The sequence below is a fragment of the Hippopotamus amphibius genome, chromosome X (assembly GCF_030028045.1).
Source record: "Hippopotamus amphibius kiboko isolate mHipAmp2 chromosome X, mHipAmp2.hap2, whole genome shotgun sequence".
NCBI lineage: Eukaryota > Metazoa > Chordata > Mammalia > Artiodactyla > Hippopotamidae > Hippopotamus > Hippopotamus amphibius.
This window is the reverse complement of record NC_080203.1, coordinates 135,186,953-135,331,131: the sequence shown is the minus strand read 5'-3', so window position 1 is coordinate 135,331,131 and position 144,179 is coordinate 135,186,953. Positions and strand designations below refer to the sequence as shown.

The window sequence follows — 144,179 nt, the reverse complement described above, 5'->3', positions numbered from 1 at the left end:
GATGACCAGTGAGACAATGTCTCACTGGTGAAAAGAGAATCAAGTTACAATCCGGACCAAGAGAGTATAAAGCTAGAAAGGGGGGAATCAGAGGGAAAGAATCCCAAGGTCACTGCGTTGCTTAGTGAAAGGTCAATATTCTGATGACTTTCAAGGGTGAGATAAGAACGACCACAGGATCCAGCCATCCCCACTTCTGGGTATTCACCCCGAAGACGTGAAATCTGGTTCTCAAAGAGATGTCTGCACTCCCACGTTCACTGCTGCATCATTCACAGGGGGCAGGATGTGGAAACCATTTGAATGTTTATCAGCAGATGCACGGACCCAAAAACGTGTGGTCTATACATACCATGGGATATTTTCAGCCTTAAAAAGAAGGAAATCCTGCCATGTGCAAAAGCGTAGATAAACCCAAAAGATGTGCTGCTGAGTGAAAGAAGGGTCACAGCGAGCCAATTACTGCGTGATTCCACGCATAGGAGGTGTGCAACATATAAAACAGTTACACTCGTACAAACAAGGAGAAGAATAGTGAACTCTGAGGCTTTGGGGCACAGAGTTGTTCCACAGTAAAAACATTCTGTTATGCAAATCAAGTTAACAATAGCATACTGTACTCTTAAACACTGGGTAACAGGGTAGGTCTCAGGTTGTGTTCTAGCCACAATATAAATAAATAATGACACGTAAAACTCACTTCCACACCATAAAGAAAAGAAAGAGGGAAAAAAATAAACTCAAATGTAGATCAAAAATGTTAAGAGAGGGACGTCCCTGGTGGCACAGTGGTTAAGAATCCGCCTGCCAATGCAGGGGACACGGGTTCCATCCCTGGTCCGGGAAGATCCCACATGTCACGGGGCAACTAAGCCCGTGCGCCACAACCACTGAAGCCCACGCACCTAGAGCCCGTGCTCTGCAACAAGAGGAGCCACCGCAATGAGAAGCCCGTGCACCGCAACAGAGTAGCCCCTGCTCACTGCAACTAGAAAAAGCCCACGTGCAACAATGAAGACCCAATGCAGCCAAAAGTAAATAAGTAAATTAATTAATTAAAAATGTTAAGAGAGAGGGAAGAAACACAGAAATATAAAGCAAATAGAAAGCACAACATATTGAAGTAAAATAAATCTACACGTTTCAGTCATAGCAAGAAAAAGGAGAGGGTGGAACACACATGAAAGTGTACAGACAGGGCATAAAAACGAGACCCACCTGCGTGCTGGTTCTAAGACATACACCTGAAACTTAAGATCACAGGCAGGATGGGCATAAAATCATGACAGAGACCCCCTGACCTCCACGACCCAGGACACTGAAGCTCGCATTGGTGGGTGTCATGGGGAAGAGACTTTTGTCGCCCTGGCCCTGACCCTGTGTCTGTGTCTGTCCCTGGGGAAAAAGCCATGGAATAAATTTTGGCGACTAAAGTGTCTTCACATTTAAAAAGAAAAAAAAAAAAAAAAAAAAAAAGGAGCCTCAGTGCTATTTTCACTGAAATGATCTGTGTGTTATTTACAAAAAGTTCTTTCGTGATATCAATTTTTTTTCTTTTGTGTCCCCTGCATGGGCAGGTGGATTCTTTTTTTGTTTTGTTTTGTTTTTAAGATTTTTGGCAGACTTTAATTTTTTTTAAGACCTTTTCTTGAGATATAATTGGCATACAATAAGCTGCATATATGTAAAGTGTACAATTTGATTTTTTTTTCTTCTTAGTAATGTATATATGGCAATCCCAATCTCCCAAGTGATCCCACTGTGATATCTATTTTGATTGAGACATTTAAATTTAGATCAGTTCATCAGAGCACAAAGTCTTCCATTTGGGAAAAACAGAGCAGGAAAACACTGAGTTCAATAAATAGTTCTGTATTCCTTTGAAAATCTATTTTTTAAATCATTTGGGCTTTAATTCAATGTGACATGGAATATGGAAGCTCTTGGTCTTTCCGGGGCCTACCAAGGTCAGTTCTTCAGAAATCCTTCAGAAATCTAAAGTTGGGATGAGCTCAGAAGATGCTTGTTAAGCCTTTTTTCCCCCCTCATAGTACGACTTTTCATGAAAAGATTTATTGCATTAGCTGTTATTGACTCATTCTTCTGTAGAAAAGTTGCATAATCACTTTATCTGCAAGGATTTGAGATACATGGTCAGGTTTATAGTTAGTGGATGAATGAACAGACATTTAAACTTAGATTGGAAGGTGATAGATAGATAGATAGATAGATAGATAGATAGATAGATAGATAGATGATAGATAGATAGATAGATGATAATAGATAAGAAGATAGATGATAGACACAGAGATACAGCCAACTATATCATCTATCAACCACCTATCTATCCATCCACCCACCTATACATCCATCTGTCTAAATATAGTCTATCTATATCTATATCTATCTATCCATCTACCTACCTACCCACCCATCCACCTACGAGGATGAGTCACAAATTACCCGCACTCCGGTTATAAGAAAACTTCTGTCGCCTGCACGGTCTTATCAGCACTTTCTGTTCAAGGCTGTCGTCTCCCCCGTCACCACTGTGCGGGTGTGAACATGCTACATCCGTTCATCTGTAACTGCAGTGCGAGCAAACATGGATGCCCCACTTGTGATGTGCACGGAAGAAGAGCAGCATGCAGGGATCCGTTGTTTGTGGTCCGAGGGGGTGCACGTCCACACACGTCTGCCCACCCTGTCAACACTCTGCAAAAACTTTGTTTTGAGGTGCTAAAGCATCCTCCCTACAGTCCTGATCTTACTCCATTGGACTTTCCCCTGTTTGGTCCCCTGAAAGCAGCCCTATGAGGACGAAGATTCCCTTCTGATGAAGACGTGAAGACAGCGGTGCATGCGTGGCTCACAGCTCAGCCTAAAACATTTTGTAATGAGGGAACACAAACGCTTGTGGACAGATGGACAAAGTATATTGAAAAGCAAGGAGATTATGTCGAAAAATGAGGTATCTGTCTTTTCTAAAAGTTAAGATAAATTCTATAGCCAGAGTGTGGATAATTCTTGACTCACCCACATATCTATCTATCTATCTATCCATCCATCCCTCTATCCATCCATCTATCTAAATACAATCTCTATCTATCATCTATGTATCTATCTATCATCTATCCATCCATCTATCCATCTATTTATTTATAAATTCATCTATCTAAAATAGTCTATCTATCTATCTATCTATCTACCATCTATCCATCCACCCACATCTTCTTGGTTCTATTTCCCTGGAGAACCCTGACTAATATACAGTTGATCCTTGAACAACACGGGTTTAAATTGCAAGGATCCAGTTATACATGGATTTTTAAAAATATACTACCTGCATTTTCATTTTGCAGATCTTTACATTAACTACACGTGGGGGAAAGTTTGTCTTCTGTTAAAGACCTTAATTTGTGGAATCAAAAGAACTAGAATCTAAGCCCTGATTCTACGTGAACTGTCTCAGCCTCCAGCCTTTGGGTGAGTCATTGATCAATAACTTTGTTTTTGAGGCAGAAATAGCAGTGTGTGGATTTTTGACTGCGTGGGGAGGTCGGCGCCCCTACTTCCCATGCTGTTCAAGGGTCAATTGTGTAGTGATCCTAGGAGTCCCCAGAGAACCTCTCTTTTCCGTTCCCTCATCCAGGAATCCAGGCTTTTTCATCCCACACTCATCTTGTTCCTCCGAGTCCCATTTCCTGCTGAGTCCCACTGGCCTTTGAGTCCAGAGACCATCTGGGGCCTGAATTCTCATCCATGTTAAGACATTCGGTCTGGATGTTTCCTGAGACTCTCACTTCAAAACCACTCTATCTTCTTGGAATATTTCATTCTGTCTCAACTACTATCTGGTCCCCAAGAAGTTCACCGGGTTCAAAAAAAGCCTTCTCTTTCATTTCCTTGCAAAATCTGGATTGAGGAAGAAATTGAGCTGGCAGTGTTTTGTTTGGTTTTTTAAATTGAGAAGAAAAACACGTAACATAAAAACAACCATTTTAAAGTGAACTACTCAGGCTATCATCAAAAAGAACACAAAGAGCAAATGCTGGAGAGGGTGTGGAGAAAAGGGAGCCCTCCTGCACTGTCGGTGGGAATGTAAACTGGTGCAGCCGCTATGGAAAACACCATGGAGGTTCCTAAAAAAAAAACTAAAAATAGAGCTACCATATGACCCGGCAATCCCACTCTCGGGAATATACCTGAAAAAAACAAAAAAACAGTAATACGAAAAGATACATGCACCCCGATGTTCATAGCAACATTATTTACAATAGCTAAGAAATGAAAAGAAGCTAAACGTCCATTGACAGAGGAAAGGATAAAGATGCAGTGCATATATACAATGGGATATTACTCAGCCATAAAAAAGAACGAAATAATGCCATTCACAGCAACGTGGATGGACTTGGAGGGCATCATGCTTAGTGAAACAAGTCAGACAAAGACAGACAAATACCGCATGATCTCACTTCTATGTGGAATCTAAAAAAACACAACAAACTAGTGGATACAACAAAAAAGAAGCAGACTCACGGATACGGAGAACAGACGAGTGGTGGCCAGTGGGGAGAGGGGAGGTAAGACAGGGGGAGGAGATTAAGAGACACAAACTACTGGGTATAAAATAGATAAGCTACAAGGATGTATTTACAGCACAGGCACTAGAACCAGTATTTTGTAAGAGCTGTAAATGGAAAGTAACCTTTAAAAAGTATATGAAATTTTTTAATTACTAAAAACAAAGCGAGTGAACTCGCCAGGGTCTTTTGACACATTCACAATCGCATCCAGCCGCCACCTCTATCCGGTTTCAGGAGATGCTCGTGCCCAAACAAGACCCCGTCCCCGTGAGCCGTCACTCCCCATCCCTCCCGGCCCCGGCCCCGGCCCCGGGCACCACGAACCCACTTCCTGTCTCTGTGGATATGTCTGTTCCGGACGTTTCCTGTCAGTGGAATCACACCCTGTGGGTCCTCCTGTGTCTGCTTCTCTCACCGAGCATCGTGTTTCTGTGGTTCACCCATGTGGGAACACTGATCAGAACTCCATTCTTTGTTTTTTTTAAACCCGCTATGTAGGGGAAATGGGGCTGGTTGTGTGTTATCAGGATGCTGTCTGAGCCTCCCAGGGGAAGGCCTTCGGATGCCTCTGTGGCCCATGTGGCTGGATTTCAGGCTGAAAAGACTCTCATTTCCGCTTTGGAATCGTGGATTTACTCCTCCACCCACTCGTGACAATTAAGAGAAAGGAGGACGTCCCTGGTGGTCTAGTGGTCGGGACTCCGAGTGTCCACTGCAGAAGGCGCGGGTTCCATCCCTGGTCGGGAAACTAAGATCCCGTGTGCTGTGTGGCCAAAAATAAATACATAAATAAAAAAATTTTTTTTTTTTTTAAAGGAGAGGTATTCCCTGGTGGCGCAGTGGTTAAGAATCCGCTTGCCAATGCAGGGGCCACGGGTTCCATCCCTGGTCCGGGAAGATCCCACATGCCGCAGAGGAATGAAGCCCATGCACCACAACTGCTGAGCCCATGTGCTGCAACTACTGAAGCCCACGTGCCTAGAGCCCGAGCTCCACAACAAGAGAAGCCACTGCAACGAGAAGCCTGTGCAGCGTAATGAAGAGCAGCCCCCACTCGCCGCAACTAGAGAAAGCCTGCGCACAGCAATGAAGACCCAACACAGCCAATAAATAAAAATAAGTTAAAAAAAAAGAGAGAGAGACAAATGAGGAGGCTCTCACCAGACAACAGAACATCCTGCTCCCTTCCCCTAAACATTTCTGTCAGTCTGAATTGGTTTCAGCACATCCTTACATGTTTTTCCTTGCACACAATCATCCACTCTGCACATTTTCCCTTAAGCTGCCACATGGTAAATTCTATGCCTCTTGAAAACTTATGAAACCGATCGAAGCACATGTCAGAAACCTCTGTGTGAAACCTGATTTTGCATTACACGATGCTGGGATGAGAGATGTTGGAAAACAACCAAACCATCGTCGGACTCACACTTTTACGAGGTTAAAGGAAAAGGCGGAAAACACATCCAATATCTTCCCCCAGTGATGACCTGATTGCCAAAGGGTTTATGAGAACATAGAGAGAGAGGCTCAAAAACGTGAGGAATTTCTATAAGGATGTCAAGGCAGGCGCCTGGAGTTCTGATAATATTAGGATTCTGCATCTGCACAGAAAAGCATTGAGAGCTGTGCAGTGTTTTCACTTGGATTCTGTTATCCTACTCTGGAGGAAATTAACCACATTTTAGGGAAACAAATATTTCCCAAAATAGGGACCTCGAATGCCTATCTACTTTTTCAGTGCTGCGCTGAAGATGGGCTGCAATGCTTTTACGGATGAGGGTGGTTGAGGCTGTTACGGAAACAAGTGCTACAAGACAAAGTCATTGAGGCAGACTTCTGGACTGTCAAAGTTATGATAAAAACTCATTTACGGGCTTTTCCTGGTGGCGCAGTGGTTAAGAACCTGCCTACCAATGCAGGGGACATGGCTTCGAGCCCTGGTGTGGGAAGATCCCTCATGCTGCAGAGCAACTAAGCCCGTGCGCCACAACTACTGAAGCCCGAGCACTTAGAGCCTGTGCTCTGCAACAAGAGAAGCCACCACAATGAGAAGTCCGTGCACCACAATGAAGAGTAGCCCCGCTTGCCACAACTAGAGAGATGATAGATAGATAGATAGATAGATAGATAGATAGATAGATTTACATGTATAGATAACTGTATCTGCTGTAGCAATGGCAGAAGTATCAGCCTGTTTATTTTTTTCTCTTTGTATAGACGCTGATGATAATATGAGCACGTTGCTATGGCGATAAGATGACTTCCGTCTGTTGACAATACACCCCAAGGCACCTGCCCGAGACAAGCATAGATTACGTCTTCCTGCCTCAGTTTAAGAGAATTTTTCTTTTCTTTTTTTTTTTACTTTTACTTTATTGTGGTAAGAACACTTAACTTGAGGTTTTCCATCTTTAACCCATTTTTAAGTACACGCTTCATCCGTCGTGACTGCAGGCGTGATGCTATATAGCAGATCTCTACAACCCAGTCATCTTCCTAGTTTCCCCAAAGTCGGCGGTTGGCAAACCTAATTAAAAGGTCACCAAAAATATATATATATATAAATACATATATACACACACAATGGAATACTACTCAGCCATTGAAAAGAATGAAACAATGCCATTTGCAGCCACAGGGATTGACCTAGAGATGATCATACTAAGTGAAGTAAGTCAGACAGAGAAAGACAAATACCATCTGATATCACTTATATGTGGAATCTAAAACAATGATGCAAACAAACTTATTTACAAAATAGAAACAGACTCATAGACAGAAAACAAACTTACCAAAGGGGAAGGAGGGGGAGAAATAAAGTAGGAGTTTGGGATTAACACGCACACGTGACTATATATAAAAGAGACACAAGGACCTACTGGATAGCACAGGGAACTATATTCACTCAATATCTTATAATAAACCATAATGGAAAAGAAAGTGAAAAAGGATATGTATATATATAACTGAATCACTCTGCAGTGCACCAGAAATTACATTATAAATCAACTATACTTCAATTAAAAAAAAAATTTTAAAAAAGGTCACCAAAGACCACGTTCTTTAGGTGGCATCCACCATGCTTTTCGTCTCGGGGTATAACCCAACAAAAACTCAAATGATAGCCATCCAACTGTATTAATTCTGTGTTAGCCATCACTACATTCTTCAGATACATACGTCAGGGGAGAAAACAGTACTTCACGTCATGATGGGGCTGTGCCCTCCTGGCACCTGGTGGGCGGAGACCAGGGAAGCTGCCCCACACCCCACCGTGCACAGGACGCCCCGCAACACACAGTTACCTTGCCCAAGACATCAACAGCACCGAGACTGAGAAACCGTGACCTAAAAATATATAAAGAAACAACCGGAGCGAGATGTTTATGCAAAGGATGGTATTAAGAGAACGGCCAGCTTAATTTTCTTGTTATGAACGTTTATTGAGATATGATTGACATACAATAAACTGCATATATTTAAAGTGTATAATTTGATATTTTTTTCTTATTAGTAATGTGTATATGGCAATCCCAATCTCCCAATTCACCCCACCCTGGGTCCCCCTGCTTTCCCCCCTCGGTATCCATACGTTCGAGAACGGCCAGCTTGAAGACTTCCTTTATTTTTCGAAGTGGATGTTATTCTCAGAAAAGCGTCTCAGATTTCTCTGCAAACGCATCTCAATTCTTGAGAGTTAAAAGTAGAAGTTCAATACTCAAAGGAAACGAAAACCGGATCTTGAAGAGCTAGCTGCATCCCCACGTTCACGGCGGCCTTATTCACAGTAGCCACGATACGGAAACCACCCAAGTGTCCCTCTGGAATGAATGCATAAAGAAGATGTGGCCTAGGGACGCCCCTGGGGGCGCAGTGGTTAAGAATCCACCTGCCGATGCAGGGCACACGGGTTCGATCCCTGGTCCGGGAAGATCCCACGTGCCGCGGAGCAACTAAGTCCATGTACCACAACGACTGAGCCCCTGTGCCACAACTACTGAAGCCCACGTGCCCAGAGCCCGTGCTCCGCAACAAGAGAAGCCACCACCAGAAGAAGCCCGTGCACCTCAATGACGAGTAGCCCCTGCTTGCCGCAACTAGAGAAAGGCCGTGTGCAGCAACGAACACAGCCAATAAATAAATAAATTTATATAATAAAAACAAATAAATAAAAAGTGCGAGTTGAAATGTGGGACTGAAAGCTTCCTGGTCACCCGCCTGGAATATTAGAGAATTTGAGGCATGGTACACATTAGGGACCATGCGATCCCCCTCACCTTTTGGAAGGAAGCTGGACTTCTCACCCAGACCCCATCTGTCCGTCGCCGGCCACAGCCCCACCGCTGACTCCAGCCCACGGAACGGCTGTCTGCCAGCTTTGCTGATTTCGACCTGCCCCATCTCCTCATCCCTTCCTTCCCAGCCTCAGGTCAATTCTCTAAAAGCCAGTCTATCACAGGATCGAGTCCTAGAAATGACCTATTTTGCTGACTTACCAAAGACACGTGCCTAGAGCTGCCTTCTCCCCCAGGAAGCCAGAGCCGCAGGCTGGGCTGGGTGCTAAGTCACCTTTCTGTCTGCGTCTGTCTTTCCCGGGGCAGAGGGTCCCCTCTGTCTGCCCCAGCTCCCTCCTCTGCAGCAGGTGACAGCTGGGGCGCAGACGAATCAGGCATCCCTTAGACAGCTTTTAGGAAAATAAAATACAATAAAAACTGGCCAAGGAATAGCTACTGGGTTTCTTCAAAAGATTCTTAAATCATCCGATGTGATAGGAATTGCCATCAACTTTATGAACAGTAAAAATGGTCAACTATACATTTGCCAAAATCTTTGATAGGTGTTAAAATCATCTATCTATCTATCTATCTATCTATCTATCTATCTATCTATCTATCTATCATCTATCTATCTCTATCATCTATCTATCCATCCATCCACCCATCCTTTCATCTATCTATCTATCTATCTATCTATCTATCATCTATCTCTATCATCTATCCATCCATCCACCCATCCTTTCATCTATCTATCTATCTATCTATCTATCTATCTATCTATCTATCATCTATCTTTCTATCTATCTATCTACTTGTTTCTATCATCTACGTAACTAGATAGCTTGCTACCTAGGTAATATCTATCACCAATCTGCTACGTATATATGTCTATCTACCTATCCACCCTTTATCTATTCTAGCTAATCTGTTTCATACTATATGTTAAGATCTATTTATTCTATTTATTGTTATCTACTTATTTTTATATTATATATACTTATAGATAGGTAGGGAGGTAGATAGGTAGGTAGATAGATAAGTAGGTAGGTAGATAGGTAGGCAGGTAGGTAGATTGATAGATCGATAGACAGATAAACAGATATACATGATTGATGGGTGGATGGATGGATGGATGGATGGACAGACAATCTGTAAAATGTACAAGTACTTAGAATGCAACATTCTGGGGGGTGAAAAGGATAACTTGGTAATTGCAGAAATGGCTCTTGGAGGACTTAGTGATGGGGCTGATCTCCTTGGACTGACTCTTGCCCCCGAGCACTGCTGGGGGCGTCTCCGGGAAGCCTCCCCTGCTCCCTGCACCCACCTCGCCCTCCCAGCCCGCACCCTGGCCGGCCTGGCTTTGCAGAGCCCGCTGCTCCCTGCCTGGCCCCCCAACACCCCTGCTTCCACCCCTTACCACGTGCACTCTGCTTGGTGGGCACTTGTCCATCCCGCCCAACCTCCCCCGCCCCACCCCCCAACCCACGGAAAGCACCCAGAGGCTCACGGGTTTTCCTCAACTTGTTTTCCGCACACCTGGCCCAAAGCCGGCAATGAGGACCCCTGTGAAAACATCCAAGCAGATGCTCTCACTACTTAGTTCTTTTTACAGCTGCCACAGAGGGAGTCACGAACGACGGTGCTGAGACGCCTGAGATGCCATCCACAGCACACAGGGAGGGAACAGACGTCCGGCTCCGCGGAACGGCTGGAAGGCACAGTGGAAGCAGCCCACTCCTGAAGGTCCTTTGAGCGTGCAGTGCAATAGCACAGAAGTCCTGCAGTGTCTTCTCGGCCAGACCTTCCCCCACCACAAACCCGGAGCATCTGGTTCTATTTCAGGGCAAAGGAAGCTAACGTGTGTTTTGATACAAGGCTTCATGTCACACGTGCACGTGTTAGGGCGCTTTGGGGGAATTTTCTGATACTTCCTCATTGCGCCGGGGGGCAATGTGTCCTTCATTCTGCAGGTCTCCCCACTGACACATGTGTCAAGAACTGGATGTGAATTTCACTTTCCTACATCTGCTTTTCCTTGTTTTGTTCAATTTCTGCTTTCTCACTGGAAGAAACATGATTCAATTTTCCTGAAAAAATCATCGTGAGGTTTTTAAGTTCTATATATCTTTCAAGGATCTCCTTACGTCAGGGGAAAACAAGTTTGAAATTATCATTGAGATTATTTACATATTTAAATGTTTTAACAAGGTGATGTACGATTGGTAGGAAAAATCAATGCCTCACGTAACAGGGAATCTTATGTAGATTTTTTTTTTAAAAGCGTGTACGTTTTGTGCAATGCCAGGGAGTCTGAATCTGACTTTCTCCTGAAATAAAGGAGACGTGAGAAATTGTTTTCTCCAAGTTTAGAAAACCATTCAATCTTCATGAGTTTGCTGTTTTGATTATAATTTAAATTTCTTCCAGATTTCTATCCTTAGGGAAAAAAAAATATGGTTTCACGCTTTTAGTGAAGAAAGATCAAAATAGTATATTAAATCCTCTCAGAAGACCTTTTCTGCATAGAAAAAATATTCAGTGAGTTAATACAAAACAAATCAGAAACAGATAGACTGATTCTCCTCAAGATGACACAAGCATTTCAGCGTTAAGAAGATGAAGGATAAGAATGAGAAGGTCAATGAAAAAGATATCGATTACCCAAAGAGAAACATGTGAAAAGCTTTAATTACAGCTCAGACGCCCAAGTCCCAACAAAAGCCAAAACGTTGGGTCTTCGTTCTTTATACAAGGTGGAGTTTTGTTTGTTTGTTTGTTTATACAAGGTGGAATTTTAACCATGTGCACTCTTGGTACTTGGCTGGAAAACCTCACAAAGGGGAAACTGGCTGGGTAACCGCCTTGGATGAGGTCGCAAAGTCATTTTACAACATCCAAGTGAAGTGATAAAGAAATGATTTGTTTAAAACAAATACATGGGACTTCCCTGGGGGCACAGCGGTTAAGAATCCACCTGCCAATGCAGAGGACACGGGTTTGAGCCCTGGTCCGGGAAGATATGCCGCGGAGCAACTAAGCCCGTGAGCCACAACTACGGAAGCCCACGCGCCTAGAGTCCGTGCTCCACAACAAGAGAAGCCACCGCAATAAGAAGTCTGTGCACAGCAATGAAGAGTAGCCCCTGCTCTCCACAACTAGAGAAAGCCCACACGCAGCAACAAAGACCTAACACAGCGAATACAGAAAAAAATAAATAAAATTTTAAAAATATAAATAAAAAATAAAACAAATACCCTCCTTTCCCTCTGTCCAACTTCCCCTATTCTAAGGGAATTCCCTTCAGAAACCCAAGCTGACCTTGGTCCAGCTCTACACCTGAGCCACGTTGAAGGGATATGCCACCCTGTGAATATAACGGGATGCAGGTAACGCTAGCTTCTCCCTGCCCCAAGGCACTCCTTGACCCTCACACTCCTTCAAGCCCCATGGGATCAAAGGTGCCTTCTCCTCCATCTTAGAATTAATTGTAAACAGAAGGCATGAGAGCTGCCAAGCTTCCACAAAATAAGCTGTTCGTTCATTAGCAATCTATATCGGCTCTATCACTGGGTACCAACCAACCCCAATCCTTAGTCACCAAAGATGACCACAATTTTACATGCTTACGTTTCTATGGGTTGGCCGTCTTGACTGGGCTCAATTGGGTGGCCCTCCTCTTGGTCTTGTCTAGGGTGTGACACGTGGCCGCAGTCACTGGGCAATTTTAACCAAGGATGGAGGATGACTCAAGCTGGGGCCCCTTGTCTAGGCTGATGGATGGAGTCACCCAATAGGCATGTGAGTGCATCTATTTTATTTTTATTCTTTTATAAATTTATTTATTTATTTATTGGCTGCATTGAGTCTTCACTGCTACACACAAGCTTTCTCTGGTTGTGGTGAATGGGGGCTATTCTTCGTTGCAGTGTGCTGGCTTCTCTTGTTGCAGAGCACCAGCTTTAGGCAGGCGGGATTCAGTAGTTGTGGCACGTGGGCTCAGTACTTGTGGCTCGTGGGCTCTAGACCCCAGGCTCAGTAGTTGCGGTATGCGGGCTTAGTTGCTCCACGACATGTGGGATCTTCCTGGACCAGGGATGGAACCTGTGTCCCCTGCACTGGCAGGCAGATTCTTAACCACTGCACCACTAGGGAGGTCCCCAAGTGCATCTGCTTGAGACCATCAAGTCTTATCCAGAGGACAGCAGCTCCATGACTGACCCCAGCAAAGAGGAACAGAAGAATGTCCCAGGAGAGCCCAGACCCACTTGTTGATTTATAGCATTACAAGCAAATCTAGGATTTATGGGGGGGGGGGTTTTGTTTGCATTTTTTCAATTTTTTTGCTGTGGACCATTTTGAAAGTCTTTATTGAATTTGTTACAATACTGCTTCTGTTTTATGTTTTGATTTTTTTGGCCCCAAGGAATGTGGGATGCCAGCTCACTGACGAGGGATCACACCCCGCCCCCTCCATGGGAAGGCGAACCCTTAAGCACTGGACCGCCAGGGACGTCCCTAGGAGTTCTTATGTTGAGCAAACCGGTGCTTGGGGAATTTCAGGAACTCGCCCACACTCACCAAGACAGGAAGCAGTATTAGTTTCTTAGAGCTGCTGTAAGAAAAGACCCCAAACTTTGTGAGTTTAAGCAACACACAGTTCATTACTTTGCGACTGTAGAGGTCGGAGGTCCGGGACAGATCTCACGGAGCTGAAATCAAGGTGTTGGCAGGGTTGGTTGTGTGCCCTGGGGGACCCGGGGACAACCTGTTCCCTTGTCTTCTCCAGCTTCTGGAAGCTGCTGGTTCCTTGCTTTATGGGACCTTCCTCTGACTTCAGAGCCAGCAGTGGTGGGTTGGGCTCTCTTCTCACGTGGAGTCACTCTGATCTCCTCTTCTGCCTCCCTCTTCCCCTTTTAAGAACCCTTGTGATTGTGTTGAGCCCGCTTGGATGAATCACGGTCCGCTGCCTGTTTTAAGGGTCAGCTAATGAACAACCCCATTCCATCTGCACCCTGTATTCTCCTTTTCCATATAAGGAGATACATTCAGAGGTTCCAGGGACAAGGATGTAGGCATGTTCAGTGAGGAGAACTGCAACTTACCCACCACAAAAGCAAAGGAACAAATCAGCAGCCTCGTCCAGCCCCAAAGGCAGGCCATGAGCTGTGTTACTTATTGCCAGGCACGGGCAGGGCCAGGGATTTGGGTCCAAGCTGGGAGAAACAAGGGTGCCCCATCTCTCCCCAGCTCCCTCTTCTGTGACGTCACGCAGGTATCTTGGAATTGGCCACGGCGCAGGGAAACTGGCGTGAGCTCTCAGCTCCAGCTCCCCAGTGCTGGCTGAGAGCAGTTGCTAGGATATATCCGCACATAACTGGGTGTGATACAGAACAGGGGAGAGGGACTTCCCTGGAGGTGCAGTAGTTAAGAATCCGACTGCCAATGCATACGGATTCAATCCCTCGTCTGGGAAGATCGCACATGCCATGGAGCAACTAAGCCCGAGTGCCACAAGTACTGACCCTGCGTGCCACAACTACTGAAGCCCACGTGCCTAGAGCCCATGCTCCGCAACAAGAGAAGCTACTGCACTGAGAAGCCCTCGCACCGCAACGAAGAGTAGCCCCCGATCACCACAACTAGAGAAAGCCCGCATGAAGCAACGAAGACCCAACACAGCCAGTAAATAAATAAAAAATTTTTTAATTAAAAAAAAAAGAACAAGAGAGCAAGCAGTGTGGTGTTCTGGGGAAGGGTTTTATCAGAAAGCTGAGAGTTGCTAAAGAAACCCAAAAGAGGCTCGCAGCCACGCCCAGGAAGGCTTTTGAGGAAGAAGTCAAGGGTGGAAGGAGGGGTGGAGGTGAGACAGACGGTGGGGTGTGCCCAGAGAGGAGATGAGAACGCTGCACGTTTGGGAACACGGTTCATAGGTTAACAGGTTTAACAGTTCCGTAAAACAAGAGACTCACAAACAAGAGGTACGAACAAAAGAGTGAGCAGAAGCAAAGAAAGAGAGGGGAGAGATGCTCCTGCTATCAGCCTGTGGTGCCCCGTGAAGAATTTGATTTTGCTCAAGATATAGAAGATGCACTGTCTCGTCTAGACTTTCGTCCGCTTCTTCTTGACCCTGAGATTCATGATGCCACAAGAAGGGAGAAAATTCCCACAACTGAAGGTAGCACAAAACCCAGAGGGCTCTTGAAAGAGAAAGGAGAAAGAATATGGTGTGTTTTGTCAGTACAGAGGGGGGTTTCTTTACAAGACGGGGGCTGTCAAGGAAAGAATCCCCAAGTGGCAGAGGGGACCTCACCAGGGAGGAATCCAGCAGCCGTCCCACTGTGCTCATGAGACGTGTGTGTGTTTCATGGATTACGTCATCTCCCTACACGGTTGAATCCATGTAATTGGCGGCACAGAGACTCCCCATACGTTTCAACCCAACCGAACGTTTCATTTCTGCCGTGGAAGCAAGTTTTACAAATGGAAGTGCAAGCTGTTCCATCTGGACACCACGTGTCCAGAAGAATGACTGTTCTCAGAGAGGAGTGATGTCCTCAAGGGCTTCAGCGGGCGGAACGTTTGCGGTGTCCTGTTACCCGTGTACACGCAGGGTTCACAGTCCGCGGGGGAAAGAAGGTACTAGAAGCTGGCAGGTGATACCTTGGTATGTGGTGTACACACCACGCACGATGGGAAAAGGAGAGAGCTTCCTGGGAACCCAAGATGGGTCTACAGGGGAAGACCCCTCAGCACCCGGTGTTGAAAGGTGGGTTTTATCTGCACACAAGACATGGAGAATCAGGGACTTCCCCAGGGGCACAGTGGTTAGGAATCCGCCTGCCAATGCAGGGGACAGGGGTTCGAGCCCTGGTTCGCGACGCTCCCACGTGCCGCGGAGCAACCGTGCGCCACAACGACGGAGCCTGTGCTCTAGAGCCTGCGCGCCACAACGACTGAGCCCGTGTGCGGCAACAACTGAAACCCATGTGCCTGGAGCCCGTGCTCTGCAACAAGAGACACCACCGCAATGAGAAGCCCACGCACGGCAACAAGGAGTAGCCCCCACGCTCAGCAACTAGAGAAAGCCCGTGTGCAGCAATGAAGACCCAACACAGCCAATAAAAATAATAAATAAATAAACAAATATTTTTTAAAAACTAATGTTACTTCCACTCCGGAGGTTAACATATTGTGGGCGGCTATTTTTTTCTTTGTTTGTTGTGTGTTTTGACCTCTACTAGGATTGTCCTTGATGCTTGAGATGTCATCTGAAGGAGGAAGGTTACAGCACAACCACGTCCCCAGAGGAAGTTTTAGGTCCACGTGACCATCACGACGCCTTGAGGCTCCAAGCACTGTAGCTTTCATGCCTGTACTCCTGGACAGAATTAAGGAAGAGATTCCTCAGCCCGAGATTTCTTTCCAATCCCATTGTTCTATAAAGTGATGGAAATATACACGATGCTACACATTTTAGGGCAAACCCAGTATCCAGTAAGTGACGCACAGCTCACGCCCACGCTGATTTTAGTGAAAGCTGCTACAGAACCTGAAAAGGTTCTCGGCCACAGGCTGGCCGAATGGTCCTCCGGCCCTGTGGGTCTAGGAGTCGATGAACTGGTAGCAGAAGATGTGCCCTCTTTGGGTCGGGTGTTTGGCGTGCTCTGCGTGCTGAGGAAAGGCCAGTGTGTGTTCCCTGTGGCCGAGCTGGGCTTCTGCTTTTCACCGGCCTCGGCGGGGGTGGGGGGGTGAGGCCCCGATGTCCACATCTGAAGCATTCGCATGTGATACATCCTAGATCAACGCGGGGCTGTCAAACGAGAGGTGATGTGGAAGGAGAAGAGTGACATTCCACAGACCTCTCCTTCTGGTACCCACAGACCACCCTGTTCTAGTCCGTTATTGCTTTTGAAACCCACACCCTGCACGTTTGCTGGTACAGACGGATCACCTGACCATCAGCCCCAAAGGCACACACTCTATCAGCTTTCTAAATATTTCTTTTTTGCATATTTATTAATTTATTTGGCTGTGCTGGGTCTTAGTTGCCACGTGTGGGATCTTTAGTTGCTTCGTGAGGGATCTCGTTCCCGGACCAGGGATGGAACCCGGGGCCCCTGGGTTGGAAGCATGGAGCCTTAGCTACTGGACCACCACGGAAGTCCCTTTTTTTTTTTTCTTTCAATTTTATTTATATTTATTTATTTATCGGCTGTGTTGGGTCTTCATTGCTGCACATAGGCTTTCTCTAGTTGTAGAGAGCGGGGGCTACTCTTCATTGCGGTGCGCAGGCTCCTCATTGTGGTGGCTTCTCTTGTTGTGGAGCACGGGCTCTAGCTGCGTGCGCTTCAGTAGCTGTGGCACATGGGCTCAGTAGTTGTGGCACGTGGGCTCAGGAGTTGTGGCTCGCGGGCTCTAGAGCACAGGTTCAGTAGTTGTGGTGCATGGCTTTAGCTGCTCCGTGGCATGTGGGATCTTCCCAGACCAGGGGTGGAACCCGTGTCCCCTGCACTGGCAGATTCCTAACCACTGCACCACCGGGGAAGTCCCTTTAAATCCATTTTTAACATGTCAGAGTCTTCCCCAGATGCTACCTTCTCCAAAGAAGTGAGAGATGCACTGTGTTTGCCAATTCATTCACATCTTCTAACGCGGGCACGACCGATAAGGGGTTTATTGGATCCTAGGACAATATCTGCCTCTTGGAATCTTTTAGGGGCCGCTGTCTGGCCACGCACATTTCTCTCTGCACACGGGGATCCGCATTCCGGAGCAGAGAATCAATTCGGGCCTTCTGTGGAATCTGAAGCCTCCCGGAGTGTGGGATGAAGCCGCCCGCGGGCTTCACGCCTGGACGTTGCAGCTAATGGGGAAACAGATGGTGGGACTCACGCCATCCCTAGGAAAATAAAGTTGCTGCAAACAACACAAAGCGACGTGGGAGAGCTGTTTGCAACTGGTGTCGGATACCGGGTCGTGCTCGTTCCATATGGCCTTTGTCCTTCCCCAAGAGGGGTTTTTATGATAAAGTCAGTGCCATGCCTCTTTGCGGAGCAAGCACACCTAACATTTGCAAACTGATGACCATCGCCCAGTGGTCTGCAAAGGACAGCTGTTTGCCGTTAAAGGCATAGCGTCATTTCCACGGGTGTCATCATCTTCCTCCGGGTGCATCCCTGCAGCTCATTTTCTCACGTTGAGGGGCCCAGCCTTTACGTTTCAGGTCCCAGACCACAAAGGTTGGCCCGTCGGACACAAAAATGTACATTTACACGGCATCGATTTGGAGAAAAGAATACTCTTCCCAAAAAAAAGAAGATGATTTCTGGTGTCACTCTTTCTTTAGCAAATTGTCTTCGGTGAAGTAATGCACCCTCCCCGCCCGATCTCGTTCACATCAGTGACTTTTCACCCAGAAGGATCTCGTCAAGAACACGCTGCATTTTCTCGAGTGCAAGGATGGAGTGGAGTACTTTCCTGTCTGTTCTGCCTGCCGTTCACAAGAAAATTCGCCTTCTCTAATAGAGCCAAACTGAGACAAATCATTTTTTCTCTCTTTTTAAAAAAATGTTATTGGAGTATAGTTGATTTACAATGTAGTGTTCGTTTCTGCTGTACAGCAAAGTGAATCCGTTATAAACAGATGTGTATCCACTCTTTTTCAGAGTCTTTTCCCATATACGTCACTGCAGAGTACTGAGTAGAGGTCCCTGTGCTGTACAGGAGGTCCTTATGAGTTATCTATTTTACACATAGTCGTGTGTATATGTCCATCCCAGTCTCCCTCTCCACTTTTCCCCTGGAAACCATAAGTTTGTTTTCTACACCTGTGAGTCTATTTCACTTCTGTAGATACGTTGAAGAGATAAGTAATTATTAAGCCTTGCCTTATCTTGGGCACAGAGTGAATACAGGTTAAGGACAGAAATTCACATAATTCGTACTGCGGACTGCGAGACATTCCTATAGGAATATCAACCAACGTCTATAAGAGTTTAGGGAGCGTGAGACTGAGTACAGAAGCCCAAAGATCCGCCAAGGATGGCAGTGGGCAGGATGCAGTAACCTTACCAAACTGCTCAAGAATTTGTAACGTTTGGAATCTGGCGGATAAAAGTATACTGAAGGTGGTGTGGGGAGGGTGCAAGAAAAGACCAACCAGAGGGTGACCACTCAGACACCCCGAGGCTAGAAGAGTGGGGTTTACTTTCTGGGTGAGGGTGACACCAACTCAGCTCCCTTTTCAATCAACTCTGTAAACACAGGAAAAAAAATACTCCCTGTGCAAAGGAGGAGGGGGTGTGGGAAGGACCCCCGAAGGAGAGAGGAGATGGCTGTTTCTGAAATGCATCTACTTTGGAAGCATGAGACATATCCTGAAATCGGGATGGACCGCACAGTCGTCATGAAGTCCCTTCCTGGGGTCTAGTGGAAGGCTCAAACGGGAGCCCGAGTATTTTGTGAGGCACTCACGACCCTACTCACCTCTTCGGCCCCCACCTTCTCCCAAGCTATCTTCTTTCCCACCCATCAACTGTCCTCGGTGGGAGCGACCGCAGCCCCCTCCCTTCCAGAGGACAGAGGGCAATGTCTGGAGATATTTTTGATTGTCACAGCTGGAGATGCTCTCGGCATGTGGTGGGCGGAGACCAGGGACGCTGCCCCACACCCCACCGCGCACAGGACGCCCCACATCAGTCATCCAGCCCCAGGTGTCAGTAGTGTTGAGGCAGAGAAGCCCTGACCTAGCACAAGAGACTGTCCATCTATCCATCCATCCATCCATCCATCCATCCATCCATCATCTATATCTGTCTATCTACCTATCTACCTATCTATCTATCTATCTATCTATCTATTTTTCATCTATCCATCCTTCTATCCATCCATCCATCCATCCATCTATCTGTTTATGGCTGTCTATCTATCTTCTATCTATCTATCTATCTATCTATCTATCTATCTATCTATCTATCTATCTATATCTATCATCTATCCATCCATCCATCCATCATATCTATCTATCTATCTTCTATCTATCTATCTATCTATCTATCTATCTATCTATCCATCCATGTATCCATCCATCTATCCATCCATCCATCCATTTATCTGTTTATGGCTGTCTATCTATCTTCTATCTATCTATCTATCTATCTATCTATCTATCTATCTATCCTGTATCCATCCATCCATCCATCCATCCTCCTATGTATCCATCCATCCATCCATCCATCCTTCTGTGTATCCATCCATCCATCTATCCATCCTTCTATGTATCCATCCACCCATCATATCTATCTATCTATCTATCTATCTATCTATCTATCTATCTATCATCTATCCATCCATCCATCCATGTATCCATCCATCCATCATATCTCTCTATCATCTATCCATCCATCCATCCATCCATCCTTCTATGTATCCATCCATCCATCATATCTATCTATCCATCCATCCATCCATCCATCCATCCATTCATTTATCTGTTTATGGCTGTGGTTCTCAACTGAGGATGACTTTGTCCCCAAGGGACATATGACAACATCTGGAGACGTTTTTGGTTGTCAGAACTGGGGGAGAGGGGTGCTCCTGGCATGTGGTGGGTGGAGACCTGGGACACTGCTCAACTGCGCACCGTGTACAGGACAGACCCCCACCCACAACAAAGAATTACCCAGCCCCTAAATGTTAGGGGTTCCAAGATGGGGACACCCTGAACTAAATCCCGCATGCTTCCTACTGCCCAACCTCTTTTCTCCCTCACTCCTATGTGTTTCCCTGGCTAAATCCTAGTTATTCGCATCTTTCTGTGATAGTTGTTAGCTGGACCTCCGTACCAAGCGTCACGCTGATCGTCCTTACGCACCATCACCATCACCATCACCCACGGCAAGACCGTTCCCCTGTCCGTGTGCGTCCTCCCCTTTCACCCGATTCCCGCTCTCAACCCCCACAACCCACATCGCCCGCTGCAATCTGCCTGGCACATGTCCTCAGGGATGCCTGTGGCTTGTCAACTGCCGCAGGACGCCTTGCGCGTATGTGGTTTTCATTTACATAAATAGGACAGGGCTGTAAATCTCACTCCCTTTTCTGATTGTCTCTCACTCAGCAAAATGCTTTTAAGACCTCATCATGTAGCGGAACCTCCAACCACGGTGCGGTGTTCTCTGTCTGTAGCATGTTTCTACCGCGTTTTACGAGCGTCACGGGGCGAAGATCACCTAGGCCAGCCTGCCATTCCCTACACCACGTGAAATACCCCAGGTGCGTCACCTTACACACGTCTGGAGGCATTCCTCTGGGATTTATACCCACGAGGGATAGGGCTGGGTCACGAGATGCCCACTTACTTAGTGAAAATCTAAAGTCTGGCCAGATGCCCCTCACAAGGGTAGCTGCAAGAAATTCAGTATCCTGCTGGCCCTCAATGGTTGTATTCTCACACAGACGAGCGTTTCAGCCTATGTTGTACTGTGGAATCACACACACACACACACACACACACACACACACACACAATGAAATACACAATATATGCCTGGTTGCTAAAACTGTAATCAAACCTTTCATGCGTTTCTTAAATCACTTTGAAACTATACCGTCTCTTCCACCCACATATGAACCTAGGTTGTGCCGCCTCTCTTACACTATGTACGTCCAACACGCGTAGAGATGTCATATAAGTATGACCTTCTTCCCGCAATTGAGGTTTTCAGCAGCATATATGTTAGGTACCATTGGCCCCAATGCCATCGTCTCAGCCCAGAAAAGGAACGAAAAGGAAAAGAAAGAAGGGCACGAAATTAGGGCGGGGGCAACCTCTCCACCTCCTCAGCTCACCACCTCCTCCTGTGTGGGACTCAGGGCTTCCGTCCACCTCTCTCCGTCCTTCCTCCTTGGTTTCCTCATCATGTAGCTGAACCTCCAACTATGGCGCAGTGTCTCTGTCTAATAACTTGCTTCTTTTCTGGGGCTCAGCAGTCCCCCTGCAAATAAACTATGATACCTTAAATCCTCGAAAACCCAGTGTCCTCTGGTCCAGAGAGAGCGAGAATCGAAAGTAACCGAAAGGAGGACTGGGACCCCATCACCACCGGTTCCAGCTAACTTTCGGTTCATTCAAACCACGTTTGTGTGTGAGCCATGAGACCCAGATATGTCTATAAGAGAAGAGAAGGTCGCCACGCAATCCACTCTAGTCTCCGACGTGGCATTTCTGTGCGTGAATGTCTACAGAAAACTGACACAGGAGACGGTCAGCTGGAAGGACTTTGCATGAACATGGAGCTGTGCCCTGGATGTGAGGGTCTGACGTCCCAGACCCATAAAGGGGAGTTCTAAGTGGGGACACAAACACCACCTCAGCACATTCACCTGATGTTTCCTTCCATCCATCTGATGAATCCTGGAAGTTCGTGAACCAGCATCCTCAAGTCAATTGGACCATGAATACACCTCACCCATCTTCACCTCCTTTCTGTTTATTTTTTTTTTTTTAAGAGCAAGAAAGCAGGCAACAGACAGTGGGGAGACACGTACTTTGGACTGCCTTTTCTCTTTTCCAGAATATCAAGGAAAATTTGATTGTCTCCGAAGTCCCATGGATGCCAACATTTTTTACCTGTTGCAACGATTCCATCTGCAAAGCACCCTTCACACAGGCAACCTACATGAATTAGGAACTAGTGCCTAGTGCGTGTCTGCTGTGTTTGCAGTGACTGTGTTAGGTGCTGGTCTCAAGGAAAAGCAACGTTAAGGTTGCTACGTCTTTCCCGGTTGGCCACACTTGGATTAAACGTAGACATTTGGGACTCCCCTGGTGGCGCAGTGGTTAAGAACCCTCCTGCCAATGCAGGGGACACAGGTTCCACCCCTGCTCCAGGAAGATCCCACATGTTGTGCAGCAACTAAGCCTGTGTACCACAACTACTAAGCCTGCGCTCTAGAGCCTGTGAGCCACAACTACTGAGCCTGTGCGCCACAACTACTAAGCCTGTGCTCTGCAACAAGAGAAGCCAATGCAATGAGAAGCCTGCGCACCACAACAAAGAGTAGCCCCCGCTCGCCACAACTAGAGAAAGCCCGTGTGCAGCAAACAAAGACCCAATGCTTCCAAAAATAAATAAATAAATAAGTTTATTATTTTTTCTAAAAGTAGACTTTTGCTTTCCAGGTCACTGTTTCATGAAAATAAAATGTCACAGAAGATGGAAAGTCATTATATGCATGCATTCAAAATGTTTTCCTTTGCCCAGAGAAACAAGCCCCACCTGTATAAATATTAGATGGCCAGGGAAGAGCTGTTTACTTATTATTATAAAGCCGTAAAGACAGTAGGAAGAAGAACGTTGTGTTTATTTTCCAATGCGAAGTAATATTGAAAGCCACTGCAATGGCAGGACGAGATGGGACGATCTAAGTTGACAGGAATAGTTATGAAAGTGTTACAACTGCACAGACATGCCATCCAGTAGTTATCCTGAATAATGCTGAAATGATTCAGGGTTTCTCATGGGAAGGACCGCATGGGCTCGGTGAACGGCTGGCCCTGACACAAACTCAAGCCCAATATGTTTTTTCTCTGCAATATCAAGAGCATCGCCAACCAGGAGAAACACCAACCAGGAGAAGAGTATCACACTGATAGCCAAGAACCATCTCTTTTTCTGACAATCCCCTCCTTTCTCCTCTCTCTCTTTTTTAAATAAACTTATTTATTTATCGGCTGCATTGGGTCTTCGTTGCTGTGCGTGGGCTTTCTCTAGTTGCGGCGAGCGGGGGGGCTACTCTTCATTGCGGTGCATGGACTTCTTATTGCAGTGGCTTCTCTTGTTGTGGAGCCCAGGCTCTAAGCGCGTGGGCTTCAGCAGTTGTGGCTCATGGGCTCAGCAGTTGTGGCGCACGGGTTTCGTTGCTCCGCAGCATGTGGGATCTTCCCGGACCAGGGATGGAACCCGTGTCCCCTGCATTGGCAGGTTGGATTCTTAACCACTTTGTCACCAGGGACGTCCCAAGAGGCCTATTCTCTTATTTGCAAAGGTCTGTTTTCCTTAAGTCAATCCTCTTTAGACTTCTTTCTGAGTGAAAGCATCTGGGCATCGCCCGATGACTCTCTCTCCGTCACAAACAACTTGCAACAGTGTCCTTTACGGACGGCTGCTGCTTTAGCAAACAAAATTACAGGACGCCCGCGAGTACAAGGTGTCCCAAATACTGCGTTGGACACACCCTTACCCACGAGTCTATTTACCAGTCAGGTCTGAAGTTAGGGTGAGTAACAAATCCTTCTTTAAATGCACACGTGAATTTGGGACACACGTGCTTTAAAAAATTTTTCATCATTTAGCCCAACTTCAAACATGACTGGGCTTCCGGTATTTTATGTGGCTTCCCTACCTTTAGGAGCCTTTTGTAGGGGGTCGGGGCGGGGGAGGTACGTAGCAGATGGTACGATGATACGTCCAGGTCCAGGGAAGCCTGGAAGAGGTACTTCTAATAACAGCATTTTCGTCTTGGGGAAACAGTTAATCCTTGTCCTTCCGAAGCTACGTGTGGAAGTCAGCCAGGATGCTGTGTTAACTGTTAACTATCTATTGTGTCCTCTCCAGCAGTGATAATTTGCTGGGTGAGATTGGGGGGACAGGGTGGGGGGACCTGCAGCTTTGAACGTCCATGCCAATCACGTGTAACTAAACAAACGACCACCTGACTGTGGAGTACCACCTGCAGCCCTCTGAATCCCCTGAGACAGTAAACAATGGGCAAAAACAAATCTCCTGAGGCGTCCACGGGCTGTCCCAATCCACCAGCAAGTTCTTTTTTTTAATTGATTAATTTATTTGTTGGCTGCGTTGGGTTTTCGTTGCTGCACACGGGCTTTCTCTAGTTGCGGTGAGCGGGGGCTGCTCTTTGTTGCAATGTGCGGGCTCCTCATTGCGGTGGCTTCTCTTCTTGCAGATCACGGGCTCTAGGCATGCGGGCTTCAGTAGTTGTGGCACATGGGCTCAACAGCTGTGGCTCTCGGGCTCTAGAGTGCAGGCTCAGTAGTTGTGGCGCACAAGTTTAGTTGCTCCTCGGCATGTGGGATCTTCCTGGACCAGGGCTCGAACCCATGTCCCCTGCATTGGCAGGTGGATTCTTAACCACTGCGCCACCAGGGAAGCCTGGAAGAGATACTTCTAATAAGGTTCTCACCCAATATGGTGAAAATTGGTTCTGGCCTTAGAAGGGCAAGCTTTCTAGAACTGGATCCGATGAGAAACAGCAGATTTTCGAATAAAACAGGAGAAATGAGACTTCGGGTCCTGCTTTATATTCTTATATAACTGACATGCGCGAGGCGGTGGGAACGTGTGCACCCTACGTGACTTGCTGGCCATAAATCACTTACGGAAGGAATGAGCCTCTTGCCTTTCATGAATACCCAAAGCACTGGAAAAACCAACCACTGGCATTATAAATAATTATAGGATGCACTGGTGATGTTGAAATTATTTATTTACACGTTGTCCTAGCAGCCTGGGAGTTCCTTCAAGAAGTCCATTCCAGGTCATTGCTGATACTTTAAAAATTAACTACAGGGACATCCCTGGTGCCGCAGTGGTTAAGAATCCGCCTGCCAATGCAGGGGACAGGGGTTCCATCCCTGGGCCGGGAAGATCTCACATGCCGCGGAGCAACGAAGCCCGTGCACCACAACGACGGAGCCTGTGCTCTGGAGCCTGAGAGCCACAACCACTGAGCCAATGTGCCACAACTACTCAAGCTCGAGCGCCTAGAGTCCGTGCTCTGCAAGAAGAGAAGCCACCGCAGTGAGAAGCCCTTGCACCGCAATGAAGACTAGCCCCTACTCACCACAACTAGAGAAAGCCCATGTGCAGCAACAAAGACCCAATACAGCCAATAAATAAGTAAATAAATTTTTTTAAAAAATTTGTGTTAAAAATATAATAAAACTTACTACAAAGAGCTCTTCGGACCAGCCCTGTCTATGAACTACACATACAGTACAGTGTTTTGTTTGCAGAATCATAGTTATGATTCTGGTCTCTGTGACTGATGTTTGGTCTTTATTCTTCTGTCTCCATTGTTTTCCAATGAATAGGGCAGAAGAGAATTTTGGTTAGGAAGGTCTTTTCCCAATGAAAAATGGTAAACGCAATTGTGGAAGGTTTTGTGTATTCCTTATGCTGGTTAATACTCTTTTGAACTTGCGTTCAGTCTGTTAACTGTTAAATTACTCAGCTGGGCTTGGCTTAAAAAATAAAGGGTTCCCTATCTACTTCTGTAATAAGAGACACAGTGGCCCCATTGAACACGGAGAGTCTCACATTTCAGTCCAGGTTTCCAGATAACAGTAACTCAGAATGTGATCTCAGAATGTTTATTTTTTATTTTTTTATTTCTTTCACACCTAAACAGTGTGTTCTCCTGATTTGCAGGAAGGACGGAATTCAGAATACACTCAAGCCCAAACCCGTGTCAATTTTCAACTCAAATCTCGGCTGGCTGGCCCAACCACTGTGAAAAGAACACATCTTTTCAACACATGAGTGAAGGCCTGAGATGGAATCCAAATGTGTTTGAGAAATACACGTTGCCTTCAAGTCCCAGGACTTTCTGAAATAAATTAAAACCTACGAGCTTGTCCGATACCACAGACACCACATTCTAACCCCAAAATAGATCCTGCAACGATCTGGCGTGAGGCACTTATGAAATAATGAGCAGACTTTAGATCCAATCGCCCTATAAAAAAAGAAACCATAAAAACCTATAATAATAATAATAATAATTATTCTCCCTCTCGTGAGCCAGAATCAGGATGGAATCAACCCTGATCATCTGTAATTAGCCGGTTATAGAGTAAAATGTTGCAGACTTTATACTCTTGCTCGGAACCTGTAATTATTTGGACTGAAATTTTTAATAACAGTCATTTTTCAATTATTCTGATTTCAGAGGAGTCCTATGCCTATTTTTAAAGACTGTCGTTTATGCTTTTTTCAATAATTTCCTTGCACAGCCACGATTCGAATGATAAACGTGTTGGCACTTCACCCAGTGAAGAAGACAGGGCTGTAAAACAAGGAGGTATCTGGTCTAGCTCTGCAAACAGCACACAAACAATATCATCAAAGAGAACGTGCAGGATATTTTTAGAACGCACAAGGGGTTCCCAGCCCCCGGCGGTGGAGGGGGCCCCAGCTGAAGAGGATGTGATATCTTCCGGGAAAACGTTTTCAAGCCAAGACAAAGACCACTCGACCCAAGCTGATGGAGCCAAGGGAGGGGCAGAAGGCAGGGGTGGTGTTTCAAGGCAAAGAAAGGCTTCATGGAAAAATGCTCCCAGGAAAGGTATCTACCCAGATGGCCACGCGTGGGCAGGGCTGCGTGTTGGAATGGTACACGCCAAGAACGTGATGGTCGTTTACGTGCTGGCGGTCGTGTTTAATTTGGGGTTTGGTGTCAAAAGTCAAGCCACAAAGGAATAAAAGGAAATAAATGCAAAGTTTCTATTTCCAATCTCCCTCAATTTCCCCCAGCTGTTAAGCACTTGATGTTCATCTTTCTCGATCTTTTCTATGGATTTGAGTCCATAAATGCATGCAATGTTGAAAAATGTATAGTTTCCCGAGACGCACCATTTTCACCCCCAAAACGAATCACACCGTAGTCATTTTATTTTGCAAATCGCTTTTCCACATACCAAAAGGTCTTAGAAATCCTCCCTTGACCAAAAACAGACACCTTCCACAGCTGTGGTTTTTTGTTTGTTTGTTTAACTCCTGAAGCGTATTCTGTATACTGGCTGCACTCTGGTTTCTTCTCAAATCTCCACCTAACTTTTTATTTTAATTTATTTTTTATTTTATTTTTCTGGCTGTTGTTGGGTCTTCACTGCTGTGCACAGGCTTTCTCTAGTTGTGGCGAGCGGGGGCTACTCTTCGTTGCGGTATGCGGGCTTCTCAGTGCAGTGGCTTCTCTTGTGCAGCTCAGGCTCTAGGCGCTCAGGCTTCAGTAGTTGTGGCACATGGGATCAGTAGCTGTGGCTCGCGGGCTCTAGAGCACAGGCTCAGTAGCTTTGGCGCACGGGCTTAGTTGCTCCATGGCATGTGGGATCTTCCCGGCCCAGGGCTCGAACCCGTGTCCCCTGCATTGGCAGATGCATTCTTAATCACTGCGCCACCAGGGAAGCCCTCAACCTAACTTTATGACTGTTTCTCAGGCCACTTTTTTGTCTTGGTTGTTAGTTTATGCCTCAGTACTTCTAACACGAAAGAGTCAAAGAATCCAAACTATCTGGTAATGCCACTACACAAGCAATGTTTGTTGCCACTGTCTAAAATAAATCATGTACAACGATGGCAAGAAAACTCAACGCGTATGGAATTCCCGCTTTATCGTATGTTCTGCATATATAAATTATTAAGAAAAGATAACCAACAGAAGACGCAGATGGTGTAAGTTATTTCACCCATTTCAAAGCACCGTGGAGACAATAACATATAACAGATGGTCAACTGGGTTCAGAATATTTTCTGGAGGCCAATTTGCCACGCTTTATCAAAATTTAAAAATGTAGATCAGCAGGAAGTTTGCAGGAGAAGAGATGGAGAGAGGCATGTTTCTATTTCCTATTCGTGTGTTCATGGTGCACGTTAAAATCCTGGAGGTGGAGAGAGAAAGAAAAGGGGGGAAAGCCACATTTCTGCCCCAGTCCTGGGGCTCCTGCATCGGACGGGGTGGGGAGGTACACACCAGCTCCGCCTCCCAGCAGGCAGGACATCTACCCTATGCGGGGGAGCAGGCAGACCCTACGTGAAGCCTCAGGAGCTCCCAGACCCACCAGAAGAAGCAGAGGCAGAGGAGGGCAACTGCGGATGGAGGTTTCTCATCCCTTCAGAGACACCAAGCCCATCCAGGACACCTCCTTCTTGGAGCGCTTGTATCGGAGACGTTAAGAGCTGGCTTCTTCCAGCTCTGGAAACGGGACTGCTGAATTCTGAAGAATTCTGTGAGTCAGCTCTTCCACCATCGGCAGCTTGAAATCAGTCATGGCCGGATGAAGTACTGACATCACGGACACTGGCAGAAGCTACACGTCAGGGCTTTATTTTCCCCGGAGAACTGGTTTAACGAGCACACCACCGCAAGACCTTCTCTTTTTTTTTTTTCTTTTCTTTCTTTAAGAACGTTTATTGAGATACAATTGACATACAATAAACTGCATATATTTAAAGTGTACAATTTGATATTTTTTTTCTTATTAGTAATATATATATGGCAATCGCAATCTCCCAGTTCATTCCCCTCCAATCCCCTCTGCTTTCCCCACTTGGTGTCCATATGTTTTTTTCTCTACATCTGTGTCTCTATTTCTGCCTTGCAAACTGGTTGATCTGTACCATTTTTCTAGATTCCGCATATATGCGTTACTATACGATATTTGTTTTTCTCTGAGTTACTTCACTTTGTATGACAGTCTCTAGGTCCATCCACGTCTCTACAAATGTCCCAATTTCATTCCTTTTTACGGCTAATGATCCATTGTATATATGTACCACGTCTTCTTTATCCATTCATTTGTTGATGGACATTGAGGTTGCTTCTGTGTCCTGGGTACTGTAAATAGTGCTGCAATGAACATTGGAGTGCATGTGTCTTTTTGAATTACACCAGCCTGAGACCTTCTAAGCCTCTGTAGCACTGAAACGGAGCACGACCCTATCAGGACTTCTCAGAACAGACCCCTCACCCACCCAATGTCCTCTGCCTGCCACTTTTCTGTAGAAAAGCTTTAGCCAAAAAATAAACTTAATCAGAGAAGTGAGAAAATGCAGAAGCAAAGCAAAGCAGTTAAACAAAACCAAATAATAATAGTGGAGTCATGACAGAAAGTCAAAGACCTTTAGTTCCTCCTGAAGGACTATAGATAATATTCTGAGCTGTGTCCTTTGAGCTGTTTTGCAGATACTGAAACCCCCACCAGGCAGAAGACGTTAACTACGTGATAACAAGACGGTAGCCATGACAGCAGCTGCCACAATTCCGAGAACTGGCCTTAAGGGAATGGGAACAAACTGGCCCTGGAACTGAAGACTCACTGTACTTAAAACAATCAAGATAACGCTGGTCAGACCACTGATGCCTAATTGCAAGATGACTGTTGGAGCTGACGGCACTGTTTCTGCATGTAGGCCCCTCCCTGCACCTATACACCCCCGAAACTCCCCTTTAAAAGCTCTCGCCCCCTGATCGGCAGGGGGGAGTTGGCTTTAGGACGTGAGTCCACCTTCTCCTCCAGGTTGCCCGCCTCCAGAATAAAGCAAACTTCCCTTACGACCAACACCTGCCTCTCGAGTATAGGCTTTCGAGTGGTGAGCAGCCGGACCTGAGTTTGGTAAGACCATGACAGCTGAGTTCTGTATTCTTGATCTGGAGAGATTATAGCTGCAGGCTATTTATGGGGGTCTTTATGCCTGGCAAGCCACAGAATGGTTTTCCAGGTGCAATCAGGACATGGGTGATGGTGTGGACTGATGGAAAAATAAATGCAGAGTGAAAATCCAGAAGGCTTCTAGGAAATATTCTGAGCTGTTAAAAGGTTCTGAAAGCAAACCAGCAGACCCAGGGGCCTATGTGTACATTTAGTTGACAACTGCCTTCCACTGGCCGCTTTCAGTTACACCAAAAGCAGAGGAGTAAATGTGAGAATAGGAGTATTCTCCATATAGAAACAGAATAGGCTGCAACCCTTGCTGTTGAGAACAATTAGCCAGCAGAACAATAACGTGCTTCAAAACATCTGCTACTTTACTTTCCGATCTTCTAGAAACACTGTAGATCTACATCTGCTGATGTACATGCAAACGCTACACACGGGCAAAGGATAAAGTGGGTGCTAATAAAAAATAAAATTAATACAAGTTTCACGTGGCATTAATACCCTAAAATAAAAACACAGTCCTTCCAATGGGCTTATCTGCCAAGGTCAGAATTTGAAAAAATGGTGAAGGGTGATTTACGATTTCTTTAAAACTTCTGCTGCAAAATAGGACTGCACTTGAGTGCAAGTATTTCAAGGAAAGAGGCATGAACTCTCAGATTTGTTACGGGTGCAGATTACAGATAAGCTCACGGAAACACACAGGAGACTCAAGTGTACTGGGAAGCTAGAATGTGGCAGACAAACTACTCATAACAGAGTTTTATATGAGCACGTACCGTCCATGTACTGAGAACTGTTCCAGGCCCCAGACATACAAGACTGAACAAAATCAGAGACCAACTTTCCCGCCTCCGTGGAGCTTGCATTCTAATGGGGAGATACAGACAATAAAGATAAATAAGAAAAGTGTGTGTAACCCATTAGAAAGTGCTCGATGCCATGGAGAAAAATAAAGGAAGGAAGGGGTTGGTGAGTGTTGTCAGGAGAAATGAGTTCAAAATTTAAATACAATGCAGGATGGGCCCCTTTTTGAGAAGATAGTTGAGCAAAGTCTTAAGGGTGCAAAGGATGGATAGACAGATAGATAGATAGATAGATGGACAGATAGATAAATATATAGACAGATAGAGGTAGAGATAGGTAGATGATAGATAGATGGTAGATAGACAGGTAGATAGATAGATAGATGATGATAGATAGATAGATAGATAGATAGATAGATAGATAGATAGATGATAGATAGAATAGATGGATGGATGGATGGATAGAGTCTCATGCTAAGGTCCAGGGTCTCTGAACCTCAACACCACTGACATTCGGGGCTGGATGACTCTGATGTGAGGCGTCCAGTGAACTGTGGGGTGGGGTGAGAGTCCCTGTCCCCTTAGAGATCAGCATACCTTTCTCTTCATTATATTTACAATGTTAATGACGCTGCGTAATTTAAATACCTACATTGTTTTCAATCATTGTTTTAAATATGCAACATGAACAATCTGAGGGGTTCACCAGATCCCTCGAAAAATGGCGAAAATCTTTTTAAAGTGGGTTATCAAATTTATCTCACCTGGGTGGAAACAGTAGATCAACTGGAAACTTGGAATGAGGATTAAATTCAGGACTGAAAGACCATTTTCACAAGTGCAGAAAACAAAACCGATTTTAGGTGAAAACCAATAGAAAATCTCAAAGATAAGAGCCAAGTGAAGTCAAGGAAATAAAATGAAAGCGTGGGATGGACACATAGAAAAATGGTTAAAAATGTCAGGGTCTTCCATACCTGACGAGGACCTGATGAATTCTGAAACCACAAGAACTCAACCTCTGGGACTTCCCTGGTGGCACAGTGGTTAAGAATCCACCTGCCAATGCAGGGGGCACGGGTTCGATCCCTGGTCCGGGAAGATCCCACATGCCTCGGAGCAACGAAGCCCGTACACCACAACTACTGAGCCTGCGCTCTACAGCCTGCAAGCCACAACAATTGAGCCCATGTGACACAACGACTGAAGACTGCATGCCTAGAGCCTGTGCTCCAGAACAAGAGAAGCCACTGCAATGAGAAGCCTGAGAAGAGCAGCCCCCACTCGCCACAGCTAGAGAAAGCCCGCGCGCAGCAACGAAGACCCAATGCAGCCAATAAATAAATAAATAAATTGATATTGGAAAAAAAAGCAAAAAACTCAACCTATGCTTTGAGAATTCCAATAGCATCTCTTCCCCTTTTGAAAAGAGAACCCTCCCAGGTATTCAGAACTCGAAATGCCTATGCAGATCTGAGACAGGCTGGGACCTGGGACCCTCTGCTGCAGGGCTTGCACCTGGACACACCTCTCCTCGAGCAACAAAATACAAAGAAACTATATGGGACTGAAAATAACTGCGGGACTGAAAACAACTGTATGCGTGCACAGTTGGGGCAAATTCTGGACAAAAGATACAAAGGGTCCAAAATACCCAACTGCCACTTTTGAAGAGCCTGGAGCCAAAGCAGGGGGTCGGGAGGAAAAGCAGGGTACCGCGCATGCCCCCTGAAGTCAACACCACCTGAGGGGTGGGCAGACCACCTAAGCCACCCCTCTAGCCCGACCCCTGGACCCGCCCCTACCCACCCCGTATAAGGAACCAGCTCGCACCCCCTCAGCAAGCGAGGGAGAAAGGGAACCTGTTACTTTTCCTGGCTCCCCCTCTGCCGCCAGGGCCCCTTATAATAAAGCCTGGCCTGAATTTCTCGTCTGACCTCTGATCAATTTCTATTGATTAAGGAGGCCAAGAACCCCGGTCCGCAACACATCTTCAATGAGAGCTGGAAACGTCTTGTGGGCCGGCTGCCCCGTCACCAGCTGCCAAGAGCTGACAGAGACCTTCCACCATCGTCAGGAAAGGAAAATCCGTCCAAGCGGCCATCCCAGAGCACGTTGTAAAAAATTAACGGCCGCAGGCAATGTTCATGGCAATTTTGACCCAACAGTTGTAAAAAAAAAAGAGAGAGAAAAGAAAAAAAATCTCTGGACCAACTTTTTGTCAAAGTACAAACGTGCAGAGACTGGGAATGAGGGCTGGAGAAAAAAAAAATACGACTCCCATACAGACATTCATAAACTGACTGCAAAATGCACAGATTAAAATGGTACCGATGAACCCAGTGACAGGGCAAGAATAAAGATGCAGATGCAGAGAATGGCCTGGAGGACACGGGGTTGGGGGGTGGGGGGGCGAAGGGGAAGCTGGGACGAAGTGAGAGAGTAGCATAGACATATACACACTACCAGCTGTATAAAAGATAGCTAGTGGGAAGTTGCTGTATAACAAAGGGAGATTAACTCGATGATGGGTGATGCCTTAGAGGGCCGGGAAAGGGAGGGTGGGGGAGAGTTGTGGGAGGGAGGGGATATGGGGATGTATGTATAAATACAGCTGATTCACTTTGGTGTACCTCAAGAGCTGGTACAAGAGTGTAAAGCAATTATATTCCAATAAAGAGCTTAAAAAATGCACAGACTAGCCAAAAGGCTGGTGTGTTCTGTGGTGAACAATGGAAATTAAAGAAACGAAAAAAGGATCAAGTTTTTAATTCACAGACACGAATGGGAAAGAGAGCTACCACTTTCCTCTAACCCATGCCTAGTATTCAGTCCTTCCTGAAATCAGCAAGAGAGAAAGAGATTCACAGCAGCCTCTTGTGGGTTTCCCACAAAAGTGTTTCTCAAATACTAAGCAAGACCCAAGCCTGAGACGTGGTTTCAACTCTGGATGGCAAATATGTTTCTCAGCATGACCACCGTATAGGTTTGAAAAGCACGAATTAGGGGATCTCTGTGGAAGCCCCAATTCTTTTTAAGATGACATTCTGAAAGCGGCGTACGTTCCCCCTCATAGAGGACCAGGGGCTCCTTCACTTAGGGTTAGGAGGACAAGACAACGGATTCCCAAGAGAAAGCCACAGCTCTAAACATCTGGCCACCGTGAAATGGAGCGTTCTCGGGTATTAGGATGTACTTTGCACACGGCTAATCCTCCCCACTTGCCTTTGAGGCATCTGGGTTGCGATTCTGCAGTTTGACAAAAATAAGCACAGTGGATTGGAACTGCCAGAGTTCGGATCTCCGTGGGCCAAGTTGACCTCTGTTCCTTCCCACTTACTGGAATGACATCACTTTAAAACCTTCGCCTTTGGTGGATTTTTTCCCCCCCTCTTTTGCTAAGGCACTGGTTTTAAACAGCCTGCAGACAGATTCTGATTCATGAGAAGGAATGACTGTTCAGCCAGTGGCTTTCCGAGACATTGGCCCCCGGGGGGCTGTAAAACAGTTGAATCTGCAGCCTGCTCCAAGCCAGACCTTTTTAACCAGATACCAAGGGCTGAGTCTCTTCTCCGCGATGTTCTTGAGAACTGGAAGCATTTCGGGTGAAATCTGACCCAGCCCCAATGGTGGATGCCAGGGGCGGCGGGGAGAGGGATGGGAGTGCGGGGTCATTCACTGTTCAACGGGTATAAAGTTTCGGTTACGTGAGAGCGATACATCCTCGGGAGCTGCTGTATACCGCCGGTGCCTGTGTGAACAGGTAAAACCAAATCTGACTCCATATTGGATGTGTTCCTGGGACTTTACCCTCTGTGTTTCCGTTGCCTTCTGCTTAGTCATGCTGGCTCTGCAGCTTTTGTAAAAGAATGTTGCCACCGCCTGAAACATACCGGATAGACCATTCTCAAGGCTCTGACCTTTCAGAGTGTAAACACTTTCCCATTCAGACAGAGATAAAAGGTTGCAGAACAGTGAGTGCCATCTGTCTTCTTGCAGACTTACAGGCACATGGTGACCCGACGGACGACCTACATGGATGGCTGCAAGAAAAAAGGATTCCCACACCAAGAAGTTTACAGCAACCAGCCACACCCCTCCCTCACGCTGCCTTTAAAAATGCTTTGCTGGGGACGTCCCTGGTGGCGCAGTGGTTAAGAATCCGCCTGCCAATGCAGGGGACACGGGTTCCATCCCTGGGCCGGGACGATCCCACATGCCGCGGAGCAACGAAGCCCATGTGCCACAACGACTGAGCTTGCACTCTAGAGCCCGTGAGCCACAAGTACTGAGCCCACGTGCCACAAATACTGAAACCCGTGAGCGCCTAGACCCCGTGCTCCACAACAAGAGAAGCCACCACAACGAGAAGCCCGTGCACCACAATGAAGAGTAGCCCACGCTCACCACAACTAGAGAAGGGCCGTGTGCAGCAACGAAGACCCAACGCAGCCAAAAATACATAAATTAATTAATTAAAAAAAATGCTTTGCTGGAACTCTTCCGGGAGTTTAGGGTTTTTTAAGCACAAGCCATCAGTCTCCTTGCGAGGCCCTGCAATACACCTTTCTCTTCTCTGTCAGGCACACAAACTTGCATTTAGCAACATCTATACTTGACAATACTGTACCTGGCACTTAAAATTTCATTGAGGGTAGATCTCCTGTGATGTGTGTGTGTGTGTGTGTTTTAACCACAATTTAAAAACAGAAAGTTTATCTTGAGTCCATAGCTTCACAGGCTTATAAAACAGTCTCTCCTCTGTATTTCTGGAAGGTAATACGTTTGATAAGTTTCTGCCTGTTAATAAATTTGGCTCTCCAAAGGGCTCAAGTAGATCATGGTTTTCTGCCTTAAGACAAAGCAAAGCATCCCATCGTCAGTGCTCTTATCCATACACTGACTGCAGGTCTTCAGCATTCGACAGTTTGCCCGGCATCCAATGTTTTCATCTGAACACAGAGAATCTGGTTGTTTGTTTCTTCAATGACCGTCCTAGTATTTTTATCATTGAAATGTCACATGGTGCACTGGAAGGAGCCAGAATCAGATGAAGCTTACATCTCAGCTCTGTGATTTAATAACTGTGAGACTCTGTGTGAATAACTTAGTCTTTTCTTGGCCTCAATTTCATTACCTTTAAAGGTGCAGGCGGATATCCTATTTTTAAATGTTAGATGATACCGTGCGCCCGGGAGTGGGACTGCTGGATCAAACGGTAGTTCTACTTTTAATTTTTCGGGGACCTCCTGTTGTTCTCCACAGTGGCTGCACCAATTTGCATTCCCACCAACAGTGTAGGAGGCTTCCCTTTTCTCCACATCCTCACCAACATTAGGTATCTCTTGTCTTTTTGGTAAAAGCTATTCTGACAGGTGGGAGGTAGTATCTCACTGTGGTTTTGATTTGCATTTTGAAGAGGTATCTGCACCCCCAGGCTCAGAGCAGCACCATTTACAACAGCCAAGACATGGAAGCAACCTCAGGGTCCGTCAACAGATGAACGGATAAAGAAGATGTGGTCCATGTACACAATGGAATATTACTCAGCCATAAAAAAGGAAATCCTGCCATTTTCGACAACATAGGTGGACTTGGAGGGTATTATGCAAAGTGAAATAAGTCAGACAGAGAAAGACAAGTAGTGTATGATATCACTTTTATGTGGAAACCAAGAAGGCTCAACTTATAGAAGCAGAGTAAAACGGTGGTTATCAGGCGCTGGCGGTGGGGTGATAGGAGAGATATTGATCAGAGGGTATACAGTTGCAACTAGCAGGTAAATAAGTCCTGGAGATTTAATGCAGAGCACAGTGATTTTAGGCAATAATATTGTATTATAAATGTGACACCTGCTAAGAGACTAGTTCATTATTACACACACACACACACACACACACACACACACACACACAAATGATAATTATGTAACCTGACAGAGATGATGGCTGTTGGTACAAGGGCAGTCATACTGCAATATGTAAATATATGAAACCAACACACGGAACACCTATCAGACTGCTATATGCCAAACATATTAGAATTAAAAAAAAAAAGATAACCTGTAAAGCAGGCATCTCACTGTCCTGCACGGAAGGGGAGCTCCAAAAACAGAAAAAACATTCTTCTCTGCAGGCAGTACATGAGACAGCCTCAGGCTGAGGCCACACCTGTTTTTCCTTAACTTCCTAAGACAAGGCTGTTGGATTCTTTAACAAGAACACAAAATGAGATTGGCTTCCAGACTTCCAGGAACAGAGTATGGTTACGGGGGAGAAAAATAAAAGGAAAAAGAAATCAAAAGAAACCAATGAGGGCATCCAAAATGGCCGAGGAGAGGGAAGGATTTAGATGCTTTGCAACACAGACCCCACGGATAATCTCCATCAGTCCTTCAACAAACGCCTTCTCATTTTCTCCTAAAACATGTATGGACGTGCACACACACACACACACACACTCTCCCTCACTCTCTCAAATCAGAATGTCACCCCCTAAACACCTACTCTACTGAAAATCTGGCGCTGTCATTCCCAGAAGCTTTGGAGCCAGACCCTACGTTGCCGTGCCTGCCCGTGGAGAGGTTCCCAAAGGAATCCCATAAGCAGAAGTGGACAAGCTTGGTCACCAAGTAATAAACAGGCTGCTATGTGAGCCTTCCTTTGGTGTGATGCCTGGTACCTGGCTGTATCAATGTGATATGAGTGTTATAAATCACACAGGGGCTGACGTTCAGTGAGGAAGGCAGGGTCTTTTCACCAAACTGCAAAGGGGACTTGGAAAGCTGGGTGTCAAGTTATAAAAGTGATGAGACTGAAATTTAAAAATATCTTGTTTCTGGATGACAATGATAGAGGCACATTTTGAGCAAATTGCAAAGGTGATTGGCAAAGACACCCTCGGGTACCAGATGAGAGGCTGGCAAAGCCTGGCCAAATCTGGCCCCCCAGCCTCTTTTTATAAATAAAACTTTATTGGAACACCGCCACACCCCTTCATTTACATGTTGTCTAGGACTGCTTTTGCACACCACTCATCCCGCAATGCCAAAAATATTGAGCATCTGGCCCTCTGCAGAAGAAAATACAACAATACTGTATCATATATATGAAACTTGTTTTGAGGGAGCAGAATTTGAAAGTTCTCAGCACAAGAAAATCATTTTGTAACTATGTAAGGGGAAAGATGTTACCTAGTTGTACCGGGGTGTTTTTCTGCTACATATACATATATAGAATCACTATGTTGTAAACCTAACACAAACATAATTTTTTGGTCAATTATATCTCACTAAAAAATAAAAAAATTAAAAAGATAAAGAATGCAGACACCTAGGGTAGATAAAAGAAGAAAAGCTACAGCTTTCCCTCTGACCAAAGAAGCAGACCAGAGGCACACTTTATCTTAAAAGATACAAAGTTTTATTAAACAAACCTGGAATCGATAGTATTATTCCATAAATTAGACAGCAGTAGAATTTTCCTAGGGTATATATACAAATCACAGTGATTTTCAATGTGCAAGGAATTGACAGGGTTAGAAACAGGCTTTTTTTTTTTTTTCTTTTTTCTTTTTTCTTTTTTTTTTTTTGTAATCCACATGAGAAGCTGGGATGACCCGGCGGGGCTCCCCGTGTGACTCGCCAGGGACACACCAGACCGGCCCAGGCGCTCCATCCCGCAAGAGAGAAGGAAGCTCCAACCGCCCTGCAGAGCTGGCAAAGCATCTCAGGGAACCAGGAAAGACGACCTGCGAGTGGAAAGGCTTCAAATCCCAGTTGCAAAAACACACATGTACTGACTTTTACTTAAATAACAGAGGAGTCCAGCATGGAAGATCAAACAGCAGATCAACAGAACACCTTAAGACACAATAATGTAGAGGAAAGGGTTACAGGGTATCTCCTTTTGATTATGAAGCACTGCTCCTCGGATGCAACCCCACAGGGTCTGCAAAAACAAGCTTGACACGAAAACATCATGCTTGGTGAAAGCATCCTGCCCTCCCCCCACTCCCCCCCACTCCACCTCCACCAAGACACACACACACACACACACACACACACACACACACACCCCTACTCAAATATCAAGACAACTGTGCATGTGCTTTTCTCTTTGTTTTTGGTACGTCGACAGCACCCACGGTAGTTGAACTAGTCAGAAAGAGGCATAGAGGGTACAGTACACAGATGTGCCCAACAGGTGTGAAATACACGCCAGGTAGACGGACCACTGGAAAAAGAACAATGACGGCATCTCATTTCACATCTTAACTGGGAGTGATCAGGACTTCTGTGATGGCATAAATTTTGTGATGGGAAATCAAAGGGCTGGAAAAAACAAATCCAATCGTTCCTGCACCCGTAGCTAGAGCGAGGAGTTTGATGTTCTGATGGGACCTGGGGAAGCCTGCAGAGCTCACCTGGGTGGGCGGCCCTCGGTGCCTACGGGGCATTGCGTCAGGGTCTTGCGGTAACAGGATGGAGCCGTATTTCACAGTTAAAGGGGTTCCAGTTAAAGGGGTTCCAGTTAAAGGGGTTCCAAACTGAGAGGCAACTTAGGTCGTACGTGCAAAGGGCAAATGCATGTCACGTCACGCAACGGCTCAGGGCTCCTGGTGACTCCGACTGGCAGCAGGCTAGTCCTGACGTATAGAACGGACAGAAGGAAACAAAGCATGGCAGGAGACATTTATAAAAGCAGCAGCAGGAATGGGGCGTGGAGTTTTAAAGCATCGCGATGGCGTGATATGGACACCTGTATCTGACCGCTGGGGTCTCTTTTGCCTGTTTTGACAAGTCGACAGCAGAAATCACGATTTTTCCATTGCCGGCAAATGACGCATTCCTGCTGTGCGGGATTCCAGCTTCTGTGACCGTGGACGTGATGCCGTACGACTTAGAAAAACAAGACTCATCTCAATCCACCTGTTGTCATGTGTGCATTTCCTAAAGACTTTTTAAAATAGGATTCTCATTGAAGGAAATAGCGCCAACTTATCAAACAGCAGAAAACAAAAATCTATCCTTTCCCAGATCTGAATGCTGTGTTGATGGCCATGCATTTTCTTCAAAACTTTGCACCCTGATTATTTTTCATCCAGTATGTGAACATATCAGAATGCCTCCAGGGAGTGAACTAACTGTCAGACGTACGTAGCGAGCGTTCTACGTGTTTAAGACTCGTTTTGATCACACCCATCTTTGCATAACGTCAGAGCATTGAATTTACAGCCAAGCCCCTGGCAGATGACGTTCTGGGATAACTCAATGGGCGTGAGGGTCTAGAAGGTGAGACAAATGCTGTCTGCCATCCTTGGATCTCCTTTTAATTTCCAATTTGTTCTGCATGGCCGATGGCAGCATTTTTAACAAAGTCATCAATGCATCAGCATGTTAGATTCTCCTGCATATTTGCTGAAAATTAAGGCAATGCATTTTCACGCGTTCTTGTGCTATTTTCATCTCATAAATTAAATCCTGGACAGGAAGAACGAAGCCAAACAATACGCACAGGGACCAACGTGTGTATCTGCAATTTTGTACTGTGTTCAAGAAAGGTGTTTCATTTATTTTGCAATTTTTTAGGCATAGGCCTCCCAATAATAATCGTTTTATAGTCAGAGGACACGAGACTTAGGTTTCTCCTCGTGGGTCTGTATCTCTGTGCAGGTTCACTTCGCCGATCTAACCTCCTAACATTCAATGAGGAAAGAGCGCAGAAATTGGATGATAAAATTTTAGCCCCTGTTGGCCCACCGCTTAATCCAGAGAGCATGCTGCCTGAAAAAGTACAGACTGAAAACACGGTTCTGTGGGAACGTTTCTCTAAGCGCACCCCCCGAAAATACATTTCTGTTGAGTTACTCATTGTAAAGGGTTTGTTTTGCTAAATCCTGGACTGACTCTCACCTGTGGAGTTGATTTCCATCTGAAGACAAGGCCATTTTATGAGAAGGGGGTGATTTAGTGCCTTCAATTTAAAGCTTTGATAGCTGTCATTTCTCTTCGTATCACCTTCAGATACACACAGGCCTTGCCTTCTGATTCATGGCCAAATCTGAGAGGTGACTGCATCTCTCTGACATTCTTGCTATGTTAAAAAAAAAATGTATGATTTTTCCCAAACGGCAGCTTTCCACACCCCTAGCTGTGTCTGCAGAAGAGAGAGAGAAGCAAAGCCTATGGGAAGAAATGCCTTCCTGGCCCAGAACAGGAGAAACAGTGCCGATGGCAAAGAACCCGCCGGGTAACCCAAGAACACCTGAGCTGCAGAGGCCCGGGAGGGGGCTGAGAGCTGAGGGGGCACCCCACCCTTGACACCAGCACACCTCCAGGCACTGTCTGCCCCCGTGCCGGCTGCCCAAGGAGCTGGACCTTTCTCGGCAGGAAAAGGGAGGATGCAGGAGAGGTCTCGGATGTCTGCTGGATGCATCCCTGCAGCCACCGAAGACTCTACATTGTACTTCTTAAACGCGCAGACCTCCATGGCGAAGGGCGTGGTTGGCCCTGTGACCAGAGACACAGCAGGTCTGAGCACCTCTGGGTCCCCAGCTGAGTCAGAGTCGGAAGAACACGAGAGCCCCCTTTAGATTTTCACAGCGCAGTTGAGAGTCAGAAAGCAGAAGCAGACGGTAGAGAAGGACATGAATGAGGGACAGGACAGACGCCAAGGACCTGTGCCCGCGCCCTGCTTCTGGGAAGACCCGTATTTAGACAGCCACACATTCACCACGACCAACCCAACACCTGGCTTTCGTGAAGTCCAGCTTACAGGAAAGGCACAGTGGGGCCCTCTTCAGGGCACCGTCATCATCACGCCCAAAGCGAAACAAATCTCACCCCAATACGTATTCTGCACCAGCCCACCAGCTCTACGAAACCAGAGGGTGTTAGATGCACTCAGGGTGAACGCTGACGAGGAGAAGGGAAATGCAGCAGAAACGAGGGAGGTCCCAACACTCCCGTCGCATCCATCCGGTTTCCTACGTTTCTCAAAACCGAAGGGAAAAGAAAACATTTGGACAAGGTCATGGAGCCAATACAGAGAGCTCCTCGTCTGCTCTGGGAGATGCGTTTTGGTTCAAGGATTTAACCCGGAATATTAATAGACAGCCACCCCTCCCGCAGAGTGTGAAAATTTTTTAATGTGATAGAGAAAACCCCTTGAATAACATTCAAGGTCAATGGCTCGTCTGGCTCTAAAGTTCTAACCCACATCTCCTTCCCTGCCCTTCTGGTTTCAAGACCCAAGGCTACCCGACACAAAGCATTAAAGATATTGGGTACAGACCATCGTATGATATTTTCTTCACACAGAACCATCAATTGCATATAAGATGATAAAAAAATGCATATAGCATACTTCTAAAATTTTGTCCCCAAGAGAAGAGATTCTTGAAAAAAAATTCTGAGACATAAACACCACAGGCTCTGGAAAGTAGGAACATTTACATCACTGCACAGTTTCTGTGCTGCAGGCATACTGTCCTTTTCACACGCACGCACAAACCCACACACACGCGTGCACACCATCTGTGGTTATACCTGAACAAGCTCAGCTCAAACTTATAAAGTCAAGTCTATGAGGAAAAAAAAAAAAAACCCAGGATATCCCAGTAGGAACACAAGCCTAAAAGAAGATAAAATCTACAACCAAACAATTTTTTCAAAACGTCCTACTGTGCAGTCGATTTCCAGTTGCTTAAATAATTCCAGGTCCACGAACGTCAATGGCTCTGCAATCTCTTTATATACATCCGGGTGTACGTAAACGTGGAAACGTTCCTATCCCGTTAAGAAGATGCTCCTTTGGGTCTGCCTGGGGGGCAGCCATCTTTCCCAGGCGGCAGCCATCTGTCCCGGGCAGGCTCAAACCACACCCTGTTTCTGGCATGAAATCAGACAAGAGATTTTGTTAGTTTTGAAATACCTGGGGAAAGTTTGTTATCCTAACAACCATCACCATACTAATAGCATGAAAGAAACCAAACTTTCCTTGGGAATTCTTCCCGCAAAGACCCACAAGCCTGAATGCTAAGGAGAGGAGATGCCTAAGAAGAAAAGTCGCACAGTATTGTAAAGGTGGGTTTTCCACGTTTCCTAGTCATCATACACAGAACGAGCCCCTCCTCAACCTCACTGAGAAAGGAGGTTGATCACTCAAGCAAAACCACATCCTAGTTTCAACATGCTTTGCCATAGGATCAGATAACCAGACAGAACATTTTCTGATGACGTAAACTACAAGGCACAGGGAGATGAATGGTCCCCTGCCAGCTGCCCTAACAACCTTCGCCACCTGCTGAAAAGCAGTTAATTCCCACAAAGATGCACGGGTAAGTCACACAGCTCCGGAACCCCGTCATGAAGCTGAACTCAGGTCTCACCTATGGCATGAGATTTCGCTTCATGAAGAAACATCTTCTCGCACAGAATCATCACACCTAATCCCTCTTAGTGGAAAATGCATGATCTTTGTTTCGATTCACGCGCAAATTACTGTCGGCAACATTACTGAGATAGATTCAAATATGAAGAAGAGCAAACTCCAAACTGGCTGAATACATAGAAAGCAAATGTGATCATGAAATGATGTCCTGTTCTTCCAAAGAATGTCATCAAATAGCACCTCCATCATTGGCCAAAGCACATTAAAAATAATTCCACTACAAGTCTAAAAAATGATACAAATGAACTTATTTACAAAACAGAAATAGACTCACACACATAGAAAACACACTTATGGTTACCAAAGGGGAAAAGTGGGGAGGGAATGTATTAGAAGTTTGAGATGAACAGATACACATGACTATGTATAAAACAGATAAACAACAAGGACCTACCGTACAGCACAGGGAACTCTACTCAATATATTATAATAACCTATAATGGAAGACAACCTGAAAAAAATATATACATATATATATAACTGAATCACTTTATTACACCTCAAACAAACACAATATTGCACATCAACTATACTTCAATAACAAAATAAGAATTTAAAAATTTGAAAAATGAAAACAAACCCTTACATACTGGGGAGAAAAATAAAAGGTCATTAACTCAGTAACTAAATAAACTAGACCTTCAAAATCAGACAGGCATAGAACTTCAAAGATTCATGGAAATAAGAGACTCAAAACCATTTCTTTTAAATCTCAAATTAACCTTAGCAAATTTCCTACGAGGTGTCCACAGATGATTCACTTTTTAACAAAAAGAGACCCACGTGGCTTCCCTGGTGGTGCAGTGGTTCAGAACCCGTCTGCCAATGCAGGGGACATGTGTTTGAATCCTGGGCTGGGAAGATTCCACATGCCGAGGAGCAACTAAGCCCATGCGCCATAACTACTGAAGCCCACGCCTAGAGCCTGTGCTCCACAATAAGAGAAGCCACCGCAATGAGAAGCCCCCTGTACCGCAATGAAGGGTAGCCCTGGCTCGCAACTAGAGAAAGCCTGTGTGCAGCAACAAAGACCCAATGCAGCCAATAAACAAACAAACAAATAAACAAAAGAGACCCAAGAGCTCTTTTGGAAATGCTCGGTAAGTATTGTGGTCTGGAACGCCGGGATTCCAGGACAGGAACCACAGGAGCTACGCTTCTCAGGTGTGCAGGTGCACCAGTCTCTGAGGACCCTTATCTATGGGTACAGACGCTGCCCCGGCAGATGGGTCCGGGGAGTGAGATGCTGGTGGTGAGGCTGATGCCCTGACCACGCCGCCCACACGCACTGGCTGTGTCTTATGCTGCCCTGAGAGGGACTCTGTCTGGTGCTGCTCCATCACTCCTGCCAGGATCGGGGAGATAAGCCCCACTGGGTCCATGCAAGACCCACTGAGCGTGAGGTCCTGTCAACCTCACTGATTTTTAACTATTAAAAGTAAAGATGTGCCTTGTTGGTTATCCACTTTAAATATAGCCGTGTGTACATGTCAATTTCAAACTCCCTAACTATCCCGTCCCCCACCCCCGAACCCTCCCCCCGGTAACCATAAGTTCGTTCTCTAGGCCTGTGAGACTCTTTCTGCTCTGTAAATAAGTTCAACCAACAAGGAGCTACTGCAGAGCACAAGGGACTCTGCTCAATATTAAGTAACAACCTAAATGGGAAACGAACTTGAAAAAGAATAGATACACGTATATGTAAAAAAGAAAGGAAGGAAAAAAGCCAGCAGGCAGGGAGAGAGAGAGAGAGAGAGAGAGAGGAAGGAAGGACGGAGGAAAGGAGGAGGAAGGAAGGAAGGAAGGAAGGAAGGAGGAAGGAAGGAAGGAAGCAAGGAAGAAAGGAAGGAAGGAGGGAGGGAGGGAAGGAAGGAAAGAAAGAAAGAGAGAGAGAGAGAGAGAGAAAGAGAGAAAGAAAGGAAAGAAAGAAAGAAAGAAAGAAAGAAAGAAAGAAAGAAAAGAAAGAAAGAAAGAAGAAAGAAAGAAAGAAGAAAGAAAGAAAGAAAGAAAGAGAAAGCAGATAATTCAACTGATAAAATTAATGAATGAATAAAAGATGCCTTGATATTAGAAACAAAAAAAGACGACGACTACGACCTACCTTCAGCTGGGGAGCTCACGTTCAGAAATTCTTGAAGACATCCAGATCTTTCTGCGACACTGGAGGGGCCGCGTTCCAGTCGTTCTCAGGATAAGCTTCGAAGTTGGAGGTGTCGCCCTCGCCGCACACTTTGGGCACGATGGGGGGCTGCGGGATCAGACACAACGCCGTGGTCAGAGAGGAAGAGCGTGCACCAGGACGTCGTTACATTCAGGCCCGCCTCGTTTTCTTGCACGTGGCACACCTTGTGTGTTTTGCACACTGAAGCTTTGCAGCAACCCTACACTGAGCAAGGCTGTGGGCATCCTTTCTCCAACAGCATTGGCTCACCTCATGTCTGTGCCACATTTTGATAATGTTCACATTTCAAACTTTTTCATTATGATTATGTTTGTTATGTTGACCTGTGACCAGTGACCTTTGACGTTGCTACTGAAATTGGGTTTGGTTTTTTGCTTGATTGTTTTGTGTTTTTTAATTAAGGCATGGACATTTTTTGTTTTTTTAGACATAGTATGATTGTATGCTTAATAGACTACAGGATAGGATATAATATACATAACTTTTGTTTTCTTTCTTTTTCCTTTTTTTTGGCCACGCTGTGTGGCTTGCAGGAATCTTAATTCCCCAACTAGAGATCGAGCCCGTGCCCTTGGTAGCGAAAGCACAGAGTCCTAACTGCTGGAGTCCCAACCAGTCAATTCCCCATACATAACTTTTATATGCGCTGCGAAATCAAAAAACTGGTGTGACTCGTTTCACTGCGGTGGTCTGGAACCAAACTTGCAGTATCTCCGAAGTCTGTCTATACATCCCTCTATGTCTACGACTTTATGTAAAAATGTAAAAAAACTGGAAAACAACGGAGCCGTCTTTTCTTTACTTATGAACAGGGAAAGCTTGGAATTCAGATATTGCAATCGAGGTGTCAACTATCAGACGGATGAATGTTCACACAGTTTGAAGAATTTAGGGAGGAAGGAAGGTACCCAGCACTTGCTTCTTAAATTCTAGAATCGAGAACCACCCGTACTACTTGTTAAATTCAGATTCCCAGGTCAGGGACGTGCTGATTAGCTGGTCCTGTGGCCACACTTTGGAAAATTGCAAAAAGACAGAAAGAGCTCTAGACTCAGGTTTCAGTATCTCCAGGGCCAAACTTCAATCCTGCGTTGATAAAAATGAAGCCATTGGGACTGATAAGAGGGTCAGCAAACTTTTCCCGTAAAGGGCCAGTCAGTACAACGTTTTGTTTTACAGGCCGTACAACTTCTGTTGCGACGACTCAGTTCTGCCACTGCAGTAGGAAAGCAGCCCTCGATGCTCTGTAAATAAGTGGGTGTGGCCATGTACCGATAACACTGTATTTATAAAAAAAGCAAGGGGCTGGGTTCGGCCCACAGGTTGTACTTTGCTGACTCCTGCATACGTCCAACTCCAAGATTCTGTAATGCACACAGATACCAACGAGTTTTCTCTAGTCCTGTGAAACTCCTATGCTTTGTCAAGAGCGTTTAATGCACGTGGTGTGAGCACCTCCTGTCGCTCCCTTCCTCTGCAGGATGGATCCTAACCTGGATGTTTCACAAGACACGTGAGGCTCAGTGACGCTAGAATCTTCAAGTCAAGTCCTAGACAAGGACCTAGATTTGCCCTAGCTCCGTGCTTCCTAACAGACCACAGATAGCAGATGCAGCTGGGGAATCCTGAAGGAGAACAGGCTCATATGTGGATCCCAGGGGGAACATTTTAACTGCTATGGGGACACAGAAATGAGTCAAGTAAATTAAAAATTATTCATGTAAAAAAAAAAAAAAAAGGAAAACCCTCTGGTCATTTCTATGGTGCGTGTATCAAAGGGCAAAGAGTATTGAGTAGTCAGCATCTCAGAAACATCAAGGAACTTTAGGAGAAGGTGCCACGTTCCTGACCTAAGTCGGAAATTCCATGCCAGGAAGCCTAATGAGTGAGGTTTGCACCCATATACGCACAGCAGCTGTCTCCCAACCCAAAATGGGCCAACTCACGTATGAATAGATCTTAGGTTGATTCCATAAAAAAGGTTACGGATTTACAAAGATTTTAAAAGTCACAGAGAAAGTTTAATAGTGACTTTTCCTTCATTCTTTCTGAGTGCATTCAATAAATGAGCTATTTCTATAAACCAGGCACCACGGGGACAGAAGGTGCATGATTCTGGCTTTTGGAAACCTTCCATGTTTGGAATCACCTGGTGAACTTTTTAAAAAGTTATAAAAAAAATAAAATTACATAGAGATACCTCTTCTCAACCATCAGTTTGCCAAAACTGCAAAAGTTGTAGAGCTCACTACTCTTGAGCTGGGGGAAAAGAGGCATTTTCAAAACAAGTCCCCCAGGGAGAACAAAAGGATGCCATTTCTATGTAGAAGTACGTTGCAAAAGTACCAAGATTTTAAACGCATGTATCCGCTGACTCAGGGCTCTCATTCGTGGAAATTCATCTTCAACACAAAAGAAATGTGTGAAATTACTCTTTGTAGGAGCATGATTCTTTGTGGAATCGATGTAAGCATCTGTCAGTTGAGGTCTGGTTAAGTAAATGATGGTACAGACACGTGAAGTTGTTCCGTGAAGTTTAAAAAGAATGAGAAACCTATTCAGGCATATGGGAAGATCTCCAGATTATATCGTTAAATTAAAAAAGCAAAATTAGAATAGCCCGTGTATAATTGTACGTTTCGTGTTTTTTAAAAAAGGAGAAAATAAGAATATGTGTATCGACACCAGTTTATATGAGCCTAAAGAAACTCCAAAAGGATAGACAGAAAAATCTACTAAAAGTGGTGACCTACAGCCAGCTGGGAGAGGACACCTGGCAACGTGTGCATTTTAATATTGATTTGGTTTCTGAACAAAGCGAACTATATTATCTAGGCAATTCTGTACGTCAATATAATACAATAAAAGACATAAAAGTTAAAACCCTGAACAAAAAACATCAGCTCCATCCCTAGAGTCTGGGTTGGAGTCCAGGCATTAGCATTTTTTAAGTCTCTCCACTGGAAACATTGCTATTGAGGATACCCGTCAATAACCAGTTCAAAGAGAGATGAGCCTGAGAAGACTTTCCATCTAATCTACCACCACCACTGTGACATATCCGTAAGTTCGAGGCAGATGTTCTACCTGTGCTATTCCCCATTAGAAAGGAAACAGGTGAGATTCATCACAGTCTCAGAGCCAGAGAGGGATGGAACCAGGTGTCCAAAAATCCAACTGCAAAAGCCGAGGTCTTAATGCCCCCATTAGGTGACTTTTTAGCTATGCTCTCCCCTGAATAGGGAACTTGGCTTATTAACGATTTGGGATGGTTAGTTATACGCCTGGTTGGTTGGTACGTTTGAACCAATTCATTACATGTCCCTCCTGAGTAAATAAGTGTTCAGGAGAGCTCAAGGCTGCCCAGGTACGAGCTGCCCCATTTATGTATGTTGTACCTTCAGCTTCCTTTCTGGGACAGCCTCCCAGTCCACGGTCCGGAACCACCGATGCCGTTTCACATCCTCTGCTCCGTTCTTCGAAAGAAACACATCACCAGTGAACAGAAGGTTGACAGGATAGGAAGGAAAATATTTGAAAGAATCTGATTCTACATGATTCTGTACAGGATGTTCACCTGTATACTGCTCTGAGCCACAAAAAATGATGTATCGAATATAATTATGGTTCAGCCATTTGACATAAAATTAGACTGACACACGGTCAGGTCTGAGTTTGGCACCTGGGTTCATCTTCACAATTTTCTTCAGGTGAAATTATGCTAATTTTATAAACGTATAAACTGGGACTTCCTGGTGGTCCAGTGGTCAAGACTTCACCTTCCAATGCAGGGGGGTGTGGGTTCGATCCCTAGTCAGGGAGTTGAGAGTCCACATGTCTCGTGACCAAAAAACCAAAACAAAATGGAAGGAATATGGTCACAAATTCAATAAAGACTTAAGAAATGGTCGACATCAAAAAAAAAAAAATAAAAATAAGAATAAATAAAATAAATAAACATATAAGCTGAGGTTCACTAAGCGATGTTATTTGCTTGGTATTGCCCAGCGAGTAGGTCATGTGACTGTGACTCAAACCAAGGGTGTCAAACTTTAGAGATTTTTTTTTTGACCATCCGCCATGTGGGATGTTAGTTCCCTGAGCAGGGATCAAACCTACGCCCCCTGCAGTGGAAGCAAGGTGTCTTAGCTACTGGATCTCCAGGGAAGTCCTCAAACTTCAGAGATTTTAACAACTACCCAACACTGCCTCCCAATTAACAATGTGTACTAAGTTCTTTCTACTTCATCCTCAGGTGTGGCGTCCACAGCCAGCTGGGAGACACCACCAGCACCAGGACCTCTGAAAATCACTTCCAAGTTCTCAGCCTTCAGCTGCATCCTTCTCCTTTTTTTACTGCACTTGTAGCAACTTTTTAATCAATTAAGTGCATGAAGTTATAAGATAGAAAATGTGACGTCTGTGACACAGGAGCCAGTGCATCTTAAGTTTTTATAATACATCGTTCATACTTTTTAAAGTTTTAAATGATTTATCCTCAACAAAGAAAATTCTCAGTAACCGTATCTCCAAAAGTGAAGGAGATGGGAATATCAATGTTTTCTACTTTTTTTCCAGTCCTATTATTTTGACAACTCTTTTTCTTTCCCTATTTGTTTCCATCCATATATACAAGTCAAATCATGATATGTGCTGAGGAATGCTGAGAGAAGGTAAATAAGACTGAAGGTTGAACTCCCTAGAAGTTCAAACTCAGTACGGATACTAAGGTATTATGATATCTAAATAGATGACAGAGAGATAGACATAGATGACGGCAGATGACAGACGATAAGATGTGTAGATGGGTGATTGATAGATACATTTATAGATGATAGATGAGAGTTACGTAGATAGATGTTCAATAGATAGTAGATGATCGATGATGGAAGATAACAGACAGGTGATAGGTGACAGATACACAGATGATAGATGATAGATAGATAGATAGATAAGGGAGTGATAGATATCTAGATAGGTGATTGACAGATGATGGATATATAGGTACACAGATGATGGAATATCCCAGGTACATAGATAGATGAGTAGACAGAAAGATAGATAGAGACAGGTAGATAGATGAGTAGATAGACAGGTAGGCAGATAGATGAGTAGACAGACAGATAGGCAGGTAGATAGATAGATGAGTAGACAGACAGATAGATGATAGACAGACATATAGACAGGTATAAATGATAGATAGATAATAAATAAATACATAGACAGATACAACAAAAAGACAAAGAAGTGAAAGAGAAGTAAGTGCTAGAAACTTCCCGAGTATGGAGGACAGAGCAGTGTCCGTAGAGGATGAAGGACTTAAACACAATGGCATGTTTTGGAAGAAAAGAGAGAAACACTCCAAATGAAGGAGCACCAGCAGGAGAAAACCAGCCAGGTATTGGGTGAAAAATCACCCTGGTTCACAGATTTGTTTCTTTCACCAGTAATGTCCAATAAGTGAGCTTTCAGTCCCCTCATTAGGGCCTGAACACATGAGCCAATGTCCAAAACAGCATGAGGGACAAATATGACCAGTTATGGGCTGAACTGTGCTCCCCACCAAAGCACATGTTGAGGTCCCAACCCGCAGCACTTGTGAATGTAACTTTATTTGGAAACAGGGTTTCTGCAGATGTAAATAAGTCAAAATGAGGTCATTGGGGTGGACCTAAATCCAATGACAAGGTCCCCATAAGAGACAGAAGAGGAGAGACACAGACACAGAGAAGCCCTGTGAAGACGGAGGCAGAGACGGGAGGGAGGCGGCCACCAGCCCAGGGATGCCTGGAGCCCCCAGACGCTGGAAGAGGCAGGAAGGACCCTCCCCTGGAGCCTCTGGAGGGAGCTCAGCCCTGGGACACCTTGACTTCAGAACAGGACCTTATTAGGAAACAGGGTCTCTGCAGACGTGATGCAGTGAAGGGTCTGACACGAGGTCCTCCTGGATGGGGGGGCCTACATCCAATGACATGGTCCCTCTAAGACATAGAAGAGGAGAGACACAGACACAGAAGAGAAGCCATGTGAAGACAGAAGCAGAGATGCGAGGGAGGCGGCCACAAGCCTAGGGATGCCTGGAGCCCCCAGAAGCTGGAAAAAGCAGGAAGGACCCTCCCCCGGAGCCTCTGGAGAGAGCACAGCTCTGCACACACCTTGATCTCGGACATCTGGTCTCCAGGACTGGGGAAGGATGCATTCCTGTGGTTTTAAGCTCACAGTTTGTGGTCCTTTGTTACAGCCACCCCAGGAAATAAACACACCCACATAAACAGAGGGCCCCAAGAGATCTGTAGGGCTCAAGTCTCACACACTGGTCTACTATGTCCCTCAAGACTGCAACTGACGGGGTCAAGGCACTGGTCCATGTCTAAGTTCATCCACGGACATGCAGAGCTAAAAAAAAAAAGCTAAGGAGATGTCCCTGGATTGTCTCAAATCCAATGCAAAACATATCTGAGACAGGCATATACAATATCACACCATTTATACAAATCAGTCCCTTACATGTACTTCCTTCCAGATGAAAAATCTGAGAAAATCACACATGATGTACAGCTTCTAAAATGGTGAATATTCACACACAAACCTGCACATGCATGTCTACAGCAGCACTATTCATAACAGCCAAAAAGGAGAAACAGGCCAAGTGTCCATTGATGGATGGATGGATGAATGGGTGGGTGGGCGAGTGGGTGTATGGATGGATGGGTGGGTGGGTGTATGGATGGGTGGATGGATAGGTGGGTGGATGGATGGGTGGATGGGTGGATGGATAGGTGGGTGGATGGATGGGTGGATGGGTGGATGGATAGGTGGGTGGATGGAATCATGGGTGGATGGACGGATGGGTGGGTGGATGGACAGATGGGTGGGTGGATGGATGGACGGACGGACAGATGGGTGGGTGGGTGGATGGATGGATGGATGGACAGATGGGTGAGTGGATGGATGGGTGGATGTGTGGGTGGATGTGTGGGTGGGTGGATGAGTGGATGTGTGGGTGGATGTGTGGGTGGGTGGATGGGTGGATGTGTGGGTGGGTGGATGAATGGGTAGATGGACGGATGGATGAGTAGATGGATGAATGGATGGATGGCTGGATTGGTGGATGGATGGGTGGGTGGGTGGATGGGTGGATGGATAGATAGCATGGGGTCCATGCACACAGTGCTATAGGACTCAGCCATGAAAAAGAGGGAAGCTCTGACACAGGCTACCACATGGATGGACGTTGAACACACGATGCTCCATGAGAGAAGCCAGACACATAAGATCATGTTTGGTATGATTCCATTTTTATGACAGCACAGAACAGGACAATCTATAGAGACAGAAAGTAGCCCAGTGGTTGCCTAGGACCAGCAGGGATGGAAGGATAGAGAGGCGACAGCCACAGGGTATGGGTTTCTTTTGAGCATGTTCTTTAAAACTGACTGTGGTGACGGTTGCACAATTTTGCAAATATATTCCAAGCCATCAGTCCGGACGGTCCACTTAAAATGGGTAAACTGGATGGCATGTGAATTATACCTCTGTAATGCTGTTTAAAAATATAGAAGTAAATAAAGTAATGATCCGTAACCTATAGCTCACTGAGTCACCGGCTCCCCTGCGAAGACGAGGAGATGGGTGTAGACCCAGTCTGACTGCGTGCCCCAGGAACCCAGTCTTGACATTTGGCCGACGACTGAATGTGAACGTTCTGCCTTTGTTGACGTGTCTGGAGCCAAACAACAGGCACGTCTTAGGGACACCACTTAATACCCAGGGATGACAACACTCACCTTCATGTTCCCCAGTCTCCTCGTTCTGTCCACAACAAGCAATTTCTTCACGAGGTCTCTGTTTGGGGGAAGGAGACAGAAACACAGACATGTCGATACACACCCGCGCACACACAGCAGGTCGACGGCAGTAAAATCCACATGGGACGACGGGGACGCTGGCCCAGTCGCTCAGTCTTCACATTGGCTGAGCGTCTCCTAGCACGTCTCTCTCACCGTCACCCGCTCCTAACTAATTTACGCAACGTGGAGTTGCCAGCACACGGGGACCCAGCTAAGGGGAAGAGGTGGATGAAATCATCATAGAGCAGAATGGCCTTTGAACGTGAGCAGCAGAAAACGTGCCTGCCCTGCAGATGATGAGGCGTCCTCTCACATCTATGAGGCGGGTCATCCCCGCCGACTACACGATGTGCTTGTACCCAAATCAATGGTCACGCTTTGCCCTGGGGGTCTACTTATTTGTGGAATTCTTGTTTGGCCATCCTTGCGCTCCCACCAGCACGTAAAATTACTGGAGACTTTTCGTGTGTGCTGGTTCAGTTAGAGCCTCCTTCTCAATCGCGGACGGTGTCGGAAAACGGCAGGACGGTCAATTAGGGTGGGAAATCGGAGATGGTGTTCAAGACTTGCAGAAGACGGGCTACTTCTGAGAGTCACAGTGAAAGAAGCAAAAAGCGTAATGTGTGTGTGTTTCCGTATCTGATACGCCGAGTATGTTGTATATAATAATATCCGGGGACTTGAGCATATATGGATGTTTTCCAGGACCATCAAAAATCCCCAACTCAGCTGGAAGCATCTCAACTCTCCTGAATCCAGCGATGCCCTGGGGTGATCAGCAGGAACCCAGACTCTGGCTACGCCCTGGGCTCTGTGACCAGCGGGGGAGGCTCAGATGTGTTAGGGGATAAATACCAGGGACCAGGGACCCGGGGTTCCTCACGTCCGGACTTTGAAACCTCCCAGGTTCCTACTGATGTCAAACTCTTGTCAAGGCATAGCTGCAACAGAGTTTCCCAACAGTGTGTGTCCTTAAGTAGAACTGGAGTCCTTCTAGACGTCTTCCCGTATCCATCTCAAAGAGAGAATCCAAGAGCATCGGCTCACCTAAGGCTCGGATTCTGTATCCATCGAAAACAGAGGAAACTTACTCTTGTGCAGGGCACAGGGATACCAGAGCACTGAGACATTAAGGTACCTTTCCCGTACTTAGTGGGTTTCTCCATTATTTTGACATTCCAAAAAGCAGACCAAAAAAATTAAAAACAAAAATAAAAACGAGGTCACCAAACACCACATTACCAAAACATCCCCACATCCATGTGTTTTTTTTCTTCTTTTTCCCTATTATTTACAGCACCCCCAGCCCTATGAGGGCATAACCTCAAAGCTGCTTGTCCCAGGATTACAAGAAAATCAAAGATTTATTTAAAATACAAAATTAGATCCGGGCAAAACAGTTTGATCCTGAACGCAAAGGGGGCAAAGGAAAAGGGGTCTCCTGACACGGCAAAGCCACACAGGAACGCTGCGGGCATCCAAGATGTGAATGCGTGAGCACCTCCACCCTGTGTGTCTGCTGACAAGCCCTTGATTCATCGAGGCTGAAATTCTGAACCTCACTGACTCCGAGCTGGCTTTTTCCTGACCACTTTCAGACATAAAGAAATGCCTATAAATAAATATGAGTTCTACCAAGTTGGCAGTAAGCCCCAAAACTTTGATTTCCTTTGCAACTATATACATTCCTACAAGGAATCTTAAGGTCCATCCAAAGAGACAGCTGGGGACGTCCCTGGTGGTACAAGGGTTAAGAATCCACCCGCCAATGCAGGGGACACGGGTTCCAACCCTGGGCCGGGAAGATCCCACGTGCCACAGAGCAACGAAGCCCACGAGCCACAACGACTGAGCTCACACGCTGCAACTACTGAAGCCCACATGCCTACAACTACTGAAGCCCATGCGCCTAGAGCCCGTGCTCCGCAACAAGAGAGGCCACCACGGTGAGAAGCCCGCGCACCACAACGAGGAGTGGCCACCCGCTCGCCACAACTAGAGAAAGCCCTTGTGCAGCAACGAAGACCCAGTGCAGCCAAAAATAAAATAAATTAATTACTAATCAAATAAATCTTAAAAAAAAAAAAAAAGACAGAAGCTGCCTCTGACGACACAGGAGATGATTCATACTTATCTTGCTTGGAGCTCTTGCACCCATGGCAACAGCAAAGTCACACCTCATACCTCATTGTGGGTGGGTCTCACCAACGTGCAGTGGGGGTGCGCAAAGCCCAGGTGTAGCCAGGAGAATTCCAGGGAGCCTACGGGGCCAACAGCTAGCAGCCCCCATGGGTGTGAGTAGGTGCTAATGCAATCAACTCATGGGTCAATCGGCACATTTATAATGCATTTTTATTATAAATGTATATAAATCTATTATATACATTTGTATATAAATGTATATAAATCTATTATAAATGTATTTTTATTATAAATTTTTAATATAAACTTTCAATTGTATTTTTTCCTCTTTGTCTTCTCTTAATACCCTCCCTCCCTGCCCCTCCTCATCCCTCCCCAGCCCTTCCCTATAACTCAATTTTTTTTTTTTTTTAATTTATGGGCTGTGTTGGGTCTTCGTGGCTACATGCAGCTTCCTCCAGTTGTGGAGAGCGGGGGCTACTCTTCGTTGTGGTGCACGGGCTTCTCAATGTGGTGGTTTCTCTTGCTGCGGAGCACGGGCTCTAGGCGCACGGGCGTCAGTAGTTGCAGCTCTCTGGTTCTAGAGCGCACGCTCAGTAGTTGTGGCGCACGGGCTTAGCTGCTCCGCGGCATGTGGGATCCTCCCAGACCAGGGATGGAACCCGTGTGCCCTGCATTGACAGGCGGATTCTTAACCACGGCACCACCAGGGAAGTCCTATAACTCAATTTTTAAAGCGTATTGCCATCCATGTGAAACAATGTCACTCAACACTGATGGGGTTTAGAGTCTGGGAGAGAAATCCTAGACCGTATTTCTTCATTTGTTTCTAGAGCAACAGACTTTTGAGTGCTGTGTCCCCTCTTGTCATCTTACTGTCAGACCATCCATGGAACAGAGAGTCCCTTCTGGGTGCTTTATGTCTAACTGAAGCCTCCTTTTCTTGCTAAAATCTTTTAAAACCCAGCTGGTGGGTCGAACACAACACAAGTGCCAGCCTACACAAACCAAGAGCAACACCGTCCTTGATTCAGACTGAGAATCTCTATGTAGGGTAAGTACATTGATAACTAAGAAAGAAAACTAGATGCAGCCAATGGCCCCAAGAGCTGATCCCTTGTCAGGAAATAAATTTTCTCTGAACTGTATTTCCACAGGTTACTTTAAAAATATGTAGCAAAGCTGCAGAGCTCAGGGAGATCAGCTGGTACTTTGTGATGACCTAGAGGGGTGGGATGGGGAGGGTGGGAGGGAGGCTCAAGAGGGAGGGGAGATGGGGATATATGTATACGTACAGCTGATTCACTTTGTTGTACAGCAGAAACTAACACAACATTGTAAAGCAATTATACACCAATAAAGATGTATAAAAATAAATAAACTAAAAACAAAAAAAAAAAAAAAAAAAGAAAGGCCAAACCAGAGGACAAAAGAGCCGTAATAAAATGTTGTGGAAGCCATTTTAGCACCTGGATACAGCTGTGCCTGAAGGAAACTTATTCTTACACTTTTTAGTTACAAGTGATAAAGCCAATCTTTCTCACTAAAAAAAAGAAAAAGGTAGCAAAAAAGAAAAGTTTAGTTCTCCACTAAACACAATTAAATCCATCTGGGAATCAGCAGGGGTTTGCAGCACTTAACAAGGTATCTGGGAAATACAGTAAAAGAACTAGAAATTAGGACTCCTAATGGTGCAAATGGCTAAACACTGACCACAAAGAGCAAGGTCATTGGAAAACCTCCAGCATTCTTATCTTTTAAAAAAATTTAGTTTTCTCCCCCACTGCCACAAAAATGCACACGCAAAGTTACTAGCACTGAAGCATTGCAAAAGTTCTTGAAACAATGAGCACGTACCACAAAGTTCTAGCAGGAAAAAGGACTTTAAAAATAAGCAGGAGAGAAAAGATAAACTCTGCTAAAAGCATCAACACTTGCGACAATGGCAGAAACTAGCTGGGAGGAAGGAGACCCCTCTTCTCAAATAACAAAACGGCTCTCTTATTAAATGTAACAAATGCCTTTACTCGCTAACTCTAAGTATCATTTATCTTAAAAGGTGTAAAATAGAGCGGAGAGTCTTTAAAAGGTGAAGTCTCATCCCAGCAGAGTCATGAAAAGCTTTTCCCTTTCGGTGGAAAAGCCGGGTTAAAATAGCTTCAGCCCAGCAAAGAGAGTAACGCAGGATGGTACCCCACTCGGCAGAGGCAGTAACCACGGTTTCTTAGATGCGTTAAAAACAAACACACACTCGATGATGGGGTATATGGTTTACTTACTTGACACTGAAGTCCAAATGTCTGGGGAAATCTATCTTGCCTGCAAGAATCTTTTGATAAATGCCAAATGCGCTGTCATCAAAAAACGGAGGAAACCTGATAGAAACAGAAACATCTATTTTTAGCAGCTAGCACGTGTGGACAACATCCCTGCCCTGTAAGGATGACTCTTTCTGCCTCACACGGCACAAGAGCATTTATCCCACGTCAGCTCTTTCCTTGCACCCTGGTGTCATGGATGGATTGAGACCAACTTCGAGGGATGGTTCGAAGAGACCAAGCGTGAAGCACTGCAGCCCAAGTACAGAGGGCGGGAAAGCACGGAGAAGGCAATGACCACAAGGCCATCTGACCGGCGATGTGGTCACCTGGCTGCCATTAAAAACGTCTCCCCACCTAGATCGTGAGTGGACCTCTTTGTATCCTTCCTGGATGTGGGAGTGTGTAGCATACAGTAGGTGCTCAATAAATACGCACAGGCCAAATGGAAGAGAAGTGGTTACATTGTATCATATTGTTTTGGCTCAAGTAGTTGGTCATTTATACAAGCCAGTGTGTGAATCTCCAGAGTAGATGAATTCACCTCCGTCCTACTTCAGGAGGTGACTGACGGCAAAACTGGTTCCCAGCCTTTCATTTTAAGCACAAAGACCCACCCCAGGGGTTGGCAGATGACGGCCCACAGCCTCTTTTCGTCAATAAAGTTTTACTGGCACACGGCCACGCCACACACTTGTGTGTCATTGGTGGCTCTCTTACCACAAGTAAAGACTGTAGTCCAGACACAAACTAACAGACCTACCTAATTATCTGGAAATAGAAAAAAAAAAAAAGTGACATAAGCTAAAGAAGAAATATACTTAAAACTGCCAAGACCAGGAAAAATCCAGGAAACTCTAGAAGTTAACCACTAAATATATACTAGGTACCCATGTCCCTGGACACAAGGTATACTTTTGACATTTCCTCAGAGCACTCAAGGCAAAGGCCTTCAACTCAAAAGCAAAACCTCTATTTAGTTTCTTTAGAACGAGGTCTTCTCCTTCAGCAGAATAAGCAACAGAAATATAAAGTGGCGTTTCCAAATCATAGTCTGATGGATGACGGCAAAGCTCAGTGATCAACAAGGATTCCTGTGTTGATTCCAAATCAACTCATGTTTCGTTTTGCTTTTTTTTTTTAAGAGAAACAGTGTATCCTCAGTAGAATGGTAGCCTCCAAAAAGCTACATCCACGTTCTCATCCTAACTACCTTGAACGGGACCTTATTTGGAAACAAGGTCTCTGCAGATGTGACGACGTGGAGGGTCTGAGATGAGGTCCTCCTGGATGAGGGGGGCCCTACATCCCATGACAGGGTCCTTCTAAGACACAGAAGAGGAGAGACACAGACACAGAGGGGAAGCCCCGTGAAGACGGAGGCAGAGACGGGAGGGAGGCGGCCACCAGCCCAGGGACGCCTGGAGCCCCCAGACGCTGGAAGAGGCAGGAGCGACCCACCTCTGGAGGGAGCTCAGCCCTGGGACCCCTTGACCACACACATCTGGTCCTCAGGACTGGGGGAGGATGGACGCCTCTGTTTTAAGCCTCCGTGTCGGCAGTAATTTGTCACCATCACCCCAGGGAACGAATACACAAACATTACAGAGAGAGTTGAAAAATATATATCAAAAAAGTAAAGAAGAGAAACATGAAGTAGGAAGATAGAAACGGATGGGAACGCAGAAGGAAAAGAGGTTCATCGGGAAAGTGGCAGGTTGTAAATCCACGTCGCAAGGCAGCTGCGGGCGGCATGAAAGAGCCTGTGTTCCTTAAACGACACTTCAGCTCCTCAGCTTCACACCGGGGCGTGAAGAGAAGCACAGAGTCCGTTGAGACCCCAGCTGTAGCCTTTGGGGTCACTGGTTACGACGGCCTCATAACGACAACTACTCCAGCTAGCTGTGCTTCCAGAGTCACCAGCATCCGCGGACTGAGAAACTAGCCAGGCTGGGAGACACCCACCCCTCGCCAACCGTGAACGCCTTCCACTTCACCATAACTCCTGAGCCAGGCCTCCGCCGTGTGCCAGAAGGTTCCCCTAACAATGGCTGGGGGAGTCGTATTCCTGCCTTGGGTGGTGGCCTTGTGTGAGTACAGGCAGCTGTATGATTTCATCGGCGGGGGGGGGGGGGGGGACAGATACATGTCCAGAAATGGGACCAGGAGAAAATGTGTCATGCATACCTACCCACGTTCACGGAGAATATGACACAGAGCACTCCAGGGAGGCTGGCATCGCACGCCGTGATCATGGGAAAGGTATGTGAGCAGTAGTTTAATGAGCGGAAAAAGTAATAATAAGTGAGCAGTCACAGATCATCGTGCCTGAAGGAGAAAGCACAGGCAAGGCGTATCGGAGAACTCGGCCTGTGGAAAGCGGCCGGAGAAAGTGCCCTCCAATCTCTGTCTTTCATCCAACAGAACCCTTGCAGTTCTTCATAAACGGCCCGTGAGTGCTTCTCATACAGCAGTGGGCGTGTAGGGACGTCCCTGGTGGCGCAGTGCTTAGGAATCCACCTGCCAGTGCAGGGGACACGGGTTCCAGCCCTGGTCCGGGAAGATCCCACATGCCGCGGAGCAATGAAGCCCGTGCGCCACAACGACTGAGCCTGTGCTCTAGAGCCCGGGAGCCACAGCTACTGAGCCCGTGTGCCTGGAGCCCGTGCTCCACAACAAGAGAAGCCACCGCAATGAAAAGCCTTTGCACATCAATGAAGAGTAGCTCCTGCCTGCAGCAACTAGATAAAGCCCGCGTGCAGCAACAAACCCAATGCAGCCAATAAATAAAGAAATAAGATTAAGCTAGGAAGAAGGAAGGAAAGAGAAAGAAAGAAAGAAAGAAAGAAAGAAAGAAAGAAAGAAAGAGAAAGAAAGAAAAGAGAAGAAAGGAAAGGAAAAGAGAAAAGAAAAGTAAAGTAAAGAAAAGAAGAAAAGAAAAGAAAAGAAAAGAAAAGAAAAGAAAAGAAAAGAAAAGAAAAGAAAAGAAAAAAGAAAAAAGAAAAGTTGTCCGGTCGGGTATATATAAAGACATATGCTATAAACCATTAAAAAAAAAAAATAGAGAAGAAAATGGAAGTGCAATAACCACGGTGGACCCAGGAGGCCTTTGAAGAGAAGGCCATCTCCACCTTCTGTATAGAAACTCCCTCCCACGGGCCCCCAAAGGTCTCTGGGCTCAAGAGGATGCAAAGAGCAGCTTCTACCGCCTGGTCACCTCACGGGCAACGAACACACTTAACCAGATGGTTTCAGATCCACGGAGTGCTACAGAGAGGACAGAAAGGGGTCCAGGGGAGCAGCGGGGGATGGCTCTGAGGGCAGGTGACAGGTGCGCCGGAATCATGGACGACAGAAAAGAAGGGGCTGGGGGGTTGCTGGGATGAAGGGGGGGATGCCCTGCAGAAGCCTGGCAGGTGGCCAAACAGCAGTGCCTCACGGGGTGATGGAGCGACAGCAGGGAGGCCAGCAAGCCCTAGGGAGGGGCCAGGCTCCGTCCACAGTGGGCAGACCTTGTACACACCGTCTCAGAGCCGTGTGTAATAAGGAGCTCCGGATCCCTGCGTGCGACCGAGGGCTGCTAGGGAGGGGGACGTGGCCTGGCTGGTGTCGGCGCGGGACCCCTCCAGTGGCTGCCCGGGAAGGTGTCACAGGCAGGAGATGTGTGACACCAGGGGCTGGTCCAGGGGAGAGCAGAGGCTGGCTGGACTTCAGAGAGAATCCGGGGTCCGCCGGGCGTGCAGGGCCGGCAGGGCCGGATGCTCTGAAAATACCACCCAGACAAGCCTGACTCTACCTGGCAACGTGGAAAACGAAAACACGGTGACTGTGGACAAACGGTTCCCTTGCAGGGAGTTCAGCTTACAGTGTTTTGGGTTATGAGAGGGTTTTAATTCTTAACCTCCAATTTTTCTTTCTCTTTTTAAATAAGTTTATTTATTTACTTATTTATTTATTGGCTGCGGTGGGTCTTTGTTGGCGCGTGTGGGCTTTCTCTAGCTGCACTGAGCGGAGGCGGGGCTACCTTCATTGTGGCGCGCGGGTCCTCATTGTAGTGGCTTCTCGTTGTGGAGCACAGGCTCTAGGCATGCAGGCTTCAGTAACTGCAGCACGTGGGCTCAACAGCTGTGGCGCACGGGCTTCGTTGCTCCACAGCATGTGGGATCTTCCCGGACCAGGGATGGAACCCGTGTCCCCTGCATTGGCAGGTGGATTCTTAACCACTGTGCCGCCTAGGGAGTCCCTCCCATTTTTCTAATAATAGAATCTAGCAATATAGTAGATTCTAATTACATAATTTTCTATTGAATTCCTAATATTCTATGAGAATATTAGAAATACTGTATGGTTAACATTCTATTGGAATGGGCTATTTTCTGTTTTGTAATATTCAAATATGTTAATATATTACATCCTAGTAGTAATTAGAATATTATTTTAATATACTACATCCTAATAGTAGTAATATTAAAATAACAGTAATAATAGTAATAATAATATTAAAATAATATTCAAATTACTATTAGGATATATTAAAATATTAGAAATTACAGATCAGAAAATAGTCTATTCCAATAGTATGTTAGCCATACAGTATAATTAGGATACTCTTAGGATGCAGTACATTAATATCAGAATGCTAATAATTAGTTTATATAATAACCCTGACAATAATTCTAATATATTGTAATATTACATTCTGATCCTGCCCTATTCTACTGTATTCCATTCTACTGTAATAATTTTCTAATATAATGTATCAATGTTATGTTCTAAGAGCGTGTTATATCCCAACACTGTCTTTGCTAATGATATTGTATGTTATTATATCCTGTGCTATTCTATTCTGTCCTAACAATAAAGGTGAAACAGAGGACACAGGAACCCTATTCCGTTAAAAATCACTAAGCGCTGGGATTCTCCTCGGGCAACGCTGCCCTCTTGTGGTCAGTAACATTGAGGAAGGAAAATGTACCGCAGGCATTTGGGTGGAAGCTGATCAAACACGGGTGCAGAAATATTCACAACTTTTACACCTTCTTGGCGGACTGACCGTCCACGTAATTTATTTCAACCTTGCCTGCTTTGCTTGGGACTTCCTGGGCTAGGGTGCACGTGAAGAAATTTGGGTCTATCTGATTTGCTGGAGGCATCTGGCGTGAAGAGTGATGGAAAATTGAAAAGACCAGATAGAGAAAGATGGGTAGATGGATAATAGATGATAGATAGATAGACAGATAATAGATAGATAGACAGATGATAGATACAGATGATAGATACACAGAATAGATGATACTATAGAGATGATAGGTAATAGTTAGATATAAATAGCTCCAGGTATAAATAGTTAGATATAAACAGCTATAGATAGTAAGATAGATAACAGGTAGATAATTGATAGATAGATTCACAGATACATTATATGAGAAACAGACGATAGTGATCGATAGATAGATTAGATAGACATAGATAGATAAACAGATAGATATAAATGACAGATGATAGGTAAATATTATAAACAGGTGGTACAGTTGATAGGTAGATATAATATGTAAACAGATGACAGAGAGAGCTGGCAACAGATACAACAGATAAAGAGAGAGGATAGATACAGATGAGAAATAGACTATAGCTAGGTATACAAGCGTGAGTCAAAAAGCATCTGCACTCTGGCTGTAGAATCTAGAAAAGTTTTCATATCATCGGAATGCGGATAATTTTTGACTCACCCTTGTAAATGATAGGTGGATGGACGGTAGACAGATGGATGGATAGATAGACAGACAGTGAACAGATGGATGCCTGTAGAAATAAGCACAGGTCTGCACTCCCCACCTGGCTTGTCACACACTGGACGCAGGAGAAGGTCTCTTTCCATCTCCCTTTCCAACTGAAAGCTGGGGACCAGCCCTGCAGGGACTCAGACAGGCACGGAACTGGCTCCAGTTTCTGCCACAGCTTCAGTAAACTCAGAGTGTCTGCAAGACTCACCCGTACAAAGCACAGCAGCCAAAGAAAGCAGGACAAAGGGTAGGGGTGGGAGGGTGGACGGAGGCAGGGAGGCCACCCTCCACACACAAGAGCCTCGCGTTCACAGGACGAGGAGGAGCCCCAGGTCCACAATTTCCAAGAGGGGGATGCCTGCTTTGTGTGTCCGGTGGAGGAAACCAGCGCTGCCTCATGCAACAGCCAGACTTGCATATGTAATTGTGCCGACCTCGGGACAAACATTCCACCTCGTGTATCTGGACCAGAGGAAACGTGATTCGGTTCCAAATCCGCCCCCTCAACCCGAGGCACATTTGGGATTTCAGGGAAGAACACCCTCTTTCCTTTCTGGCATGCGGTTTGTCTATAACGTCCTAAATCGCGTTGACGTCTCTGTACCTAACACGTACATCACCCAGCACTGGGAATCACTCCAGAGCATCCGTGTGGGAGATGAACAGGATCTTCTCAGGAGACAGGGACACTTAGAGACGGGATAAAAGACCTCAACAGTTATGCCCTGCTGGTCCTTCCAGCCTGTGCTTTTCTTCTTTGGAAATCATGCCGCATGTTCAGTTCCTATCACCATCACCGGCAGTGGGAAACTGCCACGGGACCCCATTCTAAGAATCTTCCCCCCCAACCCCTGCAACGCACCATCCTTGGGGCTGAGCACCTCACGGCAAGCGAACAGGGCAGGGACTTGCGGGAGGCTTCTCCACGGAAGCCCTACTCACCCCGAGAGCATCTCAAATATCAGGATGCCAAGCGCCCACCAGTCGACAGCTCTTCCGTGGCCCTTGCTCTGGATGACTTCGGGGGCCAGGTACTCGGGGGTCCCGCAAAGGGTCCACGTCCTGCGGGCAGACAATGAGGTCCAGGAAACTCAGCAGAGCTTGCAAATGCACGCATCTTAGAAGCACTGAAGGTTACAGTTACTGAATCGATGAACAAAACCACCAGGGATAAGATAGTAACATTATCTTCACTGACTTTTTTCCTTTATAAACACTCTTGAACCAAAACAAAATCTAAGTAAACAGTCTCGTTATCCCGGCCACGTGTGTGGTCTTTGGTGCTTACCTTTGCTGCTCGGAAGCAAAACCCCTACAGTCCCTGTTTTCCCATCAAATGATGTGGAAAAGGATTCAGGGACTGACTCTCCGGAACTCACATGTCTGCTTTAGGAACGAATGAGCTGCTTTCGTCCCCCAGGAGGAAACGCAAAGCGGCAGCTAAGTGTCTTCCCCACCTGCTCTGCAAAAGGTCTGAAGCGTTTTCCATGCTTTTGCGCCTTCACGGTCATTTCAGTATCGCTGGCGGCTTTCAGAAATCCTCAGGTTAAGGGGCTCGGGGATGTTTGGGGTTTAAACGGGCCGAGCGCTTTGGAAAGGATTTTCTCCCCGGACGAGTTGAGACTTGCAAAAAAATTTTAGGTTTTTGCCCCACCTAGAGGACAGCTGGCTGAAAGCAAGAGAGGCTTGACTAGTCAAGCCGGACCCAGCAGAGAAAGAGGAGATTTCTGATTGGGTGGTCATTTTTTTTCGGGGGGTGGATATCTTTTTCCTGTGCTGCCTTAGATCTGTGTTTTTCACAGCAAATGGGAGAAGCCAGTCTTCTTCTCCTTTTAAGAGGATTCTCTTCATAATTAAAAAAAAAAGCCACAATGTTTAATTGAAACTTAGAGATTTGTAACATTTCTGCAGAAATACCTAAATATGTATGGAAAATAAAGGACCGATTTTCCTACTTTTCTGCTAGTTTGCATATCTCAGTGTGGAGGATTTTGCTAACCCAAATTCACCCGCAGAAAGATCAAAAAGGTACAAACACCCAGTTAAAAGATAAGTCCTGGGGTTGTAACGTCCAGCACGGTGAGTATGGTTAACGATACTGTGTTGTATGTTTGAAAGCTGGTAAGAGAATAGATCTTAAAAGTTCCCATCAAGAGAAAAAAAATTTTGTAACCGTGTAGTGATGGATGTTAGCTACACTTACTGGGAAGATCATTTTATAATAGATACATATATCCAATCATTCTGTTGTACACCTGAAACTAATACAATGTTATATGTCGATGATACCTTAATTTAAAAAACAAGATAAAGATGGATGGATAGACAGCATGGGCTCCACGCAGACAGTGGAATGTGGAATATGACGCAGCCAGGAAAAGGAGGCAGGCTCTGACACAGGCTACCACGTGGATGGCCCGTGACACACGATGCTCTGTGAGAGAAGCAGACACAGGAGGACACACTGTGTGTGATTCCATTGACAGGAAACGTCCAGAACAGGCGAGTCCACAGACACAGAAAGCAGATTAGCGGTTGTCAGGAGCTGGGGAGTGACTGGTGACATCTATGAGGTTTCTTTCGGGGGGGATGAGAAAGTTCTGGAACTAAAGAGAGGTGATGGTTGTGCAAACCCGGTGACTGTGCTCCATGCCACTCCGTTCTTCTCTTTAAAATGGCTGACATGGTGAATTTTCTGTTAGACAAATCTGAACACAATTTTTATGTATTTATTTGATTTCTGTTTTTATTTACTTATTTATTTTTGGCCGCACCACGGGGCATCTGGGATCCTGGTTCCCCCGACCAGGGATGGAACCCACACCCCCTGCATTGGAAGAGCGGAGTCTCAACCACTGGACCTGCAGGGGAGTCCCAACGCAATTTTGAAAAGCTGCACAGTCTCTCCCTGCCACACCCCAAGGATTATATACTGGGGAACCTGGTCCCTTGCACCTGCTGCACTCAAGCCGCTCCGAACACCTCACCATCCTGCTGAACACACCCTGCCTCAGGTCGGCAACCTCTCAGGTCCCTGCACGCTCCTGCCCGTTGGCAAGAAAGAGGGAAAACTCAACTTTGAAAAACCCTGTGGCCAAAGCACAGGCAGCTAACACACGGACATCATGTTCACGTTTTATATCACTCATCAGCGATAGTGGTGAACACCGAAAAGTGTGACCAGGGATGTCCCCGGCGGTCCAGTGGTCACGACTTCGCCTTCCCACGCAGGGCGTGCACCATCCATCCCTGGTCGGGGAGCTAAGACCCCCACGTGCCTTGCGGCCAAAAGACCAAAACATGAAACAGAAGCCGTACGGTCACAAATTCAATAAAGACGTTAAAAATGGTCCACGTCAAATAAAAACTCTTAAAATAAAAAGGCAACCAAAGAAGGAGACCCCAGAGAAGACGCAGCCACACACGAGCCGTGAGCTCCGTCAGAGCCTTTCGCAAAAGTCCGAGCGGTGACTTTTTTTTTTTCCCCAAAAGTGTAATTGAGACAGCTGGGCTGTGAAACCACAAAGAAGATGTGGAAATCGGTTGGTTCCATCCTGCCTTCTTCCATCGGATCAAAGTCCAAGGCAACCAAGGTCACCTGCCTCTTTTGTGGTTTCGCTTCTTGTTTGTCATCCTGATACACACGGAAGCCCCAGAACGTATTTTATCACATAACTGGAGGTTCCTACCTTCACCTATTTCCCCTCCACTCATCTCCTGCCCCTGGCAACCCCCATTCCACTCTCTGGTTCTGTAAGATCAGCTTTAAAAAAAAAAAAAATGAAGTACCGTTGATTCACAATGTTGTGTTAGTTGCAGGTGTACAGCAAAGTGATTCGGTTAAACACACACATATTTTTTTCAGATTCTTTTCCGTTATGGTGTCTCACAGGATATTAAATATAGTTCCCCGTGCTATACAGCAGGTCCTTATCGGTGATGTATTTTATATATAGTAGTGTGTGTGTGTTAATCCCATACTCCTAACTTACCTCTGTCCCTCTTCTTCCCCGTTGGTAACCGGAAGTCTGTTTTCTATGTCTGTGAGTCTGTTTCCGTTTTGTAAGTTTATTTGTATCATTTTCTTAGATTCCACATATAAGCGATATCAGAGGATATTTGTCCTTCTCTGTCTGACTTACTCCACTTAGTAGGATCCTCTCTAGGTCCATCCCTGTGGCTGCAAATGGCAGGATTTCCTTCTTTTTATGGCTGAATAACATTCCATGTTACACACATCTCCTATCTTCTCTGTCTACAAGCCAAGAAACACACGAGGCTACCAGAAGCTAGGAGAGAGGCACAGAATGGGGTTTTGTAGAGCCTTTACAAGGAGCACCGCCCTGGCAACACCTCGATGTCCCACGCCGGCCCGCAGAACCCTGAGACGGCAACGTTCTCTTGGTGTAAGCCCCTTACTTGGTGGTGTTTTGCTACGGCGGCCCCAGAAGACGAACCCCACCCCAGGTCAGCCATGTGCCATCAATACTTACACAGTTCACCTCTGCCTCTAAACCACCTGGAGGCTTCGCACTCCACGCCGTGCGTGATAATCCGTGTTACGTGGTGGGAGACAAGATAAATGACGGCCGGCGAGACCAAACAGGTGGAAACACAGCTTTGGGGGTCCAGAACATCTTTAAAGACTCTGACCACCCAGCTGCCCCCTCAGGCTTGGAGAGATGCCATCAGGTCCCTCAGATGGGCAGCTACAGCTCAGAAAGAGGATGCGATGGGATTTCCGTGACCAAGACTTCAGGTTCGCTTGGTGACCCTGACCCGTGATCCACAGGAGGAAAGGGTCCAATGTGCAGAGACAGCCCCAACACCCCGTGTGGACGACTGCCACCAAGAAAACAGAAAACACGTGTTGGCGACGGTGCGGAGAAAAGGGAGCCCTCCTGCACTGTCGGTGGGAATGCAAGTTGGTGCAGCCGCTCTGGAGGACAAGACGGAGGTTCCTTAAAACACTAAAAATAGAACCACTGTATGTACTGATGAACCCAGGGACAGGGCAAGAATAAAGATGCAGATGTAGAGAATGGACTTGAGGACACGGGGCGGGGTGGGGGGGGTGGTTGGTGTCGAAGGGGAAGCCGGGATGAAGTGAGAGAGGAGCACGGACCTATACACATGACTCGATGTAACATAGATGGCTCGTGGGAAGCTGCTGCAGAGCACAGGGAGATCAGCTCAGTACTTGGTGACGACCTAGAGGGACGGGATGGGGAGGGTGGGAGGGAGGCTCAAGAGGGAGGGGCTATGGGGGTATATGTACACATACAGCTGATTCGCTTTGTTGTACAGCGGAAACTGGCACAACAGTGTAAAGCAATTCTATTCCAATAAAGAGCTTAAAAAAATAACAACAACAAAAAAACAAGAATCGCCGTATGATCCAGAAATTCCACTGCTGGGCATAGATCCAAAGGACACGAAAGCAGGGTCTTGCAGAGATACCGGTACACCTGTGTTCATAACAGCAGTATTTACAACAGCCAAAAAGGAGAAGCAGCCCACGAGTCCCTCACGGAGGAATAAACAAGATGTATTCACCCCTGAGAAAGAAGGGAATTCTGACACCTGCTACAACACGGGTGAACCCCGAAGACATCAGGCTCCATGAAATGAGGCAGTCACGAAAGGAAAAATACCTAATGATTCCACTTACATGGGGTCCCTAGAGGATTCAAGTTCACAGAGACGGAAAGTAGGATGGTGGGGGCCAAGGGCTGAGGGTGAAGAAGGGAGGGCGATTTAGCACATTTTAATGGGGACGGAGTTTCAGTTTCGCAAGATGAAGAGAGCTCTGGAGGAGGATGGTAGGGATGGCTGTACCACGTTCGCAATGTAATTGACCCACTGAATTTTACACTTAAAATTGGTGACGATGGTATCTTTGACCCTGTGTATATTTTGCCACAATTAAAACTGTTTAAAGTGCAGAGACCAAAGAGGCTAAGGAAGGAGGGTGTCCCCATAGGCAGCAGACCCAGGAACGAGTGTCTGATACCCAAAGTCAAGGTAAGGGGGCTTCCCTGGTGGCGCAGCGGTTAAGAATCCGCCTGCCAATGCAGGGGACATGGGTTCCATCCCTGGTCTGGGAAGATCCCATATGCCTCAGAGCAACTAAGCCTGTGCTCTACAACTCCTGAGCCTGTGCTCTGGAACCCATGAGCCACAACTACTGGGCCCGTGTGCTGCAACTACTGAAGCCCACACACCTAGAGCCCGTGCTCCACAACAAGAAAAGCCACCGCAATGAGAAGCCTGCTCACGGCAACGAAGAGTAGCCCCTGTTCGCTGCAACTAGAGAAAGCCCATGCACAGCCATAAAGACCCAACACAGCCAAAAAAAAAAAGCAAAAAGCAAAGTCAAGGTAAGGTAGCCTGGACCTTGGCAGAAGCTGGACCACAGGCAGGTTTGGAAAGGATCCGGGACCAGGAACTCTAGAGAGAGCCACGTCTGAGCCGCGGCCAGCTGGCGCTCTCCCGCCAGGGAGCCCGTCGCCAGGGAATCCACTCAGCAACTCCTGGCTGGAGCCCAGGTCCAGACCACGTGGGCCCACCTTCCCGAGTATTTGCCGTTGTGTTCCGCACCTGTCTGTACACAGGTAGGAAGACACAGCATCTCAGAGGGGGAAAATATACTTTGCAAAGACCTCCAGCAAGAAATGCAATGATGAAGCACTAACAGAAGAAACCCTATCTTGCAGGTTTAAGGTAAAGAAAAGAACAGCATCAGGTCACTGACACGTCTGTCCACTCTCTCTCTTTCTCTGCCCGTCATCAAGCTCAACACTGACCCTGCTGTGTAAGCAGCGCATCTTGTCCGAGCCCTCCCCAGGTCCACTGGAGTGTTGGAGGGGTCTTGGTGGGGGTCTTCAGCTCCCTCCAGGAACCCACCCAAAGCTGCTCTTGGGTCCCTGCTCCCCATTCCCGGTCTCTAAGTCTTTTTTTCACACAACACTCTTTCCCATTTCCCCAGAACCCCTTGTGAAACACAGCACCATTCCAATTTCACATTCTACGGAAGGCACGGGGTCATGTTACGTTGGCCCAGATAGAGAGAGTGCCTTCTGGTAACCAGCCAGGAATTAAGACACGGCAGGCGGCCACCAAGTCACGGAAGGAAGGGAGATGGGAGAGCTGGGTGCCTCCCACATAGAGTGGAGTCGGAAGGCGCTCACGCTACCTGCTGGTCTTTTTTCAAGTGAGATCCCGTCAGGCTGCACAGAAGCACCTGGCAGTCCAGCTAGGAGTTTCTCATCCCCTAGACTTAAGGCTAAGACCTGAGGTTCACCTCATACTATCTCAGAAGTAGCTCTCTTCCCGCCACGCCCAACTGAGTCAACTCAAAGGCAACCCTGGTTGCTCTGGCGCATGAAACTCTTTAATTCTGCTGAACGATAGAATTATTGGCCCGTGAATGCTGTACCTCCAGCCTGGTGGCACAGCCAAGATCGCCTCCACCTAGCCGGAAGCCGGGCTCGTAGCTGATGTCCTCACCAGGTGGAGGTGAGGACGTGCCGTCACGCAGGTAACTGTATCTGCGTTAGGTGAAGCGTCTCCGCTTGCACGTGGAAAGGTGAGTCTCCTTCTGGCTCCCTCCCGGGGTACGGGGCACAGATCGAAGTCTGTACAACTTTCCAGTTTGTAAGTAAGCTCGGGTAGCCTGACACCCCATTCGAGTAAAAGCTTTCCGCAAAAAGTCCCCGGGCTTCTCGGATGTAGAGAGGCGTGAATTGCTAGAAAGAGCTTCAGAGTGCAGTAAACTTTCTTAAATATCAAATAGTATTGCAGTTCCCTAAAAAGTTAAACAGAATTTCCAGAAGGCCCAGAAATGTCAGTCCTCGGTTAATACCCCGGAAGAAGTGAAAGCACTGAGTCTAACAGACATTTGTACACCCATGTTCATGGTGGACAATTACTGAAAGGTGGAAGCAGTCTTCTTCTCCCTTTAAGAGAATTCTCTTTGTACTTAAAAAAGCTCCCTGCAAAAAGCCCCCATGCTTCCTGGACGTAGAGAGGCGTAAATTGCCAGAAAGAGCTTCAGAGTGCAGTAAATATGTTCAGACAAGACAGAGAGTGGTGGAAGTTACTGGAAGAGTGTTGGCCCAGGCTGTGAATTATCAGTGCCCCTGGTCTTATTGTTTTTGTCCACTTGGTTCTTGGAGAGAAGGCAAGGTGACACCCGCCGGTCTCTGCTTTCTCACTGTCATCAGTTCCAACACAACCAGGGGTAGGAGACTGTTATCCAAGGAGAGACAGGATGCTCTGTAGAACAGATGCCCAGCTGCTCACGTGTTCCCACGCCCCACTGCCTTCCACAGCATTCGCCCCAGGTTGAACTGTGTTCCCCCCAAAAGTCTAAACCCTGGTACCTGTGCATGTGATCCTATTTGGAAATAGGATCTTGCAGATGTAACGAAATTAATATTGGGACTAATCCAATGACGTGTATCCTTATAAGAAGAGGAAGAGAGAGAGATCTCTCTACTGTGTTAGAAGGAGGCCATCTACAAGCCAGGAAGAGAGCCTCACCGGGAACTAAATCAGCCAGCATCCTGAAGGTAGGACTTCCAGAACTAAGAGGAATAAATTGTTTATAAGGCATCACCGATCCTATGGGATGAGGACCCGACTGTCATGATCTCACTTGACCTTAATTACCTCCTAGCAACACCATCTCCAAACACAGCCACAACAGGGGCTAGAGCTTCACGACGTGAATGTGGGAGAAACACAAATTCAGTCCAGAGCAGTGGTGATCACGATGGTGGTGGTGGTGGTGATGGTGGTGGTGATGATGATGATGTGGTGGTGGTGGTGGTGGTGATGGTGGTGGTAGTGGTGGTGATGGTGGTGGTGGTGATGGTGGTGGTGGTGGTGGTGGTGATGGTGGTGATGGTGATGGTGGTGGTGGTGATGGTGGTGGTGGTGATGATATGAGGGTGGGCATGATAAAGCCAGAAGCACCTACTGTCTACTCAGTGTTCACTACACGATAAGAATCATTCTTAGGAAATGCTTTTCAATGAGCAGAGCCATCATTGCTACCAATCACCCTACAGGGTAGGAACAATTCTCATCTCACAGATGAAGGAAAGCAAGGCACACAGGGGCAGTAACAACATACAACACACTCAATCTCACCAGCTGGAGAGTGGCAGAACCAGGACTCCATCAGAGAGAGCCAAGTGGCCCCCACATCCATCCTTCATTCCTGACTGCCCCTCTGAGGTGCTTCCATTAACAGAGGCTCTTGGTACGAGAAACAAATGTTACCTGGAAGCCATAAGGTGCTACCACTTGGCAACTGTGGGAATGCAAACGTATCACCAAGTGAATTTGTGAAACATTGTATTGGTGGTTTCCTTGAATCACACTTCCAAATAAAATGACTTAAAAAAAAAAAAATTCCAGGTGGACTATATACCACATGCTACCAACAGGGGGCAGCACCAACGCTATAAAACTAATTTTTAAAACTATATAAAGTCTTCACTCTTCTACTTAAAACCACCCCATTTTATTCTTAGCCATGCACTCGATGAAATTCTATAGGGGACAATCAGATTGCATTTAACTGCATCACAGAACGAAAAGGAGTCATTGGTAGAGACGTGGATGGACCGAGAGGCTGTCATACAGAGTGAAGTAAGTCAGACAGAGAAAAACAAATATCACATATTAACGCATATATGTGGAATCTAGAGAAATGGTACAGATGAACTTATCTGCAAAGCATAAATAGAGACACAGATGTAGAGAACAAACGTATGGACACCAAAGGGGGAGAGGGGGTTGGGGTGGGATGAATTGGGAGATTGGGATTAACGTATATCCACTATTGATACTATGTATAAAATAGACAGCTAATGAGAACTGACTGTACAGCACAGGGAGCTCTACTCAGTGCTCTGTGGTGACCTAAATGGGAAAGAAATCCAAAAAAGAGGGGATATATGTATACATAGAGCTGATCCACTTTGCTGTACAGCAGAAACGAACACAACATGGTAAAGCAACTCTACTCCTGTAAAAATCAATTTTAAAAACCATCTAGAAAAATGGTACTGATGAACCTAGATGCAGGGCAGGAAAACAGACGCAGACTTAGAGAACGGGCCCTAAGTGGACACGGGGCAAGGGAGGGTGGGAGGAATTGAGAGAGTAGCACTGACATAAATACACCACCATGTGTAACATAGACGGCTGGCGGGAAGCTGCTGTAGAGCACAGGTGCTCAGCTCGGTACTCCGTGACGACCTAGAGGGGCGGGGTGCGAGGAGCGGGTGGGAGGGAGGCTCAAGAGGGAGGGGATGTGGGGATATGTGTACACGTACAGCTGATTCCCTGTGTTGTACAGCAGAAACTGGCACGACAGTATAAAGCAATTATACTCCAATAAAAAAAAAGCATCATAAAAGCATCATAGAAGCTCCTTCCTAAAAACCACCAGAGATGAGGCACTTAGTGTAAAACTGCTCCCAAATCCTCTCCCACAAATGGGGCTGTTTCTACGACACGAGGAACACAGTTACAGGTGAACCAACCCCATCTCGTCGTGGAATAGGACGCTACGGGTCTATTTTCCAGGTCTACCTCACGACATGGGAACCACCAGCTGCATGTAGCATCTGAGCACATTAAAGGTACCGAGGAACCGAAATTCTAATCTAATCTTAATTAATTTGAACTTTAAAGTTAACAATGCCTACTCGATGCAGTGACTGAAGAAGTTTTAACTCTTTCTGGAGAGCTTGGGCACGTGAATCTAACTTTTTGCTAACTGTATGATGGACGATAAATACAGATCAAGTGTTTCTGATGAAGATTTACCGCCCTCCTTAAGATACACCGAAGGACAAAAGGCACGTGGAATTTCAAAACCTCAGTAGCAAAGATTCATGTAAAGTCCCTCCAAGCGGACACTGATGATACGTTGACACGATCCTATCTGGGATATACTGAGTCAACCTGACCTCATGAATAAAATAATCTATACCACCTGTTTTCCTTTTTAAACCTCAGCTACTTAAAAATGTGAAATAATACATGAGGTGTGCGTTGGATTTGCACTGGACAGCACTGCTCTAGACAGAAATGTTAGGAACTTAAACTACTAAAATTGTCCAGAGGAACAAAACATACACCTCTGTCCTTCAAAATGAATATTACACAAGTGCACACTCCTATCAGCAACTATGAGGGCATCAGAAAAAGTAGAGCTCACACGGACACAGAGAACAGACTGGTACTTGCCAAGGGGGAGGGGGTTGGGGGAGGGATGGAGTGGGAGGTTGGGGTTAGTAGAGGCAAACTAGTATATACAGGATGGATACACAACAAGGTCCTCCTGTAGAGCACAGGGAACTCTATTCAATATTCTGCGATAAACCACCATGGAAAAGAATATGAAACGAGAATGTGTATGTATATGTTTATATATATATGAAAGTTTACGTCTTGCCAGGGGATTAAAAACAACAAAAAGGAAAACCACAGCAAAATCACTCAAAACAAACCAAAAACCTAGAAAATGAATGTGTGATGTCAAGAATGGAAAACTGCCAACGTGGAAAGTATGAAAAGTTTTACGCTCCCTGCCTTTCAGCCACTTCGGTCTTACTCCTCTCTTTGGAATAAAAAATCCATAACTGAACTCAAAACCAAACAGTCAGACCGTGAGAGAAGCCCCCAGTGCTTCGGGTAATGGGTCCTCCTGGCTTAATTGTGTGGGATTTAAGGTACTGAGTTATTGTTTTATTCTGTACATTACAGGCTACGTTGTTCCTAAAAGGAACAGTATCCTACTTATAGACCAAAAGAGTCCTGAAAAGGCAGCACATTCAGCTTTGTAAGTACATCAGCCTTACTTATACGAAACACGGTCCTTTTCTAAGCTCTATGTTATATAATAACACACATTTGCTATAAACATTGTTCCCCAGTTAAACAGAGCTTTCAGGATCCTTGGGATGATTTAAGCCGAGAGATTTTATACTGAATTTTGTAAGATTTTATTTTAATCATTCTTCATGATATCAACTTTCTGGTGTTATCAACGTTTCCCAGAATGTTCACGCCAGTAATCCCACTTTTGGAAATCTATATTATACAATTCATCTCAAACACACCTTTATAAATAGTGAATATATTGCACCGTTATTGACATAGGAGAACAGCCCAACTAATCCTGCCTTTTTTCAGCAAGAGGACTTTTTTGGTGTTTTGTTATTATAAGGAACAAAATGATACAAGTTTAAAAACAAAAACAAAAACCTACATAAAGATGTCAAAATGTTTAAAGGCATAATCCTTTGTGCTCGAAGGTGACGGATTAAACGAATTCAGCTCTGCCCCCTCCCAAAACACAGCACACAATGATGGAAAGAAACTGTACCACGGGTGACCCACCAGGACTCAGAAGGGACCAGGTGACAAGAACGGCAGCATTTTGGAAGGTGCCCAGCAGATGAAGCAGGAGAACTGGGCAGAGCTGGGTGGAAAATGGAAGGGAGTGTGGGGAGAGAAAGCTCCTGGACCCCACGTATGTGCACTGAACATTCGATAAAAAGGAAAGCCAACTTGCGAGCTATCCCCTCGCACCTGCCGGAGTGGGTCTTATCAGAAAGACAAGCGGTAGCATGAGTCAGTGAGGATATGGAGAAAAGGGAACCCTCGTGCACTGCTGGTGGGAAGGTAAGCTGGTGCAGCCGCTGTGGAGAACAGGATGGAGGTTCCTTAAAAAACTAAAAAAGAGCTACCATGTGAGCCAGTAATCCCACTTCTGGGCATATACCCAGAGAATACCATCATCCAAAGACACATGCTCCCCTATATTCACAGCAGCACTGTGTACAATAGCCAGGACACGGAAGCAACCGAACTGTCCATCGACAGGGGAATGGATAAAGAAGATGCGGTGCACATACACAATGGAATATTACTCAGCCATAAAAAAGAATGAAATAATGCCATTTGCAGAACCATGAATGGACCAAGTCAGACAGGCAACGACAAATACTATATCATGTTGCTTATATGTGAAATCTGAAGAAAAAGGAACTCACAGCACAGAGAACAGAGTGGAGGCCACCAGAGGCAGGGGACGGGAAGACGGGAAAACAGGGGAAACGGTCACTTACTTGTCCACCAGCTTCTTGGCGAACCCGAAGTCGGTGAGCTTGATGTGACCGTCCCTATCCAGCAGGATGTTCTCGGGCTTCAGGTCCCTGTAGACGATCTCCTTGGAGTGCAGGTACTCGATGGCGCAGACGATCTCCGCGGAGTAGAAGAGCCCGGTGGAGCTGGAGAAGCGGCCCCGGTTGCGCAGGTAGCTGAAGAGCTCGCCGCCCGGCACGAACTCCATCAGCATGTACAGGAAGCGCTCGTCGTGCCCCGTCCAGAACCTGCGGGACAGGAGCGGGAGTGAGGGCTGCGCCTCACACGGACGGGAAGGGACGAGGGCGGACGGACGGATGCTGAGGTGGGGCTTAGACGGGTGTCCTGTTATAGGGCAGGAATAAAGACGCAGACGTAGAGAACGGACTTGAGGACACGGGGTGGGGGGTGAAGGGGAGGCTGGGACGTAGAGAGTAGCACTGACATATACACACCAGCAAATGTAGAACAGATGGCTAGTGGGAAGCTGCTGCAGGGCACAGGGAGATCAGCTCCATGACGGGTGACGACCTAGAGGGCTGGGATGGGGAGGGTGGGAGGGAGGCTGGGAGGGAAGGGAGATGGGGATGTATGTACACATACAGCTGATTCCCTGTGTTGTACAGCAGACACTGGCACAACAGTGTAGAGCAATTACATTCCAGTAAAGAGCTTAAAAAATAAGTATTTTCCAAAAGAAAAAAAATTAGAAAAAGAAAAAAAGAGGGATGACTCTTTGAAAGTAGATGACACAGTTATTGTCATTCATGTGCGATAGAATTTGTAGCTGGAGAACCCAAGGGAATACACTGAAAAATTATTACACTGTTTAGCAAATCGAGAATAAAGTTTGGTCAAAGGAAAAAACAAACAAAGGAGAAAAGATACACGAGGTTGAGTCAAAAATTATCTGCACTCTGGTTATAGTAAAAACTTCTGTAAATACCATAGCCAGAGCGCAGATAATTTTTGACTCACCCTCATATAATAAGGAGACGTTAGGATACTCATATAGATGGACAGATGCTGAGATGGGGCTTAAATGCGCGTCGTATAACGTGCACAGGTAGGTGTTAAGATGTATCCATAGGTAAGAGTTGATCATACTAAGTGAAGTAGATCAGACGGAGAAAACAATACCATATGACATCACTCATATGTGGAATCTAAAATATGACACAAATGAACTTACTTACCAAACAGAAACAGACTCACAGACTGTAGAGAACAGACTTGTGGTTGCCAAGGGGGTGGGGGAGGGACAGATTGGGAGTTTGGGGTTCGCAAAGGTAAACTATTCTATACAGGATGGATACACAACAAGGTCCTGTTGTGGAGCACATGGAACTCTATTCCATACCCTGTGAGAAACCATCACGGAAAAGAATATGAAAAAGAATGTCTATATGTGTATCACCGAGTCACGTGTTTTGCTGTACATCAGAAATTGCAACACTGTAAATCAACTATACTTCAATCAAATTTTTTAAAAAGAGATATATCTCTAGGGAGATGTTAGGATACTGATACAGAGGAACAAATGCCAAGAGAGGTATACGGACAAATGTTAAAATTTGGCAGAGATCAATGTTACGGGTGCAGATATATATTAAGATGTATCTCTAGGTCTTTAGAAGACAAAACCAACATACACACAGATAATTATTTTCAAAAAAAGAAATACAGACGGATAGATGCCGAAATCAACGCGTAGACTGATGTTAAGACTTGGTAGAGACTGATGTTACTGGGACACTGCATGTTAAGATGTGGCACAGACAGATGTCATGTTATGTGTACAGATACATGTTAAGCTATGTCTCCAGGCAGACGCTAAGATACTCACATAGACAGATGTCGATATGCGTGTGGACAGTTGTTAAGACTTGGTAGAGATCAATGTCACAGGTACAGATACATATTAAGATACATCTCTAGGTATTAGAAGAGAAAACCAAGATATAAAAACAGATGATTATTCTTTTAAAATGATACATCCCTAGGGAGATGTTAAGATACTCACATAGATCGATAATGCCAAGGTATGTGTACAGACAGATGGTAAGACTTAGCAGAGTTCCGTGTTACGTGTACAGATACATGTTAAGAAACGGTATAGATACATGTCACGTTCCACATACACATACGTGTTAAGATGTATCTCCAGGTAGATGCTAGGACACTCATATAAATGGACAGATGCAAGATACGTGTGTAGACAGACGTTAAGATTTAGCAGAGATGGACGTGATGGGCACTGATACATGTTTAGATAGACCTCTAGGTATTTAGAAGACAAAACCAACATACAAACAGACGATTATTTTCCAAAAAAGATACACCCCTAGGTAGATGTTAAGATACGTGTACAGACAGACAGATGCCGGAATCTGTGTGTAGAGCAATGTTAAGATTTGGTAGAGCCGATGCTATTGGTACAGGTACATGTTAAGATATGACAGAGACAGACAGCACATCATGTGCATAAATACACATTAAGCTGTATCTCTAGGTGGATGTTAAGATACTCCTATAGACGGACAGATGCTAAGATACGTGAACAGACAAACGTTAAGACTTGGTAGAGATCGCTGTTATGGCTACAGATATCCGTAAGACGTGGCAGAGATAATGTTACGTGTGCAGATACACGTTAAGACATGTACAGGTAGACGCTAAGATCCAGGTACAGGCAGATGTTAGGATACGGGGGCCATAATGCTGAGGGTATCCTGTCCATGTGCAAAGGTCTCAGAAGAGACAAGAGCAAATACCACGTTTTGATAATAAACTGGTGAACAGCTTGTGATGGGCTGAACTGTGTCTATCCCACCCTGCCCAAATTCACATGTGAAGCGCTCACTCCAGGACCTCAGAAGGTGACAGTTATTAGGAAATAAAGTCTTTAAAGAGGGGATGGGGGGCACGTCCCTGGGGGCGCAGTGGTTAAGAATCCGCCTGCCAGTGCAGGGGACACGGGTTCGAGCTCTGGTCTGGGAAGATCCCACATGGGCCGCGGAACAACTAAGCCCATGAGCCACAACTACCGAGCCCGTGTACCACAACTACTGAAGCCTGCGCACCTGGAGCCCGTGCTCCACAAGAGAAGCCACCACACTGAGAAGCCCGTGCATCCTAACGAAGAGTAGCCCCCGCTCGCCACAACTAGAGAAAGCCCGTGCACAGCAACAAAGACCCAACGTAGCCAATAAATACATAAATAAATAAATTTATAAAAACAAAACAAAACTAACAAAAAAATCAAAGGATGCTCAGAGGACCAGCCATCCTTGGAGGGGGGCTGCTCAGGGCACCGTCCACCAGAGGGTCTCGCCTGCTGGGAGGGGCCATCCCAATAAAATAAAGGAAAATACAGGCAGACCTCGTTTCAGTGTGCTTAGCACACATTGCATTTTTTTTTTTTTAACAAATGGAAGGTTTGTGACAACCCTGTTTCGCGAGCGACTCTATGGGCACCGTTTTTCCAACGGCACTTGCTCACTTTGTCTCTCTGGGCCCCCTCTGGGTAATCCTTGCAATATTTCAAACCTTCTCATTATTGTGGCCATCTGTGGTTTTCGGTGTTACTGCTGCAAAAAGGTTACGTCACGGAAGGCTCAGAGGGCGGTGAGCATTTTTTACCAAAAAAGTGTTTTTCATTAAAGGACCCACATTGCTTTTTTTTAGACATAATGCTACTGCACACTTAGCAGACTCCAGTCTAGTGTAAACATAACTCTTAGATGCACTGGGAAAGCAAAAACTGTGAGACTCACTTTACGGCGATAAGTGCTCTGCTGTGGTGGTACAGGACAGAACAGAAGCCACCGTATCTCCCAGGTCTGCCTGCAACGACCCAATAATTAACTCGAAGGAAAATCACACAGCAATAATCACGTGTGGTGGTCAGCAAAGGATAAGTTTATGCAATAAATAAAAAGATGGGGGACTTCCCTGGCGATTCAGTGGTTAGGACCCAGCGCTTTCACTGCCCAGGGTGTGGGTTCAATCCCTGGTTGGGGAACTGAGATCCTGCAAGCCACACGGGGTGGCCAAATTTAAAAAAAAAAAAGATGGGGTGCAGAGAAGAAAAATGTCCCATCGTAGAGGTGAAAAACGTTTCTATGCCCAAGGGAAGCCTTTTAAAAAGAAAAAAAGACAACACACTGTTCTGAGGTGTTTATTTTGCTAATCACAGTGGTTACCCGTATTAGCAAAATCTGGGTCCTGCATACAAAAGGCTTTCTCTAAACGCGCCTTTAAATACACAGACTCTTGGCAATAAGAACCGTCATCCTTTGCTATGAGATTTCTGCCTCTCCCAGTTACTCACAGCCGTGCATCTCCGTCCTGTTGCCCTTCTCACATCTGACAGCTCAAAGGCTCAAGATTTACAGCGTTGAGGGACTTCCCTGAGGGCACAGTGGTTGGGAATCCGCCTGCCAATGCAGGCGACATGGGTTCAATCCCTGGTCCGGGTTCCATCCCTGGTCCGGGAAGATCCCACATGCCGCGGAGCAACTAAGCCCACAAGCCACAACTACTGAACCCACGTGCTGCAACTACTGAAGCCCGAATGCCTAGAGCCCGTGCTCTGCAACAAGAGAAGCCACTGCACTGAGAAGCTCATGCACCTCAAAAAAGTAGCCCCTGCTCGCCACAACCAGAGAAAGCCTATACACAGCAACGAAGACCCAAGACAGCCAATAAATTAAAAAAAAAAAAAAAAAAAAGATTTGCAGTGTTGAGACTTGAGGGAAACCAGGACGCAGGAAGAGAGTTTTGGGAGCTTTGGTGGCTGTTGTTAACGGAGGAGAACAAAGCTTGCCCCCATCGCCAAAATATCTCTTTGGCATGACGATTACTTTGAGCTGAAAACAATCAAGGCCAAAAGACTCCAGAAGAAACGCTGACCTTCTCCCTAATTGCCTGGAAGAATTTAGATAGGTGACCTGGCGTCTCTGTGCTCCCGAGAGAGACGTGTGCAAATGATACGGGCCACCTGCGGTGGGAGAGACAGCAGGGCCTGGAGACCACAGTCCACTCCGTGTCCCATCGTCTCTGCAGGCTCAGCAGACATCTGTTGTCGAAACTTTTCTGTCTCCATGTCAACTGCCTTCCTCCCGTCTGAAGCCCCAAACCACTACCCCCACAACATCCTCTTTCGTCTTCAGCGGAAGATGGTATTTAAGGGAAGGGTTTTGGCCACTTTGGTGAGTGACTCGGTTTTCCTGGGTCTCTCCCACGTGTGTACGTGGGATTAAACTTCTGTGATTTTCTCCAGTTCATCTGTCTCACGTCCATCTCATTCTTAGACCAGCCGGAAGAGCCCAGGAGGATAAGGAAAATGTCTTCCTCCCCGACGTGGCTTTCTGGAGAAATCGCCTGACCAGATGCCCGTCTGCCTTCCATCCTTTAAAATTGAGCTGAGCCGTCTGCTTTGGGCCACACGCCTCCTTCTCGGGTCCAAATACCAACCGACATGTATGGCAAGGATGTTCCTTGTTGTGATGCTTGAATATAAGTTCCCAGTATCCCAAATGATGTATCTGTCTTTTCTAAAAGTTAATAAAAAAAATTCTACAGCCAGAGTGCAGATAATTTTGGGCTCACCCGCGTATATAAGCCTATCTCTTGTCTGTTCAAACGCATTAAGCACATGTGTACACACACACACACACACACACACACACACACACACACACGTACGTCATCAACTGCTAGGGCAATTCATTCTTTGCATACCTTCTGCAGCTGCTCCCACAGACCCAGCACCAGGAGAAGAACCTGCCGGGATCTACTCTCAACTCTGGAAAACAATGCATCAGAAGGTCCCAAGGCAAACTCCTCGCACCGCTCAGGGGCATCATATAATGAACACTGCGGGGAGATGAGGACAGGACCCAGAGAGGGTTTGGAGTGAGGAATGAGAGGACTTTCAGGGCTGAGCAAGTACGCGGAATGTGTCCGTCCCGAAAAACAGCCTGGGTGGAGACCGGGGGATGGAGGGAGGCTGGGGTTTTAGAAGTCCCCCTTTCGGTCACCTGGGCTCCAGGGGAAGTGCAATTTCACCCATGGGTAGATTGGGGGATGCAGGAAACAACTCAGGGTTGAGGGTCTATGGTTCTGCCCCCAATTCCACTGTGCGGGCTTTTTCCTCACACGCCAAGCAATTCTCAGATAGCAGCTGGGCGTCCTACACGTCAGCTCCGTCCCGGGACTAGCTACACAGAGTCAGCATCAGACCCCACAGGGTGAGGACCCAGTCCCACGAGACCCCAACGGCAATTCCGGGCGGCCACCTGGGCTTCTCAGCGACTGGCTATGGATGGAAGGTTGCCGTGACTCCTCCTGGGTTGGCGTTGATTAATTTGCTACAACGGCTCACAGAACTCAGAGAAACATTTACTCGCTAGATCATCAGTTTATTATAAAAGGAGCTAACGCGGGCACAGCCGGATGGCAGAGGTGGAGAGGCTGAAATCTGGGGAAGCGGCAGGGGGCCCCCGCAACCTCTCCAGGCTGCCCTCTTACCAACCACACCGGGACCTACCAGAGTCTCATCGGGAACTCCATCGGGAGAATTCAAACCTCCCTTTTATAAGCGTCCACCTTCCCCCGCCAACAAAAATTCAAATGGACATTTCATCGTGTTTGGGCAAAGAACAGAATGCGGACTTGGCAGGTGGCTGTGTTCCTTCTGTCACAGGCATCCCTTGCAGGCGGTGATGAAGGAGGAAGGAGAGAGACTGCTGGACTTTTGCTCCTAAGACTCAAGTGCGGAGGGGATCAAGAGAAGTCAGAACAGGGTGTTCTTTCCTCCTTAACTATCAGAAAAACCAAGGAACAGTTTTACTAACTACCCGTCCACGTGCCAATGGAGGTGCAGACCAGCTCAAGCCTGCCAGCAGGAAGAAAAGCCTCTCCTTTGGACTGTGGGCTCGTCCCCTCCAGACTAAGACCTGAGTTCCTCCACGGAGATCCAAGCTGTCATTTTGCCAACAATGAGAAGGAGGTGCCCCAGGGGTGCTGGACTTCTGAGCTCTTTCTTACCCAATCTGGAGGGGAAAGCCGATGAGACACGGCTAGCCGGCCAAGCCCACCAGCTGGGTCTTCTACTGCATGATGAGTGACGTGGCACTGGGACAGGAAAGTGAGAACAGACCCCACACACACTTTATCTCTGCATGTGCCTCCACCATGGGTGTTACCAACCATCCATCCATCCATCCATCCATCCATCCATCCACTCTTCCATCCATCCATCCATCCACCTATCTAATCTATCATCTGTGTATCTACCTCTATCAATCAATCAATCAATCTATCTATCTATCTACCATCTATCTATCAAACCATCCATTCATCCATCCATGCATTCTATCTGTCTATCTATCTATCTATCTATCTACCTACCTACCTGTCTGGGCAGTGGTCTGTAATCAGGACTATTTCACTCCCTGGGACATTTTTTGTCAACATCTAAAGACATTTTTTGTCATCATGCGAGTTCCAGGGGCTGACTTGGCCTGGGGGGCGGGGGGGGGGAAGAACTGGGAACACGTGACTTAACCTCACTCATTCTTTAAGACTGAATCTTATGACTCCAGGGTGGCGGTTACCTGGGGCATCACAAGATCACACAGTAACAAAATCCTTTGACTATCACGACCGTTTCTATAGAAACAATCAGTCCTAACAATCAACCCTAAGGTGGGGACTGTCATTAACTCTGCTCTGAAGGTATATAACGTGCTCCTGCAAGACCCCCTTCTCGGGTCTCTCCACCCCCTTCTGGGGTCTGTGCCAGAAGCTGTTGTACGTTCTTCTCCAGAAACTGTTATTCTATAACTTAAACCTCAGCGGTGGCTTGTTATTGATCCAGAGGAGAAATTCTTCCCCTTCAGAGGTCACGCATCCACTCCCTAGATGGAGTCTACGGCATTATCGCACCAGGGAGGGAGTGCTCCTGGCACTGAGTAGGTAGAGACCAGGGATGCTGTTACATCTCCTCTCCTACACAGAAGAGCGCCCACCACACAGAATTCCCTGTCCCCAAACGTCAGTGGCGCCAGGCTGAGAACCCCTGTCCTGGATCCCACCAACGCTTAAGACGCCGGCAATTTCTACTCGCACAAAGGGCGGGGAGCAGACGCGGGCTGATGGTCTAGGGGCAGGACACAAGCCTTCCACCCCGGAAAACCTTCAGTGTTGTCACAACCCTCCTGCACCCCGGACACTGAGTTACTCAGCTCTCCTAAGATGATCTCTCCGCTGGCCGAGCTGGCCTCCGGGACGGCTTTCTCCCAGAACAGAATGCGTTCTCTGCTGTGAACGTCCTGGCCGACTTTCAAAAATGCAACCAGTAGCACTTCAGACGCCGAGCGCTGATAACATCCCCCGGGGAGAACCTGCCCAATCGTCCAAGTGGAACTTCAAACTTGAGTCTCCGTGCTGCGTGATACCTGGCGTCATCGGTGTCACACGTGGCTTCGTGGAAATGCAGGCAAGGCCCACTTGACGCTTCTCGGCGGTACGAAAGACAGAGGTTGGGAGACGCCACTCATTTCCAAGAGAAAGTGCGCAGCTGGGGGGACTGGATACCTGCTTCCCTCGTGGTCTCATCCCACGAAATCGTGTGCTCCGTCCCGTGGCCCTGGACACCGACTCCCGATGGCCGTCTGCGGGGCCGGGCAGATACAGCGCTCTCCCCTGCTCTGTACGGGGCATCCCCAGAGCCTGCTGGCACCGGATCAACTTAATCCCAGTTTTCAAACACGGGTCCCTCAAGTGCGAACACACAGAAAACATCCAAGGGCTACAGGTGCCTTATAAGAAGACCCCTGTGCACTAAAAGACCTGCACTCAGCAAGTCACTTGGTAGGTGTTCCGGGCTGAATTGGGTCTGCCCCAAAATCCACATGCGGAAGTCCTGACCCCTGGGACCTCAGAACGGGGCTGGATTTGCAGATGGGTCTTGAAAGAGGGCATGAAGATAAAATGAGGTCACTAGGGTGGGTCCCGATCCCACAGCACTGGGGTCCTTATAAGAAGAGGAGATCAGGACACACAGAGGGACGGCCTTGCACACTAAAGGACAAGGAAAAATTCCTGACATGTAGAAAGACCACATTCAAGTGTGCCAGCACCCAGTGAGCTGCAGGGCAGAAAAATCACACTCTTTAAAAGAGAAAAACCGATTTAGATAACCTGGGGTCAGATTCCACCCCACCGAAACTAGGGCTTACAGCCTTTGTGATACAAACAATTCACGTATCTATCTGAAAGCAAGGAACATGAGAATTCAGATTCTGTGTCCCTGTGGATTCGGGAATCCACCCCACCTGATAAGGAAACCCTCTGATGAGCTGTCCTGGAGTAAAGGAAGCAGAGTTATCTGACTTTATAAAGCTCAGTTGTTCACGCACCTCCTTGTCCCTGGTTCCTTTTTAACTTCCCAAAGCTTAAGGACTGTATCCTGGGGACTCCCCTGACTTAGTGAGAAAGCATCTCCAGAGCCCACCGCCTAGGCTGGTCCCCTCTCCAGGAGGTGATGGGGTGTGCGTTAGTTTGCTGGGGCTGTCGTAACAAAAGACCACAAAGTGGGTGGCTTAAACAACAGAAATGCATCCTCTTATGGTTCTGGAGGCTACAGGTCCACGATCAAGGCATTGGTGGGGGTGGTTCCCTCTGGAGTCTCCAGGGAAGGACCCGTCCTAGCAGCTTCTCGTTTCCAGTGGTTACCGGCACCACATCACCCCCCGTCTCTGCCTCTGTCTTCATGGGGCTTCTCCTCCTGTTATAAGGAAACCCATCACATCCGATGAAAAACCCACCTCATTCCTATAGGACCTCAACTTACGTCTTGATTACAGCTACAAAGAAAAGACCCAATTTCCAAATAAGGTCACATTCACAGCTACTGGGGGAAAGGACTTCCATGTATCTTTTGGGGGAGAGGAGCCACAATTCCACCCACAACAAGGTGGAATTTCCAGAACGGGAAGCCCTCGCCTAGGACTCCCTACAGCATCACCGTGGTGTTTCCGGGGGCCACGCCGGCTCCCGGGAAAGAGGCCATGAGGTGCACGCAGCATCCCCACCAGTCACTCGGCAGCAGTCCGGCCACCCACACCCCGCCCTGGAGAGCACATCGCCCACTGGCTTCTGCTCTCGTCTCCAAACTCGCGTCTTCTCAACAACAACGTCTCAGACGTTTCACTTTCACCATCCATTCTGTCCTCTTCTCTTCCGTGTTCTCCTCGTTTCACTGCAGACACGTACCGGATCACGCCACTTGGTTTCCAGAGCAAATCGGAACCCAGCCACCAGGTGCCCCATCTTCCTGGGAAAACTCAGCCACAAAGCGGCCTGGGGGACACACCCTGGGGTTTTGGTTTGAGACTTCCTGTATTTGGTAAAAGCCCAAGACCGTTCTTCTAAATCACATGAGAATGACTTGGCAATAGATACACGAGTCCACGTCTCCTTTATGAAATAGTCACTGAAAACCCTAGCAAACTGAAGTCTTTTCCCAGAATCACCATTTCAGTTCCTAAAAGAGACACCATCAGTAGAAGCTTTTCTTCTTTCCAGAAGAAGATCTACACGCATCAGATGTTCTAGCTGTCCTCCAACCACCTCCCCGTGGAGAGGAGACTCAGACCTGCACAGGGAGGGGTCGTGAGTCTAATGCACCAGCTAGTTCTTTTTTTTTTAAATGACTCAAAAGCACAAGACTCTACTGCCCCATCCACAGTGGCCCAAGATGGCCTTTTGCCTCCATAAAAGGCAAGTAAGACAAAAAGTCAGCTGCTTCCCTTCTCTCAACCATCAAACATCCTACCCTTCCCTGCTCCGGGTGAGACGCTGTTTGGGGCCCTGGGGACATTGCTCCGGTGGCTTTGACTTTACGGCCGTATCTCCCTGCACTGGGGCACATGTAAGATGCTCCAAGGGCAGGGTGGAGGCTCCTGTCTCTGTGTACAGGCAGGTGTATCACGGAAGAAAGGCAGGTGTGGGTGAGGTGGGCGGGGGGGGTGGGGAGAGGCAGATGAAGGAGGCATCGCATGGGACGGGTGGCCCTAGGGTGACAACCTTCTACCGCAGGTCACTTTCCCGGAATGATGGAGGGAAGGGCGCCTGTAAAGAGGCAGAGCCAGGGGCAAAGCCAGAGCCCGGGATGAGCCGTTTCTAGGACCCTGAGTCTCTGAGGTCAGCGCCCCGTGGATCTGCAAGTAGAGACGCGGATCCCCGGAGGGATGTGCGGGGTGGATGGAGCACTGCGGCTGCAGGAAAGCGAAGGACGCCTTGAAAGAGGCAAGCCTGGGAGGCCGAGAACAGCCGGGAACTCAGGGTAGAGAGTGGGGCGCAGACCAGGCTGGGCTTGGGGCGGTGGGTGCCGAGGAAGACAGCGGAGGGAGGAGGTGGGAACTGGGTGGACGGCCCCCAAGGATGGGGACAGAGCGCTCTCTGTGGATGCTCACATCTCTGGCCCCTGAGTGGGAGATGGTCTTACCCGCCACTAGCTAAGCGCGTGGGAGACAGAGGGATTCACTCGGTCCAAATGGGCACCTTCAACTGGAAGGTTCTATGACGCACCTACATGGGGGCCCCGAAGAGTCAACTAGAAACCGAAGGAAGGATGTGAGCAGAGGCGAGCAGGTGACTGAGGTCCCGGGAAAACGGACCGGAAGGCCCTCCAGGGAGCTGGAGATGGGAGCAGGGGACAGAGCCTCCGGCAGGGCCCCAGGCGCCCTTGTGGATGCCCGGCTGGTGCGGGGGGGGGGGTGGAGCCGGGCCCCCCCACCCTGGGCAGGCACTTTCTCTGCAAGGTGGGGAGCTGAGATGTCTCAGAAGTGTGGTGACCCCGCTCCACGTCGCCTCCCGCAAGAAAAGCCCCGTGGGGTCCAGGGGAAGCGGACTCACAGCTTGACCAGGAAGGGGTGGCTGACTTCCTGCAGCACAGCCTTCTCATTGTGGACGTGCTGCTCCTGCTTCAGGCGGATGACGTCCGGGATGCTCATCGCCTTCAGGGCGAAGAACTGCTCGGTCGTCTTCTCCCGGACCAGCTGCACACGCCCAAACGTGCCTGTACCTGTGGGGCGGGGGGAGAGGTGGAGTCAACATCCACGGCCCCCCACCCCCGGGACCCCAACGCCCCGCCCTCAAGACAGCCGGGCGGCTCGGGCAGCTCAGGACCGTGGGATGCAGCTGCAGAGGGGGGTGGGTGACGGGCAGCCGTCCGGAACGGTGGGGCGAATTTGCACACACACGGAGGGTCACCTGCCCCTGCAATGGTCTTTCATAGGGGAGACGGGCCAGCCTGTCTGCAGATGAGTCATCCCAGAGAAAACACACACCCAACCCCACACACACACACGCAGACACACACACACACACAGGGAGAGGGAGAATGGAAAAGTGCAGTAAGTGCCTTCCTCCAATGTGTCTTTTCCTCTTTGGGTTTTCTACATCAAGATAAGACTAACACAAGACAGAGAAAACAAATATATGGTTACCAGAGGGGAGAGCGGGGGCTGGAGGAGATAAATGGGGAGTTTGGGATTAACAGACACACACGGCTATGTAAAAAACAGATAAACAAGGACCTACTGTAGAGCACAGGGAACTATATGCAGTATCTTGTAATCACCTGTAACGGAAAAGAATCTGAAAATATATACACTACATGTACACATGTGTGTATGTGTATAAATGAATCACTTTGTTGTGCATCTGAAGCTAACACAACATCATAAATGGACTATACTTCAATTTTAAAAAATTGGATTTAAAAACATATATCAAAAGATAACTCCTCCCATGAAAAACGTGGGAGTGTCCCTGCCAGGTTCCTATTTATCCCACGAAGTACTGTATGAGAGGCTACTATAATCGAAACTGTAGAATAGGATGGTAATGGCCATAGCTCTGTTTCAAAAAAAAAAAAAAATAAGACAAGGGTAGCACTGCCCTCCTCACAAGGTTCTTCCTTTAATGCATTAATGCCTGCTACCTGCACTTAGTGTTTATGTTAAAACCTGCCTCGGGTTGGAATCAAGTGATACAGATACTAAGAGAAAAATAAAAAAGTGCAACCACTACAAATATGAAAGCAAATCAATAGTATACATATAAAAGGAAGTCAAACCCTCTTGTGGACCCTGCTGTGACATTCTCAGCACACTGTCTCTTCCTCCTCCTCCTCCTCTGTCTCCCTCCAGCTCCTCCTCATCCTCTGAGCCTCACTGTGCGGGTGGGGTCCACCTACATCCCCTCCCGCAGGTTGGCGATCACTGATGCGGCTCTGAGGTTAAAGATCGAAAGGGGGACTTCCTAGGTGGCGCAGTGGTTAAGAAACCGCCTGCCAATGCAGGGGACCTGGGTTCCATCCCTGGGCCTGGAAGATCCCACACGCTGCAGAGCAACGAAGCCCGTGCGCCACAACGACTGAGCCTGTGCTCTAGAGCCCGTGAGCCACAGCTATTGAGCCCACGTGCCACAACTACTGAAACCCTTGTGCCTAGAGCCCGTGCTCTGCAACAAGAGAAGCCACCGCAATGAGGAGCCCGCACATCACAATGAAGAGTAGCCCCCGCCCGCCGCAACTAGAGAAAGCCCGTGTGCAGCAAGCAACAAAGACCCAACGCAGCCAATAAATGAATAAATAAATAATAAATGATACATTTTTTAAAAAAAAGATCAAGAGGAATGTTATCTACAGCCAGAGAAAAAGTAAAGTCGGGGCAGAAAAATGAAATCTGTATGTTTGAGCCTCTGGAAGCTTACACGAGGAGGCAGTCTTTTCTGCCCCTGTTTATCTTAAGAAATGATGCAGAGGAAGGGGTCTCCCTGAGGAAGGAGGCATGGAAAATGGCCCACAAATTGGGCTCCCAGGCTGGAAAAACAGTAATCAGCAGGATGAGAAAGCAGAAAAGAGGAAGTCAAGGATGGCTGGAGGAGGGAAAAGACCTGCAACACAGCCTCTAATCCTAACCCTAACCCTAACCCCCGTTTCTGCTTTTATAGAGTAGGGAACATGGTAACATGAAAAGGAAAACAAAGTTATATGTAACCAACACATGGGGGGGGCGGGGGGGTGCATTTTCCATACACTAAAATTCCCAAGCTGTAAAGTAAGTACGTCGACTGGCTTACGCAGCTGGGCTGAGGGACACTGAGAAGTCACCTTGGCTTTTCAAGGAAGTTTCCAATCATGAATATTTTATTACTGCGAAAGTAGAAAGTGGTGTACAAACACGAAGGAAAGAAACTGTTGTGTAAGAAGCAGCAAATGATGAGCCCTGATAAATTTGTAAACTATATTCTCATCAAAAGATAACTCAGGAGTAAAAACAGAAGTGGATTACAGTTAGGGGGAGATTGTGTTGACAAAATTCTGTGGAATCAGGTCCACACAGAGAGGCATGCAGGGCAAGGGCTCTGAGAGTGAGCTGATACAGTTCAGGTGTTTTCATGAGAATGTCAGCGTTTCTGTCTAGTTAAGGGCACGCGAGTGGGAATCGAGGACACTGGCATGGCATCTAGCGCAAGTTTTGCCTTTGATTTCATCTACGAACTCGGGCAAACAATTAACACGCTGGACTCACACTGTTTTCATCTTCCTGATAGAACAGGTAGGTGATTATATAAACATAGCAATCCTCTCACCACACACTAAGATTCTAATAATGAAAAGAAAGACAAGACAGCTATGACTCAACAGATTTATTCTTTTTTTTTTTACATTTCAGTCTGCAACGTCTTTTAAGCTTTCTCTGAGCTGCCGGAGCAGTAAACACAGAGAACTCAAAACAGGGTGCATGGACCTCCCCGGTGCTGCAGTGGTTAAGAATCCACCTGCCAACGCAGGGGACTCGGGTTTGAGCACTCAGCCAGGAAGATTCCACATGTCACGGAGCAACTAAGCCTGTGCACAACTACTAAGCCTGCGCTCTAGAGCTCGTGAGCCACAACTATTGAGCCCATGTGCCGCAACTACCGAAGCCCATGCGCCTAGAGCCTGTGCTCTGCAACAAGAAGCCACCGCAATGAGAAGCCCACATACTGCAATGAAGAGTAGCCCCCGCTCGCTGCAACTAGAGAAAACCCGCGTGCAGCAACAAAGACCCAACACAGCCAACAAATTAATTAATTTAAAAACAAACAAACAAACAAGGTGCGGGCACTGCAGAGATACGCGCACTCAACACCACAATCAGATTACAGGATGACACAGGGAAACCATCTTGTTGAAGGCAGACAAAACCAGCGCGCTGTAATTTTTAAGTTGATCGGCTTTAATGCACTGAAGACAAACACAAGATTTAATGGTGCTGGTATGCAGTTGCTCTTGCAGTAGAAAGAAAAAGGACAAAGTGCTTTTCCTGCTTGGTGTTGGCAGGCTCTCCAATATACACCCCCAGCTCTCAACACCTCCCATTAGAAAGTATAGAAAAGTCCATCTTTTTAGTTTTCCTGCAGGTAAGGATGGATATATGACCCTCCTCTGGCCAATAAGACATTAAATGGAATATTATTCAGTGTAAAAAAGGAAATCCTTCTTGATCATCTATTTTATATGTATTCATGTGTGTACGTTCAACCCAAGCTCCCGATTTATCCCTTGCCCTCACGTTTGCCCTTTGGTAACCATAAGTTTGCTTTCAAAATCTGTGAGTCTGTTTCTGTTTTGTAAATAAGTTCATTTATATAATTTTTAATTAATTCCACACATGAGTGACAGCATACAGTATCTGTCTTTGTCTAACGTACTTCACTTAGTGTGATAATCAGCTATACGTCAATAAAATTAAAAAAAAGAAGAAGGAGGAGGAGGAAATCCTGCCATTTGGGTCAATATGCTAAGTAAAATAAGTCAGACAGAGGAAAGCAAATACTGTTATGATCTCATATATATGAGGAGTCTAAAAAAAGGCAAACTCATAGAAACAGAGTAGACTGTGGTCGCCAGAGGTGGGGGCTGTGCAAGTGGGGGAAATGCCTGAAGGGGGTCAAAAGGTACAAACTTACGGTTATAAAGTAAATAAGTCCTGGGGGTGTTAAGTACAGCATGGTGACTACAGTTAATAACACTGCCTTGTTTATTGGAAAGTCACTAAGAGAGCGGATCTGAAACGTTCTCACCACAAGAAAAAAAACGTGTCACCGTGAGGTGATGGAGGTTAACGAGACAGACTGTGGTGTTGCACACCCGAAACTAATATAATGCTATATTTCAAATACATCTCAGTAAAACTGGGGAAAAAATTTTAAGAAGTCTTTTCAAGTGTTTCCAGGCCAAGTTTTTCCTCCCTGCTAAGAGACGCCTTTAAGGAAAACACTCTCTTCTCCCCGCGCTGGCTAACTCCCTCCTCCCCACCCCAGGCTGGGTAGTCCTGTAATGAAGAAAAAGGGATTTTTACTCTTGAGGCCAGTCTGACGTGGAGGTCACGGCTACAGTTAAAGCTTTAAGATGGGAATCAACTATGGGTTCCCGAATTCTTTTCACACAGTTCTTAAGTCTGAGTGTCTTCATAAACTCACACGGCTACGAACACCACACCTGGAGCTGTTTCATAGGGAGGTATTGTTGGACAGGTGCAAACTGCTACCTAAAGGATGGATGCACAAAAGAGGTTCTACTGTACAACACAGGCAACTATATTCAGTATCCTGTGATCAATCATCACAGAAAAGAAGATGAAAAGGAATGTATATATGTGTATAACGGAATCACTGTGCTGTACAGCAGAAATTAACACAACATTGAAAATCAACTAGATGTCAATAAAATAAATTTTCAACAAAATAGGAAACTATTGGGTCTTGATCCCTGCCGCTGGGTGCACTTCACTAGAGAAAGACTTACATGTTCATAAAATCACCTTACCCAAACTCTATTGACGGTATCATAAAGTAACCAAAACCCCCCTGGATTATCCTCCCAAATTCTGAAAAATGCCAAGTTCCAAAGCAGAGCTGGCCTGTGGATTTCACTCTGTCAGAATTACCCATGGAAATCTCTTTGGAAGGCTGGACCACTTTGAAGGTGGGCATATCCCTTTCATAGTCAGTCTAATATGGTGGTTTTTTGTCCAACATGACAAGCGGTGTTGGTTTCCGGGTGAGCAAGGTGGCTTGGATTTACGGGCCATTCTGCTCTTTAAATGCAAGTGCAGGACATGGCACGTCCTTTCAAAGCCTTTGCAGTTTTCTCCATTCTCTTTACATTCCGCTCCCATCCCAAGCTCCTCCCCTACTCCCATTCATCCCTCCCAAACCCTCAAAACTTAGACACATACAAAATCATTCAGGCTTTCCACCCGGAGGGCTGTGGGGGGAGAAGGAGAAATAAGACATCCTCACTGCACATAACTAGCAGACTATGAAATTCTAACCCACTCAGAAGAACCCATCAACATATTCCACAGTACATTTAAATACAGACGTGCCTCTAGACACAGACACACACGACAGTCAGCGAAAACTGGGCACCTTCACCTTGGATATTTAGACAGCCCTGCAGAGCTAAACTATTAAAGGTATCACCTTTCATCATCAAAAAATCGACAAACAATACATGCTGGAGAGGGTGTAGAGAAAAGGGAGACCTCCTGCACTGTCGGTGGGAATGTAAATTGGTGCAGCCACTATGGAGAACAGGATGGAGGTTCCTCAAAATATTAAAAATAGAGCTAGCATATGATCCGGCAATCCCACCCCTGGGCATATATCTAGGAAAGATGAGAACTCTAATTTGAAAAGATACACACACACCACTGTTCACAACAGCACTATTTCCAACAGCTAAGAGATGGAAGCAACCTAAATGTCCATCGACAGATGAACGGACAAAGAAGATGTGGTGCATGTGTACAATGGAGTATTACTCGGCCATAAAAAAGAATGAAATCATGTCATTTGCAGCAATGTGGATGGACCTAGAGATGATGAGACTGAGTGAAGTCAGTCAGAAAAAGATAAACGTCATACCACTTATATGTGGAATCTACAATATGATACAAATGAACTTATCTACAAAACAGAAATAGAGTTGCAGATGTACAAAACAGTCTTACGGTTACTGGGGGTAAAATGGGGGCAGGGGATAAACTGGGAGACTGGGATTGACATATACACACGACTATATATAAAACGGATAACTAATAAGGACCTACTGTACAGCACAGGGAACTCTACTCAATACTCTGTAATGACTTTTATGGGAAAAGAATCGGAGAAAGAGTGGATACGTGTGTATGTGTAACTGACTCACTTTGCCCTACACCTGAAACAAACACAACATCATAAATCAACTCTACTCCAATAAAAAATTTTAAAATACATAAAGGGATCACCTTGAATACACGTGGAACTAAAAGGCATCTCCTTACTCTGAAGTCACAACAGAGAGAAGGAAAAAAAAGAAAGAACCTCACAGCGAGGTGTGGGCAAGTGCAGAAAACACATCTCTCCTGGTCAGAAGAGACTGACCTGCTCTCTTCCTCAGCCCCAAACCCACAAACTGTCCCGAGAGGAGGAAGGTCACACAGGGACCACGGGAGAGCCTCCGCCCCGCAGACTCCAGGTAAAAAAGCACCCCTGTTATTTTGTCTTTGGAAATTCATAATGTAAATGAAGTAAAATCAAAGAAAACCTGGATTTAAGTTTGTGTGGGTTAAGTTTGCTGGAACTGGAAACACCTGGGGAAAACCCACATAGGATGGGGACAGTGAGAGTAACGTGGTATGCGCATGGTCACAAAAGGAGAAAAGACATACAGCCCTGGGTTTTTATCGCGGTCCAGGGATTGAGGGGTGATGACAGAAGCGAGAGGGCGGCCACCCCCTCTTGATTTCACCCTCCATCCCTCTCTGGTCTCCTCCTTCCCCCCACCCCACCTGCAGCACATTCTAAAGAGAAAACCCACTAATACAGCAAAACGCCAGAAAGTCCATCCCGACCCCGCTCCGCCTCTGTGGTGGGAGGGGACCCACGGCGGGCCTGGCCCTGTTTGGGTCAGCTACACACAGTTGTTCTAACTCTGCTCCCACCGGTTGAGGCCTGAATTGTGTCCTTCAAGAGACAGGTTCAAGTCCTAACCCTGGAACCTGGGAATGGGAGCTTATTTGCAAGGTCTCTGCAGATGTGATGAAGGGAAGGGTCTGAGATGAGGTCCTCCTGGATGAGGGGGGCCCTACATCCCATGACAGGGTCCTTCTAAGACACAGAAGAGGAGAGACACAGACACAGACACAGACACAGACACAGACACAGACACAGACACAGACACAGAGGAGATGCCCCGGGAAGACGGAGGCAGAGACGGGAGGGAGGCAGCCACAAGCCCAGGGACGCCTGGAGCCCCCAAAAGCTGGAAGAGGAGAAAGGACCCTCCCCTGGAGCTTTCAGAGGGAGTACAGCCCTGGGACACCTGACCTGAGATGTCTGGTCTCCAGGATTCAGAGAGGATGAATGTCTACGGTTTTAAGTGTCCCAGTTTGGTGGTAATTTGTTATGGCAGCTCCAGGGGTACAAATTCAACCAAGCAATGCAAGGATTCTTCTAGCATCCTTATTATTTAAACACCTAATACTACATGTTCGTGTTTTTGCATACAGAACCTAACAGGATTTTTAGTTACCGTCCTCCTGTTTCAGAACATGTTTGGAAAAGAAAATTTACATTTTTCAAATACCCCGAAAGGGTTCTGCTCGGGTCTTTGATATATTGATGTGGCTTGGGAAATCTGGGGAAATTTAAAGGCCAACATCGGGGACACCACAAACAATTGTTTTTGTTCAGATAGTTGATGAGGAGATACTCCAAGAAAACAATCAGAGTTCATAAAAAGAAAAGCCAGTGTGTTCCAGAAAAGTGATGAACTTTCCAAAAGCTTATCAGAAGAAGCATGCAAACCACGAGACACGGCCAAGAGAGAACAGGATGATACTAACAATAGCAACATTTTCTGGGGAAAGGAAACATCACTGGGTTTCTGCTCCGCTGGGGTAAGCCCCTTGGCTGTCCTCACCGGGAACACGCCCCCGCCAGAAAGGGGAATTTCTCTTGGAGACTCTAAAAGAGGAAGTTTCACCAAAACGACAGCCAAATTCCACATTCCTTTTAATGAACTGCACTTGCATTTCATGTTGTAATTACTGGAAGTGAAACGATTCCCCATCTTACAAAGGATTTTGTGAAAGTGTGCGTGCATGATGTCTTCTGCGGAAAACGGACATAATTAAACTTACGGTTACGACACAAAAGTCTAGCTTCCCAATGACTTTTTTTTAATCCTTGAGACTGCAGGAATCAGATAAAATATGCGATGTCCCTGTATCTTTTTCTAGATACTTCTGACATAATTTAACCCTGAAGAAACACACCACTTTTTTATTAGTTTACATTGTGGAGACCATTGGTGACATTATCTTACATACTTCCTTTTCGTACTTTAAGGGGAAAACACCCCATAACCAAGGACGTATTCCCTCGTGATGAAAGAGGCAGAAACAAACCCTTTGAGGACGTGTTTAAAAAGAACATTTATTTCACAAATAAAGGAAAAGACAATTTGAAATAACAGGATCATTATAAGAACGTGTGGATTAGAATCAAGGTAGAAATTCCAGCAAGACAGAACTCAGCAAAGAGTGGTTAAACACGCAAAGGGATTCCTACACCTAAGAACCAGACTTCCTGTGTTCTGTTGAAAATTAGGGAATTGAACCATTTATTTAACCTGACGAGAAATCACCTTTTCTTTTCTTCCTGTTTCGGAGATTCAGAAATAGTAGCGGTTCCCTAAAAATGACTGAGTTTGTGCTTTGAATCTACACAGGATGAAGTCGGCGGCGGCTGGGGGGGTGAGATAAATTGAGAGATTGGGATTGACACGCACACACAACTATATATAAAACTAGATAACTAATAAGGACCTCCTGTAGAGCACAGGGAACTCTACTCAATACTCTGTAATGACCTATACGGGAAAAGAATCTAAAAGAGAGTGGATAGATGTATATGTATAACTGAATCACCTTGCTGTACACCCGACGTGAATACCCACTGTAAAGCAACTAGACTCCAATAAAAATTATAAAAATAAATAAATAGGATGAAGTCCTGTTTACACAGCAAGGGAGGGGAAGTTATTAGGTGATAAAAACAATTCTTACACACACACACACACACACACACACACACACACACACTTTCCATTCTGGGTGCACACCGGGGATGACACGATTCTGAACAGGAGATGCCATGGCTGTGGGGGTGGATTAGGGGGCCTGAGGTGTCAAAACCCGTCTTGCACGTTTGTGTGTCTCATTCAGCAATGAAGACATCAGCTTCATCCTTCTAATCCACTCTTTACCCAAAGATCCCAGGGTGGCCTCCCGCGTGTTACCTTCTTACAAGGAATAAGCACCTTCTGCACCCAGAACCGTAGCTCAGATTTCAAGCAGAAAGCCTTCCGTTACCTCCACTGTTACCCAACGAAGTCCCACTTGGGAGATCCTACAAAGCCAGTTCTTGGGTATCTTGTTCTTTGTTCTTTTTATTTATTTATTTTTACTTTGGCAGTACCAGGTCTTAGTTGCAACACGCAGGGTCTTCGTTGCTCGTGCAGGCTCTGACTTGCGGCATGTGGAATCTAGTTCCCTGACCAGGGATGGAACCCGAGTCGCGTGCATTGGCAGCGCAAAGTCTCACCCACTGGACCACCGGGGAGGTCCCAGTTCTTGGTTTTAACGATGCCCTTTGTTTACAGAGGATACAGGAGAGTGAGTCAAAAAGTATCCACACTCTGGTTATACTAAAACTTCTATAAATTCTACAGCCCGAGGGAGGATAATTTTTGACTCACCCTGGTAACCAAGGTGGGGTCCCAGATGAGGACACATGGCGACTCCCCTCTGTGTCCTATTTTACAACTTCTCCTGCATCTTCAACTACTGAATTAATCTTCTTAAACTTTATTTCATAATAAAATGTTATTTTAAGAAGATGTCTCTAGGGACTTCCCTGGCAGTCCAGTGGTTAAGACTACCGGTTCCCAACAGAGGGGGCCCAGGTTCGATCTCTGGTCAGGGAACTAGATCCCACATGCCACAACAAAAGATCCCTCAGGCTGCAACTAAGACCCGGTACAACCAAATAAATAGTTTTTTCTTTTTAATCGCCTCTATTGTATACCCTAAAGAGTTCTAGGTCCCACGTGACAATCTTCAAGAGTCCCCTGTGTCCCAAGTCCATAGATTCCAGATTGGACCAGAGACAAAGGCATCCGAAGAGAAGGACCGATTGCACCAGCACACCTGCCTTCTTTTTCTCACCTGACTGTATCCCCCTACCTTGGTCAAAAACAGGAAGGAAAAAAAAAAAAACCAGGAAGGAACAGACGAACAGATACATGCACAGACAGACAGAACGGACAGATGGATGACGGATACATATGGACATTGCAAGCCTATTTCCCAAAGAGGAGAAAAAAACCTCATCACGACCCACCTGACAATCACCTGTAACCTCCACCTTCATTTAAGAACAGCCCACACGACGTAGGGACGGTCCAAACTACTCCTTCAAACCTTACACCAGAGAGGGCTGGGAAGAGGATTAAATACACCCCGTCACCCAGCTTCTGGCATCAGCAACCTCACTCCTGGAGATTCCTGGCATCTGGACGCCAACTAATCTCCCAGCACTGCCTGATGGAGGGAAACCTTTTTTTAACGGAACTGTCATTATTTGCAATGTTGTGTTAGTTTGAGATGTACAGCAAAGTGACTCAGTTTATATATATATATTCTTTTTCAGACTGTTTTCCATTAAAGGTTATTATTACAAGATATTGAGTATAGGTTTCCTGTGCTATATAGTAGGTCCCTGTTGTTTGCATTTTTTAATTAATTAACTAATTAATTGGCTGTGCTGGGTCTTCGTTGCTGCATGCAGGGCTTTCTCTAGTTTCGGCGAGCGGGGGCTACTCTTCGTTGTGGTGTGCAGGCTTCTCACTGTGGTGGTTCCTCTTCTTGCGAAGCATGGGCTCTATGCACACGGGCTTCAATAGTTGCGGCATGTGGGCTTGATAGTTATGGCTCGTGGGCTCTAGAGCACAGGCTCAGTAGTTGTGGGTCACCAGCTTAGTAGCTCTGCGGCATGTGGGATCTTCCCGGACCAGGGATGGAACCCGCGTCCCCTGCAGGCAGATTCTCAACCACTGCGCTACCAGGGAAGTCCCTGTTTACTTCTTTTATACACTATATTCTGTATTTTATTTTATTTTATCTTACTAGAACACAGTTGAATTACAATGTCGTGTTAGCTTCAGGTGTACAAGTGATTCACTTATACAGATACACATATTCATATTTTTTCCTTTTCCTTTTCCAATACTACAGAGCACTGCGTGGAGCTCCCTGTGCTCTACAGCAGGTCCTCGTTGGTTATCTATTTTATACGTAGTGGTGTGTCTCTGTTCATCCCAAAGCCCTGATTTCTCCTTCCCCCTGCCCCTCACGATCTGCTTTGGGAACCATAAGTTTGCTAAAGGTAAAACTTTTTCAGGGTAGCACCTCACGTATCCACCCCATCCTGAAACAGTCCACACCCACCCCGTGTACGTTTAGCATAATGACACCCGAATGACAGTGATAATTTTTTCAACACCTGTCTACACAGGTAAGAAGGGAGGTGAGCTGAAAAGCTCAGAAAGACCTGACTCGACCACCTCCGAATGAAAGACCTGCCTCACTGCCCACCGCATCCTGCAGTTCTCTATAACCTGCCATCTCGCTTGAAGCTCTGACACTCAGTGTGCCTTTCACTGGGGCACCCCAGGTGCTAACAAAACAGAACCAGGCACAGCCCAGGGGAGAGGATGGGGGTGGAGGAGACCCCACCTTCCCTGAAATGCAGGAGGAAAGACAGCCGACAGGCCAGGGGCGGGTGGAAAATGTCCACGGGAGCAGAGCTTCCAAGAAGGGACGGCATCTCTTCTCTACGGCGCTGGGAGAGAGGATGCAGCAGGCAGTGTGCTTCATCCTAGGTACCCCCAGCGGGAGCAGAGCTCCCACACCTGGTGTATCACCTGCTCAGCCACTGGGCTGAGCTCTGCGCTGGGTTTGGAGGGAACATGCTTCTTCCTCACACTTCTGTGTGGGCAAAGCAGGTTACGGTACAGAGGTAAACACACGGCGTAGGTCATGAGGGTCGCCACCGGGAGACTTCTGAGCCATCCGGTGACCCTCAAAGAGCTACACAGGGGTCTGGACCATGCTTCAGACCCGAGGCTTCCTGAGGACTGTACACCCCTGGCCTCGTCCTGCCACGGCCTCCGCTGCAGCTATTCTGCAAGACGGGGGCTGGACAGAGGGTGACACACCCCGAAGTCACCAGCGCTCCCAGAGGTGGGAAGAATTCAGCGGACACGTAGGTGAGGCTGGGACACGGTGGGCGGGCTCAGAGTCTGCGGGCTCCCCTGGCCACGTGAGGGATTCCGGGGGGGTCCCTTCCAAGACCCTCACACCACCAGTGGACCCCACACATCCCAGGTGTCAGCTGTCAGCCCTTGCCTGGAACACCAGCTGCAAGGTGTCGGGACTCACTTCTCTCCTCCATTCAAAGGGAGCAAAGCTTTTACCTCCTTAACTATTCAGATGGGTGACGTTAGTTTGGAAATGTTTGAAACAACTGAAAAAAAAGAATCTATAATTTCGAAGGAGGCTGCAAGCAGGCAGTATGTGAAAAATGTCAGTCCCCTCTTGATAGGGAGATCTGCTTCTCTATGTTGAAAAGATGTTTGCAAAGAGATACAACACATTTAAGTGGGTACCTGGGATCGAGGGGGTGGGGGCAGACGGGGCCCCAAAAGAGGAATGCATTTCCCTGTACAATTTTCTTCATTTTTTATTTGTGAGCCGTGGAAAAGTGTTATGTACACGACACTGATATCTCTGTTACATTGATTAATTCAGTGCACATACGTTAAATAATTATTGCAAAATAATTACTATGTCATAGTGAATGAACGTATCACTGTAAAACCCAGTTCTTTTCCTGGAGGTGTCCCCCCTTAAGGGAATATCAGAAAAGCTTACGAACTACAATACATGACATCGGAGGTGTCCAAAGTATCCGGTTCTCCTTTTAAAAGTTGGCTTTTGGAAATTATGGCTGCAAACTAGTACAAACTACTGTTTCATAGGGGAAAGAAATCTTCAGAAGGTTATTTTTTTTTAAAGAATGTGTGCTAACTCGGATTAAAATTAAAATCATGGAACTGGACACTTGGAAAGGGTGAATTTTATAGCTTGTGACTTATCGCCTAATAAACAAAATTTATCCTCCCAAAATGTGTGCTTTGGATAAAGTTATGAAGGTTTTTTTTTTTTTTTAAACTTGGCATTGTTAACTTCAAAGATCAGCTGAGTAAACTGGATACAGTTCCGCTGAGCCCTGGGTGGGAGGGGTGAGTGCTGCCAGTTCACTAGTCTAGACAGGTTTAAAAAAACAAAAAACAAAAAACAGAAAAACAAGCAATTCCCTCAAAATGTTGCTGAGACAAGCCACATTCCATTTCACAGTGTCCCACTTTGAAAGATAAAAATAGAACAGATATCTCAGAACCACAATTCTATTTACAGATTAATCACTAAGTTATCCCCTCTCCCAAGAAAGATACAAAATGTATAATCACAAAAGAAACAAAGGAACACAGGAAGTCCCCCAGGCCAGCCCCAACACTAACAAATGTTACACAAGGAAATGCCTGGAATTCCAGGCCCCGCTGCTGGGCTGCCGGTGAGCAGACAGGAGCGCCTTTCAACAGGGTGCCCGGTGAGCCTTCACCCAGGAGCACAAGGCTGGTCTTTGTCCCTTCACAGCACAAGGTGGCCAGGTGAAGAGGCGCAGCCTGAACTGCATCCAGGGTGGGATGTGATGATGTCACAGCGTAACTGACACTCTGAGTTAGATAATTCTGTGATGGCCGATGGCGGGCGCCCGCGTCCTGTGCACTGTGGGGTGTGGCGTGGGATTCCTGCTCCCCACCCACCAGATACCGTAGGCCCCCTCCTGCATTCGTGACAGCCAAAATGTCTGCAGACGCGGCCCAGTGTCTCCCGAGCAGCAGAACTGCCCTTGGTTGAAAACCACTGCTATAGATAGATGGATGATGGATGGATGGATGAGTGGATGGATGAATGGGTGGGTGGATGAATGATGGGCGGATGGGTGGGTGGACAGATGAAGGATGGATGGGTGGGTGGGTGGGTGGATGGATGGACAGATGATGGATGGATAGGCTGCTGGATGGGTGGATGGGTGAATGGGTGGGTGGATGGATGGATGATGGATGAATAGGTGGATGGATGAATGAAGGATGGATGGGTGAGTGGATGGATGGATGGGTAGTTCGATGGATGCAAGATGGATGCATAGCTGATGGATAGATGATGGATGGATGATGGATGGATGGGTGGGTGGATGGACGGACGAGTGGATGGATGGATGCATGATGAACGGATGGGCAGGTAGATGGAGGGATGGGTGAATGGGTGGGTGGATGGATGGATAACGTATGCTTGGGTGTGTGGATGGATGGATACATGATAAAGATAGATAACAGGTAGGTGGTAGATAATAAATAACAATGATACACAGATAAATACAGAGACCAGAAGATACATGGATGGATGGATGGATAGATGGATAGACAGACAGACAGAGAGATGATAGATAACGTCTCTGATGTTAAGACAGGGTTTCTCAGCCTTGGCACTACGGACACTGGGGCTGGACGCCTCTCTGAGGTGGGGCGTCCTGTGCACGGTGGGGTGGGGAGCAGCGTCCCTGGTCTCCACCCCCCTAGTTGTAACAATCAATAATGTCTCCAGATGCCGCCACCTGCCCAGTGGGGGCAGAATCGCCCCCAATTGAGAAGCACCACCTGGGAGCGAGACAGCCCAGTCCAACTTTCAGTGGTGACAGAAGCACTCCACGTCTGCACCGTCCACGCCACGGCCACAAGCTCTCGGCGGCTGCTGAGACCAGGCGACCGGTGTGGGTGGTATTTCACGTGGCTGGCGGCTACCGTCCTGGACAGCCTTCAAGGTGCTACAACCCAGCTCATCCTCAATTCCTGTGCCTGGGGTCCATCTGCCCATTTGGAAACGTACGCTCCATCTCTGACAACAGATGGTTTACGTGGTCCAGGCGGTGAAGACAGCCTAGCTCTCTAAGTGAAAACCTGGGGCGGTCTGACGAAGCCAGGCAACCATCCCACCACTACTGATACAGTGCTGTCTTGGGCAGCGTTCGCGATTCGGAAACAGCCCCGATGCACACAAAGCTGGTCCCTGATCTTATTTTGTTTTGTTCCCATCGTGCCAGAAAGGCTGCCAGTAAACATGAATGACAACAGCCATCCTGACCCCGACGAGCTCATCTGTGAGGCTGCAGGACTTCAGAAGACAGGTGTGTGGAGGAACACATACGAGGGTGAGTCACAAATCACCCGCACTCCGGTTATATGAAAACTTCTGTCGGCCGCACGGTCTTCTCAGCGCTTTCCGTTCAAGGCCGCCGTCTCCCCCGTCACTGCTGTGCGGGTGTGAACGTGTTACATCCGTTCACGTGTGACTGCGGTGCCAGCAAACGTGGATGCCCCACTTGCGATGTGCACGAAAGAAGAGCAGCGTGCCGGGATTCGCTGTTTGCGGTCTGAGGGTGTACCTGCTGCCGTGATTTAGCGAAGACTTTGTTCACAGCGTGGAGAAAGTGTTCTGTCGCGAAGAAGCACGTGTGAATGGAGAGAGAAGGTCAAGGAAGGTCGCACAGGTGTCAGCCATCAAGGAGCTGGCTTCCCTTCTGATGCAGACGTGAAGACAGCGGTGCCTGCGTGGCTCACAGCTCAGCCTAACACATGGTTTAATGAGGGAACACGAAAGCTTGTGGACAGATGGACAAAGTGTATTGCAAAGCAAAGAGACTGTGTCCAAAAATGATGTATTTGTCTTTTCTAAAAGTTAATTAAAATAAATGCTATAGCCAGGGTGTGGCTAATTTTGGACTCACCCTCACAGACAGCCCTTCCCTTGGTGTGATGGTTGGGAAAGACCTTGACATTTGAGAAAGTGAAGTTTCCAATGGACATGGGGAGGGTGGCGCAGACGGGAAATCAGAGGCTCACTGAAATGAAGGATGGGTGAGGCAAAGGCCACAGAGCGAACTGAGGTTCCTGAGAATGAGGAAACAGGGCAAGAGAAGGCAGGGGTTCTGAAATCCTTCCATCGCGTTCTCTAGGCGCCGGGTTACAGGAAATCACGCGGCAGACAGGAGGGAAGTGCCTGGCTCATCTGGGTTCTGCGTGCTTTTGTTTTCTTTTAGAGCTGTCCCTGGGGTCACAGAAGCCAGTAGGAAGGACAAAAGACTCGTATGGCATGAAAGAAAAAAGTCCTGCGTGAAGACGCAGGGAACGGGGCTGGGAGGAGGGAGGAGATGACCACAGGGTGTGGCTAAGGCATCGGAGAAGGTGGTGATTTAAACTTCAAAAAAATTCTGTGCTTTTTACAAAGATGTATTTGATATAATTTAATAATGTTAAAATACACTAGGAGTTTTTTTTGAGAATGTTATTGCAATATATGTTGTAGTCTGCACAGCCTTTTATGCATAATTTACTCTAAAAGTATACAGCATATGGTCTAAGGAAAAGGAAAAGACAGGAAGCAGGAAACCCTGGCAGCTGTCCAAAGGGTCAACTGAGTTGTTTTGTTTGGGGGAAGGTGGTGACAAGTTCCATGTTGGACCCTGTGGGCGTGTGAACAGGGATGGAGTGGGTCCAATCGAGCCCCCAAAGATGCATGCCCACCCAGAACCTCAGGAAGGGGAGTTATCTGAAAACAGCGTCTTTGCAAATGTGATGACGGGAAGGGGCTGAGATGAGGTCCTCCTGGATGAGGGGAGCCCTACATCCAATGACAGGGTCCTTCTAAGACACAGAAGAGGAGACACAGACACAGAGGAGAAGCCCCGTGAAGACGGAGGCAGAGACGGGAGGGAGGCGGCCACCAGCCCGGGGACGCCTGGAGCCCCCAGACGCTGGAAGAGGCAGGAAGGACCCTCCCCTGGAGCTTCTGGAGGGAGCTCGGCCCTGGGACACCTTGACCTCAGACGTCTGGTCTCCACCACTGAGACAGGATGAATTCCTGTTGTTTTAAGCCACCTGGTTTGTAATGGTTTGTAACAACAGCCTCAGGAAACACAAGGGGAGCCCTGGATGTCTGGGGAGAGAGAGACACCCCCCCAACAGGCACTGCCTTGGAGACCCGCCCTCCGGCACCCAGAGAAAGGTGGAGGTGACAGCTGTGCCTTTGGCAGCCACCAGCTCCAAGATGATAACTAAAGTCACAAGGGTGGATGAGATCGCCCTTTGGACTTTTAAAAATTCTCCTTTGTCATGTCCAGCCATCCTATGAAAGCTCTTTCAGTTTCTCTTGTATTGGAACTTCCTGTTTTTGTTGATGGACACAGGGTCTTGTCAAACTTCTCTGAAAATATGACTTAAAGTGAGACTTTTTAAAAATTTCCTCTTACATTCCCTTGTTTGTTTTCATTTTCTCCTAAGCTCCCTGAATGATTGGCTTTTTCTGGGATTTCACGTCTTTTGCAACGTTGATCTCTCAGACAGTGTAAACCTACTGGCCAAGGCAAGGCTGGTGGTCGTTTCCTATTACGAATGAGGGTCTGGCACTTCCCAGGTGGCGCAGTCATTAGGAATCCACCTGCCAATGCAGGGGACACGGGTTCGAGCCCTGGGCCGGGAAGATCCCACATGTGGGGAGCAACTAAGCCTGTGCACCACAACTACTGAGCCTGTGAGCTACAACTACTGAAGCCCTCTTGCCTAGAGCCCGTGCTCCGCAACAAGAGAAGCCCCCACTCGCCGCAACTAGAGAAACCTGCACGCAGCAACGAAGACCCAACACTGCCAAAACTAAATAACTAAACAAATAAATGTATTAAAAAAAGGAATGCGTGTCTGGAGCAGACCACTCAAGTTCCCACTTGTGAGTGAGGCTAGGACCCTTGCCATGAAAGAATTAGGAGAATGTCACCTGTAGAGAGGAACCACTGCCTTCCGTTTCTTTTTCTTTTTTTCTTGAAGAACTTCTATTGAGATACAATTGACACACAATAAACTGCATATACTTAAAGTGTACAGTTTGATTTTTTTTATTAGTACTGTATATACGGCAATCCCAATCTCCCAATTCATTCCCCCCAACCCTCCCCGCTTTCCCCACTTGGCATCCATATGTTTGTTCTCCACGTCTGTGTCTCTATTTCTGCCTTGCAAACTGGTTGATCTGTACCATTTTTCTAGATTCCACACATATGCGTTCATATACGGTATCTGTTTTTCTCTTTCTGACTCACTTCACTCTGTATGACCGTCTCTAGGTCCATCCACGTCTCTACAAATGCCCCAATTTTGTTGCTCTTTACAGAAAACGGTTCCAACAGTGCTGATGGTATTCTGGGTACCGCGCTCACGGCAGGGAGGGTGTGGAGTTCTCCAGAGACCCCTGAGCTTTGTTACTCAATCCTTACCTTTTTCTTTTTTCCCCGGCCACGCCATGCGGCTTAAGGGATCTTAGTTCCTCTACGGGGGATCGAACCCGGGCCCTCCGCAGTGAAAGCACCGAGCTCGAATCACAGGAATTCCCCCTCAGTCCTCACGCGCGTTAGAGCTTGTGTGGGGTCTGGTGTGTCCAGCCCTCTCCGTGCTGCTGCATCAACAAGTCTGGTGCAGATTCTAACCTGGGGGCAACCCCCGCAGTGCCTTCCTGATGTGTGCCTACAGCTACGTTATTCCTGCGTTCCTGTAATAAACTGTAGTATCAGTTCAGTGCAAACTTGGGAGAGGGAGGTTATGAAGGGGTATGTGTGTGTGTGTGTGCGTGCGCGTGCAACAAGCAGATGTGCATCTGTGTGCAGGCAGGCTGCCACCTGAAACCAGAAGTCTCTGCACTATTGACACTATGTATAAAACAGAGAACTCATGAGAACCTACTGTGTAGCTCAGGCAACTCTCCTCAGTGCTCTGTGGTGACCTAGATGGGAAAGAAATCCAAAAAAGAGGGGAGATATGTATACACACAGCTGATTCACTTTGGTGTACAGTAGAAACTAACACAACACTGTAAAGCAACTAAACTCCAATAAAAATTAATTTAAAGAAAAGTTTCTGGCAATGTTTACAATAGGGAGAGGCTGGAAATTACACACACACACACACACATACACACACACACATGCAGGCAGACCTCAGAGATACTGCATGTTTGATTCCAGACCATCACAATAAACCAAATACCGCAAGAAAGCGAGTCACAGGAATTTTCTGGTTTCCCAGTGCATATAAAGTGATGTTTTGAGTAGCACTGACATATACACACGACCCAATGTAACATAGACGGCTAGTGGGAAGCTGCTGCAGAGCACAGGGAGATCAGCTTGGTGCTTGGTGACGACCTAGAGGGGTGGCATAGGGAGGGTGGGAGGGAGGCTCAAGATGGAGGGGATGTGGGGATATATGTGTACATACAGCTGATTCACTGTGTTGTACAGCAGAAACTAACACAACAGTGTAAAGCAATTACACCCCAATAAAGAGCTTAAAAAAAAAAGTGATGCTCCCCAGTTAATACCCTCCCCTGCAGTGGATTCAGTGTGCAATGGCATTATGTCTCAAAAAACAACGTACAGACCTTCATTTTAAAATAGCTTCTTGCTAAAACATGCAAACCATCCTCTGAGCCTTCACGGAGTGGTCACAGGATCAGCAAAGCGCCCTGGTCACAGATACCATCACACGGGTGCTCATAAAGAAAACGTTTGAAATACAGGGAAGAACGACCAAAATGTGACCCAGAGACACGAAGGGAGCAAACGTTCTCGGAAAAACCGCACCAACAGGCTTGCTCGAGGCGGAGTTGCCACAAACCCTCAATTTCTAAAAAACATGGTATCTGTGAAGTGCCGTAAAGTACAGCTATGCCTGTGTGTATACACATTTATAACTATAACTTTCACTACATCTTCTCAAGAAAGTGCACTGCTCTGCAGACAAACTCAAATGGCCCCATCAGTGAAGACATTTTGCCTGTTTTGACCTGTTTTGCCATGAAATCCTCAAGTACCCATTAGAATATGGTTCATATAGAAACAGAAGAGATGCTACAAAGGGCCCCTGTGGGACCTGCTACCAGAGATGCTTAGAAAATAGCAACCAATATTAATCACTTTTGGAAAATATACCTATGCCTTTGGGCGTTTACTTATATTAGGGAAGGGAGGTCTTTTTGACGTGTAATATATCTCAGGTGTCATAATGAATTGGGGGAGGAGAGTATTAAAGAGCTGTTTCCGTTGGTATTACTAACAGTTTCTGACAAATCACTTAAAAACGACCCTGAGGGGCTTCCCTGGTGGCGCAGTGGTTAAGAATCCACCTGCCAACACAGGGGACGCAGGCTCGAGCCCTGGTCCGGGAAGATCCCACGTGTCACAGAGCAACTAAGCTTGTGTGCCACAACTACTGAGCCTGGGCTCTAGGGCCCGAGAGCTACCATGGAGCCCACGTGCCACAACTACTGAAGCCTCCTTGCCTAGAACCCACGCACCGCAATGAAGAGCAGCCCCCTTGCGCCACAACTAGAGAGAGCCCACGCGCAGCAACGAAGACCCAACACAACCAATAAATGAATCAATTAATAATAAAAAAAAAAAGATCCTGAGCTGGTGGCAGCCCAGGAGGGCGGAATTCTGATGTCTGGTTTTGTTCACTCATATGACTGTCGAGATCCTTAGGTGTGTGAACTGTGCTGTCCAATACAGTAGTTACTAGACACGCGTGACTTTTTTTAAAAATCCAATGAAGTGAGGTTGAATCAAATGGAGAAGTTGGTGATGACCCAGCAACCCCACTCCTGGATGTACATCCAGAGAAAACCATAATTTGAAAAGATACACACACCCCAGTGTTCACAGCAGCCCTGTTCACAACAGCCAGGACTTGGAAGCCACCTAAGTGCCCAACCACAGATGAATGGATAGAGAAGGTGTGCTGCATGTATACAATGGAATATTACTCAGCCGTGAAAGGGAACAAAATTGGGACATTTGTAGAGACATGGATGGACCTAGAGACGGTCCTACAGAGTGACGTGAGTCAGAAGGAGAAAAACAAATGTCATATGATATCACTTATATGTGGCATCTAAAAAAATGACACAAATGAACTTATTTATAAAACAGAAACAGACTCACACATATAGAAAACAAACTTGTGGGGACTTCCCTTGTGGTCCTGTGGTTAAAGACTTTGCCTTCCCACGGAGGGAGTGCGGGTTCAATCCCTGGTTGGGGAGCTAAGATTCCCACATGCCTCGCGGCCAAAAAACCAAAACGTGAAACAGAAGCAATATTATAACAAATTCAATAAAGACTTTAAAAATGATCCATATCAAAAAAAAAAAACCTTAAGAAAAAAGAAAACAGACTTGTGGTTGCCAAGGGCAGGGACGGGGGCAGGTGGGGGAGGAGGGAAGGATTCAGAGTTTGGGGTGAGCAGATGCAAACTAGTATATATACGATGGATACACAACAAGGTCCTGCTGTAGAGCACAGGGAACGACATTCAATACCCTGTGGCAAACGATAACGGAAAAGAACATGAAAAAAGAATATATATACGTCTGTGTATACCTAAATCACGTCGACATACAACAGCAATTCACACAACATCGTGGATCAACTATACGCCAATAAAATAAATTTTAAAAAAAGAAGCTGGTGCAACCCGTTGGTCACCACAACAAGGTAAGTTACAGGACACGGTCCTCGTGGCACCAAGTTCGGCTGGACCACGCTGCTCTAAGGAATTTAAGAGCAAGAGAAGAACTTTGCTATGAGAGAATCCAGGAGCTGCAGATGAGTCAAGAAACTAACCATGCAAACAGGCTGAACCAGTCCTGCTCGACTAGTCCTGTTGAGTCTACTTGGGAGCCTGGCTCATCTGCACAACAGTAAGGGCTGAGGCTGCCGTACCGCTTCCAAATCACTGAGATTCATCCTTACTTCACGACAGGAGAGGGTTAGGACTCAACCCTAAACTTATTCTTGGTGCAGAAAACGGTATTAAAACTGTATAACAGGGACGTCCCTGGTGGCGCAGTGATTAAGAGTCTGCCTGCCAATGCAGGGGACACAGGTTCCATCCCTGGTCCAGAAAGATCCCACATGCCCGCAGAGCCATGAAGCCCGTGCACCACAACTACTGAGACCTCATGCCACAACTACTGAAGCCCATGTGCCTAGAGCCGGTGCTCCCCAACAAGACAAGCCACTGCAATGAGAAGCCCGCACACCACAATGAAGAGTAGCCCCCGCCTGCCACAGCTAGAGAAAGCCCACACGCAGCCATGAAGACCCCACACAGCCAATAAATAAATAAACTGTATAACAGGATCGACTTTATCATGTTTAGACCATTCACGTGAGAATCAATGGACAGGACGGATCCTGCTGGAAATGCCCCGTTGACCCACTGTTGGGTTCTCCCAGCACGAGAATCTTCCTTCTTCTAAAGCCCCCAGCCCTGATCCCTGCCTCGTCTCTCTCTTGCTGGTGACATCTCTGACAGGAGAGCCTTCAATTCTTCAAACTGACCTCACGCTCTGTACTCTCACCAGGGTAACCGATAGCCAGCGACACACCCATTCTTCCTGCGTCTGGCTGGACAAGTATTCCCTACTGCATCCCAGGTACACAGTAACACACAGTGAGGTAGGTACAGACCTGAGCCACGTTCGACCCCCTTACTGCCCACTCTGGAGCCCCTCACAGCTTCAGACACACGGGATTGCAACCATTCCGGCTGCCAAGAAATCTCCCTGTTCCACTGCCTTAATCCAGATGCACACTCTCTTAGACCAAAGAATCTCCCTGGTCCCACCCTTTGATCCGTTCTACAACATCCTGCTTCAACCATCTTCTTTCTCCATGCCTTGACCCATGCATGATGTTCTTTTGTTTAAAAAACTTACACATTTTAAAAAACTGAAGTATAGTTGATTTGCAATGTTGTGTTTGTTTCAGCTATACAGCAACGTGATTCAGATACACACACACACACACACAAAATCAATTCTTTTTCAGATTCTTTTCCATTATAGATTGTGACAAGATATTGAATATAGTTCCCTGTGCTATATAGTACGACCTTGTTTATCGACTTTATATACAGCAGTGTGTGTATGTTAATCCCAAACTCCTCATTTACCCCCATCCCCCCACTGTCCCCCTTTGGTACCGTAAGTTTGTTTGCTAAGTTTGTGAGTCTGTCTCTGTTTTGCAAACAAGTCCATTTGTATCATTTCTTTTTAGATGCCATGTATAAGTGATATCACATGTATTTGTCTCTGCCTGACTTCCTTCACTAAGTACGATCATCTCTAGGTCCAACCATGTTGCTGCAAATGGCATGATTTCATTCCTTTTTATGGCTGAGTAATATTCCACTGTATATCTGCACCGCATCTTCTTTATCCATTCCTCTGTGGATGGACACTTAGGTTGCTTCCGTGTCTTGGCTGTTGTAAATAACGCTGTTATGAACATAGGGGTGCATGTACCTTGTTACATTAAAAAACTACCAACGTACAAAATTAATATTGATGACACCCATGATTTGGATCTAACCTATGTCTGCAGACTTCTCTCTCCAAGTCACACACTGCAATCCCACCTGGTGCTTTGAACTCCCCCCCAAAGCTCAGTGCTTCCTCCGTCTCCTCTCCAATATGCTCACTCCAATCGCGTCCGTTGGTAAAGCCCTGCTATTAAATCCCGACTTCCTTCTTGGCATCGTGATTACGCTCCTGATCCCATTCCCGCTTTTCTGACAGTTATTTCTTCTTGAAAATGGGACTTCTGTCCGGCCTCTCTTCTCATGTCCCCAAATATCTGTGACAGTTCTTTACACCAAGGATGCACTCATTACCGTGTTCTGAGCCATGGCTTTGTTGATTTACTTCAAACATATGTAGCGACGGGAACATCCTCATTTTCGAGAAAGCAGTGTGATGAGTAGGACTCAGTTTCCAACAAAGTGACCGCTTCGGGTGGGGTGCAGTTGGATGCAAAACAAAAAACTTCTAGACGTTTCCTTCGGACACAAGGAGGCGTTTCACTTCCTGACGACTTGCTAGATCCAGGCATCTTCATCAACCCATCCCTGTCAATGAGGATGCTATGTCAACATCACTGCAGACCCGGTCATTAGCTCAAATCAGCACCTCTCAAGCTCTCTGATCTCAGGATTTTTTTTCACGCTCTGGAAACGTACAGTAAGCCCCCTACACATGAATGAGTTCCGTTCCCAGAGCACGTCTGTAAGTCCAATCTGCTCGGAAGCGCAACAACGTTTTAGCCTAGGTACCCAACTAACACCGTCGGCTAAACAGTGCTGTTACAGGTTTATAATACTTTTCACACAAATCATACGTAAAAAATGAACACAAAAGATAAAGAGAACATTTTAAATCTTACAGCACACTACCTGAAAAGTACAGTAGTGCAGTACAACAGCTGGCATACAGGGACACATTCGCATCTCTGAAAGTGAAGGTTCACAGGTAGGGGACTTACTGTATCAAGAACCCTGGGAAGCGTTTGTTGCGGCGTGTGTGTGTATGGGGCAGGGGTGCCTCTAGATAGTAACCATGTGAACACGTAAAACAAACGTACAGAAAACGCTCAGAGCCCTCAAGGATGCATTGTACCAGTTGTCAGAGAGACAGGCATCACCACAGCTCAGGTGGCCACTGGAAACTCCACCCAACACTCATGCAAGAAGGAGAGAGGAAAAAGAAGCAAATAATGTTTCCGTGTTCTTATAAAAGTCCTCACGACCTCGCAGGGTCCCATAAGGTTCTCAGGGAACCCCCACATGGGCCCCGGAACCCCTACTTTGAGAACCACTTTCATCTCAGCTACACACCAACCATAGCAACCCATTGCGAAACCAATACGCTCTTTCAAGAGGCATGTGGTTCCGCCCCTTAAATAGACTCTTTCGCCAGAGCCACCATTTTCCAAACAGGATAAAGAAATATTTTTATCGTCTTTTTAGTTTAGGCTCTGCAAAGGAGACATAGTTTTCGTGAGTTTCTTAGGTATGAATCTGCCCTTTTTGTTCTCATTTAGGATCTATCTCATGAGCATTTAAGAGTCCATGGTACTAAATACAGGCACTCTGAAAACCCTGAACAGATGACATACAATCGAGCAAAACTGTCTCCCGTTCAAAGTCATTCTGATGAGTCCCACTTCAAACCAGAGCCTTCTCACCAAGATCAAAGGCGTCATTTGAGGATGTGACAAAGACCCACTTTCCCTCAACAATCTTCCTCTAGGATTTCCTCCCTGTCTTCAGGAACATCCAAAATTCCCACGGCATAACCCTCATGGCCCAAAGAGAAAGGACTAAGACCCCATCATCCCCCAGTGGGTCTGAGAGGGAGGGACTTAGGTCCCCGGGGGGTCATCGTAAAAGCCCCCCATGAGCCCGGGTTGGGGTAAGAACCCACCCTGCCTCTCTGCGTGATGCAGGCGAACCGCGTCCTGAGAAAGCACGTGGAGTCCAAGCGTCTACTAACAAAACAAAAACGTGTGTGTCTCCCGCCGCCCGTGCCCGCGTCCTGCCCGGCTGGAGCCAGAGAACACGTTCACAACGCAAAGCACGTTGTTCTACAAGCCCAGGCACGGCCGGTCCGTGCAAAGTCAGGACACGTCGGAGACCTGTTTCAAAGGGCGATGCCACGCCGGCCACTTGGGAAGTCAAGTTCAACTCCGGCAACACATTAAATCAATAGAAAGGCAAGGTCTCCGTTTCTCAAGAGTCTTGATAAAAGCTGCTCCCTCCCTCTTCATGGTCTTCCTGTAAATCTGTGTTCCTTCGGGAATCCACGTGCCAGACTCTTGCTCTCTGTGCCACTGAGAGATTCCTGGGCTGAGCGGGCATCCTCACTTGACACCAATCACTGCGTGATGTCTGTCAGGATTCATCAGTCTTTCCCGGGCTGCAAATGAAGCAGCCTGGAACCCCGACCCTCAGAGGTCACTTTGTTTCCGGAACAAAACATTCTAAAGGGAAAATTCACAAACCACTTTGCGGCGCAGGCTCGGGACGTCTACCTGGGAGCTACCTGCCGGGCTGACTCAACAGGGAGCTCCAGGCAGCTGAGGTGGCTTTTCCCGTCCAAAGAGGCGGCCGGTCCCAGGTTTCATCAGAGTATTTCTCAACGTTCAAAGAAATCACGGTGTTTTCAACAGCCAGAAGGGTTCTCACCCCCTCAGCCAGAAACCTGCCCTGTATACGGGTGTGTGCACACCTGTGTACGCACTACCTCCGGGAGAAACGAGAGCACCCGAGATCACGGGCGAACGAAATAAAGAAGTCGGTTTCCCCTCTTACAAAGGTAGACGATCTGCCTGCGATAACCCAGGAGGTAAAGAGCCCAGTCCACCCACCCACCCAGCCTTCCCACGGACGGTTCTGCCAACAGCATCCTACGTTCCAGACGGGGCTTCTAAAGCGGGTGTCTAAAGCTGACGGTGCCCTCGTTTCACTTTTGCTTTTAAGGAAGCCGAGCAGCTGTCCTGAAATGCACCACACTTAGAAACAGGCTCCAGAGCAGGTGGCCGCTGACACATTTTTCTCCGCGCGTATTTCTGTGGCGTGTTCCCCAGGGGAAGGAGCTGGGGGGTTTCAGACGTGGAGAGGGAACCGTCACAAAAGCAGCACCAGCTGGGAGAGGAACTTAAACCCTTAAGAGGGTCAACCAGCCACCATGCGTAGAACACACCAGACTCCCCAACGACCAAGAGGAGGCGGTGGGCCTTTGGGGTGCCCCAGGACGGGGGGAAAAGATCACGCTGGCTTAGCAGGTCTCCTGGGTCACAATTCCATCTCCTCTGTGGCTGTCCGGGATGCTCAGAGGAGCAGCCCAGAGTCTCAATCAAAACAAAACACTTTAATACCAGGAAAAGTAAATAAAGACCAAAAAAAAAAAAGGGAAAAACAACAAACCACCCAAATAAGAGTCCCAGAAACCCAAAGCAAGCAGAGGTAAAGACCCAACACAGGTTCAAGCAGAAATCAATAAAACGGAAAACAAGAACTCAAAAGGCTGAAAAAAAAAATACAACAATAAATAAGTAAAAATCAAGGAGACCAGACGCTGGTGCTTTGACCCAAATCAACGCAATGGAGAGCCCAGAATCTGCTACCAAAAGAAAACACTAACTCATCATTTTTGAGGATGAACTAAAACGAACGTCTCCCTGAGTAAAGTCCCTGCCAACGGTAACTATTTCTATTCAAGGATCCAGGTAACAGTCTGAGTCACTGGTGCTTTTTTTCTGAGTCTTTTTTTTTTTTTTCCCTAAGGTGTAAGGATAAATGGAAAGGTTCGCCGAGGCAGAATTTCCAAAGGAGGAAATTCTAGATGGTTTGCCTTCTTGATACCCTTTCGATTGTGGGAGGATCACTCACTGCAAGCGAGTTTTCAATCGGTGCTGATTTTTTTTTTTTTTTTGGAATAGTCCCCAAACCGAAGCTGCCTAACTATGCCCCTCTGCCCCTCCCTGCAAGCCCCAGGCCAGGCACACACCCAGGCACAAGCCCTCGCGGGCACACAGAGCCCCGCTTCTGTCTGCCCCTCCACTCTCAGACCCCAGGCGTCCCCAGCGTGACAACAAAGGCACAAAGGCCGGCTCTCAGCGCGGCTGAGCCCCCATCAGCCACACCCAGCCTCAGAAGCGCCGGGCTCTTTGTTAGGTGACGTGGCTCCGAGATAATGATCCAGCCGGGTGGTCCCAAAGAACTGTCAACCGTTTTCCAGGAACCCTGGGGAGGCTGCCCTCCCAATCCCTTCCACAAGCTGCCTCATCGAAAAAGAGTCCAAACCAACAAAACCCACCACCTCGGGAGAATTCATAAAAGGCAGCTCACGACATGGGAGCACTGGGTGCAGTGGTTTTCAGGAACTCGTGCATCTGAGCAGGGACCTGGGGAGACAGTCTGCTTTTCCTGTAACTGGAGGGAAAGCCAGTGTGAATCGGCAAATGGTCACGTGGCGTGAGCACATGAAGGTGGGGATCTCGGAGGCCCGGGGTCTAGTCTTGACAGTCCTCCTGAGTAAACGGGATGGGATGGGCCAAGCAGGTGTTGGGGGAGGCCGTGGCAGAACCTGGCAGGAGATCAAGGCTGAAAGGAACGCCCAGAAGGGTCCCACAGGAGCCCCTCCACGGGGACAGGCTGACTCACAGGACGGGTGGCAGCCGCCCACATGAAGAATCTCCCCTTCATCTTCCTACACCCCAGGGGAGCGGGACCCAGCCGTGCTGGCGGAGGACAGTATTTGCATCCTAAAACACACGGCCTCACTCCATCCACGGTCTCTGCTGATACAGGGCATTCCGAGGGGGCGAGCCTCGGGGACACTGAAGATGCTCGCATGGAGCTCTAGATGGACCACTGCAAAGGCGCTGAATAGCTATTTATAACACATGCTCCTATTCGGATGTAACCCAGATGCCGAGTGGACTTTTCCTGAAGTGCCTGAAGGATGTGGCAAAAGATCTAGCATCCTGCCCACCCAGCCCAGCGCAGCCTCGAACTCCCACCTCCTCATGAAATGCCGGGGAAAACCGCTCCCGGAATTCGGAGTTGCTCAGAAGCATTCAGCGTGGGTTTTATTACTCTTGCACGGGTAATGTTGGGAAAAAGAGCCTGCCAAGTTTATCCAAAAGAAGATAACTAAACGTACCCGTGTTGTCAAATCCATCGACAGGGTCAAGGTCCCTTGAGAGCAATCCTCCCTCCTTCCCTCCGTCATCTTCATCTCCCTCCTCCAGGCGGATACAAGCTCGGCTTCTTCCACGGGGCTACCCTCCTCCCCCATCCCCCCACCATGGAGTCACATGGGTCGGAGCTGTGTGTCCACAGGTCCACCCCGGGGCCAGACGCTGCTCAAAGGTAGGGCCCTGTCATCTCATCGTAGGGCGGTCCTCTCACTGGGGCTCTCTTGTAACATCAGAACCGGTTCCGCATGCCCAGCACCGGGGAGGGACCCGGGGAGGTGGCCATCCGTGGGGGACCCCGTGCCAGCCCCGCAGAAGAGGACAGAGACAGGAGCGCCTCGAGTAACTCTTTAATCCCTCTCCCGGCGTGCAGTACACGCGCACACACACAATTTCCAGCCCCGTCCCCTGGCCATCAGAGGTCACATGTCTCCTCCCGGGCAGTCATGGAAGAGCTTCGTATGGCTACTGTGCCTCCTCTATTTTTGGAAGCGGAGGCTGCGGGACCAGGACCGGGACCGGGACCGAGGCTAGGCTCGGCGCGGCTGTCCACACACCCTGTCCTGCCAAGCGGCCCCGTGTTTCAGGCGAGGCGTACGTTCAAAGACTCCGTGCGCGGCACACAGAATGACAGCCTCCCCCCGAAGACGTCCTCGTCCTAATCGCCAGACCCTGAGGATGTTCCGTTTCCGTGGCAAAGGGGAAGTGAGTTTCCAGGAGCTGATGCCAGGTGCTGATCAGCAGCCCTTTAACAGGGAGATGCGCCCAGGCCAACTGGGTGAGTCCAGCAGAACCGTCAGGATCCCTAGAAGCGTAAGAGAGACAGCAGAGAAACAGCAGGAGCAGCATGTGACCCAGCAAGGCCGTTTTCCGGGATGAAGGAAGACTATCATAAGCTAAAGAATTCCGGCAGCTTCCAGAAGCTGGAAAAGGCAAGGAAATGGGTTCTCCCCTGGAGCCTCCCACAGGCACAGAGCTCTGCCCACACGCTGCTTCTCAACCCAGGAATACCGGGAACTCCCCGGTGACTCCGTGTTTAGGACGCGGAGAGTTCACCGCTGAAGGCTCCGGTTCAACCCCGCTGGGGGAACTAAGATCCCGCAGGCCGCACGGCATGGCCAAAGAAAATAAAAATAAAACAAGTCAGTAATACCATTTCCAGGCTCCTAACCCCTGGAACTGTAGGATAATAAACGCATGTGGGTTATTTTTTTGGTTTTTGTTTTTTTTAAAGATTTTTTTTTTTTTTGACGTGGACCATTTTTAAAGTGACTATTGAATTTGCTACAATATTGCTTCTGTTTGTAAGTTTTGGTTTTTAGACCCCAAGGGACGTGGGATCTTAGCTCCCTGACCAGGGATCGAACCCACACCCCCTGCACTGGAAGGCAAAGTCGGAACCAGCGGACCGCCAGGGAAGTCCCATGAACGTTGGTTTCAGGCCACCAAGTTTGGGGTGATTTGTTACAGTAGCCAAAAGGCGGGAAAGACCATGGGAGAGAGATCAGAACAGGAGACTAAGGGAAGAGGACCTCACAGCGGGCTTCCTGCGGGGCCCAGCCCTGCACCCGCGGCTCCGCGACTCAGGAGTGAGAACCAGGAGGTGCTGTGAGCATCGCAGGGGTGGATGTGTGACAGGTCTGCTGAAGGGAGCGAGCTCCGAATCCACACAAAGACACACCCCATCCGTCCCGGAAAACGAGATAAGCCTGGGTTCAGAAAAGGTGGCGATGGTGCTGAGGATACCACGGTGCTTGTCTTGGTTCCAATCAGCCAAGTCCTCCCAGGGTGGGGCTCAACCACTGCATCATGGGAACTCCAAACGGACTGAGGTACCGTTTGATGCATTAAAAGGTTCACGGTGTTATGGGCTAAACCGTATCCCCCCACCAAAGAACTTCACCTTGAAGTCCTAACCCCCCAGGACCTCAGAACGGGGCTGTACTTGGAGACGGGGTCTTTAAAGAGGGGACGGAGGTAACATGAGGTCACTAAGCTGGGCTCTAATAGAAGAGGACCGATGTCCTTACAAGAAGAGGAGGTCAGGACACAGACACGCACAGAGGGACGACCGTGTGAGGACACAGGGAGGAGACGGCCGTCTCCACGCCCCGGAGAGAGGCCTCGGGAGGAACCGGCCCTGCCCACCCCTGGGTCTCAGGTTCCAGCCTCCAGGACGGGGGGACATAACTGCCTGCTGTTTAAGCACCCCCGGTCTGGGGTCCTTTGTTTCTCTAACCAAACGAATACAATAGGATAAACAAAATGGGATGCGTGCGTACAATGAAATATGACTCAGACATAAAAAAGAATGAGGTCCTAACACACACTACAAGATCAAATTCAAAAACATGATGCTCAGTGAGAGAAGCCAGACACAAAAGGCCACGCCGTGTATGAGTCCATTGATATGAAATGTCCAGAACCATCAAATCCATAGAGACACAGGTTAGTGTTTACGGGGGCTGGGGGCGGGGGGTGGGGAGTGATTCCTTACTGGGGAGACCGCGTCCTCTGGGGATGTTGGAAGTGTTTTAGAACCAGGTAGAGGTGGTGGTTGCACAGCGTGGTGAATGTGCTAAATGCCACCGAATCGTGCACTTTAAAACAATTTTATGGTAGGTGAATTTCAATTTTAAAAAAGTTTCTTGAGTGTCAGAAGTGATGCTGTTGATGCTGGTGGAGGGGACAGGCGGTGGCAAGGTGGGGCAAGGTGAAGACGCAGGTGACAAGGACAAAGACATCTCACGGGCAGATCAGACGTAACATGTCCTGAACGGAACTGCTGCTCTCTTCCCCCAAACTCGCTCCATCCCCAACCCCGCCAATGTCACCCGATACTATAGCACCAGGTTTCCAAGTATTTAGCCCCAAAACCTTGCAGTTACCCATAATTCTTGTCTCAGCCACTGTTAGGGACGGAACGTCTGTGTCTCCCCAAAAATTCATACCGGGAAGCCCTTAACTCCCAGTGGGACTGTATTTGGAGATGAAACCTCTCAGGAGGTGATGAGGTCGTAAGCTGGGGCCCTGATTCAAGAGGGCACTTCTGAGGGTCTTCAGAAGAAGAGACCCCAGAGAACACACGTTCTCCTTTGTTCTCCGTCTCTACACAGGAACCCAAGGACGTGTGAAGACATGGCAAGAAGACAGCCGCCTGCCAACCAGGAACCCTCTGCTCGCACCAGAAACCCAATCAGCCATCGCCCTGACCATCTGGGGTGAAAACCCCCAAATGCACTGTGCAGCCCACCTCCTCCCGGGGCCCCCCGTGAAGATCAGGGGAGATGACTGATCGCGAAAAAGTGCACCTGCATTTCCCAGGACTTTACTTTTCTTCCCAGCAAGAAAGAGCGTCGGTAGTTTTCAAAGAAAAGAAGAAAAAGGGAAACGTTTCCAAATGGAGGCAAAGGTGGTGACGTGGTGCTTGGAAAGAAAAACAAAACAAAACTTGGGGAAAATACGAGGAAAGCCTGAAGGAGTTGTTCCTGAAAAAACTGAAGGTTTACTGAGAATCGTGAACACGTTTTTTTTGTTTGTTTTTTAAAGTATTTATTTATTGGCTGCATTGGGTCTTTGTTGTTGCACACAGGCCTTCTCTAGTTGTGGCGAGCGGGGGCTACGCTTCGTTGTGGTGCACGGGCTTTTTACTGCGGTGGCTTCTCTTGTTGTGGCTCACAGGCTCTAGGCGCAGGCTCAGTCGTTGTGGCGCATGGGCTCAGCTGCTCTGCGGCATGTGGGATGTTCCCAGACCAGGGATGGAAACCGTGTCCCCTGCATTGGCAGGTGGATTCTTAACCACTGCGCCCCCAGGGACGTCCCTCGTGAACACATTTTTCCCAAGAAGAACATGGTGGTTCCAAGCTTGAAGTGACCCCAGGGAGGGGAAGCTTATGTCTGTGTCACCTGGTGCTTCCGCCCTTTTCTTCCAGTGCCAGACGTGGCCTCCTTGGTGGTCCCCAACTGTGGAGAGACCCTTCCCAGAAGCAGGTCTGAGACCAGCATCATAGCGCCATGTTCTCCTCCCCATAGATGTCCCAAATCAGGCCAAGGAGGGGTGCGCCCAGATCCAGGGAGAGAGGTGTCCTCCTGTAAGGATTCCAAGATGTGATGCACCCCAAAGGCAGGAGCTCAGGAGAAGGAAGCCTGCCCAACATGTAAGGAGAAGTCCATCCAGTGTTATGGACTGGATGTTCGTGTCACCCCCCAAAATTCCCATGTTGAAGTCCTAACCCCCCAAACATGACGGTATTTGGAGGTGGGTCTTTGGGAAGTAATGAGGATGAGATGAGGTCATGAGAGTAGGGTTCCCCTGATGGGATCAGTGTACTTATAAGAGCTTTCTACTCTCCGGCATCTGAAGACACAGCAAGAAGACAGCCAGTGCAACCCAGGAGAGAGCTCTCAGCAAGATCCAACCACACGGCACCTGGATCTCATCAACTTTCAGCCTCCAGAACTACGAGAAATCAATCTTTGTTTATAAAACACCCATTGGCTTAAAAAACTAAAAATAGAACTACCATATGCCCAGCAATCCCACTACTGGGAACAAACCCTGAAAAAACCAAAAAGAAACATGTACTGCAATGTTCACTGCAGCACTATTTACAATAGCCAGGACATGGAAGCAACCTAAATGCCCATCAATGGATGATTGGATAAAGAAGATGTGGCACATATATACAATGGAATATTACTCAGCTGTAAAAAGGAATGAAATTCAGTTGCTTGTAGTGAGGTGGACAGACCTAGAGTCTGTCATACAGAACGAAGTAAGTCAGAAAGAGAAAAACAAATACCGTGTGCTAACTCATATATACGGAATCTAAAAAAATGGTCCTGATGAACCCATTGACAGGGCAAGAATAAAGATGCAGATGTAGAGAACGGACTTGAAGACACAGGGTGGGGGGTGAAGGGGAAGCTGGGACAAAGTGAGAGAGTAGCAAAGACATATACACACCACCAACTGTAAAACAGATGGCTAGTGGGAAGTTGCTGTATAAAACAGGGAGATCAGCTCGATGATGGGTGATGACCTAGAGGACTGGGATGGGGAGGGTGGGAGGGAGGCTCAAGAGGGAGGGGCTATGGGGATATATGTACACATACAGCTGATTCACTGTGATGGACAGCAGAAACTGGCACAACAGTGTAAAGCAATTATACTCCAATAAAGAGCTTAAAAGAAAAAACCAAAAAAAACGAAAAACACCCTTTGGATGGTATTCTGTTACGGCGGCTGGCGGCAATGAAGACACCAAGGTGGGGACAGATTCAAGATGGCGCCGTGGGCCTGACCACATGGGAAGCCAGCTCTAACACTGCCCCCTCGAGCACTGGGGATGCCTCGTCCTCTGAACTAAACAAGTGGCTTCCTGCCTTAACCACACCCACATGCCGTGTGGGATGAGGACGCCCTTGGAAAACGCGTGTAACCTGGTGTCCTCCACCTCCAAAGTTTTAGGGAAACACTTCGTGGCCCAAGTTCTAAAGTCGCAAATAAGTCGACTCTGCGATCCTCTTTGGCAGGTGTATTAATAGTTTCCTGGGGCCCCCACAATGTGCAGGCTTACAACAGGAATTTATCCTCCCCCAGCTCTGGAGACCAGATGTCTGAGGTCAAGGGGTCCTGGGGCTGTGCTCCCTCCAGAGGCTCCAGGGGAGGGTCCTTCCTGCCTCTTCCAGTGTCTGGGGGCTCCAGGCGGCCCTGGGCTGGTGGCCGCCTCCCTCCCGTCTCTGCCTCCGTCTTCACGGGGCTTCTCCTCTGTGTCTGTGTCTCCTCTTCTGTGTCTTAGAAGGACCCTGTCATTGGATGTAGGGCCCCCCTCATCCAGGAGGACCTCATCTCAGCCCCTTCACGTCATCACATCTGCAAAGACCTTGTTTCAAAATAAGGTCCTGTTCTGAGGTCAAGGTGTCTTAGGGCTGAGCTCCCTCCAGAGGCTCCAGGGGAGGGTCCTTCCTGCCTCTTCCAACGTCTGGGGGCTCCAGACATCCCTGGGCTGGTGGCCACCTCCCTCCCGTCTCTGCCTCCGTCTTCACGGGGCTTCTCCTCCGCGTCTGTGTCTCTCCTCTTCTGTGTCTTAGAAGGACCCTGTCATGGGATGTAGGGCTCCCCTCATCCAGGAGGACCTCATCTCAGACCCTTCCCGTCATCCCATCTGCAGAGACCCTGTTTCCTAATAAAGTCCCGTTCCCAGGATCTAAGAGGACGTGAATTTTGGTGGGGGGGAAGGGGACTCCATCCAATCCGGAACAGCCGGTCTGTGGGCACGTGTCTGTGACCCGTTTGCTCAGCCCTGTTTCTCCGAACATCTCTACTCCGGTCTGGTGCTCACTTGATCCTCCCCGACCCACACTTTCTATCCTCCGGCCCGTTTTCCTTTTCTCCTCCTGGCTCTGCATCTCCTAAGCTTCTCTTCCCAAAGGCACCCCCCCTCCCCCACCCCTCATCCCCGTGGAGATGGAAAGTGAGAGAGCAGACTGTGCAAGACGAAGAGGACAAATCCATGGATCCAGAGAGCAGACGGGGGTTCCCAGTGGCTGAAGGAGCAGGACATAGGGGGTGACTGCTCATGGGTGTGGGGTCTCCAGGGGAGGAGGGGACGAAAATGTCCTGGAACCTAACAGAGATAAGAGTTGTGCAACTCTGTGAATGTGTAAAATGCCACAGTGTGGTTCCCTTTAAAACGGTTCCTTTTTTTTTTAATTAATTAATTTACTTATTTTTTTTATCTTTATTGGAATATAATTGCTTTACAATATTGTGTCAGTTTCTGCTGTACGACTAAGTGAATCAGCCACATGTATACCTATATCTCCCTCTTGAGCCTCCCTCCCACCCTCCCTGTCCCACCCCTTTAGGTCTTCCTTTTATGGTATGTGAATTTCACTGAACTTTTTAAAAATGAGGAGGAACAGGGACTTCCTGGTGGTCCAGTGATTAAGACTCCGCACATCCAGTGCAGGGGGCATGGGTTTGATCCCTGGCCTGGGAACTAAGATCCCACATGCCACGTGACACGGCCAATAAATTAAAAAACAAGTAAACGAAATTTTTTTGAATGAGAAGGAACAGCCTGCAAGACTTCCGTAAGAAATATTCTTTTCTAGTATTTTCCCTAATTTTTTAAAAAGAAATGCTCTCTTCTCCTATTTTACCTACCCTTTGAAGTTCCTGTGATGCTCTTACATTGCAACTATCACGTGCACCCACTCAAGGTGTAAAAGGTGGACACGATTTTCTGGGTATCGTTATGCAATAAGCAGCAGTCCCTCCTAATGGCTTCTGTCAACACCAGCCCGACAACAAGTCACTCACGGGCAGGGCGAAATCTCCCCGGTCCGGATTCCACCCACCCTGGAGGTGTGCTTGTGTGATGTTTTGGGAGTAAAAGATCGCCCAGGTGGCAGGGAGAAAAATTAGGGCCAATTCTGGGAAACCAAGAATGCAGGAGAGAACCTTATCAGCAGGGAGGAAAGTGACCATAAGAGGGAAGAGTGTAGAGTTTTGGGGTTTTTTTTTTAATAAGTTTTTTTATGTATTTATTTATTGGCTGCATTGGGTCTTCACTGCTGCACAGCAGCTTTCTCCAGTTGCGGTGAGCAGGGGCTACTCTTTGTTGTGGTGCGTGGGCGTCTCAGTGCAGTTGCTTCTCTTGTTGCAGAGCATGGGCTCTAGGCAAGCAGGCTTCAGTAGCTGCGGCACATGGGCTCAACAGTTGTGGTTCTCGGGCTCTAAAGCACAGCCTCAGTGGTTGCGGCGCAAGGCCTTAGTTGCCCCTCAGCATGTGAGATCTTCCCGGACCACGGCTCAAACCCATGTCCCCTGCACTGGCAGGAGGATTCTTAACCACTGTGCCACCAGGGAAGCCAAGAGTGTAGGTTTAATTATTCACTATAGAAGGTCTCCCACATCTTAATACAACTTTCTGACAGCGTGATGTCATAGTAAAAAAAAAAAAAAAATACAAAGTGTCAGGCCTGAGTATGCATTTCCGCATTTCCGTAGTCAGGGAATGAGTTTTTGTGCCTTGATCTCAGCGCTGGTGGCTGCCCAGCTGGATATACAGGATAAAACTGCACAAAACTACACGTGTCCCCTCCTCACAAACTCAAAAGAGTTTCCATGAAAAGTGGGAGCACTGATTGGGGTCTGTGGTCTGTTAGCAGGATGGAACCCACGCTGACATCCTGGTTGTGATATCGTGCGATACCTACAGAAGATGTCACCGGTGGGGAGCCTCATGAAGGGTACATGGCAATCTAGGTGCAGGTTTTGCGATGCCCTGTGTGTCAATCATTACTTCAAAACATTTATTTTTAACAGCATTATCCATGCTCATGGCAAGAAATCAAGCTTTGTTACTGGCACCGGGAAAGTGGACCAGGGATCTACAAACCATGCCTTCTGTAACTGAGCCTGATTTTCAACTCTATACAATCAGTTTAGCTACACAGGACCCAAGGTTCCTTCTGTGCGCTTTAAAAAATACCCATTATGAGATTTTTCACCAACACAAGCTGAGCTTGCTTCCAAGTTGTGTGAATTTGTGGAGAACTAGTCAACCTAGAACACTGACAATCTCCCATCGTCAGTTTATGCAGGACCACAGAATAAGGGCATCTGAGAGCTTACTGATCACTGACTGTCCTACTTATTCTATCTCCAGGATGTCGTGGCTGCCCCATGAAATGGACCACAGGCTTCCAGGAGGGTCTTGGTGTCACGGTGCCTCCCCTCCCGGGGGTCCCCGCCATCTGAGCAGCCACCACCGGTTCTGCTCTATCAGGCAGAAGCACACCTGTGCCCACCCGCTGCATTCCACCTGCGCTGACAGATCAACATCATCACAGCCGTCCTTGGGGTTTGTGAGTCAGCAATTCTGTCCCACAGGTGCCTCCCCCTGGGGCCCAGCTCACAGGCAAAAGGAAAGGATGAAAAAAATGCATGTTGGTGAGAAAGAGAAGAGCTCGCACAGCATAGTGGAGATCAGACCAGATGAAAATGCACAACTATGTGAGACCAGGGCTTAAGACATCCTTCCGGGTGGAGGACAAGCCCGGCCAGCCTGGTCCTTCCACCCTGGCTCATTCTGGGAGGTTCCAAGGGGTGAGGATTCTAATAAGAAAGGTTGAGAGGTTTGTGGGGGTGGCTTGGTTTTCTTGTTTGTTTGTTTCGTGTTTTGTGCGTAGGCTTGTTTCATATCACGGACAACAGCCTTGCTCAGCTGGAGAACTGCACACAGACACCCTCAGACAGTTCAGAGCCACCGGGGGTGTCTCTTTGCAATGGGGGACAGTTAGCAACGGGTCCAGGAGCAGTTGAAAGGCAACTTCGTCTCCTAAGCCGGAAGCTTAGGATGCAGACACATCATGCTTGTCCCAACTGCAGGTAAAGAGTTCAGCACAGCCTCACACTGTGATCCGTGACACCTTACGATCTAAAGTTACTGGAAACTGTGACACTTCCGAAAGGTTCAGGATTGTTTTAAAGCTTGTTCGAAGTTTCTTAGCCTAATCAAGCTCACACGAATCTTTAAAATTAAACAAAGACGTTTTGGCAACAGCTGATTTAAAAAAAGCCACCAAAGATGCAAAGCAACACACACACACACATCCCCAGTCCCAGGTCCCTGCTGGTCCAACACCTTGAACATGGGTGACCTGGCTCTCCCTTCACACCCTTGGAGCCCACAGGAAGTTATCCTTGAAGAGCAAACATCTTCTTCACTAAGAAAGACAAAGACAACTGGAGAGCACATTTCCCCCTCTGCCTGGCTCCGCTCGGTCCCCAAAGGCAGTGACATTCTATTTTTAAGGTCAAGATGATTCACCGGGCACCCCATGCCCCCTAGGCAGCGCCCAAAGAGTCCCCACAGGGGCCTGCGGACACCAAGCTACGTCACGCCTGCAGCCCGCCCGCCAGCCCACGCCCCGCCTGATGCCCTGGTACCTCTCACAACAGACTTGCTTAAGTGCCCAAAGCAGATACAATTGCCGGAACTGTGTGCCACGGGCCGGCAGGTAGGCCCTCCACCAACTTTCCATCGTCGATTTGTGTTTCCACCTACCGGTGTGACTGCACTGGCCCAGGTTTCTATCCGACTCTGCTGCCCTGTGAAACACAGCCAGCTTTTAACTCAGCCCAGCAGAGTGTCCCAGAGGGAGGGAGAGACACAGAAAAAGAGAAGGGGGAGGAGAAAGAGGGAGACAGGAAAAGGAGAGATGGAGAGAGGGAGAAGATGGAGGAAGAGGAGGCTTGGAGGGAGAAGAGGAAAACAGGATAGAGGGAGGATGCCTTCTGTCACTCTTCAACCCAAACCAGGCTTCCTGGGGAATCCCTTCTTTACAGCTAGCTACACGCTGGCAAGCGGTTACTCAGGGAAAAGGGAAGCTTTCAGTGCCACTCTGGCTGCGCCCCTTGGTCATATGAAACCCCAAGCCATGCCCTTGAACCCAGTGTTTCCTCCCTTTCAAGAGGGTGGAAGTACCTGGACACCCCTGCACCAAAACTGCAGACGGCATGTCCCCCCTGCCCCATTTATTTTCTCCTGACAGGTTGGCCCAACCCCTTTACAACCCAGAGCTGCGAAAAATCCACAGGCTGGCTGGAGCCCACAGCTTAAACGCAGCGCCCTTGTGGGTTTGGGATATTCTGACCCACGCAGGGCGGGCTACCTAAACCAACACGTTTTGGGAGCCAGGCACCCAGGGAACCGGAAACATGTTTCCAGCTGTCTAGGCGTGGTCAGGTTCAAAGGTGGACGACAAAAGGAAATAAGTGTGGGAATAAAAGAAGGCCAAATATCGGATACACGGACGAGAAGGACGGCGGTGTAAAGAAATGTGTCATTCACCTCCCATGCCGCCCCGCGCCCCTCAAATACCACGGGACACCAGACGCCCCAGATGTACCGTCGGAAGTCCAGACGGGAGCATCCGGCCGCTGGGGAGATGGGGGGGAGCCGGGCCAAGGTGAGGTCTACAGGTGTCTCCGCGGCCACCACCTCCGTCCCGGGGAGTCGCTGCCTGAGAGGGCGCGCGGGGTCCCCCAAGTGACGTGATCCCAGCAAGTTTTGTGACGTCGGGGGGCCCAGACACCGGGCTGCTGGGTGGGGGGGGGAGACGGGCCGGGAGGTCTACCTAAGGAGGGTTTGGAGGTGCGGGGCACAGCGCCCGCAGGTGGGGAGGCCCTCGGGGGCCGGGGAGAAGCCCTCCCAGTCTCGGGGCGCCTGGAGGGCCCCGCGCGGAGCCCGCGAGCAGGCGGGCGCAGGCGGGGCCCTCCCGGGCGGCGGCCGGGCGACAGCCCGCGAGCCCTTTGTCTGAGGCCGGCGTGGCGGGCGGCGCCGGGTCCCCGCGCGCGCGCGGCACTCACCCACGGTGGCCAGCGTGTCGAAGTCCTGCAGGCGGCGGGCGGCCGGCTCCGGCTGCGGCGCCGCGGGGCCGGGCGAGCGCGCGGGCGCCCCGTCGGAGGTCTCCCCGGGGCGCTCCCGGGGCTCGGCGTCCGCCGCGGCCGCCTCCATGGGGGCGCGCTCCGCGCCGGGGCGCGCGGGGGGCCGGGCTTCCCGGGACGCAGCCTCGGAGGGCGGCGCGGCGGCGGCGGCGGCATCGGCGGCGCCCGGCCAGGCGCCGCCCCCGCCCCCCGGTCGGCGGCCGGGCGCCGCGGGCGGCGCGGCGGGGACAATGGCGGGGCGCGGGGCGGCGCTCAGGGCGGCGGCCGCAGCAGCAGCAGCCGGTGCGAGGCTCCGGCCGCCTCGGGGGGCGGGCGCGGCGGCGGGGGCGAGGCGGGGTCCCGGCCGCGGGCGCCCGGCCGCCTGCGCATCCCTCGCGTCCCGGGGCCGCCGCCGCCGCCTCCCGCGCGGGCGCTGCGTGCGCGCTGCTGGGGGGGCCGGGCGGAAGCGGCCTGGGCGGGGCCGCGCGCTCCCCGCGCCCCGCCCGCCCGGGGAGGTGGCCCCGCGCCCCGCCCCCGCCGCGCCCCCGAGGCCGGGCATCCCTGGCGAGCTCCCCCGGGGGGGACGGGCGGGCGTGTCCCCCCGCGCGCGCGCGCGCGCGGCGCCCGGGCCCGGAAGGCAGGGAGGCGGGACCCGCCGGGGAGCGGGAGGGCGTGGTTCCAAGAAAAGTAAAGTGAGAAACCAAAACTTGGAGCGGGAGGCGGCTGGGGCGCGGTGCCCACGCGTCCCCGTGGGCGACCCCCGCGCCGGGCGGCGACTCACCCCCGCGACCCAGGCGGCTCCGGGCCCCGGCGTGTCGGACTGCAGGGCCGTAGGATGCGCGCCGCGCGGGAGTCGCGGAGCCCCGCTTCCTGGGCCTTTCTTCGCAGTTCGCGATACATCTTTACTCCAAAAAACGACCTTGAAAGACAGGCAGACACCAGGAAGAGAACCACCAGGTGCCGTGCGTGCAACTTGATGGGCCCCGGGTTTAAGCACAGCAGGGGCGATTTCGGAAAAGAGACGCAGGACCATCAGATACGTTTACGTTGCAGACACACGACGATAGTTTTTGGTTTCTTTCCTACTGGAAATGTGTCCCAGGCCATCTTTGATTACAGGCATACCCCAAAATGTTCAAGGGTGTATCTGCAATTCGAGTGTAACCAGACGGATCTGGCCATGGTGTCTCCGGGTTTCTGGTTAAAGGGCTCCTTGGGCCACAGCGGGCCGGGCAAGGGCCGCCTGGAATCGGCCTTGCTGAGCAAGCCCCCCAGGACTGTCCCGGCCGCAGGTCCGCGGACCACAGTTTGAGCAGCGAGAGGGTACCCTGCCTGGCCTATTGTTTGGCGGGATTCCAGACATTCCGCCCTTGAAAGGCAGTGTCCTGTCCCTCAGCCCTCGGGTCCGGGTGGGGACCGGTCAGTCGCAGGGGCAAGGACTTCAGAAAGGAGGCGTTTCACGGGGACCAGGCCAGGCCAGCCTCGCTTGGCCAACTGGGAGGGGGTGACAGGAAATCAGAAGCGGCTCTGGGTGTGGTTTTCTGGTCCCCGGCTGCCAGCCTCGCCCCAGCCCTCCTCTGCACTTTGTGGGTGGCTTTTCCCCCCCCGGGCGTGGCGCCTGCTCTCTGCTGGTTGCCAAATCTTGAGCCGGAATGCGAAAAATGCGCTCCAGGAGCGGGCCGCCTGCGCCCCTGCGGCTGGTTAGACAAGGACTGGTCCCCTGCGCTCAGGCCACCAGGTCATGCCCCGCCGAGGGGCCACCGGGACGGTCCACACGGGCCAAGGGCGCACCTCCGCGTGGAGCGCGCGCCCTCTGCCCACGGATGCGATCTTCTGACTGCGGTCGACTGGCTAATTAAGGCCGGCGGTCAAGGCTAGGGTTTCACCCCCAGTGAAAGGCACGCCTTGCTCTTGTAATGGCAGCCGGGGAGGGAAAAGTAGCAGAGACACTTGCAGAGTTAAAACTCTGGGTTTCAGGGTGCATCTGACCCTTCCTCGCCCGCCCGGAGCTCTGCAGCATACCTACCTGTTCCTATAAATATCTTGGGCGGCTTTCGCAACACCTTGGTGAACAAAGCAGCTTTCATCTGGAAGGATCATAAAAATTCTTGAGCAACCACAGCATATTTTTTGAAAGGCGAAAAAAAAGAAAAAAATCCCTGCAAGCGAGGGATTATAGGGTCATTTGTACCGCCTTTGTGATGCGCGCTCCGTTGTGTGGGGCAGGGAAATACTGAACTCTGTTATCCAGGAGGAATAAGTGCTTGCTTCTAACCAGAACGAGCTCTAATGTCAAGGCCATAACAGGTGTAGGCGGTGTTGAGTAGGGGAGAGATAAAAAGGTGGTCCTTGGGGCTGCTGGACACTTTTTAGGATTGCATATATTTGTATGCAGAATCTAGAAAAATGGTACAGATGCATCGGTTTGCAAGGCAGAAATAGAGACACAGATGTAGAGAACAAACATATGGACACCAAAGCGGGGGAGGGTAGGGGGATGAATTGGGAGATTGGGATTGCCATATATACATTACTAATAAGAAAAAAACCCTCAAACGGTACACTTTAAATATATGCAGTTTATTGTATGTCAATTATATCTCAATAAATGTCCTAAAAAAGGGGGAAAAAATAATTGCAAATATTTGTAAATATGTATGCCTATGAATATATATGTATATATGTGCATGTGTATACTGAGTTAAAATAAAAAGTGTACAGTTGCCATCACAAACTTTACAATTTATACATATTATATTGAATATATTCTGATATATATTCCAAAATAAATGTTTATCTGACTTTGCAGACTTTACAGTTTATGTATGTATAATACTAGATGTTATATATCACGTATTCTAATCTATTCTCTGATATGTAACCATTCTAATGTTTTACAAAATATATTCTTATATATATTGTAAAATATTTTCATCATATATTAGAATATATATTGTAAATGTATATATATTGTAAGTGTAATATGTTTTGCAATATATATTCTAATACATATTCTAATATATTTTATGTCCTAATTTATATATATATATTCCGAAAGAAGTTTTCAGCTGCCCTCAGTGACCTTACATTTTGTATATATATATTAGATATTACTTATATCCCAGATATTCTTATCTATTCTGAGATATATATACATAGTATTAGCTGTTATATATGTTATTTACTATGTTCTAATATGTTCTGGGATATACATTCTAATATATTTTATTATATATTCTAATTCAGAGAAGGTTTTATTTACAGTTTCTGATTTCAGTGGTTAGCCTTTACCATCATTCACATGAAGCTGTCATGTAGTAACAATAGCCTAGGTCATTTCCTGTTCTCAGTGATTTTGTTCCCATTTCTCAGATGAGCTGTTGCAAAGGCACGTAGAGGGGCTTTCCTGGAAAGGAGTGATCCAAGTATTTATAAGCGCTCATGGTTGGTAGCTTTGCAATCTTATGCTTCTTCCTTTCCCCTTGTCCTGAGGGCCCCGTGGTGGGTTTGAGGGGGTTTAACGTGTTAGGAATTGGTGATAACTGAGTGAACTGGCTGTGTTCTGTATAATCCTGGGCATGTCTGCCTCCACGGATGGAGCCAGGCCCGTCATGCTGAGTCAGAGATGATGGGCTTCTTTTATAATTATGACAAGTACAGCCACAGTCGTCAGCGGCCTGCCCCAGTCCGAGCCCAGATGAATCCCTGCCGTTCACAAAGTGTCCACAGGCACCCCAAGTGCCATGTTTTGGTGCCTGGCTCTCTGGAGATATTTTATGCAAAGCAGACCCCCCCCTTTTCAAACAGCTTCAACTTCACTCGTTGAATAAGTCTTGACCCAACATACGTGGATAAAGTTTTGACCTAGCAGTGGCCTTCCTGCTGGCGGAAATGAAGTTTTCACTGGGAGATGTCCCACACGCTGCCCAGACTAGGGAGCTCATGAATTCCAAATGGGCTTAGAGTAACGAACTCATCCAAGGTAGAATCCTGAGTGGTCAAATGTCTGCAGCTTTAGGTAAAATCAATCAATCCTCCATCACTAAAATAAAATGAAACTGTAAGCCGCTCTCTCACACCCTTCAATTTGTAATTGAAGTTTAAGAAACTGAAAAAGTACAGGGACATCTGATGGTCACACTGGTCTTACTCGTGTATGGCGCTCTGACATCTACAACTAATGTTTTTATACATGTCTGTGTACTCAGAGGCTTTTCCTGAGAGATGTCAAAGGAATCACTCTACAAATTGAATTTTAAAAATCTGAAAAAGTACAAGGACATGTGTCTGTCACACTGCTCTCATTCACGTATAGAGCTCCGACGTCTGCAAGTAATGTTCTCATACATGTCTATTTACTCGGAGGCTTTTCTTGAGAGATTTCAAAGGAAACCCTAGAGGAAAGTGTTGAGAATAGACACATGGCCTGGGCTAGACCAGCCTGTAATTAGAAGATGCTGCACTTACTCATCACCCAATACATGCAGGGAAGTTTTTACTTGTCAGATGCTCAAGAGATTCATGGAAAATCTAAGCTGGGATGCTGGAGGAACACAGGTGGGTCTTGCTTCCAGAAACATGAATACACGTGGTGGGCTTCCCTGGTCGTCCAGTGGCTAAGACTCTGTGCTCCCAATACAGGGGGCCTGGGTTTGATCCCTGGTCAGGGAGTTAGATCCCACATGCCACAGCTAAGAGTTTGCATGCTGCAACTAAAGACTAAGACCTGGAGCAGCAAATAAATATTAAAAAAAAAAAATCCACAGTATGAATACATATGGTGGAAAGAAACATCCTTCATGCAAAAGATAAGTTAATGTTCTGTGCCCCCATGGTTGCTGTTTAACTGGATTTCTGAACTTGAACTTTAAAGGTCCTATTTTGCCCAAGGAATCACAGAGATGATTAGAAAGTAAGGATGATTAGAAAATAAATATGATGACCTTAAGAGAGATTTCATCAAGGGCAGCCATCTTTCTGTTCCACCATATGTCAACACAGTTTCCTTTCCATACCTATAGTCTCAAATTGTGAGACTTCCCTGGTGGAGCAGCGATTAAGAATCTGACTGCCAATGCAGGGGATGCGGGTTTGAGCCCTGGTCCAGGAAGATCCCACATGCCGTGGAGCAACGAAGCCCGTGCACCACAACGACTGAGCCCACGTGATGCAACTACGGAAGCCCGCACGCCTAGAGCCCGTGCTCCGCAACAAGAGAAGCCACTGCAATGAGAAGCCCGTGCACCTCAACAAAGAGTAGCCCCTGCTCGTCGCAACCAGAGAAAGCCTGGGCGTAGCATCAAAGACCCAACGCAGCCAAAATAAACAAATAAAATAAATAAACCATAAAAGAAAAACTCAAATTGTGAAAATGAATGAGTGCGTGGACCCTGTGAAGCACAGTGACCTGCGTCATAGAATCTACAAACCGGACCTTAACACTTGGGTGAGATGGTGATCACTCTCCTTTTAGCTCAGATGCTAGTGTCTAGAGCTTTCCACGAATTCCAAGTACCACAAAGTAAGATGAGAAAAATTATATCAAATCAACTCATATATGTCTCTAGACATCATAAATAATATTTTAGTACCAGTCGTTATCTACTTTGGATTAAAAGCTACTTTAGTTTCTCACCTTGCATGCTATTAAAAAGCATTACAAAGGGACTTCCCTGGTGGCCCAGTGGTTAAGACCGTGCTTCCAGGGCAGGGGTGTGGGTTTGATCCCTGGTCAGGGAACTAAGATCCTACATGCCGAGGGGCCAAACAAAAAAGTACCACAAAGAGATTACCGTGAAAGAAAACTAAAATCCAATTCAGAAGGACTAGATTTAAACACAGGGGAAAGGTAGAGCATAGGCTTAAGGTTGTATCGTACAACACTGGGGATATAGCTAATGTTTTGTAATAACTGTAAGTGGAAAGTAACCTTTAGAAATTGTATAAAAGGTATTAATTTTTTAATTAAACAAAATTAAAATGTTTTAAATAAATAAAGAGGTGGGAAATCAAACTTAAAACAACAAGACTATGGACTTCCCTGGCGGTCCAGTGGTTAGGACTGCAGGGGGCACAGGTTCCATCCCTGGTCGGGGAACTAAGATCCCGAAAGCCACGCACTGTGGCCAACAGATTTTTAAAAATTCAAAACATTTTAAAAAATAAAATAAAACAAGACTAGAAGGTGATAGTGGAGTGGGGCCAATTTTCCAACCCTTGGATGGTCATAGGAGGACTGCCTAAACTGGATAGAGAGAGAATCACAGGGTAAACAGGTGACTAGATATGACTGCTTAAAAATGTAAGACCCTTATGGAATTATAAACAAAAACACATTTACGACAACCATGCAAAGTGTCTAAGAAAAGTACATGAGCCAAACTGATATATGGTCAACGGGCATTAACAGACAATTAACCCCAAAAAGGGCATAGCTATGGGCCATTCACCTAAGGAGAAAAAAAAAATCTTTAAAATAACTAATAAAGAAACTGGACTGATGACTTCTTAGGTGGCGCAGCGGTTAAGAATCCGCCTGCCAATGCAGGGGACACCGTTTCCATCCCTGCTGCAGGAAGATCCCACATGCCACGGAGCAACTAAGCCTGTGTACCACAACTACTGAGCCTGCTCTCTAGAGCCCATGAGCCACAAATATTGAGCCTGTGTGCAACTACTGAAGCCCGAGTGCCTAGAGCCCGTGCTCTGCAAGAAGAGAAACCACTGCAATGAGGAGCCCATGGACCACAACGAAGAGTAGCCCCCGCTCACCGCAACTAGAGAAAGCCCGTGTGCAGCAACAAAGACCCAACGCAGGCAATAAATAAATAAGTTAATTAACTAATTAATTAAAAAAGAAGTTTTTAAAAAAAACAAGAAACTGGACTGAAAACAAGTGTGACAGCTTTTTAAAAAAAATCATCTGACGTGCAAACGAGAGAATTCTTATACACCCTTGGTTATGGTGTGGAAATGATCATTTGTTTTGGTGCAGTCATTCTAGATCTAGAAACGTACTTTTCAGGATTAAATTTTGGAAAATATCAAAAGCATCCTGATCAGAGTTATCCATGATTATGGAATGAAATTTGCTCCCCAAACTCCCACGAATTCAAATGTTGAAGGCCCAACCCCCAGGACCTGAGAATGGGGCTGAATTTGGAGATGGCTCTTTAAAGAGGGGATGAAGGTAAAATAAGGTCGTTAGTGTGGGTCCTGATCCCAGAGGATGGGTGTCCTTATAGGAATAGGAGGTCAGGACACAGACACACACAGAGGGACGACCACGTGGGGACACGGGGAGGAGACGGCTGTCTACACTCCCAGGAGAGAGGCCTTGGGAGGAACCAGCCCTGCCCACCCCTGGGTCTCAGGTTCCAGCCTCCAGGACTGGGAGAGGATAAACGTCTGTTGTTTAAACCCCCCAGTCGGCGAGATTCTGTTTTAGTGACACTATCTGACAATTACACCCATGGTTCAAAACAGTTTTTATTATAGAGAAATAGATGGAGATACATTCAACACCCAAAAATACTTTTATGTATACTTTTATGCTGGTCTGTTCATGTAGGGGGCTTTTCAAACTTTTCAAAATAGGAGCATTTTGACTACATTTTAAGTACCATAGGCAGTCATCCAAATTTTGTAACACGCTCAGATCTTCATTATATAACAAGATGAACCCCCCACCCCCTCCCCAAAAGGTAGGAAAATGTCTCAAAAGGTTGTGTCTCGATTAGGAGGATCTTTACAACGATTTTTCTAATGTTGTGCAAATTTTCTTCTTATGAGGACACAGACTTCAGAACACAAAAGATTTCACAGGAGATACAGTTTGAGAGATTTGGGAACCTCTTGTTTTAAGTAAAGTGATGGACTAGATGAGAGTTATCTCAGACCTTGCCTAGAAACTGTGGTTCCGTAGTTTATCTTAACTTTCAGGAGGGACGTAAGAAAACATTAATTCTTATCTGGGAAAGGTTGTTGTCGTTGGTCCTCAGTACTTATTGGGACAAAGAGGAGAGTTGAAAAGGCGTGAAGGACGCGAGGAAGATGTGACTAAGTGGAACCCCGCCCCCTGACCTTGGCAGGAAGGGCATCTGATGCTGGAGTTCTTCCTCTGACTCAGGCTACCATCGCATAGCATGATAGCATCACGCCCTCCCAGGAGCGGTGGGAACAAGGCAAGCTGAAGTTACGGTGTATCTGGAAGGACGCGTATGAGAGACGGGCCTCTGAAATCTTGAAAAATGAGACTGGGAATGAGGTGGCCGCTAGCTTTTCTCATGATAATGCCAGGATTTTAAAAATTAGCTTGGTGAACTTTATTATTACCAGGGTAGATGGGTGGAGGGCAGGGCCAGTTAGGGAGTTTGGGATTGACATGTGCACACTGCTATATTCATTTATTTTATTTTTTTAAGCTCTTTATTGGTACTATATTTAAATGGATCACCAACAAGGGCCTACTGTAGAGCACAGGGAACTCTGCTCAATATTATGTAACAACCTGAATGGGAAAAGAACTTGAAAAAGAACAGATACGTGTCTGTGTATCACTGAATCCCTATGCTGTACACCTGAAAGTAACACATTATTAATCAAGTAGACTCCAATATAAGATGAAAAGTTTTTTAAAAAAATGTAGTTTGGTATTGCAGAGGAAAGAAAGATGGAGAAATGCATTTCACAGGAGTCTAGAAGGCACGTACCATTTTAACGAGACTAAGAACACTCCTCTCCGAGCAAATGTTATTCAGAAAACTGCATGGTGCCTTACCTATAAACAGAGCAGGATTCCTTGTCAAACAGCATGTGCAAAAATAAAGCCGTAGAGCATTAGGTGAGAATATGGGCTTTTAAAATATAATACTCATAATAAATACATTTGTATAATCTATATAATTTATGTTTTATATATAAAATATACAATTTATAGTATAATAACATATGTAATTGATATATAAAATATGTAATTTATATTATATATAATACATAATACGTACAATTATTATATGTACTTTGTATATAAAGTATAAAATTTGTTATATATAATATATAGTATATTATGTAATGTATATATATTATTAAGTATAATGTATATTATAAAGTATATATAACATAATTTACAGTATATGTAATATGATATATAATTTATATTATATAATTTATAAATGAAATTTTTATATAAAATTTATATATAAAATATTATGTATATACTTACATATAAAAACATATAATTTTGGAATGGGGAGGGTTTTCTGAGAAACTGTAAAAAAAGACATATTTGTGCTTACATGACCTTAGGAAAAATATACATAATGTTTTTATGTAAACCTATATATGTGTGTGTGTATGTGGTTTTATAAACAATATATATAACACAATAATATAATACAGATACATGTATATACAGTAGAAACATATATACAAACATATATCCCTATATAGGTACATATAGCATACGTATACACACACACATATATATATACTCCTAGATACATATATAAACCCAGAGGGACACGTATTTATACATGTTTATAGCTGTGTATGTAAGTACATGTGTGCATATATATGTTTGTTCACACGTCTGCATAATCACTTGATGTAGTCATAAACTGAAGCTCATTTTAGAGGCCCATGTTGGAGGGAAAATACCTTTGCATCCCAGCCCGAAAGCAGCACTCGCGTTGAGCTCCTGCCAAGCTCCCCCAGCGGCCTCTGGTCGCTTCCACGTCAGTGCTGCCCGCAGCCCAGGAGCTGGTACTGTTGCTGCTGGGAAACGGGGACCCCAGGGGACTGGACGGCTCCACCCAGCAGGTCGTCAGGGTAGGGGTGGGTTCAGGGTCTGTGCCCACACGCCTGACAAAGACACTGCATCCCTCACAGGGGCGGGGACACAGGTCCGCCCTGCCCCCTGCTCCCTGGACAGCATCCTGCAGAGCCTGGCTTTGGGGCAACAGGCACTGCTGAACCCTACAGGCCAGGGTATCAGGGGTGCAGGATTCACACAGGACCATCAGGAGCGACGGTGGCAACCTTCCCCATGCCTGCTCCCTCTGACGGGGGCTTGGGCACTCGGGCCCGGGTCCCTGGAGGGGGTTGGGGCGGACGGTCCATTCCAGCAGCGTCTGACATCGCAAGAGCCGGGGGCCGTCTGTCCACCGAGGGGGTCCTGGTGAGACAGGGGTATTTGAGTAAAGCCGAGGTAGGCACAGCAAGAGTCCCCGACTCACGGGCGCAGGTGTGGGATGGCGAACCAGCACGAGGGGTTGGTAGGAGGATGCGAGCTGCTGGGAGGAAAACAAGAAATAACCAAGTGGGATGGGAGAGGACAGAATGTAGTCGTTACCCGTATGCGTAGTGACGTAGCTGTGTGCAAAATATATATATATATTAACATCCTATATCACAGAACTGAGTGTGCGCGTATCTATAGGATTCTATAGACACAGGCGTGCGCGCGCGCGCGCGTGTGTGTATGACGTCTTCCAGAAGGGGTAGGATTTGAATAACATCCTGAAGGAGGAAAGAAGTGAACGTCAGGTTTCTGGGAGGCTGGCGGGGCCGGGGTGGCCTGGGTGTAGCCGGCGGGGCAGCTGGGGTGTAACCGGTGGGCCAGCCAGGCTAGAGAGTGGCCCTGGAGGATCTTGTAAGGACTTTGCCTCTTATGCTAGGTGAGGTTGCCCAGTGGAGGAGATAAAACTACAGGACATCCAGTTAAATTTGAATTGCAGATAAAAACTGAATAACTGTTTTCGAATAAGTTTGTACCGTGTGATATGTGGGATCTACTTAACTCCCAGGTAAATTTGAATTTCCAATACACAATGAATAATTCATGATAAGTATATCCCATGCAATCTTTGAGATGGACTTATACTAATTACCCAGTTAGGTTTGAATTTCGGATAAACCATGAACAATGTTTTTGTTTCTTTTTGGTGGCGCCACGTGGCTTGTGGGATCCTAGATCCCTGAGCAGGGATCGAACCTGTACGCTAGGCAGGCAAAGCACTGAGTCCTAACCACTGGACCGCCACGGAATTCCCTGAATAATGTTTTTAGCACAAGTACGTCCCGTGCCATCTTTGGGTGTATCTATACTGAATGCCCAGATGAATTTGAATCTCAGATAAACGATAAATGTTTTGATAAAATTATGTTACATACAGTGTGTGGGGTATACTTCTAGTAGATGCTCAGGTGAATTTGGATTTCAGATAAACTATGAATAATTATTTTGTTATAACTATGTCCCATGCAATCTTTGGGGGCAAGCTGATAGTAATTCCCTGTTGAATCCGAATTTCATTTTTTTAGTGTAAGTATGTCCCAGGCAATATCTGAGACCTACTCACGCTCAAAAAAAAAATCATTCTTGGTGTATCTGAAATTCAGATTCAACCAGCATCCTTTCTTTTGTTTGACAGTGGTGACTCTGAGCCCAGTGCAGAGCCATTGTCGAATTTTGAACCGAAACGTGATCTTCCCTGCTTAATTTTAAAGGGATTCCTCTGCTGAGCTGAGAGTAAGCTTCAGGGACCCACCCCCGCGGTTACAACCACCTCGAACTTTAGAAAACCCTACGTGTGTCTGGGCTCCACCAGAGACACACTGAATCTAGTCTCAGGGCATGCGTAGATATTTCTGTCATCTCCTCAGGTGACTCTGAGGCATGTTGATGGCTGGGGTTCCCCGTGGAAGGCTTGGAGTTACCTGGAGAGACATAACGGCAGTGGAATAAATTAGTGAACGCCAGGGCAGGGACACAGTGACACGGTGTGGTACCATGCTGGTGGTCAGAAGACATGGCGCCTTTGTCTAAGTGCACAGAACGTACGGCACCAGGAGCGACCCGTCATGTAGACGATGCGCTTTGGGCCACACTGATGTGTCCGCCTTGGGTCACCCTGTCACAAAGGTAGCCCCCGACGCAGGATGCTGACGCAAAGGGAAGCTGGGTGCGGAGGCCGAAGGGGCAGGTGGGAACCATCTGTATTTTCTGTTTACTTTTGCTGCAACCCTAACACAGCTCCAAGAAACAATCCATGATAAAGAAAATAACAATAAATAAAAAGAATGATAGGCCATTTGCAGCAACATGGGTGAACCTAGAGATGATCCCACTAAGTGACGTCAGTCAGACAGAGAAACAGAAATACCATATGATATCACAAATATGTGGAGTCTAAAATAAAGCACAAAGGAACGTATCTATGAAACAGAAACAGACTCACCGACATAGAGAACCGACGTGTGGTTGCCAAGGGGGAGGAGGGGAGAGATGGAGTGGGAGTTTGGGATGAGCAGATGCAAACTATTACATAGAGGATGGATACACAACAAGGTTCTACTGTGCAGCACAGGGAACTATACTCAATATCCTGTCATAAATCATCATGGAAAACAATATAAAAAGAAAAAATATATATACATAACTGAGTCACTTTGCTGTACCGCAGAAATTAACACAGCATTGTAAATCAATTATACTTCAATTTAAAGAAATCAAAAAAAAATGAAGAGTGTAAACTACATCTAGATACATAATTAGGGCCATTTTTGTTGTTCCTACAATTTGGTGAAGCAGATGGAGGCAAAAACAAAACTAAACAAAAAACAAACACCTAAAATAAAGCCACAGTAGAAGACCATATAGCCCGTATCGGATGGAGTTCATGATCTCCCCGCTCTAATTTTTTTACGTCTTCTCGCATATAATTAGACCAATCCACATGAGACCCAAAATAAGGGGCTAGGGATCATTCATGCCACTAATTACTGCTTATTTATTTTTGAATTTATACGAACAGTTCTCATCGTAAGTGCAAGTTGAGATTGGGGAGGGAAAGCAAACAGCCACAGAGAGAAAAACTAAACCGTGCAGTTAATGTCTTTCCAAGGAAAATACGTGGCTGGCTGTTAAGATAACACCCGACTCTGCTCTTGGAAACGAGCGCAAAGCATGAAGCCCTTTGTTTCTCGGGGATTTGGGTCTGGGGACGGGAGAGGTACAGAAGGCAGGGAACCTTTGGAGGCATTGGGGGTTTGCTTGCTTAGAACTGGGCCATGTGGGTTCCATGGAAGATGCCAGATAAGATATAGTAATGGGATTCTAGAATCTTCTGTTGGCTGTAGCAGTGCAGATCCCATAGGCACGTGGTCTGGGAGGAGTCCAGGCTTTTGTTTTGAGAGCACATCCCGACAGCTTGGCAGAAGAAGGGAGCAGAGCCCCAACCATGGGCCTGTGAAGAGCTACCTGGAAGGTATTTCGAATTCAGCAGGAGTTCCTCAGTCCTGCAGACAGACAGCCCAGAAGAGCATGGCAACTTAACTCCCAGCAGGGCAGCCTTCCCGCCCCATGGACTCTGTCGATGAGGTAACAGCCCGTGATGTGGGTCACGGTTGCTACAATTGTCCAGACTAAGACCCCGTGGAATACTGAGACGGTGTAGCATTGTGGAAGATGTCCTTGTGTCTGAAATATCCTTCTACTCGGAGGGGTACAGCATATCCTTGGGAATAACTTACGAAAGTAGATAAGGGGACAGTTTTTATGTTGTTCTGTGGGGAAATTGCAGAAGGGGGAGCTGTCCACAGTGATGACGTGATTCAGTAACGGCGGAGGGCTTGACCACGCAGCACAAGAGACGCCGTTCACTTTGGTATCCATGAGTTTGTCTTCTATGTCTGTGAGTCTGTTTCTGTTTTGTAAATAAGTTCGTCTGTATCATGTATTTAGATTCCACATAGAAGTGAGATCATACAGTATTTGTCTTTCTCTGTCTGACCGACTTCACTTCGTATGACCTTCTCTAGGTCCATCCATGTTGCTGCAAATGGCATGATTTCATCCTTTGTCGTGGCTGAGTAGTATTCCACAGTGTATATACACTACATCTTCTTTATCCAGTCACCAGTCGGTGGACATTTAGGTTGTTTCCACGTCCTGGCTACTGTAAGTAGTGCTGCTATGAACAGAGGGGTGCGTATATCTTGTCAAATTAGGGAAAAGGGTGTGGGAAGGATAAATTAGGAGTTTGGGATTGACATACACACACTATTATATATAAAATAGGTAAAGAACAAGACCTACCGTATAGCACAGGGCACCGTACTCAGTATCTTGTAATAACGTACCATGGAAAAGAATCTGAAAAAGAACAGACATATATGTATAACTGAATCCCTTTGCTGTTCACCTGAAACTACAACATTGTAAATCAACTATGCGTCAATTAAAAAATACATACGTAACGGGGAAAAAAAGAAGTGCTGTTCAGAACAGTCTTAGAAAATGTGAACAGACTTGAATAAAAACAGCGAATACTGGCCGTATCCAGAAGGGGCCCTAAGACGTCCAATCCCGTACCTTAAAACAGCAGAGAGATCGCACCTGTTTCCAGAGCGCAAGGATGCCACCCACACGTCATGCCTGGACTTAACATCCAAGATCTGTGCACAGGATGGAAGGCGCAACAGGGAGTAGTCATCAGGTAGAGACGGGGGTGTATCTGGGGCCACCGCCACCACCAACACAACAATGAACAGTGGAACTTTGGTTACATGAACTGAACAGTGGAACTTTAGGACAAAAGGAGGGTTTGGGTATCACTTGTGAATTTCGCTGAATTCGTGGCTGCCCTCTCCGGCGAGAAGAAAGATGATACAAGTGCGACAGATAAGCCTGAGGTTAAAAACAAAGAGAAAAGACCTTCATGAGACAGGGAGCTTCCGCGGTGTGAAATCTTCCAGGGACAC

At 47.2% G+C, this 144,179-nt stretch overlaps 1 protein-coding gene across 3 annotated transcripts; it reads right to left on the bottom strand.

Annotated features, from left to right (window-relative positions):
* Nucleotides 1-38,321: 38,321 nt before the first annotated feature.
* On the bottom strand, nucleotides 38,322-129,539 carry PRKX (protein kinase cAMP-dependent X-linked catalytic subunit). Of its 3 annotated transcripts, none has more exons than XM_057717886.1 (9): nucleotides 129,360-129,539; nucleotides 88,958-89,126; nucleotides 77,014-77,277; nucleotides 64,802-64,921; nucleotides 58,038-58,133; nucleotides 53,554-53,611; nucleotides 49,165-49,242; nucleotides 45,686-45,832; nucleotides 38,322-43,016 (listed from the first exon to the last, which is right to left on the bottom strand). In XM_057717886.1, exons 1-8 carry the CDS (start codon nucleotides 129,505-129,507, stop codon nucleotides 45,707-45,709), a joined length of 1,059 nt encoding a protein of 352 aa, XP_057573869.1. In that variant the 5' UTR covers nucleotides 129,508-129,539; the 3' UTR covers nucleotides 38,322-43,016; nucleotides 45,686-45,706. The 3 variants fall into 3 exon arrangements, with proteins under 3 accessions (XP_057573869.1, XP_057573868.1, XP_057573870.1); XM_057717885.1 differs by having other exon boundaries at nucleotides 38,323-43,022; XM_057717887.1 differs by lacking the exons at nucleotides 38,322-43,016; nucleotides 45,686-45,832; nucleotides 49,165-49,242; ... (3 more) ...; nucleotides 77,014-77,277; nucleotides 88,958-89,126 and adding exons at nucleotides 101,988-104,959; nucleotides 107,161-107,215 and having other exon boundaries at nucleotides 129,360-129,462.
* Nucleotides 129,540-144,179: the final 14,640 nt, after the last annotated feature.

Coding starts and splice junctions, on each gene's coding strand:
- PRKX (XM_057717886.1), bottom strand. CDS start 129,507: ATGGAGGCGGCCGCGGCGGACGCCGAGCCCCGGGAGCGCCCCGGGGAG. Junction 49,243..53,553: donor GGAGACTGGGGAACATGAAG/GTGAGTGTTGTC, acceptor TTTCTTTCGAAG/AACGGAGCAGAGGATGTGAA. Junction 45,833..49,164: donor TCCCAGAAAGGAAGCTGAAG/GTACAACATACA, acceptor CTGATCCCGCAG/CCCCCCATCGTGCCCAAAGT.